General features: G+C 34.0%; 8 protein-coding genes across 8 annotated transcripts; 4 read left to right on the top strand and 4 right to left on the bottom strand.

Moving 5' to 3' along the window:
• Positions 1 to 3: 3 nt before the first annotated feature.
• LOTGIDRAFT_231504 (hypothetical protein) lies at positions 4 to 4,163 on the top strand (the record flags this gene model as incomplete). The annotated part of the gene is made up of 5 exons (XM_009053655.1): positions 4 to 19; positions 626 to 664; positions 1,198 to 1,473; positions 1,733 to 2,026; positions 3,784 to 4,163. The coding sequence occupies 5 exons, from the start codon at positions 4 to 6 to the stop codon at positions 4,161 to 4,163; spliced, it is 1,005 nt and encodes a 334-aa protein (XP_009051903.1).
• A 938-nt stretch (positions 4,164 to 5,101) lies between these two features.
• LOTGIDRAFT_231503 (hypothetical protein) lies at positions 5,102 to 8,383 on the top strand (the record flags this gene model as incomplete). Its single annotated transcript, XM_009053654.1, has 6 exons — positions 5,102 to 5,137; positions 5,350 to 5,383; positions 5,736 to 5,771; positions 6,201 to 6,476; positions 6,646 to 6,939; positions 7,372 to 8,383. 6 exons carry the CDS (start codon positions 5,102 to 5,104, stop codon positions 7,422 to 7,424), a joined length of 729 nt encoding a protein of 242 aa, XP_009051902.1. The 3' UTR covers positions 7,425 to 8,383.
• Positions 8,384 to 15,539: 7,156 nt separating this feature from the next.
• Positions 15,540 to 21,290, bottom strand: LOTGIDRAFT_159319 (hypothetical protein; the record flags this gene model as incomplete). Its single annotated transcript, XM_009053653.1, has 10 exons — positions 15,540 to 15,708; positions 16,320 to 16,501; positions 17,773 to 17,810; positions 17,850 to 17,927; positions 17,967 to 18,005; positions 18,240 to 18,278; positions 18,318 to 18,356; positions 18,981 to 19,019; positions 19,059 to 19,097; positions 21,260 to 21,290. The coding sequence occupies 10 exons, from the start codon at positions 21,288 to 21,290 to the stop codon at positions 15,540 to 15,542; spliced, it is 693 nt and encodes a 230-aa protein (XP_009051901.1).
• A 3,433-nt stretch (positions 21,291 to 24,723) lies between these two features.
• Positions 24,724 to 30,871, top strand: LOTGIDRAFT_214125 (hypothetical protein). Its single transcript, XM_009053652.1, has 9 exons — positions 24,724 to 24,863; positions 25,694 to 25,837; positions 26,075 to 26,147; positions 26,376 to 26,482; positions 26,731 to 26,860; positions 27,164 to 27,247; positions 27,562 to 27,647; positions 28,033 to 28,132; positions 28,712 to 30,871. Exons 1-9 carry the CDS (start codon positions 24,834 to 24,836, stop codon positions 28,882 to 28,884), a joined length of 927 nt encoding a protein of 308 aa, XP_009051900.1. The 5' UTR covers positions 24,724 to 24,833; the 3' UTR covers positions 28,885 to 30,871.
• A 1,628-nt stretch (positions 30,872 to 32,499) lies between these two features.
• Positions 32,500 to 40,878, bottom strand: LOTGIDRAFT_231501 (hypothetical protein; the record flags this gene model as incomplete). Its single annotated transcript, XM_009053651.1, has 2 exons — positions 32,500 to 33,412; positions 39,315 to 40,878. 2 exons carry the CDS (start codon positions 40,876 to 40,878, stop codon positions 33,324 to 33,326), a joined length of 1,653 nt encoding a protein of 550 aa, XP_009051899.1. The 3' UTR covers positions 32,500 to 33,323.
• Positions 40,879 to 77,840: 36,962 nt separating this feature from the next.
• On the top strand, positions 77,841 to 78,341 carry LOTGIDRAFT_75510 (hypothetical protein; the record flags this gene model as incomplete). Its single annotated transcript, XM_009053591.1, has 1 exon — positions 77,841 to 78,341. A coding segment is annotated over one exon (501 nt), but the record flags the coding sequence as incomplete, so codon positions are not given.
• Positions 78,342 to 105,022: 26,681 nt separating this feature from the next.
• On the bottom strand, positions 105,023 to 107,351 carry LOTGIDRAFT_231500 (hypothetical protein). Its single transcript, XM_009053650.1, has 3 exons — positions 107,149 to 107,351; positions 106,398 to 106,498; positions 105,023 to 105,833 (listed from the first exon to the last, which is right to left on the bottom strand). Exons 1-3 carry the CDS (start codon positions 107,153 to 107,155, stop codon positions 105,552 to 105,554), a joined length of 390 nt encoding a protein of 129 aa, XP_009051898.1. The 5' UTR covers positions 107,156 to 107,351; the 3' UTR covers positions 105,023 to 105,551.
• A 2,887-nt stretch (positions 107,352 to 110,238) lies between these two features.
• LOTGIDRAFT_159314 (hypothetical protein) lies at positions 110,239 to 113,902 on the bottom strand (the record flags this gene model as incomplete). The annotated part of the gene is made up of 2 exons (XM_009053649.1): positions 110,239 to 110,265; positions 112,946 to 113,902. 2 exons carry the CDS (start codon positions 113,900 to 113,902, stop codon positions 110,239 to 110,241), a joined length of 984 nt encoding a protein of 327 aa, XP_009051897.1.
• Positions 113,903 to 133,476: the final 19,574 nt, after the last annotated feature.

Here is a 133,476-nt window from a genome sequence, read left to right as displayed (position 1 = left end):
ACAATGGTTCATCGTCGTAGTAAGTGAAATCTGAAATGATGATTATAGGGAGTAAATACATGCATTGCAAAATATTTTTGCTGGTGTAGGTCAGTTGGTAGGTTTTTAATTTTTTGTCTTTCTAAGAGTCTCTGCCTTTCATAGTATAAACTTCTTTCAAACAACATACGTATCAGTGGTGCACCAGGTGAGCAATATCTGTCATGGTGACTGTGTTTAAGTGTTTGTGTGTTGCTCAAAATATGGTCTGCTACAAAATAGCACAATAAATGGATGGCATATCACTCGTGCTTGAGTCCTGGCTGTGTTCAGCTTCACTTACTGATCTCCAATTGTAACTTTCATTTCCAATGATGTCAATTCTTAAGTAGAAGAGTATCTTTATACTCATTGCCTCTTCAAGACGTTTAGAACTACATTCCCAACACACAGGTAAACTTATTGGGAACAAGATAATGAAACGGCATGACCATTCTATTGATATGAAATTTCAGCTTGTAGCAGACCATGCTTACTCTTTTCGAAACATCTGATGGTATTTCTATTAGGGGGAGTCCTCTACTATAAAACTTTTGCTCCCGATTTTGCCATTTTTATTTTGATACTATATTGTATATTGTTTCAGAGAGAGGGTGGTTTCCTGAAATATTAACATTAGATAAAGGTATAATTAATATATAGATAGCTTTGACTTTAGTCTTTTTGTAATTCGTGATCGCAAGAAATCACTTGTATACTACCTCTTAAGATAGGCAGGCAGAAATGAAATTTTTAAACTTAGTTAAGCGTTGGGTCGTTTTTCATCAGTGGACTTGTATGATGCCATCAATATACAATAGAATCCCTCAATAATCCAATTGACACCTGGTAAGTCCAACTGATGAATATATACTCTTATTGGCCACGTTTGAGACTTTTATGTCCCTCCTAAGAGGTAGTATTCCTTTAAAGGGTTGTAAATAGGTTTTCGAAATGTTTTATTAGCATCGATGGGCACCGTTCAGACGTCTGTGGGTCATGTAATTCTACATTAACTTAGTGTTTTACTTTGTCACTTTTGCCAAAGACCTCTCTGATATTGAACTGGAATGTACTAGAGAATGTAAACCCATCAGCAAATAACACTCAGAAATTTACCTTTCTTTCGACCAGCAACGCCATGAACAGCGAGTCATTAACACAGGTTTTGTTTTTCAGATTGTTTCAAAGGACCAATAGATATCGCATTCGTGTTCGACGCATCCTCCAGTGTCTGGAATGTTAATTTCACCAAAGCACAGAAGTTTGTGACGAGTTTTATTGACCCATTCTATATTGGTCCCCACAATGTTAGGGTTGGTATAATGATGTATGCGGACAAGGTATATACAGAACCTAAGGATGTTTATTATTTCATCAATAACCAAAATAAAGCTGACGTAGACAGTTTTATCGCCAATTTAGAATGGCACGCTGGGTTACGCACAGAAACAGGTGGGTTTATTACTATGTGACAAGCCACATGGTCGATGAAGCAGCGTTTATTTCAATAACGACAAAATCCACATTTAGTCCTGATATTTATGATAAAAATTAGAGCAGAATATGGCTATTACTCACACTGTACTGGTTAAAATCAGCAAATTATGGACAGACAGGAATGTTAAGCAGGTCCACGTCACCTTGGTATGGTAGATATAATTCTCAACATTGAAAATCAAGACATTTATATCAAGTATCGTTGTGTTTTCAGGTCTGGGTATCCAATTTATGAGAGAAAATATCATGTCAGAAGCTCGAACTGGTGTACGTAAAATCTGTATAGTCATCACTGATGGGGAATCGCAGGATAGCAAAAAGACTGCTGCTGAAGCTAAACTAGCTCGAGATGCTGGTATACAGATGATGGCGGTTGGCGTCAGTAAAAGTGTCAACGAAAACGAATTAAATAGAATTGCTGGTGATCCAAGTCAAGTTTATATTGTTGAAACGTATGATGAATTGGATCAAATTAAAGAAGATCTGTTTGGAAAAGCCTGTGAAAAAGGTGAGATCCTTCAACGTTGTCGAATGTATTGTTCATATGAGTGAAGCGACGCTTTTATTTGGCTAACTTTGTTCACATTTCATCTGGAATAGTTTACATAGAAATTCTAAGCAGATACACATGCGGCCATATTTTCGAGTCAAAGCATCCCAGAAATCAGCCCTGTTAAAAACCATTTAGATTTGATGCCCAGAGACTTTGTTTCAGAGTGCAATGCTTGTTATTGGGTAGGATAACCGCAAGGCAATTCGACAATAGGCTTTCCTGCAATATAGCCTGTCTCGATCTAAGATAAAGACATTTCAAGTTTATTGATCGAACTTATCCTTTATCAAGAGAATTAAGAAATACTCAGAAAACAATTGATGTTCTAATTGATTAGTATTCAGGGCAGTGGGGTTTGTATCAGTTGTGTCTTGGATCAAATTCCGATTCTTATTTCATTAGATCCCACAACCAAACCAACCAAGAAACCATGCTGCTGTGACGACGAAGAAAGTTGAAGTCTGTCAAGGCTCTGATCGAAACATCTAATGGATATGCTTTGCTTAAATCTTTGAAGTTTGCCGATAATTTTCTAAATATCTCACTGAAACAAATTTTTATAACCAAAATATGACTCTTAAGTCTGGCATCTACCAATCTATATAAGCTTGCTCTTGACTTTGCCGGTGACGTCCTTTTCTGATTTTTGATTAACGGTTAGAATCGTGTTCTTCAAGCAAAATCCGTTTAAATTGTATATTTTTGTTGTGTATTAATTTATTTATTTCATTATTATTTATTATTATTTGCAAAATAATTTCATTTATTTGAATAACACCATTTCATTGTAAAATACCCATTGAAATATTCCGGTCAAGACCAAGTCATCTATTGATGTGGGCATCATATCATTACTCAGTGAATGTCTTCCCCTCTTACTTGGGAATGTCGACAGGGATGTACACTTGCCTAAGCTCGCCGTTTTTACTGTGCGGAAAAATACAAATTATTAATACTTGATTCATGTTTTGAATGTTATGCAAAGTACAGTTTTCCGACCAAATCAGCTATAGGTGTGCAGAAATACCTTTCCTTTTGAACACATAGTTTCTTCATTTGATATTTCCTCGACGTTTTGATTATATAATCATTGAAATTGTACCATTTGTTTGTATGGTATTGGAGAATGATGTACTGACATTTACTGATTGCAGAAAATGAAACATACAACTGCATTTGTTTCAATGTTCTGGAAATGGTGGTTTGTTTTTCTAATCTCAGTAAGCTTGCTGTAAGTTTCAAACAAATTTCAGACATGACATTACCTTCGAAAGAAAAATAAGATAAAAAGTTAATGCACAGACATAAGCTTATAAAATATTAGTTCAGCCCTAAATCATTTTAAAATTCCATCACAATGAAATAATAATAATAAAACATGCAAATCTACAGACAGACAATTTTGATTTCCTTTGTTTTAATTCAATTTTAAAGATATTTCAGATCACTTTTGCATTTTTTCTCAAATACTGGTGATAAGATTTTAAGATAATTAATTTTTCTTTATAAAGGCAATTTAATGACGAAATGAAGGAAAAATACGCAATTGTCAATTGATGGTCAAGGAAAGGTATTTCTGCACACCCGGGTCATCTTCACTATGTCAAGCTATTACGAACTTCGTACTTATCTTCACAGTGTCAAGCTATTACGAACTTCGTACTTATCTTCACAGTGTCAAGCTATTACGAACTTCGTACTTTTTTTCACAGTGTCAAGCTATTACGAACTTCGTACTGATCTTCACAGTGTCAAACTATTACGAACTACGTACTTATTTTCACGGTGTCAAGCTATTACGATCTTCGTACTTATCTTCACAGTGTCAAGCTATTACGAATATCGTACTTATCTCCACAGTGTCAAGCTATTACGAACTTCGTACTTATCTTCACAGTGTCAAGCTATTACGAACTTCGTACTTATCTTCACAGTGTCAAGCTATTACGAACTTCGTACTTATCTTCACGGTGTCAAGCTATTACGATCTTCGTACTTATCTTCACAGTGTCAAGCTATTAAGAACTTCGTACTTATCTCCACAGTGTCAAGCTATAACGAACTTATAAGTACGAAGTTTGTACTAGCTTGACATTGTGAAGATGACCCAGGGAAGATTCAAGACAGTTCATTTGTTATTTGGAGGTGGAATAAAAAGTGATTTGTACTATACCAGTCAGACTGGCCCATATATAGCTGACTGTTTGACGAATACAGATAAAGACATGTTTATATCACATGGTTGACAAGCCATTGGTACACTTCTGTGATGTCTAGCTTGGCTGGTTACAATCAATATAACGCATATATAAAATACTGTAGATATTGCTGACATCTTGGCGTTTTTTCGGTGTTTCTAGATCTAAAATATAGAACACGGCGCACTGGAAACATTGGCTTCAAATAATACTAAATAGTACTGGAGACGATTTCGCACGTAATGTTCATTAAGTAATTAATTCACAAATTATGTAATTAGATAATTAGTGACTCATCCCCGAACTTTTTAGATGAACACTATATAACATTTCTTTCTTAAAGGGAATGTAACAATATTTCTCTAGCACTTTTCATCAGACACTTTACCATAGATCCAAACATAAGGTATTCGTCTTCTTATGTCTTAATGTGCATCATAAAAAAAATCTCTTTTAAAAATCCAGTATATTCAAAGACAGAAATTTTCAAAAATTCATCTCCGGAGGTATCTAAGGGTCCGTCAATGTAATATTTTGCAACCTCTTGCCGATGACGTTAATCGTGCTATTCTTATGACACAGTACAGGAACCGACTATGCCTTAAAGCCACACAGTTGAGCACCTCTCGATCTTAGGCTAGCTACGGATTTGAATCCCTTTTCTGTTATACAAATAACAGAAGTATAGGGTACCGATTAAACATGTTTTAAAGTGAGGGATAATATGTCTATGATTATTAGTAATTAATATAATTACTTTGGTGATGTATAAAAGTTGCATGAAGTTGACGTTCACAATTTATTAGAGACAATAGCTCAACTTATTCTCACCATGTGGAAAGTAATCTTAGCATTGTCCTGTGTCATGGTAAGTGGGTTTTTAGCTTTTCAGCGCGACTGTCCTGTAAGTTTTGTATATTATGAGATATTGGTATTAAAAGGCTTATTTTAGTCTGTAATTGGTTATTGCTGGAGAATCACAGAGATTGGGTTAAGAATGAAACTTTGGAAATGATAGATACTGATATATGGGATGCAACTCCTAAGTATTTCTGTTATAAGAATTGCTTTCTCTTGTAGCTTGTTTGTGACTCGGCCAGTCTTGCCGGTGTAGGTAAGTTGATAGTAATTTGAATAGCTATATCCTTCACGGTGCAATTACGAAAAACGAAACCCTGGTCCACCATTGTGAATGAAATCAGGCATGATGATTCTAGAGAGTGAGTTCATGGTTCATCTCAAAATATACAAAATAGCAACATATTCTCCTGTCTCCAGGTCTGCACTGTTCTGAATCACTGGTCTCCAATTGTTACTTCTATTCCAAATGATGCTTCTCTTTATAATCAAATATGACCATCGGTTTCCTAATATACCCCTTTATTGGGAAGGAGAGAATGAAAAGACATGACCATTCCATTTGATTTAAAATTTCAGCTATCATACCGTATTGCGTTTTGTTTCAGAGAGAGGCTGGTTGTCAGAAGTGTTTTTAGATAAAGGTAGGCCTACTGTTAATATGTTCATAGTCGATCCATATGAGGCTTCATTGCAAGATATTATCTGATATTAAACTTTAAAAGAAGCATAAAGAAAATGTAATTCATATCACCAAAAGAGCATCTGAAAGATTTATTTAGCCTACAAACTAGCAACGTCATGGTTTTTTCAAGCGAAACCGATTTCACTAGTTAATACACGCACTCTTAAAGGGATTGTAAACAGGTTTTTTAATCTGGCTTCTTTTGTTCCAACAATTCCACTAAAACTAAGTGTTTGATAACGCACTAATGTGATGCAAGTTTTAGAGGAATTGCAGGAACCACAGAATGGTTGGAATAACAGAGCAATCCATAGCGAAAGCATTTCGACTAAAATAATCCAAAATGGTTCGAGGCGAATGCTTTTCTTTATCTCGTTTTGTTTTTCAGATTGTTTCAAAGGACCAATAGATATCGCATTCGTGTTTGACTCCTCCTCCAGTATCTGGTATCAGAATTTCACCAAAGCACAGAAGTTTGTGACGAGTTTTATTGATCCATTCTATATTGGTCCCCACAATGTCAGGATTGGTATAATGATGTATGCGGACCAGGTATATACAGGACCTAATGATGTTTACTATTTCACCAATAACCAAAATAAAGCTGACGTAGACAGATTTATCGCCGGACTGCAGTGGTACGCTGGTGAACGCACAGAAACAGGTGGGTTTTTAAATAACAAGCTGCTTTTCCGGTAAGGTTCATGATTTTTATTTTCAAAAGAATACGATTTCTAAAATATATATTGTCACTGTTGCGATATTATTTTTATCTTTCTACTTTTATTTTATTTTGTTACTAACGTTTGGCTCCACACGTATCTAAATTTCAGGCCTGGGTATCGAATTTATGAGAAAAAATATTATGTCAGAAGCTCGAACTGGTGTACGTCACATCTGTATAGTCATCACTGATGGGGAATCGCAGGATAGCAAAAAGACTGCTGATGAAGCTAAGCTAGCTCGTAATGCTGGTATACAGATGATGGCGGTTGGCGTCAGTGAAAGTGTCAACGAAGAAGAATTAAATAAAATCGCTGGTGATCCAAGTCAAGTTTATATTGTTGAAACGTATGATGAATTGGATCAAATTAAAGAAGATCTGTTTGGAAAAGCCTGTGAAAAAGGTGAGACCCTTACAACGTTATCAGATAAGTCGTTAATGTGTAAATACACTTTCAAGTTTTTGTTCGTACTTTTAGTCCGAATATTTGCATTTTACCCCATTTCCTGTTGTTTTGGTGAGGCTTTTAGAATCGGAATACGTTAGCAGTTACTCATGCGGTCGACATCTCTGGCCATGACTTCTCTCAAATCTATAGAATAATTCCCCATATCTGAAACCATAACTAACTCTTCGTTCCAAAGTTTAATGATTGTTTTTGGTATGGATAACCGCATCTTGACTAAGATGTTGACGCTAGGCATTCCTACAATCTTATATCTTTCTATGTAAAATAATGGCATTTACATTTACATTTAGTTAAGTTAAGTTTATGCAAGGCATAGATCTGTCTGATTTGACTTCAACCATAACTTTGTCTTGAATTTGATTTCAGAAAAACCCAAACCAACCAAGAAACCATGTTGCTGTGAAGACAAAGAAAGTTGAAATCTCTAAAATCTCTGATCCAAAAATCAAATGAAGATAATATTTTTTTTAAGAAAAGAAATTCCGTTCGTAATACACTTATTAAATCGTTATATTGTGTGTGATATCCTTTCTCAATATTTTCATAAACACAATTTATATCTAAGTTCTTGCATCTGTAATCTGCAATATATAAGCTTGCTTTCGTCTTTGACGGTGACGTACTTTTCTGATTATTTATTAACGGTTAAGATCGTCTCAGTAAAATCCGCTTATATTTATGTTATTTGTGTTGATATACTGTTTATTATTAATAAAATATAGAAAAATAATTGAATAGTATCAGGTTTTATTTCATTATTTCATTACTTAATTTGATTATATAACCATTAAAATTGATTGTATGGCATTGTAGAATGATGGACCGGCATATTTACTATATACAAAGAAGTGGAACTTCAATTGGTTTCTGGAAATGGTGGTTTGGTTTTTTAATCTAGGTCAGCTTACTATAAGTTTCAAACAAATTTCAGACATGACAATACCTTCGAAAGAAAAAATCATTGATAAAAGATAATGTATAAAGATATAAATTGAAATAAAATTCTTTTAGCCTTATATCTTTTAAAAATTCCATCAGACCACAATAATGCAATTTCTAAGAGATGTCAATCTACAGACAGACAATTTCCTTTTGTTTTAATTCAATATTGGGGCCATTTTTAGATTATTTTGACGTTTTTCCCAAGAATATTTTTAATATAATTACTTTGTGTTTATAAAGGTGTCTGTATTTTAATGAAGAAAAAAGACGCTCGTGATGATTGTTTGTCAAGTCGTGTAAAAGTATTTGCCTGGGACATCTTCACAACGTCAAGCTATTATGAACTTCGTAAGTTAGCTTGACATTGTGAAGATGACCCAGGGAAGATTTAATACAGTTCACTTTATTTAGAGGTAGAATAAAAGTGATTTGAACTATACCAGTCAGAATTATATCGTGTTTGTTGTTTCTTAAACTGCCTGAAATAATCATGGTTGTTCATGTATGCGTTTTAAATCTTCCCCGCATGTGCATAAATAGCTTTGATCCGGTACCAGATCGGTACTTAGAATTTTAAGTAATAATGGGTGACGTCAAATACTATTACCAGAAGCCGAAAACAGTTTCTCTGGGGGATAGGGGAGGGGCTGGCACTATGGTATTGTTGTGTCATGTCAATAATTTCCCTGGTGTTGATGCACACTGGGCAAAACAAAAACAAAAAGCGAATAAGAGTATTCACATTTTAATGCTGGATGCAAGGCTTATTTCTTTCTTCTCAATGAGGCAACCGAGCAAAACTTCCTGAAGTCCTCGTAACACATACAACAGTGTTCATATTCGGAGCCGAACATCGTACCACATGGGCCACATATAGCTGACTGTTTGACGAATACAGATAAAGACATGTTTATATCACATGGTTGACAAGCCATTGGTACACTTCTCTGATGTCTAGCTTGGCTGGTTACAATCAATATAACGCATATATAAAATACTGTAGATATTGCTGACATATTGGCGTTTCTTCGGTGTTTCTGGATCTAAAATAAAGAATATACCATGGTTTAGGCACTGATGTCAAATCAACTAAAACCCGATAAGCAATTCAGTCAGATGAAAGCATTATTGATTCAAGGGTTATAACTCCGTCAGCTCGAGAAATTCAAACATCCAACAATTAACCCTATTATCTCCAAAGGGACAACAGACTTAAATGGAGACCTGGCTGTTTCGTCCAATTCGTATGTTTATCAATGTTCCTTAAGCAACGGTACGATTATCATTTACATCTAACATGATCATTATCAAGTAACGTTGCTTAAGGCACATGGTGTTTATCGGAACAGTAACTTCTATCTTGCTATGCCTTTGGTATTTATCGTAATATTTGTAGGCCTCTGAAATATTCAACCAATACAAAGTTCTGTTTTTGACTGCCACATTATGACGTATGCCAAATAATATAGGCCCATTAATAAAAGAGGTTTTGATTGACCATGGAGAATGGCATTTAATCAGATCGTGCCGTTAAAAACGAAACTAAACATTAAGATCAAAAGAAATACAATCAGAATTTTATGAAAACATGTCGCTAATTCAATAAGAATGGTCACGGAGCAGTCAAAACAGGATCAGGAAGGAATACTACCTCTTAGAATGGACATATATAATATAAAGTCTAAACTTGGTATATATTCATCAGATAGATTCTCTATACAAGGGGATATATCCATTAAACTAATTAATAAATGCTTCTAAGCATTAATGCTTCTAAGCATGTTTCAAAATTACTTAGTTTAATGAATTGTTACTTAGTTTATGTATTTATTGGATTATAGAGGAATTCTGATGTATAGTTTTGACACCAGGTGATTTATAGGACTCATTTTGAAAATTTTAAATTTTTGTGGTCATCCGGATAGGTAGTACACCTCTTTAATTCCCCTTCTTTACAGCTTGCTTGTTGATAGCACTTTTTGGCCGTTTTCAGCAGAAATAATTATTCTGAAAGCTTTAAAGAGGATGACCCTTGGCCTGTTTTCTTTTAAATTGAATTGAACTCCTTCGGTATCCCTGTCATTACTGTACTAATAAGGAATCGATGAAGTAGCTGGTTTGATATTGGTTGATTAAAGAAGGATTTGTTTACTCATTTGACCCATTTCTCCATTTAAAGATACGAACCTCTTGCCATCAAATTTAAAATAATGACAGGAAGTAGACCAATTTTGCCGTTATAATAATATTGCAGCCATGTCATTATTATTTTGTAGTACCATCTTAATACGAAATGAAACAAACTTTTACATTGTCAATTACATTTCTATTACTACATTTTGTCTTATACCTTGACTGCGACAGTCGCCTTGTATCATGGAAGTTAGTAAATCAAGCGATTTGATTGGATTGTACGCTAGTAAATACAGCCAATCAGGGGCCTAGAGAGGAAGTCTGTGACCACAAAATTATAATGTTTACAGCCTTTAAGTCGAGGGCTCTGATTGGCTGTATTCGCTGGCTTACAATCCAATTAAATTGCTGCATTCCCTGATACAAGAATAGTGGCTATTGCAGTCTAGTTGTAAGTAGTTCGTACTTGACATAGTGAAGATGGGAAACGTCATGTTTCTTAGCATTACACATAAAATATATCTGAAAATCAGTATTCAGTATCTAATTTCAATCAAACCAACGTAATAAAATATCAAGAGATATGAAAACAATCATCCTTCTTATTTCCATTCGTTTCCCAGAAAAAAAGTTTTTCGACTATTGTAATTTTCAAACGGATGCTTCCTGCCCTGACGTCGACACTTCCTGGTACCATTGATTATATCAAACATCATTAAATTCATATCGTCATCATTAGTACTAGTCAATTACACCCTGTCTTTAATATACTTGTCAAATTTATAATGATTGCCTACAAGACGTCACCAGAGTAATTCGCAGCATTGATTTAATGTTCAGTCTACGACATTTCATTTTTTTTATATCGCACAAATTAGGCTACTCAAATACTATACTATTAAATGTACAGCAAAACACAATTCAATGACAACTTTCGGCTAAGTTATAGATATCTTGAAGGGTTGTAGCTCAAATGGTGAATGGTTTAAAACATCATTAGCTTGAATGCGTCTGAGACAAAAAATCTCAATGTCTGATTTTAATCGGATTGTTTTCATTAACAAATTACGCAAAAATTAAGATCATACACTTAATTGACATATACACAAATGACCATTTTCTTTGTCAATCATGTCGACCAAATGGGCGACAATGACCGTGCTCTGTAATCACCAGCTATAACCATTGTCTGTTTGTCCGTCAACATAGCTTCATTAGACCTGATAATTACTGTCATTTAATAACTATTTATTTTCAAGACCCCAGTATACATCACTCAGTCAAATTACCCTCTCACAAATATATATTTTCTTATCACAAGAAAAACTTTAATGAACAATATTATTATCAAACTTATGATTTGTCTCTTAATACCAAACGATGGTTGACGAGTTGCCACCATGGAACATTTTACCAGATGTTACCGACATCATTAAATGAATCGACAAGAGGTTGTACAGAAAGAAAGAAATAAAGAAACAATATTTTTTACAAGAGTAACATCTTGAGAAAATGAGGATCTTATCTACCAGTTGTCCCTTAATCATACACATCTATATTTCCCGAAATATCCGTACCCATTTACATGTGGGTCGATTGGATTAACTGGTATCTCGTCTTATATTGGCTGTGTCCACCGGTTCAGATAATGAAGTGAGTAATAAATATCCAAGGTGGCGTTGAAATATTTTTTTAGTTGTTACTTCCATCATGGAAATAATTGTACAGAGGCTGCAGGACTCTTTATGTGAGTGCTGGGCATGAACCCAGAATGTGTTGTTTTATTTAGTATGCAGGTGACAGGACACGCTGATAATTGTTTGCCTGATCTAAAACTGTTGTTCAATGCTACCGAGTATCAAGGACTTTCCCCGTTGGAAAACAAACCATTTCAAACGATGAAGACGAGATCGATGTCGCCAACAAAGATATTTCCCTACATATTTATATGTTGAGAGCATGAGATTAATACGGAGCCCCTAAGGCGCAATTGTAAACATATTTATTTATTATTTCGTTTAAACGAAATAATTTATTCGTTTAAACGAAATAATTATTTCGTTTTAACGAAATACACTATGTTTATTTCGTTTAAACGAATTAATTTTTTCGTCTATTTCGTTTAAACGAAATAATTAACCCATCTTTTTATTTCGTTTAAACGAAATAATTATTTCGTTTAAACGAATTAGTTATTTCGTTTAAACGAATTAATTATTTCGTTTAAACGAAATAAACATAGGTTATTTCGTTAAAACGAAATAATTATTTAATTCGTTTAAACGAAATAACATTTCGTTTTAACGAAATGATTAATTCGTTTAAACGAAATAATTAATTCGTTTAAACGAAATAATAAATAAATATGTTTACAATTGCGCCTTAGGGGCTCCGTACAATTGCGCCTTAGGGGCTCCGTAGATTAACTCTTGCCAATTGAAAGACATTTTTATGCCCAGGACTCTTGATGGTTTTTCTTTGAAGCGAAAAACAGTTATGAATAAAAAAGTAATTCGTGTAGCATATGATATTAAGCTTCTGTATTCGTCCTCAAGAGAGCTTATTGAGATGTCAAAATTAAGTGGAATAAAAACCTATTCCATTATAAGAACAAATGAAAATGCGTTTTACTAATGTTAAGTAAATGCTTATAAGCTGAAAATAACTTGCAAAATAACCTCGTAAGATTCTTTGGGGAAAATCTTTTTTAGATTTCTAGCCGTGATTATCAGATTCTATACAAATAAACATAAAAAAGAGGTATATCATTTTATCCCAAAAGGCCATTGGGTTAATATTTTAATAGTTAAAAACTAGTTATATATGCTCGGCGCCAATAAGAACTTTTTCAAGCAACACACTCTTGACTATGGTTATTTATCATTACACTTAAATCAAAAGATTGCGGGTGTCTCTATAGCTGGAACTCGGCTTGCCTTTCAGAGAATTACCAACATCATAACTTTTGGTATTGACAGACGGTAAAGGTTTCTTTACTGAATGATATTGTGGTGTCTTACTAGGAACCTATAAACTGGAACTGATTGAGGATAACTGCTATAGCTATAGCCCTAACTATCCGAAGATCGTCGTCTTCTTTCGCTACACCCACAACAATTGCGTTTATTTAACCAGAAAACTGTAGGATTACGGATTAAAGGGGTAGTATGCACAATGTTAGAAAGTTGTAAATTATGTAACAGATTTTTGATACTATCTACTACCATGCATCTACTTATTGATCATTCTGAGTTTGTTTTAAAGAGGATGATTTAAAAGTAAGTGTACTAATTAACTATGTTCGGCTGTATAACAGCTCGATATTTTCAGTTGAAACAATCAGACTAAGTACGGGATAATTTCTAAATAATTTAGCGTTTATATTAATTAAATTCTTACTTTAGTTTTCCAACAACAACCAAAAACATAGCGATTTTATAAGATTTTAGTCTATAGTTTTCATTTATTTCAGCACTTAATTTTTCCCAACCTACTTGAAAAATCGGACTGCTCCTTTAATTTCCTTTCCAGCAAGGTGTCTGTCTCGACTACCAAATTACCTGTGTTGTCTTTATGTATTGAAATACAGGACACAAGAGAAGCCTTACATTCAACTGAAGCTTAGAGTAGATGAAGCCCCGATGAAGTGAACGTTTCAGTTTTTTTCCTTCCGTTGATCTTCTTACTAAGAGTTCCGAGATCTTTGACTCAGGTCACATTTAAGAATGTAATCCTACATCTGGTCGAATTCAATCAAATAACTCGATATTGGTCTCTCTGATCTTTTTCTCTTCGTGTGTATTGGGGAATTGGCATTACTTGGACAATTTCAACTTCTACGGATTAAGCCATTTACTGCACATGCTTTTGTAATTTTAGACGAACAGGTTGTTTCACTCCATTTCTTTTCCGTATTTTTGTAACATTTGTACTATGTATACTTTGTTGCCTTTAAGCTATGTTTGTCTACTATATGATCAAGTATGAGTCTAAATTCACATTGAATAAGAAATCGCTTTCGCGATAGCAAGTTTGTCTAAGGCAGTAAAATGCATTTGGTCCTAATGCCCCATTCCTTAAACCACATTTTGACTGAGAGTTCATTTATACATGTAATCATGACATGATATATCAGTTAGAAAAAATAATTACTGCCAAATGATGAACAAATATATAGTTGTACATTCTTATTCAACACCAACGTTTTTATAATTCTAGTTATTGAATGCACAGCCTGGAGGGCCTCGAATTATGACCTTCGTTCAATTTGAGAGACTGTTCTGTAGAATCCATCGCAATAAATAGACAAATTATATAACGCATGAAGCCTGTTGAAAAGAGCAATAAGAAAGAGTTAGACAACCGAAAGTGTGATCTGGGCTTTTAACAGTTTAAAAAGAAAATAGACAAGATCATAAGTCAACGAATATCACACAGAATTAATTAAGATCAGTAGAGAGAAATTGACGAGAAGCTGAACATATTTTCTTTCTACAGAGATCTTATCGGAATCAAAAGGGATTAGGAACCAAATCACACCATACAAGCAATTGGTATTGAGATAGAAAATCATAATCGAGTTTATTTGAATTTAACGATGTCAAACACTCCTACAGAAAATCAGACTGGTAAAAAGATGTAAGTGTCCCAAAACATACATTTGGAAATCTCATTGGAACATTGGCAGTGCCAGTGGGGGTGCAGAAATATGGATTGCACTCCCAATTGTACCCCCATTACAATTTTAACAAATTAAAAAATATATGATTTTAATAGGGTTTTGCTCCAAAATATGTGTCAGAATGTTCAAAATCAATACAATTCTGCGATCCTTTTCTCGAGAGAACCCTCTCAGACGTTCATGTGAAGCCTGCAATAATGACACCTCCGAGGAGTTGTAGCATTTTGAATTCAGTCAGGACTGTCTGTCTGTCTCCTATTTGTAGGGCTGAAGCCGCCACTGAATTGGAATGTCTATAACTACATCTATGTCGAGATGAAACAGATTGGGACATGAAACCAAACTGTCATTTAATTTTGATTCATATTTCAATCCACAGGAACCGGAATAGTGAAAATAAAAAAAACCGTCGATACTCATACAACCTCTACGGAACCCCTTTATTTTGTCGATGATAAAGTCCCCAATCTCCTGTCTAAACCCTTTCAGAACTTAAGATAGCGCCCACATCCTGTTCAAAATTACAAAAGTATCAAAATGGCTTAAAAACCGGCAATGTAAACTTTACACATCAACAATTCAAAGATTCCCTAATTCAAAACCTCTTTAGAACTTTGGATAGTTCCGTACTTCTAGAATACTATCACAATGTTTGACATTCCGCTCCACCTTAAAATCATTTTAAAAAAAAAGAAAAGATCTACTCACATTGTATTTATGGACCAATATTGTCTCTTTGATGTTGTCGTCTTTATTGTAGCTATATGGACTTAAATCGTCATCCAAGATTTCTTATAAATATAGGAAAAAGCGAACACGTGGTCTCCCAATAGGCATAACCATTTTTATTATCATTATAATCCAGTAAGTAAGCTTCTTGTGTAGGAACTAATTTACACCAATCACAAGGCCGAGGCAGTTTTCCCGCGACGACCCTGCTATTTATTCTGTCAATAAAAAAGTATAATCTTTAAATTGCCGACTGGAAATTTTCTTTGATTTTACAGAATACGCCAGGGCTTTATATTTAAGGAAGACATCTTTGTGTTTTAAACGTTTCTTGTAAATCAGGGTTTTTTTTTTATTTCACACTTGAAATGCGCTTGATTGAGCAAGCTTATGTAAGCACTTAAAATTACGGCTTCCAAAAATAAGCCCTCTTTAAATGTAAGACATTTCTTACGTAATAGCGTCCCTTTTGTTTTTTTTGCCGTTATTTGTCAAAGGCCATGGTGTGCCACTTTCGAAAGTTGATTCGGGTCTTGAATAAAGAAAATAATCTACAGAAGAACTAGAACTGCACAATCCCTTCAATTCACACTATAATTCTATATTTATCTCAAGAAAAGACGAGTCGTCAATTTAAGATTCAAACGCGAATAATTCTGGACACATATAGATTTGACGGCCCAAATTTCGTTGGTGAGCTGTCATCACTATAACCATGATTAGCCTAGGTTAAACAATTCACGTTTCTGAGACTATAAAGTACGATTGGCTTAGAGGGTGGAGAATCTGTCCCTTTAATCCTATAACCATTGTCTGTCAGCATTAGAACCCGCGAACAATATGTATTTGTAGAGAATATACTGATTGGAACAAATAGGAATGTGTACTGAGTACTGAGACACTTTCTGAGAAAAAACTCCATGAGCAACCACTTTTAAAAAAGTAACGTTTTTTATTTACATCTAAACCAGCCGTGTTTGATTTTTTAACTGTTAATTTACTTTTTAAAAACTGTATAAAACATCATGATATTTATTATATTTGGGGTGATAACTTTTCATTATCAGTTTCAAAGAATATACGCAAAGTGGTCGTGATTCGGCGATTACATTGTAGAGAAAACAGTCTGTAATCATGCGACACAATTATTTTTTGGCTACCAAACCTTTACTATTGGTTTCAAGGCAGTGGTCTATTAAGGAAGAGGGTGGGGGCTTTGGACGTCTCTCAGACTTTTTCTAAATACATCCCTGGTTTAAGGCATCAAGAATCATCCCTAGCTTTTGCTCTTCAGTACAATAATGTAGAAATCACACATGAAGATGAATTTGTTACGTCCTGAGTGAGAAAAAAAAATTAAACAAGTTTCACATATTTTTCGACATAAATTCTCTCTCTTCGATATTTTCATTGATAGTGTTGTTGTTGATTTGTTCAACAGGAATAATACAAATTCCCAAAGTTTCTTAAATATTGAAAATTTTCTTCATATAGTCAATGAAAGTGAATGGTAATTGTTTTGTACAAACGTGATAAATTGGCTTCATTTGAATCATTTCATAAAATTTTCACCTTGTGATAGATGAACGTCATAACCGAAACCAATAAACAAGAGACCGTTGAAAAAAACAACTACATATAAACCAAGTGTAAATCATATGATAAGAAATACAGCTATGAAATTTTATCGCGAAATCTCGGAAAAATGATATCGCGAAATCACGGAAAAATGATATCGCGAAATCTCGGAAAAATGATATCGCGAATAATACAAAAAAAGTATTGAATAATGCAAATAATGTATTGAATAATGCAAATAATGTATTTAAAAATGCAAATAATGTATTGAATAATGCAAATAATGTATTGAATAATGCAAATAATGTATTTAAAAATGCAAATAATGTATTGAATAATGCAAATAATGTATTGAATATTGCAAATAATGTATTGAATAATGCAAATAATATATTGATATATTGCAAATAATGTATTGAATAATGCAAATAATATATTGATAAATGCAAATAATGTATTGAATAATGCAAATAATGTTGAATAATGCAAATAACGTATTGAATAATGCAAATAATACAAATAATGTATTGAAAAATGAAAATAATGTATTGAATATGAAACGGATAATTTGAAGAAATGAAACTTAAATCGTGAATAATGACAAATATTTTGTATAAGAATATTACCTTGAATAATGAATATAACATCTTGAATATTTGGCCTACCTTGAATAATGAATATAACATCTTGAATATTAGGCCTACCTTGATTATTAAAATACCATCTTGATTATTAGGCCTACCTTGAATAATGAAAATAACATCTTGAATATTAGGCCTACCTTGAATAATGAATATAACATCTTGATTATTAGGCCTACCTTGAATAATGAAAATTTCATCTTGATTATTAGGCCTACCTTAAATAATGAAAATAACATCTTGATTATTAGACCTACCTTGAATAATGAAAATAGCATCTTGATTATTAGGCCTACCTTAAATAATGAAAATAGCATCTTGAATATTAGGCCTACCTTAAATAGTGAAAATAACATCTTGATTATTAGGCCTACCTTAAATAATGAAAATAGCATCTTGAATATTAGGCCTACCTTAAATAATGAAAATAACATCTTGATTATTAGGCCTACCTTAAATAATGAAAATAGCATCTTGAATATTAGGCCTACCTTAAATAATGAATATAACATCTTGATTATTAGGCCTACCTTGAATAATGAAAATTTCATCTTGATTATTAGGCCTACCTTAAATAATGAAAATAACATCTTGATTATTAGACCTACCTTGAATAATGAAAATAGCATCTTGATTATTAGGCCTACCTTAAATAATGAAAATACCATCTTGATTATTAGGCCTACCTTAAATAATGGAAATAACATCTTGATTATTAGGCCTACCTTAAATAATGAAAATAGCATCTTGAATATTAGGCCTACCTTAAATAATGAATATAACATCTTGAATATTAGGCCTACCTTAAATAGTGAAAATAACATCTTGAATATTAGACCTACCTTAAATAATGAAAATAGCATCTTGAATATTAGGCCTACTTTAAATAATGAAAATAGCATCTTGAATATTAGGCCTACCTTAAATAGTGAAAATAACATCTTGAATATTAGACCTACCTTAAATAATGAAAATAGCATCTTGATTATTAGGCCTACCTTAAATAATGAAAATAGCATCTTGAATATTAGGCCTACCTTAAATAATGAATATAACATCTTGAATATTAGGCCTACCTTAAATAGTGAAAATAACATCTTGAATATTAGACCTACCTTAAATAATGAAAATAGCATCTTGAATATTAGGCCTACCTTAAATAATGAAAATAGCATCTTGAATATTAGGCCTACCTTAAATAATGAAAATAACATCTTGAATATTAGGCCTACCTTAAATAATGAAAATAACATCTTGAATATTAGGCCTACCTTGAATAATGAAAATAACATCTTGAATATTTGGCCTACCTTGAATAATGAAAATAACATCTTGAATAATAGGCCTACCTTGAATAATGAAAATAACATCTTGATTATTTGGCCTACCTTAAATAATGAAAATAACATCTTGATTATTTGGCCTACCTTAAATAATTAAAATAACATCTTGAATATTTGGCCTATCTTGAATAATGAAAATAACATCTTGAATATTTGGCCTACCTTAAATAATGAACCACCAGACGTTAAATATCTGAAGATAATTAAATAAAAACATCGATTCTCTGTATCAAAACCCCTTAACTGTTTCAGATAGTTCTTCGCACAGACATTTGGGAAAGCCTGATCCTAAAGCAATTTCTTGTTCTTTGTCATCACGCTCATTGTTACATCTGTTAATACATAGTATCGTGTCCAACTATAGCTAAAACATTGGGTTAGGGCTAAGGGAGTCTGAAACATTTGGCTCTATATAGCCGCTGATAGCTATTTTAACAGTTTTTGGCTGGAGTAGAGTCAGAAAAAATAGGCCCTGTTTAATGGGGATTTTCCACACCTCCGAAGATGCTTTTTTTGAAAAAGATATATTTAATTATCTTTGAGATGACTAAATTGGGTGCGAAAAACCTCAAAAAAAAAAGAAACTGCTTTTTATGTCTCTACACCAGCCGATAACTTTCAAAATATATATTGGTGGCTGTAACAGAAGATGTTTCGGTCTAAGGAATAAGATAGTTTTCCGTAGACAGATTGCCGTGAATAGGAGTATAAATTACATTCAGTTTCAATAAAATTACTTCAACCAAAAAATATGGAAAAGGAAGAAAAAGAATAATATTAGATACTGGATGACATGCAGGAACCAACTACGACACAATATTGTCAGCGGGGACATAACTTGAACTTTATCTGATATATATATAGTTTCCATACTTCGCATATTAAAATACGCCGTTTCTTTCATCTGTCTTATAGGGATATAACCGCTCAAATGTTTACATAACTGTCCAATACATCCAAAATTCAGCTACGACTTTCAAGGATCTAACGTGCGCTTCTCCTTCAAATCGGCTAAAAACGTACCGTGGAAGTTTAGTCTGTCGTCAATTGTAGGATGTCATAAATTTACATTGTTAGTAGAGATACAATTGTCTTATTAATGGCTTTCCAATGACGTTTGTGGCTGAAATTAATGTGAATGTCATTCATCCCCAAAAGAAGAAATATTTATCGCGTGTCAAAATAAACGTCCCAAAGCTCGACGGGTAAAATCTGTACTGTTGGTAAACTGATCTCTTTCAAAATTCTCACAGATATACTTCAAGATGTCGTTGTTCAGCTCTGAGAATATGAAAGTCGTCCAATACAAATTGTACAAGTACTGCCCCGAACAAAATATACAATTAAGCATTTATCAGGATATATAAATAAATTATACGGATATTCCGTCTACATTATGCGATAAGATTATCTTAAAAGGGGCCTTTCTCTTTCATACTCATGTTTAAAATGTCAAGTTATTGTGAACTCCGTCAAATACCTTGACTGCAATAGCCACCTTTCTTATATCCCAGAAGTTGTATATGAAGTGATTTAATTGGAATGTATGCTAGGAAATACAGCCAATCATAACCTGTGATTACACCAGCAGTCAAATTGTAGGAAGGCTCCGATTGACTTTATTTTCTAGCGAACAATCCTATCAAATCACTACACACTTAACTTCTTTTCACAAGAAAGATGGCTATTGTTGTCAAGGTATAACTTCGTATTAGCTTGACATATTTGACAACCGTAAAGGACAACTATGTTGAGGATAATCAGTACTGAAGATCTGGAAATGTAATTAGATAATCCAAGAATGAGTCAGCACAGACACGTCTTAAAGGTCGGTGATGAAAAGTCAAATAAAGACGTTTGAGTTATTTCCATCGCTTGCTGAAGGTGATGTCTAGGCCTACTCTCCGCTTAATATATACGATATAGCGTTCAACTTTAGCTTTAAGATGAAGACCCAGTAGTAGAAATGGTTGGCGATGTTAAGTGGAGCACTGTCTCGTTAAGAACCTTGTGTTTTATGCCACGAGCATTCTGAACTTTCATTTTTTATGGTAAATACGAAGAAAACATTGCAGGGTGAATGAGTTATTTTCATCCGAATTAGTTATTCAGAACGCAAAAACTGTATTCAAAATACTACGAATTAGATAAGGTTATGAAACATGTTAAGGGCTGTGAACGAACACACTCAACCCAAACGATCTTACGCTCTGCATGAGAGTTTCCAACGGACCCCATCCTCTCTCTTACCGACTGTCACACGTATGCAAAATTTTCGTTGAACTATCAATTTGACTATATCATTATATATTGAAACCTGTAAATGCTACCAAATCATGTCATAAGAGTCTAAAGTAAGAGGCTTAAAAATAAATTCTTTGGTACATTGTTGCCTGATTGCCCATAAGAAGCTGAAGAGTTATGTCCCGTGAAAAGAAAAAAATTGTATTTTATATACTTTGTTGTCTGAAGTTCTGTTTACTTCATGGAGTTACTTCCCTTCGTAAACTTCAACTTTGAAAACTTGATTTGTCTCAGGTTGTTAGTGGAGTGTTTTGATCAGGTGAGCGAGGGTAAAGATCATCGAACGAACCAGTAGAAAATCCTGCTGCATTACTTCTCTCAATCATGGCACCATCAGAGTTGCTGGTAAGTAACACATAAACATATAATTCGCAAGTGAAAATAACTAATGGCACCCCATTGAGGCCAGCCCGGCTTTTGCCACCACGCACCAGCAACCCCCAACAAGACTGTTGTTTGCTGCAGAATACGTAGCAATTTTCGGCTGAGGTGTTGTGATATGTAAATATCTGATATTAGATTAATAGAATGAGTTTATTGAATTTTTCATGCATTACTGAACAGGTTTCTTAATTGATTCAGAACACTATAATCTTATTCAGTTATATCTGTTGCTACCCAATGGCAATACATAAGTCTATTTCTATTATGATAATGATATAGGAAAGTGGGTAGGCCTATAGTTGAGTGGATTTTGCTAATGCATCATCAGAATGGTAGCCTAGTATTCAGTGGTCTGATTCCTCTTATTATCAGAATAGATCAATTATACGAACTTTCAGCTGAACCTTGCTGTTTTTGGTAGGTATGAGGAGCACTCATACTTCAGATATCACAGTAAAAAACCTGGCAGTGTTCTTAAAATTATCTTAGCGCAGTCCTAGGTTTTTAACTTCTAACATTGTTTCTAGGATATCCTACAGCTAACCTTGTTTCGAGAGTACATCACCAGGCTACGTTTTCTCGAAACGATCTTAGTGCTAGGATATCTTAGAAACAGTGTTATGATTTAAGATCCTAGGACATCCTAGGGCTAAGATTGTTTTGCACTATTCCAATATTCAGTCAGAACTCTGTCTTGCAATTTACACAGATTATATTAGATTTTAGATTATAAGATTTATGTTAGTGCATAGTTAGGAATTTAAGAACAGAACAATTTGGAATTAAAGGTTTGTAAAAATTTAATGTCAAACACATGTTTAGTGAAGTATCTTTCAAACTTATTGGAAAGAGGTTTACTAAACTGTTTATGTATGTGTATGGGGACACTGATATCATTGATTTGCACCATTCTGGTTTTCATTCAGATGTCTGTGGTTCTTTCAATTCCATTAAAACTAAGTATTTGATGATAATACTATCACAAATTTTAGAAAACCTCTCTAGAAACCCTTTACTGCTGAGTGCATTAAGATATTTAAAGTTCTATATTATGAGTCTTAAGAAGGTTAGAAATATCAATACTATGGTGTGATTGTAGAATCTATTTAACATATTTGAATGACTGAAGTGTACAGAATGGTGATAAGAATGAAAAATGACCTGGTAGTTTGCTATGACTAATGATAGTTTGTTTGTGGCTGTATATATATATCAACTCCACCTGTTGTTAAATTAAATTCCATTATAACTTGCCTAATCTATAGAAATAGCATACTGGTGTTGCAGCACAATTCTCACTTGTATTAGTTTATGTTAATCTTTAAAACTTTTCGACAGGATATTTTATCAATAGGGAAAACATCATGGATTTTCTGAAAGATAATGTAAGATTGTATTTCATTTAAAAAATGTTTTGCTTGGAGCTGTTACATTGTTTGAGGCTCAACAAACTTTGCATTTTTGAGTTTTTTTTTTAAAAGATCCTGAGTTCCAACAAGATAAAAATTATGAGGAACACTTGCATCTCGTTTGGAACCATGGGTTAGCTTTGAATTGATCATGGGTGGATGGCAATGGAAATTTTGCTTTGTTATTCTTCTCTATTTTAAATGACATAGGATGTCTTGACCTTGTTACGTTAATGTCTTATGCATACATTTTGAACTTTGACCTGTGTATTGTTGTTTTGATGGGTGTGTTGGTTTTATCCTTGTTAAGTTATAAAGTATACAAGTAATTTCGACCACCACACAAAAACCAGTTCAGGTATCAAAGGCAATAACCATGTAATTTTTTAAGACATCAAAGAGATGTGAGTAGGTCTCATTAATATACCACTAGTATAATGAGATACAGGACATTTTGATGGTCATTTATGTTGTCTATCTGAGAAGACAAATTATTGCAATTAGATTCAAATGAAGGGTGGAATAAAATAAACAGTTCATGGATTCCATTTATCTCTTGTGGTTCCAAAATAAGTGGACTTAAGAAATAAAAGATTTACTCTTGAGTTACTTTTGAAATGATTGAAATTTAATTCCTTGCTTTGTTACATGCATCAGGTACAGTTCTATCAACCCTGTTCCCATTTCCTGACAACGCAGTGGTTTTTTCATGTAATATTTGTCAATATTTGGATTTTATGTCTTTTAACATTTGTTTCAAGGAATGTGTTCCACAGCCATATAATATCAACTGACAGTAGAGACTTGAGCTAGCTAGTGAAAACCTGTTGCTTATTACATTCATATTTTAGTCATAATTATTATGGATTTTTTTATGCTCACTGACCATAAAGAAAGGTCTCAGAATTTGAAATTATGTAAATGAAAGCATGAGAATAAACTCTGTCACAGGTTCACATAAAAATTTTAAGATCATAGGTATCGTATACAAGTGTCCTTTTTTTGTGGTCCTGGAAAATTCTAAATAAGCTGAAGCAGTGATACAAAAGGTAAAATAAGACTGCTCAAATGCTTTGCTTTGTGTCATGTAATTCTAGGTTTCCCTGTCATTATGTCATTAATCTTATGAGTGCAAAAGATCTTTTCATTTTGCACTTCATGGTGTAAATAAAAACAAATTGTAAATTAAAATCAGCACATAGATGCAAGATATGTATTCTAATTTGTTTATAATTTGTGTGAGGTAACATTGTTCAAATTTTGTTTGACCTTCCTTGTCCATAATACTGGGTAACCTGGTCATGCTGTCCGACAAGAAGGCCTTGTTAAAGATAGTGGAGAAATAATATTATAATTAGTGGTTTTAATGTTGCTGTGCCAAAATAACAAGTTAACAATGTTCGGAGATTTGGTGAATTGTTTATGATTGAACTTTGTATACTGAATAGTAATATATATTTATATTAGAAAGTTCAGCTTTATTCACCATTTTATTGACTTGGGTTGTCTGCTACAAATCTAAAAATAGTAACAGATGAGGTCACATGATTAATCTCAATCCTGAACCAGCTCACACACATTTTTGTGTAAAAACATCTCACTCAGTGAGGTCAGTCAGAAGGAAGAACTTGTTTATTGTGTTTGTGACTATTTAGTAAAGAACATAATTCAGTAATCAGAAGTCATGACAGGCTTCAACCGTCCTGCAGCCATTGTAAGTTATTTGTGATACAAGGTTTATGGTGTTAGGTACACAGCTTGCTATACCGGTAGTTTGGCTCAATGTCAAATGAAACATTCCAGCAAGCCGGCTATGACTATGATATTTTATTGACTAATGATATTTTTCTCATTTACTAGTAATGAGTTGAAAGTCATTCAAGTGTAACTTATGATAATACTTTGTTAGCTAACTGAATGTTATTGATTGTACCATAACTAGCTAACAGTGTAGAAAGTCATTGGGCTATACTGGCCTTTAGACTGATATGACTGGGCCCCATTCCTTATAGAATTTTAACATTGATCATGGAAGCCTGTCAAAAAAAAAAAAAAACCATGCTTTGACTATTTGAGCAAGCTAATTAGACCTATCATATGCACAACAATAGTCTGAAGAGGTTCCCTTTAGTTTAAACCTTACATATCAGATTGATATTCTTGTCCAATACTCATTTTGATATTTTTGACTATTCAGAACCGAAATTGATGATTCCATAAATTTGGACACCACTATTCATCTACCTTTCCCTCTGAAGACAGTCTACATCAGTGTTTCTATGAGTCTAGGGGGCTGACTGTCAGTAACATGATCAGAAATTTGAAAATTGCCAGCCTCAATTCTTGCTAGTAACCCCAATGATACACATGTCATATAAGTAATAATATCAAAAATAGGCACATTTTTTTTGTTCAACTTTCTAATTGATAATAGATGATATTTTCTTTTAATATTTCATCTTTTGTCCATGATTTATTCATAGGTACTAAAAGGGATCATTTTTTCAATAAGCTCCATTAACTAATTGAATTCTATATTTGCAGGCAGTGCCAGTAGTAGTAGGCGTTGCAGTAGTAGCTGTAACAGCAGTACTTGCCAAAATTTTCCTTTTCGGCAAGAAAAAGTCGGCCAAGATCACTCTTAAAGATCCCAATGTGAAAGTTCCACTAAAATTGGTTGACAAAGAGGTATGTATTATTATTATTTTTTTTTAAATGAGTGTCTTTCAGCTTCATAGAAATAGGAATTATAACTAAATACAATTAACAATAATATTTTGAAGTAGTAGTATGTTTGAAAATAGTGTTATCATAACACTAAAGGTGGATGAGAGGCCGTGCACCTGTAAATTTCTTGTGTGTTCTATATAGATCAGTATGTGTATGGAAGATTTTATATACTCCTGTTTGTCTTTTATATTCCAGGAGATAAGTCATGATACCAGAAGATTTCGATTCGCTCTTCCTTCACCAGAACATATTCTTGGTTTACCTGTTGGTACGTTTCTACATCTTTGTGTTTCAATTTATTTTGGTCAAAATTCTTATTTTGGTTTATTTGTAAAAAGTCTCCTATACTTTATCATTTGATAGAAACATTTTCACAGAACTCCAATGACAAAAATGTTATCTTTCTGCATAATTGGTATATATATACTATGATTTACTATGGTTTTAGTGTTTTTGAAATTTCTTTGTTAATATGCCTATTGTTTTGTCTTTTCAGGACAGCATATCTACCTGACAGCTCGTATTGATGGTCAGTTGATTATCAGACCCTATACACCAGTATCTAGTGATGATGATAAGGGCTTCATGGATCTAGTTGTTAAGGTAAACTTTAGTTAGTCCCCAAAGTCAGAAAAAAAAAAACTTGGGTCAACTAAGAATCATTTCTCCGACGAGTCTTTGGTCAAACATCTTGGGATTTTTCTGAAAGATATTTATGCATGTTTAGGGCCAGTGACTATTCCAAACTTACGAGCACTTTTAGTTTGGTTATGTTATTTTTATATTCTTTAGTTGAGGGGTTTCCGAATGTTGCACGGAATGTTCTGTCAGATCCAAACTTGTTTTTGTAGATATATTTTAAGAATGTTCATCCTAAGTTTCCTGATGGTGGTAAGATGTCACAACATCTAGAGAGTATGTCTATTAATGATTATATAGATGTTAGAGGACCCAATGGTTTATTGGTTTATGAAGGAAAAGGTAAGAATAACTAAACTATTTCAGTAGCAATTATTTCTTTTTTTTTTTCGAGGAAATTAGGAAGGAGGTAAAATTTGTGTACTTTTAATGCATATCAGAGCATGTTATGTGGGAATAATTTTAAATGCCTAATAAAAGATAGTTTTTCTAAAAAAAATTAATGTGTATCAGGGACACAGACAGCATCAATTTGCACCATTTCAGTTTTCAGTCAGATGTCTGTGGTTCTTGTAATTGTACTAAAACTAGGCGTTTTACGACGTCACTCTACACAGTATTGTTTCATTGTGTATTATATTTTAGGTACCATGAAGATCAGAGCTGACAAGAAATCTGAACCAGAAACTAAAGTTGCTAAGAAATTAGGAATGATTGCTGGTGGTACAGGTTTGTGACCTTCATCCTCTTTGATTTGAGCTATTTAAGTCCTGCATTTTGAAAAAAACAACCATTTTTTTTTTTTTTATAAGGATAACAACTTAGATACACAAAGATCCTTTCTACCAACTGGTTCTTGACCAAACCTCTTGGTTTTGATCTTTCTTGGATTATCTGTACCTGTTTAAAAACAGCTGGGTCATCTGGAAGATCAGAAACAAGGACTTGTTGGCCAGCAGACTTTCACTCATCGATCAAATAGAGAAGAATGGTTAGTTCTTTTATTGCTCAAATTAACCATAACCATTTCTTTATTTTCACAGGTATAACTCCAATGTTACAGCTGATTAGACAAGTATTTAAAGATCCTGAAGATAAGACTGAACTCTGGTTGTTATTTGCTAATCAGGTATACATTCTGCTTTGTATTTCATTTTGGAAGAGACTTATATGATTCCTGCATGTTTTGATGTACCTAAGACCCGACAGGGTTACTTAACAGTATTGTCATGTTTTGGCTGAGATACTCAGCTGGTACACATTCAGCCTAAAAGCCGTTTTAGTGGCTGAATGGTTAAACCATTGATTGTACAATGTACAAGGGGGGGGGGAGGAGGGGACTTGCTTTCGGAGCTGTCCCCTTTGGCTCCACCACTGGTTCCAGTTATACTATAACTAAAAGTAATAGGACACTCCTCTCTCTCTCCTGACAATTTTGATGAGCCCAGTGGGTATCAGATTACAGAATTCTATACTGACCAGAAACATTGATTGTATTAAAATTGTATTTTTAGACTGAGAAAGATATTCTATTGAGACCAGAGTTAGAAGATATCCAACAATCTCATCCTTCTAGATTTCACCTGAGTTATACTCTAGACCGCCCTGAATCTAGTTAGTTTACTTTATCTTTTTATTTTATCAGAATTTTAAAGTTGTGTTAAATTTTGGTGAGTCTGGAATGACAAAATGTCCAAAGTTCATATGAATTGTGCACAAAACCTAAGTGGTTGGTCACTCATTTCCAATCAGTGTTCCTTATAATGTAATTAAAATGGTTTCATCACAAAACCACTAATATGGGGCATCCTTGAAAATGGATCAGGCTTTTCTCCTCTGACCCAAGAGTCACAGTGGCTCAATGGGTAAGATGCTTGCTAGCTAGCCTTAATGTCGCGGGTTTAATTCCGGCATAGCTGGAGATAACTGCAGATTTTTTAAACTGGTTATCCCCTTGTCAGTAATGCAGATCAGGAGGGCTGACAGAGAAAAGCATCTTGTCCCTCAGATGGGACAATAAATAAATGATACAGACTGCTCGTTGAAGATTCCTTGTCAGTTGGAAAGGTTTCTGCTCAAGTCTAGACAAAATTTCCTGATTAGATTAATGAGGTGCAGAAAAGTATGGCATCCAACATCTTTCATTTCATTTCTGATAGCTCTTTGAAGAAATAATATACATTTCTATTTCAGCTTGGACTCATTTTAAAGGATTTGTTGATGGTGATATGATTTCTAAGAGTCTTCCACCACCTGGAGATGATACTATCATTGTTATGTGTGGTCCTCCACCAATGATTAACTTTGCTTGTATCCCTAACTTGGATAAACTAGGATACTCTCAAAGTAGTAGATTCAGTTATTAAGTCTCTCTGCTTTACTTAACTCACTCTATTGTTAATTTCTTAGGTTTTGTAATGTACTAAGAAACTATTCGTGGACAAAACCACAAAATATTAAATACAGAATATATATTTCTATGGCATATTCAGAAAACACAATATCCTGGTATTTCCAGTGAAAAGTTGCAACAATTATATAGAGATTTATTCAATAAGTTGCAACCTTCCTGTGAACATTTCCACGGAATAGTTCATCATGAACAGATGCCACATTTACTTTAGGTAGGTTTAACATTCACTCTGAATGGGCACAAGATTTCCAATGATTAGTTATAACAGTTCATTTGTTAAAATTTAGACAAGATTGATATGATAGATTGATGATTTTAAAATCTTTTGTTTTGTAATAGTTGAAATTTATTTAGAAATTATTGTTTTGTTTGAAAAGAATAAACCTGTCACATTTCGTTTAATATGAGTTTCGTGTGTCAGTATAGTTGTATTTTGTTAAGTGTTAGAATAAAATTTAAGGAGATGAAATCTTACAGCAAGAATTTTAGAGAAAGAGTTAAGCATAATTATACTGAATTGATTCTATCAATGAATCCGGGTATAGAATATCATGTGACATAATAACCTTGTATATGAGGCAAATATTGTGAATTATTTGTTAAAGGAGTTTGGCAGTCAATAGCTCATGTATTTGAAGTCTTGTCCATATCAACAGCTAGTTTTGAAGTAGGGGTTGACTAAGTTTTCCGTTCGATCATTTAACACCTCCTTATCTAGCTTTCAATGTTGATGCAAATTGTATTGCCCATAAATGTGTTGAGAAATCAGCCATGCTCTCTATTATTCAATTTTATTTAAAAGGGCATTCCTCTTATTTTGTAAAAAGTTTTCATTATCAGAAACGTTGTAGATTGTACCTGAAAATATTTCTAATGTATGCTATTTATATCTATGTATCTACTTGATAAAACTAAATTTGTTTTAAAAAGGTTTAATAAAAAACGGAGAGTACTAATTGTTAATTATGCAGTTTGACCAAATTTTGTTACTGGGCTTAATATTTTTTGTTGAAACATTTAGAATATGTAGGAGACATATTTAGCTCAAATCCTTACAGTAGTTTTCAAACAGCTTCCAAAAAAGCATAACAAACTTAAAAAGTTTACATGAACTCTTTAAATAGTTTTGGTGTTAAAAAATAAACGTCTGAATTTTTTAAGTTAAAACTTGCAGATACATTATGGGCCTCTCTTATCTAGATTGTGGTGAATAGTATTGACAAATTTGAGCATAAAATTTTTTCAACCTACAGAAAAAGCAGGATGTCCCTTTAAGAAGATTAGTTTGTCTTTCAGTTACATATTAGTATAATAACTTATTTTGTAGGAAGACTGTAAAAGTTTGCTAATTGACTTACGGACACTATTTCAATAATAGTATGTGAAGCATGGGTAATGCAATGAATTGTATATTGATAATAGTGCCTATTAAATACCGGTATATATATTAGTAATGGATTAGTAAAATATATAAATATCTTAAATATAGTGCTTTTATAGGTAGATTGGTGCATTTTTTTAATTATATAAGTTATCTGTGTTATTACGATTTGTTAAATGTTATGAAATTTGATAAAATCTGTTGATTAATTGACTATAGAACTGGTTGATTGCTTAATTCAAAAATTGATAAATGTCACGAAGTTATTAGATTTATCATGTGAAAAATCGAAAACTGTCCCTGCAATTTTCCGTAAAAAAAAGTGTTCAGGGTATATGAATATTGTTTTTATTTTTATGAATCTGGATTTGGTTAATAGAGTGTGGAACTTCAAAGTGTTAAATTTGTATGTGGCTTAAAACTTTATAACTGATGTACAAGTCTGTTGTTATTTTTGATGAGTGCTATATCTTTCCTGAATTATATATTCTGTTGAATGCTTGAATAGCTTTTATGTATAAATGCTACTGATTTCAACATTAAAAGTTCTAAAAAAAACCACATTTTTCTTGGTATGTAATCAGAGAGGGGCCCCATGTCCTATTGGATGTGAAAGTTAAAGTTCCCTTGAGAGTTAGAAAATCAAAAACGAAAATCAGTTGACCATTTCTGTACTTGCAAATTTCTCTCATTGCACACTGTATGGAGTTGCCTGTTTTCATCAGCATAAAACTCCATATCATTTGGTACTTAAATCACGAAATTTAGCGTAAATAAAGCAAAGTGCAGTACGACGTAAATATTCAGTCATATTAATAATCTTAAGATTCTAAGTTCACCTTGTCTGTGATAACTGAAGATATGTCAGACCACAGTTAATTTAACGTTGATAAGATTTACTTCCCTTTATTTGTCGGCTCTTGTGTTCCGAGAAAACTGACACCAGACGAGATCAGTTCTTTGAAGGGACAATGGGAAGGCATAGGCCTACCCCGACACACATTAAAAGTCTCAAGGGTGGTTCCTATCAAGCGTATATAGTCATATCCGCGAATTTGTTCGTCATAAGGTTTCTTATGTGTAATAGCTCAGGTAGGCCAAGTCCTATGTGGACCTATAATATTTTTCCGTTGCATCGAACACAAAGATTTTAGATGCTTGTGACTGTTTTAGTAAATTCTGAACTATATTTTGATAACTTTAGATTACATACGCCCAGTCTCCTATCCACGCCTTTATTATCGGCATCCATGTCTGTACGCTCCTTTACGTGCTGATTTGAATAAAAATTGGCATGTTTGTGGCATTGAATATGAAGGCGTAAACTATATGCCCTTCGGCTTCCAAATGCACAGATTTTCTAAAAACATTGAAGAATGGTTATATTCACGGTCATGAAATGACAAATTGCAAGAATTACAGCAATTCTTTTGAAAGTAAGCGTTTTTCTACCATTAGCCTTTCTGGATAGCTTAGATTCAAAATAGTAGGTCCATGGCATGTATTTTAACCGATATTTAAAAAAAAAAAACGCGTATGGTGCTTTAAAAAAAGATTTAACACTCTATATGACGGAAATTGTTAAAGGTTCTTTAGGTTTTAACTGATAGTCATGTATTTAAAAATCATAACAGAGTTATCGCCCTTACCTCAAACATAAAAAATTTCCACTAGACTTGCTTGCTTTCTTCACGATTTTGGTATTTAAACAAATTTACCGCCCTTGACTTAGTTTTGAAAGTGTTTTAGCCTTAGAAGTTGACTTTGAGCCTTTAACCTTTCCAATTTGACCCCGAATTTAGATTCTGATGGGGCTGTTTTCATATAGCGTGCATAGAGACACTGTTTCAGATCCAAAGCGGCGTCTAAGAAGTTCCGGTTGAATCTGAATCTTGTTTTTCTTGAAAGGTCTTGTCTTGACCGCGTCCTCTTGAATTTGGTATAAGCAAATCAACACAATTGGTAACATCTTGCATAAGGGAGCAAACCTGCCCAATATTTCTCCAATAATACCTTTAACCACCCCACCGTTGTCTTGGCCCCACCCCGTACCGTAATAGCACTTAAACATCATTTTCCCTGAAAGGATTCTTTCGAAATAGGTCATTAAGAATTAAAGGCAATTTGGGGAAACTTTTGACAAACGTTTCAGGACCTTCATGCTCAGAGAATCAGCACAAATGTATTGGATGAACTGCAAGCACTTTATATAAAAATACATTCTATTTTACAATATCATATAAAAACAAACAAAAAACAAAATCTTTTTATTTTGTTCAAGAATACTGCCAACAGAAATATACTGATGTTTTCACTAAATTAAAGGACACGTTTTGAATAATATTCTTATTATTGTATGATTTAGCGTCATTATGGGTTTACTGGAAATATATATCTATAGTCGCGAACTTTTTTATTTATTACAGAATTTCCAGTTTCCAGATCAAGAAGATGGTTGTTACATAACAGATAGGTCAGCTTAGGTAGGTAAGTAGTTTACACAGGTCTTTTATTTGTTAAAATACCAAACCGTACAGAAACAAATTTGAAAATATCTTGTAGTATTGCGAGGCTAGAAAGGAATATCAACTGAAATGTTCAACCTTTCTGAGAAATACAAAGCAACTCTTCCAGTCATACAATATTTTATGATAAAAATCATTCTTCTAGAGACCTTTTGCGACTGCGGTAACCGTAAACGTAGAAAATGTTCGATTCCAGTTAGCACAGGCCTATTTAAGATTTAACGACGAATTGTGCATAAAGCCATTTTTGTTGACGTTTGTAACGCTTTCTACATTTGCGTTTACGTTTGACGCATTGCGTACTACGTATCTATTTCTGTCAACCACAAAATTTCACCATAACCGTACACATTGTGACTTTAATTCAGTTAAAATAGTTTGTTGACGTTTCCTGGACGATATGAATTTCACATATTTATAATAATATATAGTTTCTTGATTATAATACTCCATTTATCGATGACGTCATTAATTAATTATGATTAATTAAGACTTTTCATCTTGTTGACTGTCTTTCTGTGACGCGGCTGACCTTAGAAATGATACCATTTCTTCCTTATCCATTATCCCATCACCTAGAAATATAAAACAAATACAATTTTTTTAAAGACGTAATTAGAAAGTAATTTAACAACTGGGGATACAAAATATGTGTCAGAATGCACAAGATCATTTTTCAAATTTTCTTTTGAAAGAACCTTTTCAGACACTCCATGGGAGGCTTGGTGCTTCCACAGAGCTACCGCATTTTGAATCTCAACCTGACCTGTTATTAGAATTAAGTAAGTCTATTCCGAAATCGTACCCCAGTCTCGAAAGACTGAATTTTACACAGTGAAATGATGGAAATTTAGTTTACAGCAAAAAGGAATTTTAATTGTCGTATGGAAGACTGTATCTGTATTACTCTTTCCCGACCTTCCGTTTCCCTTTCCAAGTTTAGACGACACAAAATTGAGACAACCAGATGGCTCCAAAGGGCGATATTACAGCCTCTTTAGGTTTCACTGTCACTTGTTTTTTACGCCACTAGAACGGAACTGTGTTAGAAAACTTGAACGATTACATTGGAGGGTAACAAATGGAAAAAATAAGCAGAATTGTGAACTAAATTGACAAACTTGGCTTTCACCCTCTCAAGAAAACCCTGACATTCCAGGCTGATATAAACGACCATTTATTGAATAAGGTTATTTTTGTTTGCATGCCATGATCGTGTTATACGCTGGTATACATGGCCAAATAGAACTATTGCCTGACAGCTGATTTAATAAGCTAAATGGAGTTTTTACTATGATGAGATTAGGGGGTGATATTAGTATTTGTATAAGACCATCTTATAACTGAACTTCAACTCATACCAATATCAATAGAATATATAGAAAGACTTCTGATGTTTCACTATAACAATATCATAACACAGAAATTAATATGAAGAAACACGTTTCATTTTGGTACCTTACCGACAGTTTATTAGACCAATGACAAGCGAAATTTTACTCCAAAGCGGTAGACATGGGACTTGTAACGCCCGTCTGACCTATTATGCTATAGTAACTAAACTTAATTGCTTTCGCTTTATTCACGACGTATAATTAAGCAAAATTTAACAAATTGGAAGCAATATGATTAAAATTCTAATCAAGATGCTTTATCACACATCTTACTGCTGGTTAAAACCATCATGCATGATCGGAGGCATCGTGCCCAAACCACACTTCCATTCTTTATCATTCGAGGGTAATTACCCGTATTCGTGATACGATGGATCACAGGTGTTTTACTTAAAATTGTGTTCAGTCAATGCTAATGCTTTGTGATATAAAATGGAGCTTTGCAATCCTTTACACTGTATTCTGACCACAAATAGTTCTGTTTTGCCTTTTGCCGCTTTTGTGGCGACATTATTCCTGTATTAATAACTGTGTAATGATCAGAAAGTTTGGATGTAAAACCCCCCATTGTTTAATTAATCGTTTGTTTTTTGCCGGCCAAAAAAGTTATTTTCATTTTCAACTAATTGATCATGGATATTTGAAACTTGTTTAACCAATTTGAACATCGTTTTTCAACATTAACCACAGGCTATCGAGGTATCTGACGCCTGTAAAACTACAATAATCCATTAGCAGTGAATAAGATGAATAGATAGCGATGATTTGTAGGTTATTGTGTCAACTCGTACAAAAGTAAATGAGTTTGAGCAATATCATTCCCATAAAGCATAACAATAAATGTGAAAAAACATTGGCCCGCAATTTCGATTTCTTAAACGTATATCTTACACGGCAACCGTGAGACGCCTGATTACTGGTTGTAAACTGGTGCATTACACATATAATAGGAGCAGAAGAAATTCTTCTTGGAAAGAGGACAGAATCCAATCACATTTTTAACTTTGTACAGACAGTCACGCTCTCGATGCAATATAACAAAAGATATAGGTTAACGAAAACTGACAAACTTTCCAAGTGTGCACCAGAGCTGAGAATATATTAACAGAAGATTGTTGTTTACAGTACAAACATTGTATATTAATATACATTCTAGAATTCCGCAGTTCGAGGAACTATGACTCTAAACTCCATCATAAAGTGCACGAATGTGGCAGATTAATTGAAAGGAATAATAAGTGACCTTTGTGGAGTTTTTCCAAATCACTTGTGATTTTTGAAATGAATAGATTTATTTTAAAATCTTGATTTGCCCGGCAAGAATTATTTATTGTCTTATTATTTAAAAAACATGATGGTGCTGTTGGTAAGTATTTCGTTTCCAAGAGATTTCGAGAAAAACAACCCAGGTTTTAAATAAAATCGAAACGAATGTCCACAGGAAACTTATTGAATTGTGTACATCTTGTATATATCCAGATTGACTTGTTAATGTGTAGCAATAGAAAATCAATGTCATATAAAGATTGTATATTATGGTGTGTTCGATTATCTTGTCAATTACCTAGTATTTAATTTACTATACATTATATAGACTAGATTTCACTCCTTATCCTTGTCGTGGTAATTATCTACTGCTTTTCATTAATAACTTCAAACTTATACATTGTCAATCATTCCCCGACTCTTATATCAATGGCTTTGGTCTAGAAATCTTCCAACTTAAAGGAGCTTTATCTCTAATTATATGCTTCTTCAAATTTAACTATTAGACTGGAAGTTCATTGTATACAATGAATCAAAACAAATTATAACCCAACACGAAGTCGACTGCAATGCAACTAGAATCGTTGAACATAAAGGGATGCATATCTGTAGATATGTTTAATCTTGATAAAAGGTATCCGGTTATCACAATCTCAGTTTCGTCCGTATCTCGATATATGTACAATGTTCATATCTCTTATCAAATGAAATGCGATTTTAGAAAATTGTCTAAACAATAGCTTCAACTAATCACAATAGTTACCTCAACGTTTGACTTTCCAAACCTTTAGATTTATGCCCAAAGACACACAAATCCCAATATTCCGGATTGATAGCTAATTTGCATGATTTTAAAGGTTCTGTATAAAAGTACTACCGGAAGTGACGACATTTGATTAATTCTAATCTCCTTCCAACCTGTTACTTTACGAATGAAAATTTATGTTTCTCTGAGACAGGACCACAGTTGTATGTCATAAAATCTCGATCCAATCGTAATATTGTGCTGTTTCTTTGAAGGCGTTTTAAATGACACAATGATGAAAATCAGACAGTGACGTGTTTAACTATTTATGTCAAAACATCACAAAGACAAAGGTTGCCATATCTTTGTGCTGTCACTGTTCAATTTAAAATCAGACAATTATAACAGGGATAATGAAGGGTGGCAGACTGTTCTGAAGGAAATTATTATGACGGCCAATTAGTGATGAAAAAATGCCAGCAATATCATACTTATATTGTAACAATTATGGCCAATAAACACTTATTTCAATTGTTACAGACTGCCTCGATAGTTTATCAAGAGGACAATTAGTAAAAAGAAAATAATGACTTACATAGAACTTAAAACAGACTCAGTAGGCTGGTATCTTTTATAATTTCCGGAATGAGGTAATGATGAGGTACAAGTCGTCTTTTGGTTCTATTTCTCAATGATTGCAGATAGTTATTTAAGCCAGCTATTTTCAGTCTTTAGGCAAGCTAGAAGTTTCAGTATTTATGTTTGGTATTTCAGTTTAGAAGCCAAATATTTTAGTTTAAAGCCAGTTATTTCAGTCTTTAAGCCATATATTTCAGTCTTAGGCATATATTTTGGTTTTAAGCAAGGTATTTCAGTAGTTAAGTAAGATATTTCAGTTTTTAAGCCAGACATTAAAGTTTTCAAGCCAGAAATTTTAGTTCTTAAGCCAGATATTTCAGTCTGTAAGCCCGATGGTTCAGTTTAAAAGACAGGCATTTCAGTTTTGTGCCAGGTATTTCAGCTTTTAATCCAGTTAGTTCAGAGTCAAACAATTGTGTAGGGTACTTTCAGTGTATTAAAATTTAAAAAAAACTTTTGCTTTGGGCCATGTTATTTGGGTGAATTAAAGTTCTGAATAACATGTCTAAGTAGGCTCTCGGGCGAAATACAATAGTGTCTGAGACTAAAGAATTTGTGGTATTTCTTATTTTAAATCCAAAAACTACTCAATGGTATAATTTTAGTAACATGCGTGGTGTTAGCATTTTCTCATGCAAGAAATTAAATTTAAAAACGTCGCTTGTAGAATACTGAATGGTTTCTCTTATTTAAAACATGACCAATCAGGCGAAGTTTGAAACCATTTAAATACTTTTTTTTTTACTGGAAATCACTGTTAACACACTGCACTGTGAATGATGACTTAGTTCGTCCGCCTGAAGGTATATTTGGTTTGTCCACAAAGTTCGATAGAACAAATTATTTTTTGGGGAATTAGAGCATTTGTCAAGTTGTGTTCACAGCCTTTTCCAAATTCAGAGATAAACATACAAATACAGATCTAGATCGGCGCCTTTGATCTTATTTGTATTTCCATCCGACAAACTCTGGGCTTACCTCTAAAATGGATGGAACGGTATGAATCCTTGGGCAAGATTCGTCACTTTGAATTAATATTACGATTGTTTGGTAACATTATTGTAAAATTGCGACTATTAATATATATATCATAGCTTTAAAGCCACTAAGAGATATACTCTTATGACATTTTTCAATTTTTCATTTCAACAAGATAAGAAAGTATAAAAACCAAAATCTTTTTATAAAATGAATAGCCCTAAATGATCCTTAACGACGTTTCTTGTAGACATATTTAAACTGCATGGATTTCCAGGTTACAATTTCAATAGGTCTGTGACCTTTATAAAGATTTCAGAATATGGTATTAAACATCCATTCATTATTTCATATCTTAAAATTATACGTTTTCCTGCTTTTGTTGATATAAAAGTGTTTGTAATTGCAGTTATAAAACTTTAAGACCAATAATTTAAATTCAAACGTAATAAAAACGTTTATGGATAATATGACATATAATTTTCACGCCCAATTACACTCCGATATCATAAACAATATAAATAATGATATAGTGAAGTATTGATTTTACCAGTAAAATAAAACAAGGGAAAATGTCAAGGCTAATTCGGTGAACTTTTAGCAGGTTTTATAACCATGGTTTATATAAGGTAATCTGAGCTCGGACCGTGCGTTGTATATTTCAATCATTAAATACACCGCCGTGTCAGTCGACCCGAAGAGATCTTAAGAATTCTCAGCTACCATCAGTACCAACCTATCAACCATCATCCAATATAGTGAATCTGTCGGTACTTTCAGAACAGAATTTGCTTTGTGCTACCAGCAACTTGGTCTTGAACTTATCTTTGTGCCCTAATCACCTCGCTTACTACGCTAAAATAAAGTTCCATGATCAAACATGTCATAAATGTTTTCAGTAGACTCACGATAATTTCAAAAATACACGTTAAACTAAATGATTGATTAATAAAACTAGATTAAAGGTCGATTTATATAAATCAAACCAATAAGATTACTGAAACCTCAAAATCTTTAATCCATAAACTGGGACCTGATCAAAAAGGACTCAAATATTACTGTTCAAAGACAATATTCTAATGATTTGTTGTTGTTAATTACATTTTACAAATTAAGTCAACATATTAAGATGCCTCTATCACGTGATTTTAATGTCAACGTGGAGTAATAATACCTCTTATCTATTTAAGAGGATAATAATATTGATAAACACGACACGCTATTACCTAGATATAGACGAGAGCACCTTCGTCGAAACGACGTATTGTTGAACAAAGCAGAAACTGTTGCTCATAAAGTCTGTTGTGTTTATCATTGATAAAAGTCTGTTTAATTTTCTTTTGTTTAAAGAGTTCATATTTTGATTGTTGACGGTCCAGATGTAAAAACATGAAAAGCTAGGGATCAGCGGCAAGTCATCAATCTCCAAATACCAGTAGAATGTTTTTCACCTACCGTTAGAGTCATATATCTTCCATAATTCAGCAGCATCTTCGGGTGACCGTTTTCCCCATGTCGATAGTTGTGCCCACTTTTTATCATCTTGCTTATTGTTGTCATCACGTTTTCCCCATGTCGTTAAACTTGACCATTTATTTTTATCCCCAGCAAAACGCTTTCCCCACGTCGTAAGACCATTCCATCCTTTAATGTCTTTTTTGTCTAATGTTGAAAGTTCACCACTATCTTCAGAAGTAGCATCAGGGCTTCGTTTTCCCCATGTCGTCAAACCTGACCAGTCATTTTTCCCACGTTTCCCCCATGTCGTTAAGCCTGACCAGTCATTATTTCCCCGTTTTCCCCATGTCGTTAAACCTGACCAATCTTTATTACCTCTTTTCCCCCATGTTGTTAAACCCGACCAGTCATTCTTTCCCCGTTTTCCCCATGTCGTTAAACCTGACCAATCTTTATTGCCTCGTTTTCCCCAAGTCGTTAATCCTGACCAGTCCTTATTTCCCCGTTTTCCCCATGTCGTTAAGCCCGACCAGTCCTTATTACCTCTTTTTCCCCATGTCGTTAAACCTGACCAATCTTTATTGCCTCTTTTTCCCCATGTCGTTAAACCAGACCAGTCTTTGTTTGCCCGCTTTCCCCATGTCGTGAGAGAATTCCAATCTTTATTTGCTCGTTTTCCCCATGTTGTTAAACCAGACCAGTTATTTCCCTTTGCTCTTTTGCCCCACGTTGTTAAAGAATTCCAGTCCCTGTCATTAGCTCTTTTCCCCCAAGTCGTTAATGAGGCCCAGTCCTTATTGTTTGCCCTTTTCCCCCATGTTGAAAGTGCTGACCAATCGTTTTCGCGTGCTCTTTTCCCCCAGGTACTTAATGAAGACCAGTCCTTATTAGCTCTTTTTCCCCATGTCGTCAACGAATTCCAGTCCCTATCGTGACCTCTTTTCCCCCAAGTGGTTAATGATGACCAGTCTTTATTTTGTCCTCGTTTTCCCCAGGTAGACAACGACGACCAGTCTTTATTAGCACGTTTTCCCCACGTTGTAAATCCATTCCATCCTTTATCACTGGCTCTTTTCTCATCTAAAGAAAGTTTATCTGTAGAAGGTGTAGTTTCAAGATCTATTAGTTTATTGTCTAAATTATCACTAGATGTATTGAGTTCCGGTAGAGTGTCTTTGTTTTTACCCCACGGTACAAGCTCATCACCTACACTACGTTTAACAATAGATGGCACTCCACTACGTTTACCCCACGTGATAAACTGATTCCATTTTCGTTTATGAATGGGAATTTCAGTATCAGCACTTCGCTTACCCCACGTAATTAACCCCGAATTCGTCCATCTCTTTGCCCAAATTGGCATTCTCTGATACCCTCTTAAATTGTATCGTGGGTTCCATCGTTTACCCCACGTGTTCAAATAACTAGATTTCCATGCACGTTTGTCCACAGGGTTCAGAGAATTTGAAAGTTCTATGTCGTTGGCGAGTTGTTCCTCTGCGTGTGATATTTGTAATAATAAGGAATATATAATAAGGCAGAGTATAGTCTTTAAATCCATTGGATGGTGATAACTTCTGAAAAGAGAAAACAGACATTATAGTGCTTTTGAAGATAGGTAGGCTATTGCCTTGCAGTGTTCAATGACATTAGCATTACCATTTTCTTTCGAATTCCAACTGTGAAGGATCTTAACACTTTGCACAATCTCTATGTTTGCTTTTGAAAATTGATTACAATTATTCAAAAGAAGGGTGAACATAGTCTGTGGTCTTTCTCGACAGCAAGGTAATTTTTAAAATTTTGATTAAAGGGAATAAGTAAAACTAAACTTCAGAAAACTAGCTTTAAGATCGCAACCACAGGTTCACTGATTTAATTATAACGATAGTTTGCTTTTTATAACTTTAACAGAAACCTTGTCACCAGAATTAGCTAAATGACCAACTAATCATGGTTGTCATCAAACCTTTCAAAGATAATTGCTAATAAAGCGTGTACAACCCCATAAAATTACTTTCCACACAGAAACGAATCTACCAGGACAAAGAATTGTGTCTATGATAAATTAATTAATTCATTCTTTTTCTTTAAAAAAGACTGAAAAGTTTTTCACCCAGCGAAAAATTCGTGAAATTAACTAAGCTTATCATTTGTTCTATTACTTTAACAAATATCTCGTGAATACAACTTCCAGATTCAATGACAGTGTTATATGACTCTGTTTACCTAAGACGTTCTGTTTAGAATATTATAGTTATTTTCTTGCCATTGACAACAGGCTTATTTCCGATTAGTGTGAAATTATAATGAAAGGTAATATCTGATAGAAGAACTTGAAATTTTGACAGAAAATCGATGTGTTAATGTGATATTTGAACTTTCATGAAAGCATCGAAATATGTCGCTTTTCATTAGATTTACAAATTTGTTTGCCAAATCGCTAGTCCTTCAAACTGACTGATAGATTTTCCTGCAATTAAGACATCAAGTTAAAAAAAAGTTTCATATCAATAGGATTTCTTACACTGAAGCTCTTGCAATAAAGACGATACCTAAAAAACTTTGATATATACATTAAAAACCTCTTCCAAAGTGGTTAACATCCAAAAATAAACGAACTTAATTGTGTACTTAAATAAACAACCCACCAATAACGATAAGCCTATTGAATATCTCAAACTAACCTCAATTTTGTGACCTTTTTGAGTATTTTGGTAAGATTATAACTTTTATTTGCTACATGTTTAACGTTTAGATAATATCACCATCAAAAAATACCATTTGGCTTCGACAGAGGTTATTAATGTTACCGATATTACAAGCTCTTTTGAATCCTTTAATCCTGTTAAATTCTTCGAAATAAACTGTACAATTTCAATAAACCTGCCATTATTCGTCACTTCGCGATAAAATCAACTAATAAAGAGTTCTTGTATTGTATTTTGATTGAGTTAAGAATGCAAAGTTTATGTAAAACACCATGTTCAAATTGTATGGCTTGTGTTTCCTCACTATAAAAAATGGCATATATTTCTCTGAACTGTCTTGACATATCCATGATTTGGAATATAAAATGTGTTATGGTATCACATTAAATAGTTCATGAATATTCATGAGTGAATAATTAGGTATTAATGTCATCAAATTTCGTCGAAAATTTTTTTGACTGATCTATAGACTAATTTAACTAAATTGGTATGTTGTCTGGCAGCAGTTTGTTTTCAAAATTAGCACTTGTGTCTTAATATGTCTTGCTTTACTACCACGCCATGGAGATAGATAGCGGAAAAGAATGACATTGAACGGCATATAATAAGCTGTTGATTATTAGGAAATTGATTCAAATGTACATTAAAATAGGTGTATCTTGTTTAGTGGATTATATAAAATTCGATAGTCTCGGCTTTAAAACTGCTCATCAATACGCCATGAAATCTCAGCTTTTTAACCATGTGTTCAATACAGCACGATTTAATACTTATTTTATCTTGCCACAGGCTGCGATCAATTCATTAAAAATCGCCGTCGGCATTTGAATGGCCCCATAAGCCTTGTAATACCAATAATCGAAGACTGCGTATTAGGAAAGAAGGAGTGCTTTAAGAGGCGATCAATGGGTATGAAATTATCGTTGAGCTACTCTGATTCAAGTGGGGAAATAAGGAGAATAATAATCCATCTGAACAAGTTCTCTTGTAGCTTGTCCTTCAACAAACAATCATCTAGTTTCATGTGAACCCACCCTTCAACTAAGCATCCTTTTCTATCATTACAGAATCAATTAGGTAAAATTCTAATTAAAATTTCTGTTTCTTGTCGGGGGAATGTCAGAGAAACGATATGGAGGTCACAACTTTGGCTCTCGTTTTTAAGACCATTAACTAATTTATTCCATTCAGAACTGATTGAAGATGGAATGGTAACAGATTAGTATGAGTGATCTAAAGTAGTAGAATATACTAATATCATACGTTAATCTGGTACTTTTTTGGTATATATTTTATATTAAATTGTCATTAAGTGTATAGCTAAAAATCACGTATCGACTATTTAAAGTCTAAGAACACAAATTACTACAACCCACTCAGCCCGACAAAACGGGATTTAACCGCCTACACTAGATTTCAAGCATGTCATTTGGGCTACTAAGGGAGGATGCACACCACGATGGAGTTGTTTCCTGTGGAGTGGAACGGAAATTGTATTTTGTTTAATAAGAATAGTCATTTCCATTTTACATTGGAAAAGGTAACATAGAGTAGAGCAATCAGCGTAATTAGATTTGGCCTATGTTGTTTTCGGTTGTATACAAATGGGAAAGTAACCTCTTGATTGAATATTTCTGAAAAAGCCGTTTTTCTTGATGGAATCCATGAAGTCATCTCGATCTACTTCGCTCGCTTAAAGTGTATTTTAATTTAGCAGGTTCACCATATGGTTTAACGTAGTGCCATATCTGTCTCTCTTATTAATATAAATTTCTAGAAATAATTATATTAACACCACAAATATGATTGAAGACTTGAACTGTGTCAGGACATGGAATATACGTAAAGAAATTCAAATCCACTGAGAGCATTATTATATGGCATTTGTTAGTATGCCTGTGGAAATAGAGTGAAAAATTTCTCTCTTAAATTAATCATATTTCAATTAAGTCAAATGATATATAACATAGAAGTTAAAACTTATCTGAAACATGAGAGTTCAATCGTTCTCTTTTAATCTTATTGTCGTTTTCTATGTAACTAACTTATAAAGGGGTTTTCAAGTCCTTTTTTTAGTGTATTGTGATAGTGACGTCATAAAACGCTTAGTTAAAGCGGATTATTGCAAAACCCACATTCGTCTGACTGAAAATTGGAATGTTGGAAATCGATGGTATCAGTGTTCACGATACACATAAAATATTTAGAAAAGCTCTGTATGATCTGACAAACCTAGTAGCTGAAGGGCATCGTGGGCGCTGGAACCTAATATACAAACAAATCAAAGTGTTAACCCTAACCATTTAGGTTGTGGTCGTGTTGATTGCTTCGCGTGTTCCCGTCTTATACAAGGATGATATCTTGTGACCTTATAGACCATGAATAAAATAACATGCAAATGTCAAGAACCAAACTACAATTATTTGACTTCAAAAGAACTCCGCGATGCCTAGAGCAAGAGCGTGAATGTTTTATGAATGGAATTGTACAATGTTGTTTCTTCCTAACACAGATGAATTTACTTTTCCTTCTAACCGCTGTAAATTCATTTTTATCAAAAGGTAAAAACGTACATACTTGATGTTGCACGATCAATTAAAACCAATTTTTTCGCACCATCCGAACAACCGTCAGTCTCTTCCATCTTCACAATATCTAGTTATCACGAACTTCATACTTATACCTTGACTGCAAGAGCCACTAGTCTTGTATCACAGTATGCAGCGATTGAGTAGATTGTACGCCAGAGAATAAGTAGGAAGTTCGTAGTAGCTTGGCATCGTAAAGATGGTCATTTTCCATGTCTAATTTTTAAACAAACCGGGTTAATAAACTTTGAAGAGAGATGAAGATTGTGATTCAGATATAGAATTCAAATCCCTTTAACTATTTCAAAGCGATATATAAGGTTATAACGTTAACAGTGATGGATGTGGAACATGTTTTGTTGGTAGATCCAACAGATTGAGATGGTGTTTAATTGATTCAGGCTAGACAAAATGTGTGTCCTGACAAATATAAACATGTCACAAAATAAGAGATAAAAGAATGAAAATAGTAGATTAATATTGTTCACATTACGTAATAATAAAATAACAGTACATTTTGACATTTTACTACTTATTTCCGTCTATCGGCGTAGGTGATAGAATTTGAACGTAACTCTCTAAGGTGAACGATTCTTTGAGATAGTTTTCTTATTCGACTTTACAGGCATTAACGCTTTGCCGTTGGGATAGGAAAAACGGTCTGCGTGCTGTCAGTGACTCAACTAGATGAGGGGATCTGGGGGCACGTGGACTTGGTTCAACCCGTCCCTGTATTAGTTAAGCCACTGTGTGTTACAGGATGAGCAAGTCAATATTTCTCGATAGTTGGAAAATTGCATTAACGCCGTAATACATCGCTGCTTGATAAATTATTCTACTGCACAGTGCATCGCTTTAAAAAATTCCACATTGTACTCATGTTATACGGGTCACACATGGACCTTGACCTCGAACAGGTTCCTTATATGTTATCTTTAAAAAGAAAATGCATGTTAATTTTGAAAAGGTCAACTGTGAAACAACTTTCTTTCTCATTGTAATTAGCCTATTTGAACTTTGAAAACCAGTTCGTCCAAATGCGATAATTTCTAAAGTGTTGCGTATACAATTTCACTAAAAGTAGATTCCATGTATGGTTTATTTTTTTGCTAATAAAAGTTCACTTTGTCCGCCATTACAATTCGAAACATGATAACCGGAAGTTAAAAACTTGAATTGTCCAGATGTCATCTACAAAAATCCAAACAGGCTGTTTTCAGAAATGATTAACATGTTCTTACTATTCCATGAAGCGTGCGTTTTTTGCATAGCTTTGTCCTCCAACTTAGTTTCTCTATACTTTCATGTAACAAGGCATAATAAAAGGTTTGAAAAATTAAATCGAAAATGTCTTTTTCTTCGTTTTATTTTGATATTATTCAGATCATTGCTGTTAAAGGTTAATGAAACGTTCAACAATGGTTCTTTAACGGTAGTTAACCACTATGACCTTTTTGAGCTTTGTTTAAAAAGACCAATATTTTTATCAATTAAATAAGCTTGTTTGTATTTTGTTGTTTTTCTCTAGTATTTTCTAGTGGAGTCTTGCTGGGAATTGAATACTTTCCCCAGTTAAACAGGCTTAACGAGTCGAAGTCTTAAAGAAAGTTGCTAAGAATTGATCATCGTAATTGTCTTCTGTCATTGATGTATCCAATAATCAAATGATATAAAAACACAAAAACAGACATGATTTCATTGAGGTTTTTACGACTTGCTGGCTGCCATCTTGGAATGTTTATGAGGGAGTGTGTTGTGGTTAAGGAGATGATTATGATGTTACAATGGTCGTTACTAATCATTATATAATCATTTACAATTTTTATTGCTCCTCATTATTTCAGTCATCAGATACTTGTGTAATATCAGAATAATCTTGAAATGGCTTCTTTGCTTCATTAATTCGTCGTCTTGGTCGCCATTCACCTTCCCGTGGAACCATTTTTGAACACATTGTGCGTCAAAGGGGTCTGGCTTCTGTGAACACAGATAGATCCGGAGACCGTTACACTGTAACCTGCCTATTCGTTTACTAGTATTGTGTGCAGAAAGTTTTCTCCATGCAAATCTTTATCAGCACTGTGTTTCAAGACGAGCTTGCATTGTCAACAACAAACGGTCATTGTGCCATACTCCTTCCTATACTTTACGACGCTATCTTAAGCAGAACAACAACTCCATTTTGGATCTGGTAACGTCATTCAAATCCGATATACAATGTGACCCAATACATCTTGATGTTATTGTATGATGTTAATAGACCACATGCTAATAATTCAGATAACATAAACGATGTAAATTCAGCTACTGACCTATTGTCTAATTAACAGACCATAATAAACAACTGATCATTCAATATTTATGTGGCTATTTCCTCCGACCAGTGCCATAATGACTGAATGGAAGATTGGTTATATAGGGTATTATTACATAAATGTTAACATAATATAAGAGTGTTGTTATAGTCGGCTGCACCATCTTTATGTGTCTTGGCGTCTCGGACTACAATCAACAATCAAACAGTCATAATGGCTGCATGAGAGATTGGTTATACAGGGGAACTTTACATGAAATTATTCAATATAAATGAGATACTCCTGCTCCCCTCGCCAGCTTACTTTAATCCAACATTGGTTTCTGTGCTTTCTGTTTGCGTTTAGTCAGTGACTCCTGACTCTGATTGTGGTTTTGAATTAAAATTACACGAAATTAGAACAGGTAACAAGAAACCGGCTGTTTTCCCACCACCCACAAGTCAATAACGGTATCGAAATTGAAGTTATGAGAAGTATAGGATGTCAGAAACAGCGTGGTCCTTGGGCTATCAGCAATCAGTTCATAATTGGACATAAAGTAATTCAGACATTGGGCACTTATAGTATAAGTATTACTAAATTGGTCAAACTAGCTTGCGAGACGTTAAGGCGTTTTAAATAACCATATATAGTTAACCCTCCAGCTTGTCAAGGTTGTGGCATATTTACTAAATTAATAAAAGCACTAGAACATTTGACGAATACCGGATGATCTTACATGGTGCTCCTATCAAACATAATTAGAGTATTTAATACTCAAATAGCTCGTTTAATGCTATTATTTATACTGAACACATACATATTGTACATCTCTAGACAATGAAATGACAAAGGTGACAGAAGGACAGCACGATATTTGTCTTTATTCTGACTTATCATACAATGGATATGAATCAACTCTAGCATATTAACTTTAACATTAGTGCTTAAACCCTGTGCCAGTGCCTACTGTTCGGTGGCTCACCTGGATGAGTGTGGAACCGTCGACTGAAGTTGGTTTGGGCCCCTCCCCCGGGCTTGTTTTTTTTAGCTAACCTCTCTGTAATTCAGCCTGTTAGTTGAGCATTTAAAACTTCAATTAAAATTAAAAAAAAACCCTCATTTATATTTTACTGTTTTCTTAATTTAATTAGGCTATTATTGTATACTTTATTGGGGACCCGTAGACTTGGTTTTTACCAGCCCCTATGATGAAGTCTAACCTCTTATTATCCGTAATGCGCTAACTCTATCTCTCTCTGAGGTCCGCGTGCAGATTTAATTCTGATGCTAAGACTACCACCACTCGTTTATTAATTAAATATACGTTGTAACTTCTGTCACATCTGTGGTAATTCTCGGCATACAATCCCACACTCACGGCAAACTTTAATATTTTTGAGAATTCGGTTAGCTCTATTACAATTATCTGTACTCCTTTACCACAGAGAGAATGTGCTTCCATTCATTACATATTTGAACTTTATCCACTATATACAATATTTGCAGGAATATAAACAGCAGTGTCTTGTTTTCAATATTCTTGTCAGGGGTAATTTCCCAAAAGCCTAATGATCCTGTATACAAGACAAAGTTTTATAATCATGAGCGGCTTAGCGTAAACGACTGTATATAGATATATTTTAATTGACATTATAACAATGGAAATACAATAGCGTCATTCTTACTTAACGTTTCCATTCTCGTAAATTATTAATACGCTGGAATGAAGCAATGCAACTAATGAAAACGAATTGTTTCCGACACAATGATCGTTATTCAAATTCTTTTAACACAAGTTTCAAGTCTTTCTGTTTAAAGGAATACCTAAAAATGATTGGACCGAATCTGTAACTTTTGAAATGGCATTGTCTGTTTTATTTTGTCAAGGGACCACTGTTAAGTAATTGTATTATTTCATTCATCCTCAATAAACATTTTTGTCTCCGAAAAAATTACATTTAGTTAAATTGCCTCCGTCTGATGTTACAGATACTTATTGCGTTGCTGATTATAGCTTGAGAGATAATTGGTGACATTTTGTAAGTGTACCTTAGTGCCAAATTACGTATCTCAATGCCAAGTTGCTTATTCGCTTACCATTTTCAAGTTGTTAACCTTAATGAACATTAAATAGAGTTTAACGTCGTATTTTTCTGTACTTGATTAGGTTAATAAAATTGGGGGTACTTGAATGCCAAGATGTAGTTTGTAAAACAATGTTGTGTATGTTAATGCCAAGTGGCGAACTCTAATGAATTGGATTTTTCTTCACCTGGTTTTGGCAAGGGGAAACGGATATACTTTGTAACACCAAACGGTACAGACTCATTGACATTTTGATTGACAAAAGTGGCTATAAAGTCTATCACGAAACAAATAAATCCTTTGATTGAAATCACTGCCAACATTTTGTTCAAGATATCATAAAACTACAATCATATTTTACAATAAAAGGGAAAATATCAATCATAATTTTTATTTCGCTGTTTTCATTCAAGCTTTCAAGTTTTTCATCAGGTGAAATAAAGGTGGTATCAGATCGACTTGGCGTCAAAGCATCTTATTAGATACTCATACTGAAAAATTGATGTACTGTTAGTACATGCAACTACATGATGGTCGTAGATTCCGACCGATCATATCGTTGACGAGATTCAGCTTTTGCAACTGAAAGGTGGCAGCTAACTGGTGACAACTGTGGTCTAGTTTAGATTGACGAGATGGTTACCAGTAGCTGATAGTCATAAAAAGTCGATGAAAATCCAGTTTACTCTTGGATTCTGCCAGTGATAAGGTCGACCTCGAAGAGTTGATTTTGTCTCATTATCTTGCTACTTGTTGTGATGTTTTAAGGTGTTGTTTTTCAGTTTTAAGTGGAATTAACAGGATATTGTTGATGTTAGTAGATTGTGTTGTTATTTTTACCAAATGTCAGAAAAAGATCATGATTATCATCAATCGGATTAAAACTGTATCCATGCGGATTGAACATAGATTATTTAATTAACATGACCATGGACAGTTGGAATGTATGAATCTAGCTATTTTTGTAAATATATTAATGACTTACTTTTACAGTTTACCATATTTGTAACATCTAGCTACTTTAAAATGTACCGTCATCATTTAATTGTATAATTTATGAACTTCTTATTTGCCTATAGCTAAAGGGTCGCAAGAGAATAAATCATTTTTATTATTATTATGACTTTGACTTAATGACAATTATACGGTTTTCTTTGCATTGTACAGAGTACATTTTTTGTATTATATTGTATGTAGAATTTCAGGACTAAGACGAAAGAAAGATTATTTCTCTGATACTCTGTAATATTCCAAAAAAATATATTTCTGTTTAATATTTATTTGGCTAAATGTTATTCTTTGTGTTTTTGTTCTCAAGATATTCCAACTATATTGCGACACTGCTTTGTTGGTTTCACGTGTAGAAGAATTCGTCCGAAACAGATGAGATTGATGTTCATACGAAAGTTAAATTGATGTAATGGTATTTATCATCTTAGCATTCCGTTGCCAATAATCTTCCAAGACGTGACTTCATACCACATAGCCATATCATAATCATATAAATTACATTCAAATATTCCATTTATACTGATTGTATTGTCCGTAACTTCATTAAGTTAATCCCTTAATCCAACCAAATATAAACTCTTTGATACGACATCTGCCAACATGTAGAGAATGTTCTAATCTGAATATAAGTCTTTCTTCAAAGAGATAAACCCTGAAACACGATTGAGTGAAACACTAAGCGTTAAATGTAATGGACTGATATCACGGAATTAACAATACTAAGATATAAAAACTCAAGGAACATGATATGGAGGAAAGTTTCTTGATGTAAAGTGGTTTTACTAATAACGGTTAAATGAATATTTCGTTATCAGATTTACAACTCGACTGTTTTTTGAGAGAAATCGAATGTTCATTCACAGTTGTCAAGATGATCTGATTTGTGTCGCTTCACATTATTGACTAATATACCTTTTAGAAATATTCTCAATGAGATCCACATCACGTTCCATATCTCAATAGTTAGAAATTGAAAAAAGCAAGGTCATGTCGACGTCCTGCTAAAATTCTCTTTCAGTGCACAATATCTGATTTAGTTGCAAAATTGGAAGGTGAAATATGAAATTAATTTCATGAGGAGTAAATTGTCATTGAAGCAGTTAATCTTTACAATACGACACATACTATTACAGCCTTGCTTCAATGATGGGTGAAGTTCTATAGAGACAAACAATTCAGTACTGAATAAAATGATTCAAAAACCGTAATAGGGAAATCCAGCTATCACCATTAATAGCAAGACTAAATAATGGTAGAATGCAGTTTGCTTGTGCTGCTATTCAACTGCCTTACTTCTCTTACCGGAAGTACTTCATTGAAAAAAAAAAACAGACGTGACCTGTGACCTACCATTACATCGATTTTACATCTTCTAATTTCCAGTTCCACGTTAACCGACGTTGTTTTATTGGCCCAGTTCTCACTAAATGGACATTAGAAAGTAGCAATCTTTAATTGTGTGCTAACTACCTGACATACAGCACGAACTGTCATACCGCTAACTAATTGATGAAATGCTGTAGGTCACTATGTAAAGCTGATGTGTTCTTGACAAAGGTCATTCCTTAACATGATCTCAACTTCATGAAGAACACGATATGCAGTGTACAAAAAATAATTTTAAAGTTCCGCTTTCTGTGGTACATGATTCCGATCCAACTGCAAAACGTATATCTATTCCTACAACAAACCGGGTTGATTCGATAATGCTCTGTCGAAGCATTCGCGACAGAGGGCATATTGAAAACAAGGCCGAAACATTATCATATATTAAATATTCTTCTGCGAAGAATAAAAAATCGCCTTAGTGAACCCTGCTTTTCAGAAAGTATGAGAGTTGACTATACCAGAGGCTCATTTCTATTTTATAGAAAATCGACAAAAAGGAAAACTAAGCTAATGACGAACAACATTTTGACCCTGCCCTTAGTAGAAATATTGATTAAATCATTTACCATATGCACACCGTTAATCAAATTACCGTGATCCTGTATCTGACCATTAAGTAAACTTGGAAACTACCAGTGCCTCACATAGTCTACTATTACACATTCATTATCTACCATAATTACATTAGTCTTTTAACTTCTTAAGTATCTCCACCTGCGTTTTCTTACTTGTGGATCAAATTTAACATCAGGGTCAATGTTTTAGCTAATCGGCCATCTTTTATATTATGGTATCTGCGTATACGTCTGTGTTTTCTGTTAAATAATCACCTAAATTTTAGTGCTTCTGTTCCTTAGTTTTGATCAAATGAATTGAGCCATTACGGTCAAGGTTTTGTGCCTTCTTTTCAAGCAATATAATTGGGCATGAGATCTCAACAGGAGTGTGAAGATACTTGGAGTCATATTATATAGGTTATTTAATGGCAGCATAAGTTTTAATGAATTTAGTTTATTTATCGCATAATGATTATACACTCCCCGTAATTCTTGTCTCCAGTTTGCCTCTTCAATGGTGAGAACGAGTAAATTAACGATGAATTGCTGTGGGCTAAATGGCGGCAACTGTCCATGTTTATACAGTAGTAAATGAATAGATCCTTCAGGCGATATGTAAATATCAACTCTAAATTAATCACTTTAGTATTCAAAGGGAACCTATGGACAACTACCATTTTAACCAAATACGAACAGTGACATTTGTATGAATTATTAGGTACGGGAAGTCTTTCCCTGTGTGAAAGGATAAGAAATTTGAAAGTTGGTGGTGCAAGTCAGAAGAAACGTCACTGTATACGAACATCAAACTGAAAATTATACCATGATAACATTACAAGAAGCGAATAGTATGTGGATCCCCATGGAGACAGAGTTGACAAGTCTATCCATACTGAAGCATTTATTCCAAAAACTGAATAAGATCGACATATATAATTGATAAATCCAGGTACATACCCACTGGTTTAAAATATGGTTTTAAGTGTTACAAGATAACAATGACAGAGCTCAAAGACAATTTCATGGCCTTCACCATTCTATTGCATGATAGATCATAAGCTACATTATAACTTAATGATAATTTACTTGTTAGCGTATTGTAGGTATTTAACTTCAAAGTAAACGTCTGTTTGTTACGTCAACTTCCGGGTGTTTGAATGCTGATCACAACCTTCCGGTTAATCATTTCCGGTTGTTAAACATTGTATCAGTCAAGACAATATCAATATATATACTGCTTGTTTCACGAACTATCAAGATCATTATAAATTCATATCTTCCTCTTATTAAAGGTGATAATATAAGCTGGGAATTGATTCAAAACAAAGGATTTCGATCCGTGATTCATAAGATTAGAAGATAAAAAATTATTATGAAATGATTATGACTGGGAGGCAGAAGTAGAACACGACATCCAGCTGAGCGCTCGATAAACTATAAATACAACCAATTGTTACGGCAGTTTTCTTCGTAAGTTTGAATGGTTAATTACTATTTTGTTCTAGTATAATTGAAGTACAAGTATTCAAGTAGTAAAATAGGGTTGTAGGTTGAGGGTTATTTCGATGAGGTTAATGACCCGCCTTTTAAAACAAAGTATCGTTAGGTTAGTAACACTTGTACCTGAAGGGAACATGGTGAAAATTAAGGATACGCCTATGCCTTGACACTCAATAGTAGTATCAATCTACCCTTTTGAAGGAATGAAAAATGTAGTGGGAATTCCGACTATAGGCCACTAGGATATGTACCGGAACAGCACCGGAACGTAACAAGAAAAACATAAAGGATACACCCATTTCCTCAAATCGAATGTAGGAAATAGTTAGATTGAATTATCAAGATGAATGATCATTATCAGCCTATATTCCCTAACAATGAAAATTATTTTTGGAATTCCGACTAAAGGTCCAGACATGCACTGGAACAGCACCGGAACGGAACAAGAGGAACACAAAGGATACACCCATTTCCTCAAATCAAATGGAAGTGATGGTTAGATTGTAATAGCAAGTTGGTTTGAATGGCCCTTTTTAGCCTACCTTTCCAAACAATGAAAATTGTTGTTGAAATTCCGACTAAAGGTCCAGAAATGCACTGGAACAGCACCGGAACACAAGAGGAACACAAAGGATATATCCATTTCCTCAAATCGAATGGAAGTGATGGTAAGATTGTGATAGCAAGTTGGTTTGAATGGCCCTTTTTAGCCTACCTTTCCAAACAATAAAACTTGTTGGAATTCCGACTACAGGTCAGTAAGATATGCATCGGAAAGCAACAAGACGAACACAAAGTATATACCGATTTCCTCAAATCGAATGGAAGTAACAGTTAGATTGTATTGGCAAGTTGGTCTGAATGGCCCTTTTCAGCCTACCTTTCCAAACCCTTTAAAGTGGTGTGGGACTTCCGACTATAGGTCAGTAAGCCATATTCCAGAAGAGGAACTAGTTACGGACACGCCATTCCCACGCATATTCAATTAGTGTGGTCATTATATTTGTTATATTCATCTTCAAGAGCTGTCAAGAACGCATTATAATAACCTTCATCACATATCCATGAAAGCAATTAGGAAACGGAAAAGAGTATGTAAGGCAAAATAGTGGCATATAGAATTCAGCATATTGTTTACCCTATGGATATAATGCACATAATGCATATAAAGTAGAAACATACTACTTGCATCATAATTGTTTGAACAGTGTGTACAGGTTTGAAAGAATTCTCTCACTACAATTTTACAACATAAATGGTGAGATCCTTTCATAAAATGATTGACAATTTTATCAGATGAGACTAGAGTCCAATTGTACTATCATTCAAAGCATGGTTCTACGACAAAGTGCAAAGTACACGTATATTAAGCAAAAACATCAATTGATCTTAGGTGTAATTGGATCTAACCAACAGTGTATTTTAAATATTAACAATAGTTGTTCCATCAAAGTGTCATATCACCCCGTGGGTGGAAAATGAGATTCAGAACCAGGAAAACATTTCTGTATTTATGGTATGTAGGTAGATTTAATAGAATAAAGAACTCTTATTGAGGTCGCAATAACTCGTATGGACTTGTCGTTTGCACTCCAAGCTCAAAAGACCGTGCACTAAGTAGCTTCTGAATACAAGAAATAGCAATACCGTATTCGTTTCGAAACCATATCATATCAGTTCTTATTTCGGGGATAATGCGGATCTTTATGTAAAGAAGAATTAAAACCTGTTTTACAGATTTCAATGGTTGCTGTAGTCTGTGGTCAATAACGCAATTCGGTTTTATTAACCAACTGAAAAAACTGCACTTAAAGCCATGTTGACACAACATCATCTACTTTGCAAACTTGGGCTCTTACATTTATGGTATCATTCAGTAAAACAACTCTATTGGTAAAATTCTAGACAACGTTTCGACGTGTCCCCCTCATCGGTCAATTAAAAACTAAATGCCATCTTAAAACCCAATGCAAGTAGGCCTATCTGAAATTTGTTATTTTCACAGGGGACACAATGTTATACTGCCACCCCCACCAACATCCCGATTTAAATTCATAAAGGTGTGTGTCCTTTTCTTTATAAGTTCAACTGGTTGCCGTTGAATTAAAAAAATTGTTCTTCAAAAGAGTCTTAATAAAACTTTAATTATCATTTGCAGACTGGATCCATTTCGAAACATTTCTTAATTTCAGAGAAAAATCAAGCCACGTCTTAAGATATAATTACATTCTCTTTTCGAATGTAAAAGAAAAATTGAGAATTTATAAAGGTGAATACTTTTAGGTTATAAGATAAAAGAAGTTAACGGAAATGTTCCCTCGGCAATGGAAAATAATTGTCTTGGATAATATTTGGTTTCCGTTGAAGAATAAGGATTTGCTCAGAGTTCGTAGATGCTTGAATATAAGTAGCAAAAGGGAATGATTCATAGTCTGAATGTTAGTGGTATATCGACTATGACTTTAACAACTTTACCCTTATTTACTGCATTACATATACCTATTATAGTCTAAATACATAATGCACCAGGAATATTCTTCTAGCTTGTTGACGTATACATTTGTAGAATGAACAATGCACATCAGCGTAGAAATCCAAAACTACCTTAGATTACTGAAATCTAGATCTTGTATCTTACGGTTCCAAAAATATCATCGTTTTCCCCTGAATTATTGTCAGGCACTAAACCACGTAGCCATCATCATTTCTGTCCTTAATCGACATTCCGCGAGATCTCAAAGTTCCAAAGTTAAGCTTTGAATTTGTTTTTCATCAACAATTAATTCAACTTATCCCGAATAGTCTATAATTCATTGTCACTTTTTCATTCAGTAAAATAAGTCCAAGATAAAATATATTAAAAACCCGTATTGACCATAGTTTTCAGTTCCGGCAGGCAAAAACCTCGTTAGTAAATAAGTTTATAGATAAATTCAACAAACAAAGTAGTACAAACCTGGTACCAATACCCTAGGGCTTTCACTGTTATATCTATACTACTCTCAGAATATTTCTCTAGCAGTTTAGACCAATATTAAAACACGATTGTTCTCCTTTCATTCAAGGAACAAACTTTAGTATTCATTGACCAAATTTACCCAGATGTTACTAGTGTCTGGGCAAATTAAAAAAAAAAATTTTAATATTGTCCATCATTTTTATGAGAACCGGAGTAGTTAGTCTTAAAATATCTTTGCGTTGATGGAATATATCATGAAAGCACATTATGTCTTGGATTTACAAAAGACAATTTTTAACTTGATTGGTTAAAATGTCTGGGAGGGAAATGTGCTTCTTTTCAATGCCAGCACACAAAAATATATATATTTTTATCAACGCAAAGACAATTTAATTCTCTCAAAAAATAAAGAAAAAATAACCCCAAAATTTGCAAATGCCAAACTCCTTAATGTACCATCATATAGTTCTTTTTTCCCAAATTAAATCTGTTTAAATGACAGCCCATGACGCAGAATACCATGTGGTATTCCCTGTCTGTGACACCCAACATAAAATTTACTATTTCATCAGTTCCAAACAAATAAAAATGCAGACACATCCTATTAACTTATATTTCACAAACGTTTCTACATTTTACAGCTGAGAGAATTTCTAGCTGGAACTAGACGCAGGTAATGACAGGTAATCACTGTATCAGACTACCTGTAATTGTTTCTTCCCACAGAGCTTTGACCTTCACCCAAGTATATATCACATGCTTTGAAGACACTGTCAAATATTGAGTATTTCAAAAGAGACATCAAATTTCAATATGTGGGAGTAATGACGTGTTGACCTTATTGTCTGACGGATTATATCATAAGGAAAGATTTTCTACCAATTATAAGGAAGTTAATATTATATATATTATATTATATTATATATTATAATCTTATATTAGCATCCTTAACAATTCTTAATGAGTTAATAACGTTGCACAGCATGAACCTCGGAATATGTATACAAAAACATTATTTAAGATTCTATAACTCACAAATAAAGAAATTGAAACGTAATTTTAAAAAGTTTGATGTTTTGTGATATTAATTTTTTGTTATAAGAACATTCACTGCTGTAATGCTGATCTAGCCGGAAAGACATGAATATTGAAAGCAACCATTTTATGCTTGGTGTAACGATAACGTAAAGCAGACATAAATTGATGTTACAAAACCGTCTAATTTGAACACGATTTTAATATCATTATAAGCAGACCTTTCTCAAGGCCACCTTGTTTGTGATGGCCAATTCTTTCTGATTCTCTACAGGGTGAATTGTACTTACCTTAGACATCATTCGAAATAGACTTTGAAACTAGTGAAAATGATTGGCCAAGTTAAAACAGTAGATTTTTAGATCTAATGCACTTTTTGTATTCTGCTGGTGGTAATTTATACTTTTAACAATTTAAACCATGCCCTCTGGAGAGCTTGTAATATGGCCGACACACAAACCAACTTCCTTATCAGATGGGTACATTTTTAATTGAATTTAACGACAGAATACATCAAACATAGAGCAAAAGTTCAAATCAATGTTAGTTTTCTTTGTGTTTTTATCAACGTTTTTAATCTTTAATAACATCGAAGAAAGTTTGTTGAAACATTCATTGATCGGAAATAATTAAGGAAAATATACCAGGTACTGATTAGATATATTTTAATTAAACATCAGAATTGATTTGGTAGAGTGAGATACAATCTGGGGACAAGCCCACGATCTTACTTTTCGATATAACATGGCCAGGTCCAGAGAGGTGTAACAACATGTAAGGTACCAAATATATCTCAAACCTACATCGTGTGCAGGGCCACTCAGCCACATACTCAACCCATCCCACTCAATTCAACCCAACTCATAATCATAATCTAAGTGGGTCGGTGCAAAATATTTCTGAAAATGCCCCCCCCCCCCCCCTTTTTAAACACCAACACAAATTTATGTTCACGTATTTATGTATACTATTTTTGAAACTAGTTTCAGTTGTCCTGTAAAATGTATCTATTAAAACCAATTATTCACATTGCTCTACTTCCGCAATGGTTGAATATTTTAGCACAAGTTACTTCCCTTAAGACATGAAATTACCAATTTTAATCTTGTGTTGCCCCATAAACAATTCAATTTAAGCATTTATTTTGCACTTAAACCTAAACAAAGTTTCACAGAGGTGAATACGTAGGTGCGTTTTACCATATGATTTGCTTTGTTTCCTTGCACCTACTTTTGTCTTTGTTTTGACATTCGAATTGATTAGCGGTATAACACCATAAGTTATACTTAAAGCACCACAGATATGTATAGAACGTACAATCTTCAATCATTTCTTATTTTTCTTTCAATCTCAAAAAAATTATTTAAATATTCCTTTTTTTCCCTATAAATGTCAGAGATCTAGAAGAAAAATAATAGGAATTTTATAAGTTAATTTCTTTCTGTTGATTTAACAAGATGTAATAAGTAATTTCCTATCGAGATACGACAATATTTACTTTTCTTTCTCAACACGACGACAATTTGTGAACAGCCGGCTCTTTCACATCGTCTTCAATACATGAAAACTGTGTTACAACAAAACATAATGGCAATGTTAAGAGAACACACTTCTCTTTCTTAACTGTAATCGATGGTTATGAAAAGAAAAGTTTTTCTGACACTTCGAACTGTGTATTTTGACCATTCTTTATCAGCCGACTTATAAATAAATAATGATAACTAAATGCAGATCAAAGAGCACCGACACGGACGCAAAATGGACACCCACCGAGATGTACCGATATTGACGTGATGTCAGTGTCTAAATGATTGTTACAGACTTTCGATTTGTCTTTGACTGGAACAGGAATAATCTTTATGTCAGGGCGGTCTAATGTACCCCCTACTGTTCTGTCACACTACATTAGTTCCATTCAACTATCAAGAATCGTTGAAATTTCTTGAAAGCAAACGGTAGTTTTGCTTTGTCTCTTTTTCCAAGCCAAGGTTGATAAAATTGCAACGGCCTTCTTATCTGAAAGCTTTTCATACCGATACTTTCGAAAGAACATCTGAATGATAAGTTTTTACTAGCCTAAAATAAAATAATGCCCAGATACAATCTTCATTTTCTAACCCAAATACGCATTTGTTACTTGGGGCATAAAAAATGTGTACATCCAAAAGAGAAAACTGATATGTAACTATATAAAACATGTCTCAAATAAATATGTCACAATCAACAAGCCGAAGAATCGGTAAGGAGACATGAAGCAAGTGCAGCAACCATTCTGTATCAGATGAAAAATAAATATATGGCAAAATCAAGTCACCGCGACAACAGTATGCCCTTTCTGTCCAGTACATCTTTGACATCAGAGACATACTTAATGGAAGTTTCTCTATCAGCAATTTTAAACGTTATGATTATCTACAAGATACTACCCGTCTGAAATCGTAGGAAATGCAATGAGAAACAAAACGAACATATGCACCCTTAAATTATTATCAGAAGTCAGATCCATCGCTTAGTATAGAAGAAAAATCACAGTAGCTATAATTGACTTATTACCGGAGAACTAATAGTCTTGTTAAAATTACCAGCTTCTAGAAAGTGAAAAGGCTGTAGAGTCTTAATGAAATCAAAATTACCATCTTTTTACTCATGTCCATATTAAAGATGAAAAACACAGTCTATTTATATTATGACTACCAAACTCTAGGAATAGCTATAATATTTCTCAAGTCATATCGTTCTGACCTGAAGATGATCTTTTTTTCTACATCAAAATAATCTAATTTGAAAAAATACCTACATTTCAGACGGTTGATTTATTGAACGTGCAATGACAATTGGAAAGAACTACTGTATCGGCTGACATTTTCATTCTGTACGAAACCAAGCTACCTGTGTTTCGTCAATGAGAATTGTATTTAGTACGTACAAACTACTGAAGTTGGTTCTGGATGTGCCAGAAGATTGACATTCCACAGTTGTGGTACAAACATAGTTCAGCCGAATCTGCTAGGCCAAATTATATTCAGACACTTGAGCGGTGAACATTAGGGCCCAAATAACGATTACAGCTACAATTTGGTTTTTACAATGACCTGGTGATTGGGAGACAATTCAGACATTCACCCGACTAAATTGACAATTCCTTTATCAAAAAACTTTTCAACAGTTTTACATTGCCAGCACTAGATCAACAATGAATGGCCATGTCAAAAAGTTATTGCGTTGTTGAATTGGAATAACACTCAAACCCACTGCGATGTAATAATTATTTACAGGCAAATCATTAAATAAATCACCGGTTTATATTTGTCACAGTTTGAGTGGTTGAAAACAATGTCAGTAGGCCGAAAACTGGTATGAAACTTTCATGTGGTTTTATTAGCTGATCGAGCTATCTTCCAGATACCTTTATCAATATTAGAATGAAAGTTCGACGTTATATTTGTCAACGATTAAAATTAAGCAAACAAAAATTGTTTGTCGCGTTTCTGTATTTTATTTTCATTTGGCTCTTCGTAAAATCTGTTATTATTTTCCGTACTTTTTTTTCTTATTCCATGTTTTATTACACTTATTTATCCTTTTTTACATTGTATTAACTCTATAAAGATCTGATTTGTATCATACAATTAGGTCTATAAAACGAATGTAATGTTAAATATTTCTAATGAGTTTGCGTATTGACGGCCATTAGAGATAATTTGAAACAAAAAAAAAAACAGTCATTTATTACAATGTAAGTTAAACATATCTATTCATAATTAAATTCATTACGTTCAATCTGAAACAAGTCAAGTTTATTTTTTTTCTAAAAATCAAGCTTCTTATTAAAAGTTCTAACTAAAGTGTTTGTCAATTCTGACAGTTGTTTTATCACAATACAATGCTGATAGTTAAGGATAATGTTATAGCCATGCTGAACCAAGGATCGTATCGGACAAAAGACGCGAAAAACACCACCAATTTGACTCCAAGCCTAAATCACATACATCTAAGCTAATGATTAAGATTTGTCTGGATCAGAAATTTTAACGTACCGTTCCAGACAAGCAAACACGCCGTCGGCTACGGGGGCAAGGGGAAAAAGAAAAAACTGGATTTCCCATTGAAAACATTCTGACAACCCATTTCATCACAGCAGCTTTACACCACAATCCATTGCCCCTCCAGGTAATTACTTGCCCTAGTTTTCAACCTATTTCAACTGATAAAAGCCCACAAACATGGTTAATGATAATGATACCTTTAATATCCAAATATGAGATTGCGCAGTGTTACTTGATCTCTATGGATATTTTATCAATTTCACCTGAATGATGGTGACAACGTAGATTTCTTGAAACGTTGTGTACAATATGACGAAGGAGTAATAAATATACCATTGTGTTAAATTGTATTCCGTTATTTAGATATTTTGGAGAACTCGAGAAAAGTTGTAATAATGTCATCTTAACTTGGCGCTTTTCAAGGTTGTTTAAACTTTCTTGGCATGAACAAGTCATGTAATACTGATCTCATATTGAGTTAACCTCCTTTCGCCATTTTGACCATTAACAGACAAGGTGCTAATTACATTTAGAAAAAAGAGACAAGATTTTACTAGAGGAGAGTAATTGGAGAATGTCAGCTATGTTGAATTAAAATATGGGTTGAGATAACTCTACACTTATAATTCTAATGTCAGTATGAAGTTTCAATGAAAAAACCTTGCAATGCGAATTAAAGGTTTATTAGATGAACGAGGGCGTGGGATGACAGGAAAGATCCAATCTTTCCAACGGCAACGGGGAAAAAAAGGAAATGCGTCGCGAGAAAATTGCTTATTCAGTGATTCTTTTTTTCATGCCCCCGCTCGAGCTTTCAATCGAATATTTTAGCAACTGCCATCGGCAGATATTTAAGATGTTGGTTGTATCAAGCATTTCATGCCTGGGGCTTTTGCTTTAACAGCTTATACCGTAGCATAAATTTGAGTTATTATTTACAGGAAACAATTCTGAACGCTACTTGTTAAAGACGAACCACTATAACTTTGAAAATCCATTAGGTTCTCAATTCGGTGAAAAGACATGCCGAGTTTGATAGAAAATTATAACACTAGACTTTACTATCGAAGATATTGTGCTCTCTATTTTCAAAAACATCTCTTACGAAGAGCTTACATTGTTACATGTACTTTCTATGTGTTTTAGTTATTTTATGAAAATATCTTCCGAAATAATATTATTATAAGACAGTTTATCGTCATGTTTGAATAGAAGAATCACAACAATGAAGAGTGATGTGAGATACCACGAAATCAGACAACCATGTAATTTCTTTTCTGGTTTGAACTCATCTCGGTAGGCGTTCTGAGGTCTGGCAATCTTGGATCGTCATATTTCATTATTCCAGTTGATCCAGCTGTAATAAATTAATGGATTAGAGATATTCCGGCATTGCCAAAGGGTGTGAATAGGTGCCGATATATCCTTGATATATATTGACAATAAAATACTTTAAGTCTTTACCTACTGTTTACAAAAATATATTTATGTACAATATTGATAATCCAATTCAATTTAACGTAAAGCACATAAGCCAACGCACAGGCGTTTACAACTTTCGATTACCAAAATGGATAATCCTTGACCATACAACAATGCAATACAACGCGTTTTTTTAACTACTTAAAGGTTATGCTTTTTGTACAAAAAATTATTTTAAATTAGGTTCATAATTCTACGCACGACAATCTGAGCTTTCAATTACTAATTGTAGTACATAACGTTTAAATTGTAGACGGTATGATTAGGACATAACTTAAAATATTTCTATTAGTGAAACATTTATTGAAAATTGAAGGAAATTCACTTAGTCGTATCTAAATGAATATTATTAACTGAAATTAAGTTATTTTAAATTTAGGTTAAAGTCTCTCCGATCAATTAGAATCCTACAACATTAAAGTAATGTTCTTAACATCCAACTCGTCTTGTGGATATTAAGTTTCCAAGACCCAGAGAATTAGTCCGAAACTTGTTGACTCAATAATTACTGACCTTTGATAGTTATTATTGACGTGCTGACTCATTGACTACGGACCTCTGATAGTTATTATTGACGAAACTTGCTGACTCAATGACTACTGACCTTTGATAGTTAATATTGACGTAACTTGTTGACTTTATAACTACCGACCTTTGCTAGTTATTATTGACGTAACTTGTTGACCCAATAACTACTGACCTCTGATAGTTATTATTGACGTAACTTGTTGACCCAATAACTACCGACCTTTGCTAGTTATTATTGACGTAACTTGTTGACTCAGTAACTACTGACCTTTGATAGTTATTATTGACAAGAGTCGGTACGTGCTGAGTCCTGGGGAAAAGATTTCCGACTTTAAGTTTATGGTTCGCCATTTTCGGGGGTTGATTTGGGTCTTGAATGAATAGTCTTCAGAAGTTCATTCCAGAACTGAACGAAAATCGCATAATTCCTTAAAATAAAGCTAAGACTAGATTTCCGCTCTTTAGTTCTATAGATATCTTTCATATATATGTCTCAAGAAAACACGAGTCATCCTTTTAACTTTTTAACGTGGTTAATTCTTGACAGGCATAGAAACGCGGATATCAGGATTCAAAGTTCAGTGGTGAGCTGTGAACACTATTAAGGAATAGCTGAGGTAAAGAAAATCATTTTTCTGAGTATAGATTCGATTGATCAAACGGATGTCGAATCGGTCCCTCTAAGCTAGCCGAAAACCACCATAATATCCATCCGGTATATCACAGTCAGACAATTTCAGACTACAAGATAGACTTCCTCTTTCGGGTTAAATCCATCTAGTGTCAAATTGTCAGAGCGGGTCGGTGGAAATGTCAGGTGAAGCCATTATACGAGATTAGGTTTGCTTAAAAGTACTGTATCTTCCACTTCTATTTTAATATAGTCGTTCTGTGTTTCCATTTAATTGGTCAATTTTGTTGTTTTCTGTAATTAGTACGTTTTATGGTTATTAGTACAACCTTATAGTGCTTTTCAATTTGAGACTATTCTAACCAATGTCGTTAAAAATGCCTTGTGCTTTCTGAATGTTTTCTTTTTAAAAATACCAGACATAAAGTTTTATTTTTCAATCATCGCATACCCCACAATGCCGCGGCTGTGTAAAAGGTTTTTTTTCCTTTGAAAGAGATCAAAATCACAGCATCGAAAAACCAGACATGAACATGAAATAAAAAATTTATTGAAATTTTTCTTCTTTTCCTCACAGGTGCTCTGAGGCATATAGGCACCTTTCTCTTCATTTGATCCTCGCATACTATTTCAATATGGTGTCCACCAATAATGATGTAAGGCTGGAGGCGTTATTTGTCCGAATAAATAAACCAAGTGCTTACGATGCAAACCGCTAAACGAATATCATTAAAGCGAGGTCAATGTTCTATATATTCTTAAAAATACAACTGTAACTAATCCACTTTCGCACCAATGGCGTCTTGTTGTGGTAATGTTTTTGTATGAAAACAATATTTACCAAACAGTGTTATTAACTCGATGAGCATGTTTTTTATGAGATAAATTAGTAAATTTGAAAAGTTAATCAAGTAAAAAATTAATTAACTTAATAATACGTCACTGTCAGGCTAGAAGGAAAATAGTCTGAATCTTTATGTCCCATTACTCAATCCTTCGGCTAGTCTGCACATTAAGACAGACAGACAAATCACACAATGACCACAAAAACGGTAACACCAGGAACTTAAAAACTGCAAATGATATGCTATGACAGTGGGACGCCATTGCTCTTAAAAAAGGTAATAAAAAAGATAGTTATATCTTATAGTTATCTGGGGTACTAAAGACGAAAATACACCTGACACAATGGCTGTTGAAAAGATGGCAGCTAAATATAAGTGAAGTGTACTGCGTTACTTTAATCTGTAAAATGGTCGGCTTTTAACAAACATGGTTCGAATTTACAGATAACCGAACAAGACCAGATAGTAAGTTTCTGTTGTCAGAATGACATTGAATAATGCGTACCACTTGAAGACATTTCGAATGATGAAATAGTCTTGTTATCAAACCTGAAGTGTTAGAGAACTGTAGGTGGCACAAGAGTTGTGTTCTGTTGTAATGCCAAATATCAGTGAAGCGTATTGCATTGAGACCTATTAAATTTGGGAATGTGTCTGTTTTCCGAAGCTTTTCAGAGGTTTACATAGCAGCAATTTTTCTGTGATAGGATTGACAGTCAAATATCAGTGAAGCGTACTACATTAACCGTTCTAATTAGGTTATGAGGTTATTACCTAATGGAAATTTGAGGCAAAGAAGAGAAGTTTTTTCCTCTAAATTAACTTTGGTGACCTTCATTTTGAGTAACGTCTTCTATAATAATTAAAGTTTAGTTTTGACATTTGAAATGTAGAGTAAATTGGAATAGATCGAGGTCTAAAGAACAAAAAGCGATAGTTTTGAATTAAAAACTGTAGTCTAACGGAGAATCAAATATGAAGGGTACAAGGAATGTATGGATTCAAAAGGCTGACTTTAAATATGTCTTTACACATATTTTACTTACATACTGTCTTACATATATTCCTTACGAAAAAAATCATTATCGGGACAGCGAGTTGAAAATGAAGGTTAAACTTGCAGCATGAGACGTTGGACACTAAGGTAGAAAATTATATTGACGACTCGCCTTTTTCGGGACTCCGCCATAATGTACAAGGACTAATAAAAACTTATCCCCACACGGTATTTTCAACTTTAAAACAAGACGAACAATTGTCTGGTACGAAAGAGAATAAACTAGTTCTTAGTTAGAGGTATTGAAGGAATAATGCGATTTTCGTGCAGTTCTAGCACTATTCCCATCATATATGCACGGTCCAAAGCAAACCTCCGAAAATGGTGAACCATGCGAACCATGACCTTTACACTCTTGTTGACCGTGCTTGACAAAAAAATTGTGCGGAAGGGCATCGTACAGCGTGATCCATCGGGCTATATTGAATATTCCACTGGGAAAAAGATTTCCTTATCAAAAAGCCCGCAAATTAATTAATTAACATCACGTTTCCGTAGTACTGGCTCAGAAAGAAAATACTCAGATATCAGGCAAATGTTAAATGTGTGACACTGACCTATAAAAGGCTATCCGACTTAATCTACGCCTACATTTTCAAAAATTAATTAATATGTTGGGTTCTTCCGGGTTTTGTTTTTGAAATAAAGAAAACCAAGGGCGCTTAACTACGACTTAAACGATAAACGAGAGCTGATCACGCAATAATAAGAAATTAACAAAATGCTAAAGAGCAAAAACTGAAGAAACAATTATCATATATTTTCTCTCGTTTATGATAAAGTTTATAAAAATAAACGTGAAAAATCTTAGGATAAATTGTAACAGTGAAAAACTGTCCTTGTTTTCTTCATGCTCTAGGGCTTTTGATGTAGGTAAAACTAAAAATAAGGGAATTATTGTCGAATAAGTGCTCTCAAATATGTAGGGGATTTTGGGACTTGAGGCCTGTCTTATTATTTTCGGGTCATTTTGTTCCTTATGTTAAAATTGGGTTCGTAAATCCATATGTGTCCAATTTCCGTAAAAAATGTATTTAACATACGACTTGAAGAAAGAATGTCGAAATCTAGGTGTCTGTATTAAGCAGGTTCCGTGACAGCTTCGAACAAAATCTGATGCAGAGTGAAAGACGAATGCCCAACTCCTTTTCTTTGAGGCTTGGAATTTATTTTTTTCTCGTCGATATTGCTCTAATACATACTACAGGTAGGAACAATATCCCTGGCTATAACATTGATTGTCGTACACTTGATAATTCGGTAAGAAACTCTTTTAAAAGGTTGTTAGATGCTTGCATGTCGAATATCACTTGGTGCTAAGTATGATGTTTAAATACCACTACTCCGAAAAACGAAAATACCTTCGGAAATGAACTGATTTTCGTATTACCATTTATAATTTGTGACAAAAAAGATATATATATCTTTTCTGCATCATCGAAACCGACCGAAGAGAAATTTATCTGAAAAGACTTTAGTTTTTGATAGTTTAACTTTTTGTTAATGTGCAAAAGCAATTTTCAGAGAGCCACTGTATATTACGTTATTTTGAATGTTCGTTTCTTTATAAATATAATGTAGCAGCAAATACTCACAAAGTTAATGAAACCTGATTATTCTTCAGGCTAAACGGTTGCATTTTTGATTGAAAGGGTAAGGATTAAAAACAAGTCCTTGTAAACAAGTTTTCCAAACACGGATAACTAATTCTGTAATACGTTTACCATTTATGAATAGATGCCTAATTGGAATCAAGGATAAATTAAATAACTTTCGCATTAAGCAATTAAGCATCAATAACAAGAATACAAACTTTCAAGAAATTTGTCTCAGATCTCCTGAACGAAATTACACTTTCTCTTTTATTTTGAAGTTAATGTTATCTGAATAAAATTTTCTGCTCATCTGGACAATGTTTCTCAAAGTATCGTAGATAAACGTATGAGCGAAAACTTTATAAATTCACTATTTGATAACCTCAAAAATAACGTTTTTCTTCACTTAACGTACAAGTTTAATCGTTCGAATTTCGAGAAACGGGCTACAGACGTACAAATCCTGCTCTAGGCAAACCTGGGTATAAAGCTTCTTTGAGGAAACTGAACCAACCTTTAAGTCATATCCTTTGGAGCGCTTATTTTGTCTCTGAGGTATTTTTGACTAATTCTGTTCTTATAGAACTTGCAATTAGGCATATTTGTACAATCTGACGTTCGAAGAGCTAAACATACAGAGAGATTTGAACCTTAAATATATTCTTTAGAAGGAAATTTATCTTGCCATCTTTATATGGTAAAAATTAATGCAAAACAGTTAAGCAGAAGTTCTTAGGTATATCCCTTAGTGAAACACGGCTTTAAAGGAAGCTTTCACCACAATGTAATAATACACATGTGGCATGAGTTTTTCAAGCAAGGCAAACCTCTGTTAAATTTGCAGCATCTTTGAAGAGAAATGAATGTTACTGCAATAAAATCGTTAGATTAAATCGCAATCGGCTAAAAAAAACTCAACTCACCTTTCCAGACTTCCAGTTCTGTTTATTTTCAGGAATCAAAATTCACAAGCAGATATATGCAGGGTCCCGTCACAAATTTGATCACCAAAATTAACTTGGTAGAAGCGTTGCCTTAGCTTGAATTAAAAATTATTTTCAATCGATCCACGATAGATATTGTCTTTATATGGTAGTTCTTGTCATAGTATAACACTTGTATAAAGTCTCCCCCTTCAATTCCCAAAGTTATCAAAGTCTCCTAATGCCAAGTATCTCGCAATATTCCAATAACGTGCACTTTTCACCACTGCGAACACGTGGGCACATGAAAGGGGTGGAGTTAACAAGTGTCAAATGAGATGATGGACGGAATAAGTTTTCTTTCCATCAATCAAATCAGGTGATTATTGATTCTAAGAAACATTAATTGTATTGTAAAGAAGGGAATCTAGAAAAATTGATCGAACCGGGGCGTTGCTGTAAGGAAGACATTAAACTCGAGAGATCGGAAGCCGCGGCGGAAACCTAGGCTAGAAAGCAAGTGATCTTTGATGGTGTTTTTCATCGATTCAAAGTAATTTATGACTAGGCAATAATAGTCATTATCATTTCTGTACCCGCTTTTTAACGACCGTCAACAGGAAGCCAAACTCCTGTTATTTTAAGTGAGACGAAATCATCATGTCTCCATGAATTGGTGTGATTTGATGTCGGGGATGAAATACACACCAATACCGTCTCATCAAATACTTCAACACCTAAATTAGACCGACTTCATTCAAAAGTTTAGTAGAATTTAGATCTCTGTTTCGGGGAAACAGCAATTGATGGAAAGTTCATCAATAATCTAACCAGCTTATTACTTAAGTCCTAAATTGTGTGCTACAGCAGACGGTGCGATGAAAACCCCCCGATTTAAAAGGTATAAACTTTAATTTCGGGTCAGTAAGGGACGCAGGTGCTCAATTTCAATGGTTTAAACCTAATATATGGGATATATATTATCCAAGGAAAATCGAAAAGACATAGAATGCAGTAAAGACATTTTCTTCTCTATAATATATGACAGACAACGTTCATGGATTAGAAATTTACGCGCATTATTTAGATGTTAACTTGATACCGATCTGGTGTAGTCTGCAAAACGCTTTTTACTACCAATACCTTCTATCATTAACACTAATCAGAGCCGTAACTTCATCAAGATAAATGGGACAAATGCTTCAGGCAAAACCGACAAAAAAGAAATTTTGTTTAAAAATTTAAAAAATATAAATAAGATATTCTCTTACTTATTTGATGTCTAAAGTTAAGATGGTTACGGTTTGAAGAACATATACTGAAAGCGTTGCGACTGACTAACTGACTTCAAAGACCACAGGATCTTGCCTCATAGAAAAAAGATCCCAGTTACGGCCCTGCTTAATAACCATTGCGTTTTCAGATTGAAACATTGTATACACCATTCTATAAAAGTTCTCAGTTCTGTGCCATAACCGGCAGACCCAATCATTACAGATACCCGACTCCCCTCCCAGTTACCTATTTGAGGCTCCCTTCGCTTCGCTGATATTGAAATTTCACGCCTATAATATTTGACAAAGTATAAATTTCTTTATCCACAAGATTAATTCGCAGCGTTAATATATCCATAAATATTCACGAGAAAAAAATTAATTTGGCCGCATCTTAATGAAAGTTTATGGAAGCGGGAAACGTGACCTACCTCAAGTACCTAAATATATATATAGAATTGGGCTCGGCATTTCCTGGCAACTCAACTGATAAAGGAAGGATTGAAATCATTTAACTTGAATTAACTAGATCGACTTTTGTATCCAAAGACACAATATCAGTAAAATCCAGATAAATCGTTTACTTCAGCATGTTCTGAGCAAAGATCAATTCAAGACAACTATCATTTCTAAAAGAAATCAAAGATATTGCCCCAATCGCATGCTTTATGACAATCGCAATCGTTACTTCTTTGTTAGTGGCGTCTTTTTTGATTTCAATAACATGTTCATTTCTTGTTTGTATCAAAGGTTGTGTGACCCTTTCTGGTTTATTCAGGTCTCGTTCTTATTGCGCAATATTTATCTATCAGCAAATGTTATACAGTAAATCCTGCTCATTGCGACTTTATTAAGCATTGCTAGTTTTCCTACATTAGCGAACCATTGGTAGCAGCTAATATTAGTAAAATTTCACACGAGGAAGTATATTAATTGTGTGAGTAAGTATTTCATAATGAAAAGTGGTATCTGATTGAAAACGCTAAATTACGAAAATGACCATTTATGTGTTGGACTTCTACAAATCTGATACGTCGAATGCTTGTTACAAGAACACCGATTTACCATATCATCTGTGCATGTGCAGAGTATTAAAAAATATTTAAAAATCCAAAACGCTGGCTTGTCGTATAGCATGCATCGCATCTTATGCTGCCAAAACGTGTTTGCGATACAAAATCAGAATAGCTAGTTCTAGACATGGGAGATTGACCTTCAATATAGAACTCTTGTTTTTTATGAGCAAAGTAAAGCAACCAAGAAGTCAACAACGGGGAAAAACAACTTTTTTTCGAAATCCAATTGCACAGACAACGTAAGTAATCAATAGCGGCAACAATTTGGTTAACTTTGCCTGCTGAACTGTAAATTACAGTACAGCACAATATGGTTTTTTAGCCTTTTAACATCTCTATTTAGTAGACCTCGAACAAAATCACAAATTAATCTAAGGCCATATTTACTTAAAGATAATAACATAAGCTTTTAAGGGTTCTTAGATTACGATTCACATGCAATCTTAATTATACGTGTGAGTTGTGCACATACAATGAATTACGAATTGTAACCATCCAACCTATTCAATTAACTTGTAGTTAGGCAAACAGCTCAATTTATTATTTTCTTTTCAATTTTTTATAAGGCTATTACCAATTTGAATCAGGAATTGAAATTTTGAGGGAATTTGGAGGTAATTTTGAGAGAATTTTGTTACGAAAATAGAAATCATTGATGAAGTAAACTATACATATACTGTGCTTAAAATACCTCCCCCATTGAAAACAATATAATTTAGTTGGCGACTTTACGAGAAGCTAATATTTCTATAGAATTACGAACAAAGAATCTTTAAAGTATGTTAAAATTAATTTAATTGAAATATATTGTGTCTGACTTATGTGGTTCATCCGACGTCGATGCCATTAGACGGTAAACTGAATGACTGTGGGCTGTGTATAGCTGGTTTTTTGTCCAAGGCCATTCGGACAATAACCCAGTCTAGGAAGAAAACCGAAACATGAGTGCTAATTTGGACCAATCGACATTTTACGGAGGATGATTTTGGTCTTGAGAATATAAAAATACACTCAACTGTAAATCGCATAATCCCTTCAAATATATCACAAACTGGAGATATCATTTTCTACATTATTTCCAGATATCTCCCCTGACTGAGTATCGAATGGTAAGCTGTGATCACTATTACCAATAAGCTAAGCTAAATAATTACCTTTTTTAAAACTAAGGTACGATTGATCTCACGGATAATGAACCATGACTTATCAACTACCAAACCAACAGTACAAAGTCATCCAAATTGAACCAATTCAGCTACTACGACTACCCACAATTACCTAGTTGCGATAAAAGCATCAGCTGGAACCGAATGTACCTAGCTACCTACCTACCTGTGAACCATGATTCGTAGACATTGTTGATATTCATCAGTTACTACTATAACATTCCAACCTACAAACCGTATAATCAATGCGCACATTTGCGGAAAACAGATTTTGGTCCAACCTACTGCATCTTTTGAAAGTTAGTAAATAATCCATAACATCTTTAGACTTGAATCAACGCTTTTGCCAAACACAAAAAGAGTGCGGTTTTCTGATTTTAAGGGGCTGCTTGTACAAGCTGCAAAATAACAAGTATCTTGAAAAAAATTGAGTCTTCCTTCAGGAACAAATTTAACAAGTTCTGTTAATATTCCACATGACCTTCGCCTGAATTGGGGATAATAGATTTAAGTAATCAAGTATGTTAGACCTAAATATGATATGAATCACAGTACTAGTATGACATATTATATAAGACATTTATAATAGTGTAAATAGTATATATAATAATTATTAATAATGACTTGAAAAACCTGAAATGCTATGATTAGTAATTATGGTACGTACATGTATACGACATTATTATGTAATAAAATTTTGAGGTGCGAACTCATTAATTAGAGGTTAGAATTGCCAGGAGATCTGCCAGTTAAACAGTGATTTTTGAAAATATCATTCTTATCTCACTCTGACACGGAAGTACATGTTTTATTACAACATGGTAGTTTTACAGAAGATAACGTGTCTGATATATGTCAGACCAATGGTTGTGGAATTACATACAGTATTTGGTACATTTTGAGGAGAGAATATCCCTGTACGACTACAAAATATTATCGCGGATCTCGTAGAAGATTCTTACTTGCCGATTTTATATCCATTCATTTGTATATCAAAGTGTGGCATGCACGTGTTTTTTTTATATAAATTGTATTGTATTGTGCATTGTATTATATACACTTGCCGCACAAATGCTAAGGGAATTCCCCTCGCTCCTTTCTTTACTACTAAAGTTTTACTGAATAGGATCTTACCACTATTTTACATAATATAGATTTATTTTGAAATAGACCAAATACATCGTTGCATTTTAATTGCATATTATTAAAACCTCGGAAAATATCAGACAGAAAGGATAACAATCAAAGCAAAGTTCAGAAATGGTATGAAAGTGAGCGTGAGTGCGACATGGCCAATGTTTTGGAATCCGGAGAGAAAAACACAACGGATAAACTTCACTTGTTAGTGTGATACTACGTCTTAGAATTAACATAAAATTTAAGAATTTTAAACTTGGCCAATAAGAGCCAGTAGATATACCTGGTGTCATAAATAACATAACAGGATCCTAGTAATTATCCATGAATATGCAATTAACTGTATTTCTTGACAGTCTAAAAATAAAGTCTGTCTAAAAATATAATTGTTTTGGAATTGAAATTAAACAGACAATGACATTTGAATGAATTATCCCTAGACGAATAGAGCAGTTAAATAATTGACATATTTACCATTTTATGCTCAGAATGTGGACCATCTTTTAAAAACGAAATGAATTTATCTATTACTATTATCATCTGATAAACCTGAATTTCAAGAGTTCGCATCATAACTTTTCAGAATGCCCATCTGACGCTTAGTTTGTGGATAATAAAATAACTGATTTGAATGTATGTTAATCAGTCCATATTAAGCTTTTAAATAACAGAAGAAGTTCAGTGGAACATATTCGGGTAAACATTTTGGTTTCAGAAACCACCTCTTCAAATGGACATAACAGTCTCAAACTTGGTCAATAAGTATATTTATTCATGTGTTGGACGATATATCTATTAAACTAAATAATTATTGTAACACGCTTCTAAACATGTTTAAAAATTACTCAGTTTAATGAAGTATGACTCAGTTTTATGGATTTATTGGATTATAGAGAGATTCTGTTGTATAGGTATGACACCAGCTAAGTCCACTGATGAACAAAGACATATTTTAACCAAGTTTTTAACAATTCAATTTGTTGGTCATCCCAAGAATAAGTATATCTTTAAAGTACTTTAAATGACGTAAATAGTAATAATTCAAATGGTTAAAGTTGTAGTATGAAGGTGGTAGTTATTTTAGTTCGTGGCCTGATGAATGTTAAAAAAGAAAATAACTTTTGGATTATTGATCACATATTTTTGTGTCTCCCCGTTTTATCTTTCGCTTCTTTTTAACAATTTTTTTTTGTATAAAGGCTGCTTAGTTAATTATTCATACTGCTTATTTATTTCTCTTGGCTGGTTATGTTTTTTCTTAGACAGCTAAGTTATTTAGTATATATTTTTTTTATTTATTTTTCTTATATTTCATGATTATTGCAACCATTTATATACGACTGCAGTTCAATTCATAAAAAAGTCGAATACTTTGAATCACAAGTAGACCTCCGCCCACCTTTAAAGATAACTCCACAAGTGAAAATCGAAAAGAGAAGTTAAAGCAAGTTTCTTAGCAAAAAATTCCACGATTCAACACACACACTAATACTAGTTCAAAATGGAGTACAAATGTAAAACCCGAATTCACACGAATTTCACAGCATGTCATCGTTAATTGGAAACAACTTTTGACGTGCACTGTACTTCTATATGCAAGTATCAAATCGCAAACTCTTAACTTGGACATTATGGATTTTCGGCTTGTGTGTGTAAATTATGTCCTATTTATTTCTTGTCCATGATGCCAGAACAAACTACAGATCAACAAATATGTGCCTAGAGCAATATTGAATTGCTATTTTCTCTTCACTTATAGATTGCATTTAGTTGAGAGAAATATATTTTAAATAAGAAAAAAAATGAAAGACAAAGAAAGATGGTGTTGAAAAGAAGGAAGAATGTGACTTTAGAAAATGGTTTACAAGAGGTTTTTGCTCTCTGATAACTATGATTATTAAAACTGATTGCTCAAATCAATAAGGCTCCGCGTTTGCCTCGCGGGATTATCAACGAATGGTAGTTTTCATAGCAATTTACTGCGGACTTTCCTTCTCCTCTTTCCGGTTTATATTTCCTTCTAACTACCAATTTTCTCTGATTGCTGTAGAAGAAAAATGGAACATATAGCGTCTGTACATTTAAAATCCTACTGTCAATTTTACGGGGAATATAATTCTTTGATTTTTATCAATGTACATAAATAAATTAGCTTATGTAGGAGTTAAAATAATTCTGTTTTTATGTGAACATTTCTTAATTCTGCATGTGAACAACATTTAAAAGGTCAAATCAACAGCTTCCGCCGACTAATTTTCCATATTATTTCATATCGTAATTCTAGATTACAAATTTATCCCCCTACAATATCACACCCAAGTTGTTTACGATCCATGTTTAAATCAAATCTGACAAAAGTTTTCATTTGTTTCAATTGAACTCACATAGCTAAACAGCTATCGTTGATGTCTTTACTGGAAAAACTACTACTGTCCAACAACATTGCATTATGCCGATTATTTTTGTATCAATTGAAATACCATCTCAAATTATATTGAAATTCAAAGATTGTTTTCGGGTTGATGACAATGAAAAAGACATGAAATATGAGCGCCTATTCACTTTTAACTTCAGGGAGGGAAGTGTGTTTATTTCATATGAAAATTAACCAAACCAGTAGACATTCAAAGACAAATGGCATTCAAATGAAATAATCGGACATTTTTTGAGATTGTCAAAATGTTCGTGTAAGAATTAACGATTTGTAACGTCATGACATTCTTTTGTTCCGCATCATCTTCGAAATAAACTTCGTGATTATTCGTTGATTAACATTTTCTGGAATCCACCCGAGACCATTTCAAAACAGATCATCCCACTCTATTATAACATTGTTCGTCTTAATCGTATTGTTCTCAATTTAATGAGGATTATTCAAGGAATTGTTTACTTTTTTAAATTTAACATCTGGCCATCCCACAGAAAAACTAAAAGACTATTGATATAGACATTTGAGAATAGAATGAATAGCGACATTCTTAGACATAATTCCTATAACAATGAATGCTTTCAGGGATCAATGACCAAACAGCATATTATAAGCCGATTACAAAATTATTGAGAAGTGAAAAACATTCTTATAAATAACAATCCGTGCTTGGAATTACTATGCATAAAATTGATAATCTTTGTCTTTTTAAGCGTTCATTGATAGAGTTTAATAACTTTTACGTCATGTGTGGTAAAGCGACCTTAACGACATTGCAATACAGGGCACTTGATTTGTTAATAAAAGAATGAAATAAAAATTTAAGTGAAAAACATTCCTATGCTTGGAATTACTATGAATAATATTTATAACCTTTGTCCTCTTTTTAGCGTTAAAGATGGGTTCCCGTATTTTCAATTATGAAAATGCTAATACTTATATGAATAGAAAGTAGTGTTCTAATGACTTGGAAAAATACCAGTTTGTCTCACATATGTCTATAAATAATCCATAATTAGCTAAATTAGAAGAGAATTACCAACAGAATTTCAATGAGTGTCCGATCAAGAAAAGTCAATAAGTATTTTTTTGTTTATCCAGACTGTTCATACCTGAACATTTATGATTTGTTAAAATTCTTAATCATATGCAATAAGATCATTATGATATGATTAACAATTACATGATAATTCATTAGACACCTATTAATCAAATATTTAATTTGACACCAAAAAATAAGGAAAACCTTTAAATGAGGGAGTTTAGATATTACGTGTGATATAGCAATGTTAGTGACCAAGTGGTTTCTGTCAAAAAAAGCTTGTTAATATCTGAATCAAATTTGAAGATTTTTCGATATTTCTTTTCAATTCTTTTGAATTAAATGTAAACTATATTAGTGTTATTTATGAATTAGTCAATTCTCCGATGAGATGTGAACAAGACCTACAATTCGGGAGATACAAAAGACTATTATATTATTTCTAAATCTTAAGTTACATGTATTATCCTTGTAAAATATGGTTATACAACCAGAACATATCGTAATGTGGCCTAATTTGAAAACAAGGATATTGTGACTGCGTATACAGTCTTTGGTAAATATTATCAAAGAATAACAAGGAGTCGCGACATCATTTCTTACGCACTCGCTCTAGCGGATTGTGAAATTTTATCAATATTTTTTTCTCCATCCTTCCCAGAAATTTACTTTGAAATTGGCAACTCGCTGTTTCGTATTATGCACAAATTGTACATAGGTTGTGTTCGACAACGCTTGAAATATTTTGACAATTCTTTGTTTATAATTGTGTCTGAGAATGTAATATTTCACACTAAAACAATAATAGTGAAACAATACGCGCAAATTCGTGCCACGCCTACACTTACTGCCGAACGGAAACTCGCGATGGCTTACGAACAGCACAGAACCTTGCGTTGGCAAGCTAGCAACAGCAACGTATTGTAAAATAGTGTTTCACAATATATACGCTGGAGCAAACTTGAAACACTGAAACACGTGAAAGCAAACTAGCAACACAGATGCACATGGTGGCAAATGAGCAACACAGAAACACGTGGTGGCAAACAAGAAACAGACACACACAGTGACAAACTAGCAACAGACACACGCAATGGCAAAAGAGCAACAGATACACACACGGGGGAAAAATTAGCAACAGATACCTACAGTGACAGACTAGCAACAAATTCACACAGTGGGGGACTAGCAACAGATACACACAGTGGCAGACTTGCAACAGATACACACAGTAGCAGACTAGCAACAGATTCACACAGTGGCAGACTAGCAACAGATACACACAGTGGCAGACTAGCAACAGATACACACAGTGGCAGACTAGCAACAGATACACACAGTGGCAGACTAGCAACAGATACACGCAGTGACAGACTAGCAACAGATACACACAGTGGCAGACTAGCAACAGATACCCACAGTGACAGACTAGCAACAGATTCACACAGTGGCAGACTACCAACAGATAAACACAGTGGCAGACTAGCAACAGATACACACAGTGGCAGACTAGCAACAGATACACACAGTGGCAGAATAGCAACAGATACACACAGTGGCAGACTAGCAACAGATACACACAGAGGGAGACTAGCAACAGATACACACAGTGGCAGACTAGCAACAGATACACACAGTGTCAGACTAGCAACAGATACACACTGTGGTATTGTGTATCAAACTCGACCAGTTAATGATGATGACATCGTCGCAGCTTTTGAAGGAATGGTCTTCTGGGTACATATACAAATACTAAATGTGTATTAAATCTCTTTCAACATTAATTTTTAAAAACGATTATCTGATAAACTGGTCAGTTTACCCAATTATTATCAGTTGTTGATGCACTTTAATATCATTTCTGTACAGGTGTGTCAACACGCCGCTACTTAATAAAACTTGTTAGAATTCTCCATAATGTATGTTAGTATTTAATAGACAGATGAGATGTTGATCAATGATATAAAAGATTGATTCAGTTGACTACAAGAGTCTTTTTTGTAATTTCTAAATTATCTTCATTATCAATTCCACTTGAACGTAACCATCTCGAAGGTTTAAAGGCGTCGTACCAAGTGTCCATTTATCGTCAGCTCAAATGTATAATGGAGTATGACTTCCTAGTAAAAAGCAGATAAGGCTGTAAAATGACGGACAACACCATGCAGTGTGCAATGGATCAATTCTATCGAGAGGGCATAGACTACTCTTTCGATTTTCTACTGCCGAGGGATCCGCATGTAGTGAACGGAGATTCAGTTTATTTACCAAAACCAACGATATGCTGCTTTTCCCCATGTCAGTCCCTCCTACCTGTACCACTGAGCGGTAAACCGGGTTGATATACTACAAGGTGTTATCTCGAGCATGACTGGAAGCACAACTTGTATCATTAGGTTAGCAAACAAGCGTCTAACTCGCTTATAAATCGTGGGTTCTCGATATCTTAAGTACAATGGACAATGGCAGGGAAATGAGGCTGAAATAACACAACGAAAAGTATAAAAAAAAACTTTGTTAAATTTGTAAGTAGTTTCATTATTTACTCGTTAAATTTCCATTAATATTAAATGTATCATTTTTACGATTCTTGCGTACTATAGTACTACAGTATACGTATTTCAATTTTTCATTCCTGTTTAATTCTGTCTCTTTTTTCCTGACTTCATTTGAAATCCTGATATTCGTGCAATAAATCAACAGCAAAATTAGATTCTTATTTTTTATAGATTAATAAATAAATCAAGGCTATTGGCTGCATTATTTGTAAATTGACATTATTTGACTTTCAAATTCTTCGTATAACTATCAAATTTATACCTTCACCTTTACTAATAATACAAAATTAAAAATCTAGAGCAAATTCCTCATAAATTACATGAGTCTTGAGCCTTTTTCTCCTTCTAGACGATTGATATAAATGTAAGACATTAACTTCTTAAATAGAAATATATAAATTGAATGAAAATAGAACAGTTTCTTTTCTGATTTTTCAGATATTTTGCAACTCGATGAGAGGCGGTGTATATGACGTAGGTCTACATTGTCATTCAGATACACAATGGTCTATGCTGATCTCGCATGCCCTTGGTTAACTTTCACCCTTTTTATCTTTTATATGTTAATCAAAGAAAGGAAATTGATATAACTGTTGATTTTTGACAGTAAGTGTGTTGTTACACCAGTTCAAGAGTGTCAATTTATTAGATTTGAGCTATGAATCCAAAATCCTATTAAATTTGAGCGGTGTCGCTAGATGGTTGTGCTCTCATCTGGTCTTCCTAAATAATTAATAACCACCAGAGGCCAGATATACAGTTAGTAAGTTTTGTCAGAGGCCAAGTTTCGAAAATAATACATATCTGAGTCCCTGTATAGGTTACTGTCAGTAGGTTTCTGTAGACTACTACATAAAATGCTACCGGAAGTCAAATGTAGAGTCAGCAATTATCCGCCGTGAATAACAGCTATCGGAGACTAAATACACAATACATGCATAAACCTCTGTCAATAATAACAAGCTGGGTCCCAATATACAGGACAAGTTTTGGACTTGATTATCTACAGCAATATGACCATACTGATAATATCAACAGGATAGCGGTCATTATATCTGTCCGTATAATTGAAACGAGTTAAGGAGGTTGTATTTAGAGCTGGAGAGAGAAAACTCAATTAGTGTTAAGATCAAGGTATACAACCTCTATCAAACACGAGTTGACAGTGATCAAATGCTTTTAAAGCATCTCACTACATTATGAGGACAAAACAAGTCAGTTACTATTCCAGATACATATTATCCTGCTCTATATTTCTTTATTTCAATAAATAACCCCGAGTGTATGGTCTGAATAGAAATTTAAAATGAAATGAATGGAATTTTACGGCCTATTTTTCTGCATCTGATTAGTAAAAAGATGGGGAATATTTCCAGGACAGCGGCTTTAGCTTTTCGATTTCAATCTTAAACTTACACAGCTGGTAGCACAAAGAGCCTCGGTTTCTTGTCCCATTCGAACGACTAGACTCTTTTTCCATCCATAGGTCAATCTCAGGATGTAATCTTGGACCTTCAGGTAATCAAGCAAGCTTCTAGCTCACTGAACCAATTGAAACTTTACTGTAGATTTGATCTTATCAATTTGATTTGAGAATTTCTTGCAATTTAAATGATGTCATATTTTTGTATTCAAGAAAACTTAATGTACCATTTTAGATATTATTGATAGCTAAGTTATGCTTTTTATTCAATTGATAATAACAGTGTAACTATAAGCACGATGTATCAAGAGAATCCATGCCAGGTTTCAAAAGAAATGATCTCCAGAAATAGTTCCAATTTCATTTTTTCTTTCTTTTGTTCCAACCTTCACATCCAAAACTATGTCTTAAAGTGATTTGAAACGATTAACTTTTATCAATTTTAAAAACAAATTAAGAGTTAGCCTATATATAAAAACCTCCTACTTTCGTAAACATTTTAATTTGCTCAATAATTGTGAAATAACTTAGAGCAGTTGTATTTAAGTTTGAAGAATAAGACGAAGAACGAGAGTATAATAGAACTAATACTTCAAGTGCCGGTGGATATCGTAGCATTATAATTGTACATTCAATCGGGATTCCATTTCATTAAATAACATAAGGAGGAAAGGTATTAGTTGATATTTCATCCCAAGCCTTGTGAAATCAAGCTGAAATCCACGCTCACTTCGGGCAATATTGCAATAACATCCTAAAAAACCCAAACGTTAGATATTTATAACATTGGTTTTTTTTTTTTAATATTCTAACCTCTGTGGTTTAGTTGATCTAGGATTACAATATACTAGGGAAGGCTGAAAAGTCCTATGCCTAAGTGGGATATATCAATCGTAATGAAAAACATTAATTAAATGACAGACGCGGGAATTGCAACTGTAGTGTTATCATAAAGATGTCGGATTACGCAGAATGTCGGAATACTCAGATGTAGGATATAAAAAAAGTACACTATATTATATTTTAGGGTGGCTGAAAAAATTTCTTTTCAACCGGTATCCGCGCCTTGCAGCATATCTTGCAAAAACCTGTTAACCTGAAAGGAGACTATATTGAGACATAGGATATGCGTTAACCTGGAGGGGGACTATGTAACTGTGTTCTTTCATACTTTAAACTTTACAACCAACCTTCATATAATGTCTTACGTTGTGTTATTGTGATTTCAGAAAAAGGCAAGGGGCCATAATCGTGAATGGCATAAATATGATCGTCTCTTCATATCAATCAATCAATCCGGATTGTGAAACGTAATTCCTGACAGGGATGGATGTACTATCAGTGCAGGGTTCTCTATTTTTACCCAGTAATCGGTTAATTTGTGTATTACGGTAGTGTATGATTGAGAAGATACCATACTCACAGTGGCTAAACTATAGAAGCGTTTAGTCTCAGAAACGAGATTTTTATTTTAGCTAAGCCAATCAGTAATAGTGTTCACAGCTCACCATCGAAATTTGAGCCTTCAAAACCACGTGTGTCCAGAATTATCCGTGTATGAATGTTAAAATGATGACTCTGTAGAAAAGACCTATGTATATAGTAATACATGTAGAGAGTAAAATTTCTAGATTTTCATACATTTCAACATATCCTCTCCTGTATTGTTCTTGCACCCTTACGGGTGGGGACCCGTGGGTTTGGTTCAACCAGCCTACTCATTTCGTTAGCTACGTTTAGACAGTTTAACCTTAGAAAACGCGTTTTCTCTTCATGTGATTTCTGAAGGTGCTAACAAGCGATAGTTCTTTCTTCGAAACACAAATGCAACTTAATCTGGTGGGCAGTAAAATTTGACTATCAGTAGTAACTTCTTTATTTTGATTTCATATAAAATAAATGGGCAGAAATTGTAAGGAATTTAGCGATAGTAGACCTAGTTAAAAATTTCATTTATACATGTATGTAATATGAAAATGATAAGAATTTGTATAACAAAATAAAACATTCAAATTTGGGAGTGTTATAAGCAACTTAAAAATCTGGACTACCTTTTGAGGAATCTCATTGAATTTTAAACATGCTGTCATTTCTACGTTACTAAAGACGTGTTATATGTATAATTAAGATGTCAAAATATTATGATCATAGCGTTCATATTTTATGAATAATCCTGAAATGAAAAATGTTATCGTTTTTTCTGGATCACCCGATATATTGCTCTATATACTTCAATTATATTCCTTTAAGTTTCCATTTGAAATTATATACACATATAAACGTCGTGATGAGTAAATAAGGGCGAGGATGGGGAATAATTGAGAAATATGTCATTAAAAATAATGTAACGCCATATTTCAATTAATCAAAATGGTCCTTTTAGGATATTTAGTATAAAACTTGCAACCACAGTTTTTAAAGAAATGGGGAGCAGATTGGGCAATGTATAATCAAATAAGAAATGAATTTATGCAAAGATTTGATTACAACAATAATGTCTACTATAACATTCACGTTTTAAACGACACTTAACGACTCTTAAGTAACCTTTAGAATGTCAAGGAGCCATTCAGGCCTGTTGACAATATAGGGTAAGCGCTTTACTTCCTCATGGTTTAAATGAACCCGTAAAATGTCGTTTAAGGACAAGTTGTGCGAAGAGTCAGATTTATCCACGAGATAAAAGAGTAGATGTAGATGATTCTTTTTCTATTCTTAACACACAATTTGCCTTTTTATGTTAGTCAAATCGGGATCTCTTTACGAATTCACAAGGCACATAAAAGTCATGCGTTGTTTTTGATTAATCACTTTGATGACAGGACCAACGAATAACATTTTTAGACTCGTTTGATAAACACTGTATTATTTGTCAGATGTGAGATCTGTGATATTATTAGGTGCTAAATGATAAAATGAAAAAGGCGGATCAATCATTAATCATTTGGAAAGAGTACCTGCTAAGAAAAAGTAGATGCTGATGATACTACTAATAAATACTGGTCAGTATTAACAACATGCCACATCATTAGTCAGTATTAGTCACTTTTAGTCCATTAGTTTTTTATTTCTCTCATCTTATCAAGACTAGGGTTACATGGACTGTCATTTATTGTATTTAAATACCTATCACTTTATCATTTACTTCATAGTCCCTATTCACTGGTCAGCGTAAGCCACTTTGATAGAGTTCTTTGCAATAAAGGATATTTTTATGACCCACGTCCATCGGATGAGGAATTGTAATTTCATTTAGTCATTCATAACCTGGTGATGATACTCATCAAAAAGCTACAAATTCTGTTCAAGGTGAATACAAGGTGATATTTTTCAAGGCTATCAGAAATAATAACAGCGACCTCAAGCGTCATATACGCTCACATGGCCGAGAAACTAAAATATCGGCCTGAAGAAAAAAATGGAAATGAAAATTAAAGCAAACAAGATGTTATATATATATATATATATATATCTATAAATAGTTGTAAGAAATATTACATGGGACGTCTAGCAAATTCTGTTGGAGAAGTGGTATCAGGGCCGTGTTCTTACGATAAGAATTTGTCGTAAGTGCAGAATTGGACATTGAGAAATACCATCCATAGAACTATACTTTCCTTTCTAATTCTAGCGACACCCAACGTAAGCCGATCTCTATGATCTATGAATTTTATTGGAACTATTGTTCATCACCAAAGCGCCTACTTCTTTATTTCAAATGAACTTTTATGATTTGAGGATTATGTGATTACTTTAATCTTGATGAATTCAGGCATCACGAACAATAACTGTGATCAATGTAACAATCGATTCCAGGTTCCAATCAATGATGTAAATTTAGATTCTAGATTATCTGAAAATGTGATATTTTATCGATATTACGGAAAACATATATTATTGAATATTATGACATTAATTACTTTTCAAGATATAAAATATCAGAAAAGATCAATATTAATTGATTATAATTTATATTTGGATATTTATCTCTATTGCTAGTTAGACCACGCGTTTCATCAGGTTTTTTTCAAAGGCGATACTGCACAGTTGAATAATAATGAAGTCTCGAAATAAGGTTTACATTTGTGCATAATTAAAAGTACGTTCAGGTTCGCCAGCCTCAGTAAATATGAAATTTTAAAAATTCCATATCTGTGTTTTTATTGATAGATCTACAATACTTCAGTGGATGAATAAGGTAACAAAACAACAAGCGAGGCAGAGAGCTCTAGAAGTGTCATTGCCACAACATCAGCATGAGCATATGGGCGATGTCTCGACCACCACCCAGTGTAAAATTTCATTAAGCCATGTAGTTGAGTATGTAACATTTAATACCACCAGTTAGAGCACTTGAATCAGATATTTCAGCAAAAAGATCAATTAAAGGGGCCGCAAAGAGCATTAGTTGTAACATCTACAAATTCGTATGTTATCATAACTACAAGAAGCACAAGGAAAAACACACCCGCTCCCATAAAACATACATAGGAACGAAATCATAACACAAATGCCAAAAAAAAACAAATGAAAATGAATGGAGTTTTACGTCCTACTACAAATACCAAAGAGAGCGCCAATAATGAAAGCATAGACATAATTCTGTTGATACAATATATCATATAATGGATAAACTAGATTTGTGACATTTCTATGTTTTCCTATTTATTAAATCTACAAACTCTTCAAACTAATGGAAGATATTCCACATAAGACTCCAAAATGAACACGTACACATAGCAGAATTTCTGCGATACTGGACCATCAAAGTCACGTATACCTTCAGAAGGTAGTCTTGCCGGTCAGACATAAACAAATCACTATTATTCTTCCCTGCCTTAATTAATGGAAATTCCTGATAGTTAATGAACTGTAGCAATGTTTTGCACTATGATATATTAATTTATGTCATAAGCAATTCCACATATTTTCACAAAAAAATATTCAGTTCTGTTTAAATATTTCTATATCGCTCTACAATCGTATTGAGCATTATTTTAACTGTGAAATTATTTCATTATTGTAGAAAATGTATGTATATATATTCATGGTAGGGGTGCGTAAGGGGTAGGGTGTCGGGCGTATTAAGGGGGAGGAGGGGGGCGGGGGGTATTAGTTCTCTAACAACAGTGTTAACCCGCTAATACTAAATACAATAAATAAGTAATTGTTAACATAAGCAATTTTTTAAATTTTAATTAATTTTTGTTTCTTGATATTGGTTTTTCCTATTTTAAATCTAACCGCATTGTCGTGAAAGTGAAATGTCCCCGTTTAAGAAATCAAGAAATCATTATCACAGAATATTGATATCAACGACCCAACGAAAAACTATTTGCTATCGAAATCAGCATCGAAAGGTCGCGGAGCCCGAACATTTGAGAGGACTGGGGCTCAATTCAATACGTCTATGCTATATCATTAGAATTCGCGAATCATACGCAACAATAACATGATTTTTCAATCACTTAAAGATTCGTATCTATTCTTTAAATCTAAAATTTATAAACCAGTATGAAAAACTACGTCAATTGTATCAGATAATCTAAATGGTATAAAATTGGTAATTATTTTGCTGAAGAAAAGAAAACGTCGAGTTTTTTTAATAATATGATTTATATGTAGTTAAGATGTGATACGATATGTGCCAGGTAAACAAAGGAAACAAAGAACGTGATGTATAGGGGTGGATGGGTATTTATTTAAAAGTAATCAGACAAAACAAGAAATTTGCTTATTAAAGCAATTAGAAATGATAATGAATAGAAAATCGACATTTTATCAATAGAACAAATAGAATTCCTAATCAGATGCCTTACTTTTGACCTTTCATTCGAGGCGGTTTGCTTTTCATGTATTCACAACAATAATACAATTTGAAATTTTCTGTACTCAAGATTTTGATTATGGAAAATCTATATTGTATTTTGATATGAGAAGGATATAAACGTTCTTAAAGTATTTAGGGTAATCCATAGAAAGGTATTTTAACACTGACTCTTGCTGATGCATTTATATATGTGTATACTTTATGTATGATTAATGTAGGCTACGGTATTTAATTATATATGTGTTTACTTTATGTATGATTAATGTACGGTATTTATTTATATATGTGTTTACTTTATGTATGATTAATGTACGGTATTTATTTATGTATGTGTTTGTATATTTGTAAACTGCCTGCATTCACCAGATGTACACAAATATCTTTGCCAAACTATATGCACTGCCCAAACTCGATATCGCTCCAAATTTCACTGTCATTAGCCCAAACTGGGGAGGAAAAGAAGAACGTTAAATTTCATTCCAAATATACTACAGAACAATAATCAATCTAATACATCAGTCACGAATCTAAAGTTTAAATCGTGTGTAAGGCAAAGTACGAATTGAAATGAATATATATAGAGTTAACATATAACATATGCATAATATTACCATCCTTGATACAAACTAAACAAAATAATTCGTACCGGAAGTAACATGTAGCCCGCCATATTGGTTTGCCTCATTTTACAGAAATTACTATTCACAAGCCATTTTCATCCGATTTTTGTAACTTTTGTGTCAAACGATACGTTTAATGTCTGTCTACATTTTATATGAGGCATAATTTTGATTTACGGTTTTGCCTTTTTTGTATGACCTGATGTTTGAAGTATATCTCATGACCCTGATCTTCATATTTACTGTGATATGTGACCTTGTCTAACTGATGACCTTTTGACCTTTGGGGTCAAACCACTATTTCCGATTTTATAGGGGTTTAAAAATGGACCATTTTGAACCTTTGCAATACTGTATCTCGAAGCTTAATTCAAAACCCCAATCTCTTAACATAGGGCTATTATTGTACAATTCTGTAAACAACCTGTCGACTCTTGTTAAAACTAATCAAAATCAAAAAGTCTATGTTCATTTTAAAGACACCCTCCCTTTTATATTTGTTTAATATGTTTTATGTCCAGTTATGGTATATAAAATTCGGGATTTGATTTGAGTAGTGTGCATGCATATTACCAATTTTTTATCCAAATTTCTTCTGGATGTGTATTTGAATTGTATCATTTCTGAATTGTATGGTTATATAGGAATTTGTCCACTTTCGTATGTACCTTAAAGTCGTAAAACGCCCTGCAGTACAGTTCTAGTTTTTTTTTTTTTTTTTTTTTTGTTCAATGCACCGAAAATTGTAATAACTTTTGCATGGTCTTTCGATTTCAGATGAATTGAACGCTTCATGTTGTTGGTTAGATTATTTGCAAAAAAGTTGACCTTGCCGAACTAGGAAAGGTCAACCGGCGGAGTTATTTATTAGAATAACGTAATTTGCGTGGATCGATGTCTGTCTGATATTTAGATGAGAGGTGAACAGGTCACACTCGAATATTTAAGTTCGATATTTTGTAACCAGTACATTGTGCCAAGGGGGCGATCGAATTTGCATGGGGGCAGTAGCTTCAATTGGGAATTTGTTTGAATTTTGCAGGGGGGGGGGGGGGTAATATAGTTACCCCCTTTAGTTACAGGCCTGCACCTGATATGAACATAATGGCAATATTCAAGGTGGGGACATGTTTTTTTTAGCATTGCAAAAACAAAGAAAATTAGCATGAAATTTTTTAATCGCCTTAGAATTTAAAATATAAAGAAAATTTTAGAAAAACAAAATCAAACTTATGCAGAGTCCCTTTTATATATATTTAAAAATTGTGAATTTCAATATTTTGCGTCATTGATAAAAAGAAAATAGATTCTGTAGTACAAACTATCTCATCATCTTCTTTTAAACAATTTACCTGAAATAAAAGATAAGGATAATCTGAACATAGATATTTAAAAAAAACAACATTTATGTAAAATATAGATTTCGGTTTCGAGAGTAAAATAGTACAATAAGTATTGAAAGTAGTAATACCTTTCTCTTCAAAAGGTAATTTGGTATGGGTAAATTTGTCACAAGAAAAAAATGGTGTAAGTAATATAGTCAAAAGGAAACTGAGATTCCTTCTAATCAAGATGCACCCTCTAACCATTAGACCTACCTTATCTTTTGCCTCTGCTTTGCGGGCTATTTTAAAACATTGATTATGAATAATTCATGCAACCATACTCATGAAAAGTTTAATTAACTGCTAACGGTGTACGTTGTAATAGCCAATGCCAGCCTTTCAAGACTATTTTGTCTTAATCAAGGGTAATAAATCAAAAACTGTTCATGGGAAATTCAACGAGATGAATATAGGTTTACATAATATTCGTTTTTATATTATAATAATGAATAACAAGATAATTTCAATAAAAGACCTGTTATATCAATTATCGCACTCCTTTTGCGATGGATTACAATTTCTCTACAAAAAGAATTGTTGTACCACGTGTGCTTTGTTATAAATGTGTTCTGATCACTTAAGATTGGTCAGGGTTACATTGCTTGACGTTTTAACTTACCCAAATTACCAAGTAATCTATGCTTAATCTGAAATGTGAAAAATAAATGAATATGTCAAATTTCATATACAACAGCAGGCCTTAAAATTGCCAATTTCATGCATGGTGGCAGAAAAATCTAAAGTGAAATATCTTTAATCTGTCAATGAATAAAAATAATAGCAATTTTTTACGTGGTAAATAGTCACCTCCTTTAAATTTTGCAAGCCAATGAGCTTTACCGCAAGGCCTTCACCTTCTTAAGCGTGAACGGAGAATACAATTTAAACTAACTAAGAATGGCGAGATGTGAATATAAAAAATAGGCTAGTATTACTAAAGCACACTTCACAGTCACTAGAGGACCAATATGCCTAATAATGAAATGGCTATTCATTAATGTCCACGTCTATTGTTGTATACTTACCTTCACATGTTGTATTAGCCACCCATTCTCCATTAGTATCACATCTCACAAGTCCATGTTTCACGTTGTCTGTGTAACATCTAAAGCCATATTCGCTGCCGATATCCCTGGATGTTATTTGATTTTTCATTGCTCCATTGGGGATAAAAGGTTCAGCCAAGCATTGACCTAAATCAATTAATGTCAATTAAGTAGGATAATTTGCTTTATAAAAGCTCGATCGCCTTCGTTTTAAACTCGACATGATGCTTAATTTTCGTTTGTTTTTCATACAGTCAAACTTGTAGCCTACATACAGCCACCTGTATCAATGTGACCTTCAATGTACGGCAACCAAAAATCCACCCATTCACTTTTAACCTAAATTACCTCTTTTCAACATCTTATGACCGCTTGCGTAATACATTTTTAATTTATTCATGTATTTAGTACAAACCCTTAATCGTTATCAGGGGAGGTAACCATGGATTATGTTAATCTGGTCTTGTGATTCAATGGTGGATACATTTGTTACTCATATAGTCAAAATTTATCACTTTATCACTACGGAATCGTATCTATTGTCAGTCTACAATCATTGGTGACAAGCAAGTAGAAAACGGAACACAATTTTATGGTATACCACTCCTTAGTTTTATTGTACACAACGTTTAAAAAATTTAAATTGTCGTCATTAAGTAACATAATATTCATGTAGATTTTTGAAACGTTGTGTTAAACGAAGCTAAGGAGTAGTATACCATTAAATTTTGTTTGTGTAATTTGATGTAATCTCTACCCATAAATGTCGCTTAAGCAATAATATGAAGTAATATTAGTATTAAACGGACAGATACGACATTTTTTGACCAATCATACTTTAGTCTCAGAAACGGGAAATTTTTAGCTGAGACAATCAGTATTAGTGTTCACAGTTATTGAGCCTTCAAATCCATGTGTATTAAGAATCCTCATTTTGAAATACTCTGTGATATATAGAAAAGATATTTGATTTTTGAAAGTTGATTTTAGTCTTGAATGTATGTAAATAGTCTTCAGATGTATTAGAAATGTACGAAAATCGCATTATTCTTTCAAAAATATCTCAAACTAAGAATTTCTTTTTGTATTTCTATAGATTACGTGGGTAATTCTTGACACAAAAGGATTTGAAGGCTCAAATGCGAGCTATGAACACTATTAGAGATTGGCGTACATACAAATATCCCGTTTCTGAGGTATCATAGGTCCAAAAAATGTCCCACCTGTCCCTGTAAGGATTAAATAAATGGCAGAATATCTTACCTGGTTTACATAACGGTTTTTGATACACATATGTATCGTTTTCACAAGTCATCACTTGCACCATAAAATATCCCTCGATACATGACATTACCAGATCTCCACACCCATTATCATCGTCATAAACTGCGTTATCAACAGCAGGATAAGCAGTGCATTCTACAACTTAAATGATTGGCCTAATGTGAATCAAAGACGTTGATGACAATATTATGTTCGAGATAGAGCATGGTTCTAATTTAAACCTTTTTTTTTTTCTTTGGGTTAAATCTTGACTAACTTTGCATTATGTGATATTTTGTGATATTTTGTGATATTTTGTCAATTTTGTCAATTTGTATTTTGTATTATTGTTCAGTTTGTATGTGTTTTTTTTTTCTTAGCCAAATTGAATTTTTGTTAGTCATTTCTGACTATTTTTTTTTTTTTAAGTAACTAAAATTTACATAAATGTTAAGAATAAAAACTCTACTAAATACGAAATAAAGGGTAGTGAATTTTTTCATCTCTCAGCAATTATCTGATTGACTGAAACCCATACAAGACAAAGGATCTTCGCAAATCTATGTGACGCGATAGTTGGTGGCGCCATTATTGGGAAGAACCAAATACCAAATATTCGTGACTCATTGAAAACGTCACTTGCGTATAAAGCCACGATAACATTTGTGCGTATAAGCGGAACTCAAACTCAAACTAAAAAATTAAAACGTGATTACATGTGTCCGTACACGATGATTACGCAAAAACAGGCAATGTACAAAGGAGTACAAGAAAGAGAGTAATGATGTCTTAAAGGGGATTCCCCTATTTTGGCACCTCCACATTCGTCCGTTGCGCTTACGGAGGTGTTGAGTTTGAGTTTGAGGATACATGTACATGGTCCTTTTTTTTTTTATTGAGGATGCGTTTGAGATTGAGTTTGCGTTTAGTGCACATGTAATGCAGCTTAATCCTGTCCCCACTCGAAGCCAAGATTTATGCTTTTGACATCGGTATATCAAATTTTAAATCAAGTCCCAGCATAATATCATCTTTTTTGAAGTCTTCTGTGGTACCTTCTTAAGCACAATAGCTTTTGTACCAAATATATCTTCCGTCATAAAAAAATTAAGTTTCATAAATACCGGTGACAGAACCCGCCAAGGCTTCCATCGACAACAATAACACAAGGAATATAACGTTCAACATCTTTCAAGTTTGTTTTCTGAAAATAAGACAGTCACTGTCAAATAGGTTTGTTTTAGTTATTTATATTTTTTTTAATGCCTCTTCTTGGAAGATGTTTCTTATTAAGCGTCACTGTGAAGGTGCGAATAAAAAACATTTCGTAAGCGTTTTATGACGTCACTTGATATGTAAGGACCTTTGCAATAGCGAAAGTCATAAAACGCCTGGTTTTAGTGGAATTGCGAGAACCACAGATGTCTGATTTAGAAATTAGAATGGAGGAAAGGGAGGCTATCAGTGTCCCCAATACACATAACATTTTTTAGAAATACTCTTTACAATCCCTTTACATCATGATGCATCATAAAAATTATTTTCAACGAGATCTTGTAATGTCTCATTATATTTACAGTCGCTGAACATTGTCTGGAATCACATAATTGTTTTTTTTTTTTTACTTATTTACTTTTACTGTTTAAATAACTCGCCCAATTAGTGTAGGCATATTGTAATTTCGCATATTTTTTTTTAGCAAACACTTACTTGATATTGAGAGAAGGGATTATAAGCTTTAAAAATAGGGTGTCAATGTCCAAAATGGCCACCGATCACTAACAATTACAAACGAAGTGTCTAAATATATCTTTACTGAGATCAGGAATTTAACAGAATCAACAAATTTATGTTTTATGAATGATCTACATGCCAAATTCCAAAATGGCCACTACGTATCTTAAATTGTTTGAAGAGGAAGATGCCAAATGTCCTGGCTTCCATTAAGTAGTTTAACAAAGGATATCAACACAAATATTATTTTATCAAAATGACATAGAAAGTAACTATTCTTGACCGTTCTGTCATAGCAGCTGAAAACTCAGCATCCACAAACCCGATAGCTGTAACTTGAAACTGCGTAACCTGTCAACCGAGTTTAACAAGCGTCTTTTTTCAAATCACTGTTATGTAATGTGCACGACGATTGTCTAAGAATGTAGGCAAGTCTGGATACATGAAGACAAAAAACTGACAGCAAGATGTTGTGAGGATTGGCTGAAAAGCCGAAGTTGGATGTCTCAATCGGATTGACACAATCTTATTTCACAGGCAAGTACAATCATTTAATGAATCACATACATAAGCACTGTAATTGCTGTGTTATTATTCTCTGTTATTACTCTCTTTGTGCCAGATCATCTTGTGAACCTATCAATTGAAAACTAGCTAGGGATAGGCCAAATCAAACACAGATAATTGCTGACATGGTCATGAAGTGGGCTGCTGCATTCCAGCATGGCAGAGAGACGATGAACCTCATCGTGGAGTGCCTTCAACAGCAACCACTTCAGCAAAAAGTTTTCCGGGTGCATGACTTATCATATTGTCAGTATTGTGGGCATCTCTAATGATTGAAAACATTATCAACAACGAATTGGAAATGAGTAAGTTTCTAAAAGATGGGTACCAAAGCTCTTGACAGACTTCTCAGAAATGTGGTAGATTTAAATCAGATCCAAATGATTTATTTGTAACCATGGATGAGACTTGTTTCCCCAAAAGAAAAAGGGGAGGGTCGCCATTATCCTAGTAGCTATGATGTCATTTCTGTTGTGTTCCTGTTTTTTCAGGATGACTGAAAATAATTTCGTCTTGACTGACATCCAGACCTTGCAGCATCACTGTCAAAAACGTGGAGGGGTGTATATAGAGAAATAAATGCATTCCATTAATAAAGGTTTTGCTTTAAGGCTTTAATGTCTTGTAATGATGAGATCCTAGATATATTGGCAATGCTTGGAAAATTACATCTCCCTGCTGGTGTATACTCTGGGAACACTTCGTCTGCATTTTGTATTGATTCAATTTTTACACAAAAGTGAATGAGCGCCGTTGGTTCTTCTACTCCTCTCCTCACCACCAAAAACCCCCCACCAACTTCTGGCTCACATTTTTCGGGCGCATACATATACATGATATGCAAATAAGCTTGTGAAGCACACCTGTGCCTGCCAGCACCAACTGCAAATGGTTAGACATTTGATACAGTTCCAAGTCACTTTCATAAAATGAAGTTGCGAACCTGATGTAAAAGAAGGTGAAGCTATCGTAAAAATAATATCTCAGACAGACAGGTTTGTGGATGTTAAGTTTTCAGCGGCATCGACAAAACTGCCCAACCAAGGATATATGAAGACTGAAGATTGGGGTGTTACTTTCTATGACATTCATAAAATAATATTTAAGTTGATATCCATTGTTAAAACTACTAAATAAAAATCAATCATGTAATAAGTATGACTCTTTCTGTTATAATGATTTAAGCTATGCTATGCTATCACATATATAATTTGACAGTTACATTTGTTTGTTGGCTTTTTAATTTGGTAATATTTGTGAAAAAAATACACTTCTTTAAATAGGTCAATACTTGGTTCATAATTACAGAATCCTTCTGGTTTGGTACTGCATTCAAATGTGAACATAGATCGTATATTCCAGGTGTGCTGTGGCCAAAAACTTATATGTAGACACTTCATTTGTAGGTGTATCACATATTTGAGCAGATTTATTTGCTTGGCAACCCTTTCTATGTTTGGCATAGTCGTTATTCAATAATTTACTGAATATGTCAAAAAGAATTAAAAACATTTTATAATGTAATACGCTATTGATTTGCAACTGTATTCAGCCAATGTAAATATAATGCGATGGTGCGAAATTTCATTAAAACATGTGTCGTGGATGTCTCACAATTTTTGTTTAAATTACAAATACTATTCCCGAATTTTTTGAGACATACAATATACAAATACAGAATAATTCCAGAATCGTTAAAGAGACCGTTGGTTCCTCGAGTAAGATTGTTTCCTGGATTAGTCAACTTGACAGGATGGTCAAGCAATGGAATCAAGATGGGTAATAGAACTTTTTAAAATACGCTCACATATCCCCAACCCTTATGTCGGTTATCTGCTAACTAATTGGGGAATGACAGTGGTGACCCGTCCTTATCCGGGAGCAGAGCAGACAGTAGCCTATAAAGCTGCCATTTCATTATTATTAGTGAATAATTTGTACCAGACCTTCATCCTTGGTCCATTCTCAAGTTGGAACAGTTGTATCAAGAACCTTCATAACCTTCATAGATATTGTTATTATGATAATCAATTGATTATTTCGGCGGAGATAAATTCCAAGTGGTTAGAGCAGGTATTTTTCAATTTAAACGTGGGCTCCACGCATTTCAATTCCATGTTTAAGTTATGACAATTGTTCCGTTCTGGAATAAAACGTTAGTGATTGGTGTACCGTTTAAAAACAAATTGTTATCATAACTTGATCATAAATCTTCGAAAATTGATTTAGCGTGACATTTTTGTAATATTCCACAAAATGAATAGCAAAAATACACGGAGGATGCAAAAGAATTCAGCAAACAATCTGATCTTTTGTGATCAGCCAATTATAAAATATCAAACAATCACAATCATTGCAAGAATCGACATGAAATACTTCAGAATTTCTCAATTATGGAATACATTTTATTCTTTACTTTACAACTTTTAATATTTACTTTTTATTGATATAGCTCTGTTGAGAGACTCTGAAATGAATGTTAGTTGTTATAGGCAGCAAGTTATTTTGAAAAATGACAATATTTCGAGTTTCACTTTAACATCCAAGAATGTTCTCCAATCTCTGCTTTTATGGAATTTCAATTTTGATAAATATCTAGCATAAATCAATACGCAATGATCCATCAATATGTTTAACAGAAGCAGGACTCGGTTCCTAGCATCGTGCTCAAGAATGTTACCTTACTTAAATCAACTAAATACCGAAGCAAGCTTATGGAAGTCGTCCTTCGTTTGCAAATTATAAAATTTATGTCACGAAGTTATCTTTGGTATAGGACAAGCTCGAGTCCAATGTTGCACTATGGCTGAGTTTAATGCTAAAGACTGGGCCCAGAGCTCGGTGTTTGAGTTAACACATTAAAGGCAGCTGTGGTTTCTCGAGGGTGATGGGTTGATTATTTCTATTTAACAAATCATGTTTTCATCCAAAAACTCTCAGGCCATTAGAGAATTGAAATAGAAACAATCACAAATAGTTGGTAGTTAAGAGTTTTTTTAAGGAAACTACGAAGTAAATATAAAGTTAATTGAAATATAAGTGACTTAGAAGGTAATCATGTTTACTGTGTTAAATGCATCTGAAATGTAATGATTTTAGAACCATGGAAGTGTTTTGCTTCCTTTTTGACTTAAACCACCATAATTTCGATTAGATAATTCAGAGTTATATCCGAATTTGAACGAAACGTGCATTAGCCTACCGTCACAAACATTTTGATAGCTTCTGTCCTTCAAGATATCTCGATTGTGATTGTTTTGCGAAGTAGTTGTGCAGAACAATGTAACGAATGTCATTTCAATGTGATAATTTACCATGATATTTACATTTGGAGGCGCATTCGTAAACCTTTAAGTCTTTTTCAGTGGTCCTTTTGATATTCTTTGAACTACTAAAATTAGACCCCGACTAGTTGAACAAAATGTGACTGATATTTTTAACTGCTATGCAAATAAATCAATGTGCTATTCAGTTATTAACCATATAATTTTATGTATGTTACATAGTATATTATGCAGAACATAGATATGCATAAATGACACTAATAGTCTATTCTAATACTACATATTCCATGCATGATAAAAGCTTGATTGTTGATTCAAAATCTGTAAAGGACACCTTCTCTTTAGAACCCTTAAACTTAACTTTCTAAAAAGCTATTCTAAACAAAATGTAAGTATTGAGCACCATATTTTATTATAGAATTGTATAACAATACTCGACCACGACTGGTGAATAAAATACGACTGACGACTTGGACTAATTGTGACGTCTTCGGGGCATAACCAAACTTTCCAGTTGGATAATTCTATTTCATCGCCCAGAAACCAGCATGACGCAAACGCTATTTCATTTCAATTTAATTATGATTATTCCTAAATTTGTGAGGGACATTTCGAAAATTTAAATGGTCATTTCATTTTTTTGATTGTCCAAAAACTCAGATAAGCTCGTCATGTATATTTAATTAATCCAAAAATACGTCATTAAAGCTGGTTAAAACGGAAGAAAAAAGAGTAAGAGATACTATTAGAGCAAGGAGATCATCATTAGAAATCCATTTATCATGAAGCTTGTAAAAGATCTTTACCAATGATCATTAACACCCAATCATTAGAATTAAAGACATTTGTTTCACTTCACCATTAATCCTTGTCGATGGTTCTCTAAGTTGAAAGATGGCTGTAGTAATCAATGAACGGCCGTGTGGGCGTGCCTTTTACGTCATTCTACGAGACTTTACCAGAATTCAGACGAACTTCAAAATATTGAATTAACATGAAATATGAAAAGAGTCATTTAGACAATGGAACCAGATCCATTGGCTTACGTCGCATTTTTGATCAAGTTGAGTTCAGATTGATTGTTCAAAGAGGTATTTTAGAGTAATTTTGATTGAATTTTATTGTCCATGAAAATCAACCATGGTTAATTTATTTTTGTACACTGGCATAACAATTTATGATGAATGAATGAATGAATGTATTCGTATGTAAGTAGATGAGGGGAAATAACTATAGTCTGGTTTGCTATCTACGATGGAGGAAGATGATATGCTTATCACTCTATCAGCGTCAGTTAGTCTGAAAAGAAACAATAGCATCAGGAATCAAGGTTGTTTCATTGCTATGGCATAACTCCTTCTGAGTCAGCCTATGAACTTTCAGCACCTCCTTATAAGGATTCCAGTTTTATAAGAACATCAAGCGCTTTTTCACAGATGCCTACTTTTCCTCTCCGCAATTCATGAGAAATTAAAATATTGTTTTAATTAGAACAGTTTGTATAATTGAACTGCTCAAGAAATTGATATCCATGGATGTATCATTCCAGGTCGGGGGTTCGGATGGGTTGCTACTGCTAGCAGATTTGAAATTCATAGACATATGCCGTTAACTTGCTAAAAACTGAACATAGCAATCGGGTATGTTGTAATTAGTCATTGAGTTATAAAGACTTTCTATATATATACCTTTACAAATAGTCCAAAACGAATGAATTGTTTAGCTTCAGAGCGAGTAAGGGTGAAAGGGAAATAACTTAGATCAAAATTTATATCTTGACTGGCCTATCATTCTATATATTCAGGCATTGATCAGAGTCAACCTTTTTGACATACTATCGTTTCTTATCAGCGATATACCACTCATATCGTCAATGCTGGGAATAATGCAAATAGCACTCTTTCAGTTTTTTTTTAAGAAAAATTCGACAGAATGGTCTGAAAATTGTTAACTTTATAATGTCGCTGACAATTTTTAATTTTCAAGGGAAGTAATTTGACTCAAATTCTCTTTTAAAAGAAATTAATAGTAGTCTGTTTGGTAAAATACATATTTGAATTATCTCCCACGACACCGTCATCCTATAGCAATGATCACTTCCAGTGATTGGACATGTGTAAGGAGTAGTGAGATATTCAATTGGCCAAAAAGGATGCAGTGACTTGATTACTATGAATACGAACTTTGGACAATTCCAGATAGCATTATAGCTACTTCAGACGCTTCTTCCGTTCTGTCTGCACTTAAAGTGATTGTAAAGAGGTTTTCTAAAAAAAATTATGTGTATCGAGGACACTGGTAGCATCAATTTGCACCATTCTAATTTTCAATCGAACGTCTGTTTTAGTGGAAATGTAGGATCCAGAGACGTCTGATTGTAATTTAGAATGGTGAAATTTGATGCTATCAGTGTCCTCGATACACAAAATTTGGTTACAATCCCACTAGAACTTACAGGCTCAGTAGTACAATAGATCCTGTAATTCGAACTTTACAATCCCTGAAGGCCGTTATGCCAATTTTAGTCAATTCAGTTTTCAAATGTGTGTACTGATGACAAAGCTGCATCTCAATGTTGATTTTTATTTCTGAAAAAAGCCTTCTATAACAAGCACCGTAACGACCTTCATAGGCTCGATATGGAATCGTCAAGGTTGGGACTAATATGATTTATGTCAATAAGGCTTACATTGGAAAGCGGATTTCGTCCTCTTGAATCTCTCTAAGATGAAATATGTAAGACTATCTCACTCAGCTGTCCGCTTTCAGGCATTTTTGTTTTTACTTACAAAGGAACTTACAACAAACAACACAACTATCATCTCAAGTGTTGCTGGAAACATTGAGTCAAATGCTGCAGAATTGTGCCTGTTCCTATATGGACTCCATGGTCCAATTACTTAGACGTCAAATTGTGTTCTCTGTTTGAATCAACCACAAAGGGATTGGATTGTATGTGGATACCTTTTTAATGTAATGTGTATAAATATATAGGTCCAACGTATTAAATTTTGAAAGGGGTAGCATTTTATCCAAGTAAGACGAACTACCCCAACCCTACAGGCAACTTTAAGTCCATCATTTGTGAGATTTCGATAAACCCCAGCCCATAAACCCAACCTCAAAGACGTGCATCGTGGAGTGGGTGGCATGTTTTGGTTTGGAAGGGTTCACTCTCGTGAGCATTTGTTGACAATTTATTCAACGGAAAATGTTCTATATTTCAGTTACAAATTGTCCTGTGTACAAAAAATATTTTTGAGGGTGTATTAGCATTTTCATCATTCCTAGTCTATCGGTACGATTTCTGAGCTATTATAATATTCGCACAGAAATAATCGTAAAATTCGTTTCACCCACAAGAGTGCAAAAATAGTAGATGTCCTATTGAATAATATTGGTGTTCATTTTTCTATTTCTTCAAATTCACCTAGATCGATGGCCATTCTCGCCTCTAATAACACACTAATGTTTATCATCAACATTGAACGGAAGATTATGTACAGAAAGCCCAATATTGCGAGTGGGAATGTTTGCGTTTTGAGTTATCGTTCCTTCCTCCAAGTGTTTCAGTTCGATTTTTACTCATAATTCAATTAGAACTGTTGTATTGTGTCACAACATTTGTTAATGATATTTAAAGTGATGTTGGTCACAATACTTGTTAATGAGATTTAAAGGGAAGTTGGTCACAATACTTGTAAATGAGATTTAAAGGAGATTTAAAGGGATGTTGGTCACAACACTTGTTAATGATATTTAAATCGATGTCGTTCACAACACTTGTAAATGCAATTTAAATCGATGTTGTTCACAACACTTGTTAATGCTATTTAAATCGATTTTGTCCACAACACTTGTTAATGATATTCCAATCGATGTTGTTCACAACACTTGTTAATGTTCTTTATACCAATGTTGTCCACAACACTGTGTAAATGGGACTTGATTAACTTCACATCGCACCATACGAAAGATATAATTGTCACTGATGTAAAGAAATAGACCAGATAACCTGTGAAATCTACGTGCTGATCGAATAAGAACCAACGATCTTCTCTTCGTAACATAGAGCATAATGACGTTACTACACCTGTTAGCAAACGTATGACTCGTCAAATTATTCTATGTAAGATAGATCATCCGATTATCATACCTACGTGCACCTTCACATGAGTATTTTATTTATTATTATCACTTTTATAACCGGTCAAGGAACCACAACTTTGCGTAGGTGTCGCTCACCAGGAGACCAAAGGATCACAAGGATCTTAAGCTGGTCTTTGTTGACTTCATGTTGTCGCCACCCATTTATGTACTACGTACGCCTATGAAATCCTATGACTTTTTTCTTTGATTTTGGATTAATGACTGAGAATGAAGTATTGGCGAAATTATGTTATTAACAGATTATGAGATAATGAGATGAAATGGAAAAATGAATATAAATAACACGCGTGTGCGTAAAGCCATCTTCAACATAGCAAGGCATAACGAAGTTCGTAATACCTTGACATTGTGAAAATGAACAAAATTCGGTGTTGTCTGATGAGTCCTCGACATATGTTTTACAGTTATCGGATGTCGTTAAGAAAGTAACCTTAAGATCTTGCGAAAATCAACTCGTGCTGGCGATACCCACAGCACATTTAACAGAACCAGCAAAATTTCCTGTAAATGACTCTGAGATGGTGACACTTGTCAAATAACCTAAAGGTCCAGAGGTTCGATCCTGGAATAGGTGAAAAATTATATTCTCGAGTCCTCCAGTCAGTGATTCGGGAAGGAGGGGCTGACAAGGTAGAAGCGACCAGTCATTCGGTTGGAACAATAAACCAAGGTGTTGTATGATATCTTTCGACGGTTTAGGCTAATGCCATTGTTCAGGCAAATTTCCATCGTTGCACACTGCGGGCGTTTTCCATTCTCATTAGCTCAATCAGGTTCACAAAAGTAGGACACAAAACTCCATTTCATTATCAATTCTAAATGAATGTCGAATACACACTATTATGACTTCACAGTCAATATTTGAATAAGACCACAATTGATTCTTGTTAATAGATTTTTTCCTAAGTTATGACATTTAAAATCAGATAACCAAACAATCATAAAGTTATATAAGTGGCCATAGTAAGTTTCAATGATCATGGAACGTTTAGATAGGAAAGTTCATTGTTTTCTTAACAAAGAGATATTACTTCGTTATCGAATTTATGAACACATTACGAAATTCCACCCAGAGTAATAATACATGATGAGTAAATGTAGTATATTGTACATGTAGTGGCACAGACATAAAATTGGCGATGGTTGCAATTTGTCACAATACGAAGATCATCGATCATTTAAAAAAAACCCTTAACTATTAGCTACCTTTTTTATTGCAACAGAATGAAGTTTCTTTGTTATTTCTTTTCGAAATATTGTGCACCCGGTTATTACAGTTGCATTACTACCGCCAAATTCACTGAATGTACAAGTGTATAAATTGCGTACACTAAGGCACCACGACACATTTTTTCGCAGCAAGATTTTTCTTGAAAGTCTGTAAGTATGCAAAACTAAGACACCGTTCCTCTCAAGTTTCCTTTCGATAGTTTGTTAAATGACCCCGGTACTTAAAACAACTTCCTTCGGGCGAGTTGATCAGGAAGAGAGCTAATTTTAGAATTACTTAAACCATCATTAATTTTAATTATTTAAAAGAAGCATCAATCTGAAGCAATTATGTACTTATTTCGACCACATTTTGTCTGATGTTGAATATTGGAAATAACCCGTCTTATCCTTCTTCTTAACTCACATCTAACGATCAGTCAAAGGGTCTATCGCGAAAGTTCCGCTAGCTCTGCAACATATCACGGTAATGAATGGCAGCCATTATTTACCAGACCTATGTCCAGATGGTCGCGTACTCACTTGAATCTGGTAGTTGAAACATCAGAGGCTAGTTGTTCAAGATTATAGTGTACGCGTTTGTTAAAAAAAGAAAAACGTTGTAAGATATGGATTCAAAATGCATACACAAGTGTCTAAAGCCAGGAACTATATATTCAGGTCGCAAGTTTGCTATTACTTGACAAATAATTAAGCAATTCCGGAAGTAAAGAGCCTCGTCTATAAGACACGAAATCTACCATTCACTACCGAGAGAGATTCAGATTTACGGAAACTGTCGAGGATTGCCAAATGGCGACCTGTCCGTCTTGTCATAAATTGGTCGAATGAAGATCTAAACTATTTTTTTCATTTTGTAATTTTTTGTATGATTTTGTTAATTATAAGGAAGGTAGACCATAAATGGAAATGTTACCCTACATTAACGATAGCATTGATATGTGTCGCAATCTATTGGCCTAAATCAGACATATTTATAAATCCCATATTATTACCATGATTACAGCATTCGTCAAATAACTTCATTCTGTCTTTTTCTAAAGGATTACACCATTATCATTGGAAATCTCCGCATTGACTGAAATTGATGAAGTCTGGTTAAAGGAATTGTAAAGCGGTTTCGTAACCTTTGCATGTATGTCGGAAATAACTTTTTTTAGTTTGTGGTATACCAATTTCCCGTCTCCTCTTATGGCTAAATGGTTGAACCGCATCACCACAAGGTCATTCTGTCGGTCCTTCAAATTGGTTGTATTCTATATCGTACAATCCAATCAAATTGCGTTAGAGAGTCGGCTTTTTTATTACCGAATAGCATGACTTACTAATGCATTCTGAAACGTCCGTGAAATAAGCAGGTAGGCCATTGCAGTCAAAGTATAAGATGAAGACGTAATAGCTTGAACATTGTGAAGATTGGTTGACCCATGCGGTTGGATTTATGGTGTAGTGTCAAATATTAAAAAATCAAAACTACCTAAAAGCTAAATTCAACTCTAAAGGGATTATAATGAGAATAAATGTCTTGTAGTAAATTAAACGGATATTATTTATTTTGTTTAATAATGATGATGTTTTAATTCTGTCACAGCCTTTCCCTGAACACTAATAAACGACCAGTTTTACTTAAATTCTCTCTTCAATATTTGATCAGTTATGAAGAGTCTAGACGATTTATGGCATCGCGTATAAACTATTACAATAGGAACACATCATTCTTAATCTCCTTACCGGGCTAGTTCACTATTCATTTATGAATCTTGCTTGCTTTATATTGCCTCTTAATTGATATTTTATTGAAAGAATGGTGCCGATGAAGATCGGTAAATGGTAAAATTGATTTTGTTGAGGTTTTTATATGATATTTTAAAAATAATTCATCATACTACACCATCTTGTCTAGTCTTAACACATATTGTATTTTTACCCGCCTCTCGTGTGTTTGTATTTCTCTTTTTGTTCTAACATTTTCAGAGGAAACATTAGTTGAGAGGGCCGAGCAGAGACCGCAAAATTTTTCAGGGGGCCGGGAATGTTAACATTCCATTCTTTCACTGTGTAAATTGAAAAAAATGTTGAAAGTGAGGGGAAAGGGGGGGGAGAGTCGGTGATGCGAAAAAAAAAACACCTTAGATCTAATACCACTTACATGAACAAACGTAGGCATTCAATAACCTTTCCAAATTACTTTCTTCTATTAACACCACAATGGTTATAAACAATACTTTAACTCTGTTCCAGCGCCTTATATTGAACAGAAACTTGTTACTTTTATTCACCCTAATCAATTCGAAACAATTATCACTGCAATTGGTAACATTGAAAAAACCTATCTAGGCGTTAATTCATATATCAACTAAGTAGAAACGTGTTTCACGAAAAAGCACAAATTGTTGCGATTTTTCCCTTTTCATTTCAGTTTAATTGCTCTTTTGTTGTGTATCTTAGAATGATTCGCATCTTTACCCATATTTGAGCACGCTATTGCTGATATGTATTCAATATTGTGTTTAAAATGGTATAGTTCGTCACTTCCGGTTTGACATCGATTTGTACTTGATGATGGTGTTTAAAATCTATTCATCTCGCATTTTTCAAAGAAAAACAAAATCAGAGCGAGAATCAAACATTATTTTCATCTATATGCAATCACACTCTATCGACCTGTAAAATTAATAGATGTTAAACTTGGGTAAATTTTAATTAACTGATGAGAAGGTAATTAATCACAAGCGGCGACATCAAAGAAAGATTAAATAATCATTTTAGCATCATTTAAGTACATCAATATCATTGAATACTTTGATGTAAGTTTATAATTCTTTGAATTGATATTGATTGTTTGTTGGCATTGGAAAATCTGGATATTTCAACATCCTTATCCTTTAAGTACTGGTACAATAAGGTTCACCTCGTGAAACTCTTCCTTTGAAATCAAAACCATGTTTGAATTGAATTAAGATTTGAGAGTTTTAGATTAATTGCATGGAGTATTGGGTATTATATAAGATACTCTCTGAGAGAAGTAATGGTCGAGGTAATGGGTAGTATAGAAGACACTCTTCTATAGAATTACTGGCCAAGGTCATTCGAAGAGAACACAAATTTTACATATCTGTTATCACTTAGAGTGATAACGTTCGAATTGAAAGTGTAATATAATTTAATTTACTGCATCTTTATTGTTATTCGGGGTTAGAGTGTATTTGATTAGAAATAAATATTCACATTTTATAAGAAATATATATTTTTTCAATTGCATGTTATTGTACAATATGCTATCTTTGATAGAATTCCAACATGCTCACAACAATTTTTCTCATTTATGTCCATTTTCTTTGGTTGCCTTTTGTTTTGGTTATTTATTTTCTGTGGTTGTCTATTTTCTTCGATTTTCTTTTGTCTATGATTGTCATTTTCTATGGTTGTCTATTTTCTATGAGCGTATTTACTGGTATGTTTTGTTTAGTCCTCTGATAGCAACGTGGCTGGAACTGACTTAATGTGCTTCTTGAATGTCACATGATTTCACAGCGTTTATTCTTTGGCATCCCTTTGTCAGTCTGCACATAACTAATATTTATATTGTTCATACATGTAACAAAAATTAATATTTTGGTCAAAATAATGATTTACTATGTGGTCACACCCGACAATCGAATATTAAATCGAGGTAAAAAAAAAAATACGAACGAAAGAACGTTGAGACCCAATTTGTTCATTAGACTGCAATAACTATATTACAAAAAATGAATATTTTGGTTAGAATAATGATCTCCTATGTTGCCACACTTGATAAACCAATATCAGACCAAGGTAAGCGTTTAACATGAGCGGAAATTGAAGCATTCCTGTATGATGTCTAACGTAGGAGACAATGCCTATAAAAATCAGGTATAACAATGAGAACCACCCCTTCTCTTTATGATAACCGTGATGTGTGAAGAATATATAGGCAGCACCTATTTCCAGCCAGGCTAGAGTTGTTATTATTTTAATAGAGGAATCTCTGTCAGTTAAATTACAGTAAGCTATCACTTTTACCTGAAAATATACAAAACTCCAAAAGGGATATTGTTGTAAATACGTGAAATAATTACGTTTTAGTCTTTTCTTTTCTATTAAAAGATTCTACCAAATTTTTTAATATGATTTCTATACGTTTTAGCCCTAAAATGAATGATATTTTTCAAAAAATATCTTGGGGGGGTAGTATCCTTTCAGACGCTCCATTAGGGGTTCTGCGCTTCTTCAGGATTGTCCCATTTTGAATCTCAAACTCGACAGTTGTCCCTCAATAAAGTCAGTCTGACTATTTGCAACCAATGTCTAGGGAGGGCGGCATCGTATGTAACACAACCAGGGAGTGATATTCCATAATATGTTCCTTTCTATATCTTGTACTGAACTTACTGAAAGTACAGTGTTACTAGATCTCTTAAATTCATTAACAAGGGTACTATAGTTGCTGAAGAAGGGGTACTGGAGATTGAACTCCCTCGCTTCAAACCTTGGATCGTTCATACTATATGTAATCTAAGCTCACGATTTCACACAGAATATATTTTAGTACGAAGCATACTAAGAGTGATTGTATAGAAAACTTACAAGTTCCTCAAACCTGTCTGTAGACACTGGATATAACTTAGTCACGCCAAAAACTAGGAATGTACAACTTGTTAACAGTCTGATTACCTTACTTATGTCATCTGAAAAACAGTAGAATTCAACCTAAAACCAGAGGTTTCTAAAGATGTGGGTTAGGCAATAGGAGCTTGGTTTTGATTTAAAGGCAAACTAAGGAAAGAAAGAAAACAACCTCCATTTTTTTACAAGGATAGCAACTTGGGTTCACGAACATTTACCAGCTGATCTTTACTTCCTGTTAAGTAGGTAGAACAATTATATATTTTGACAATTTCGAAATTATAAAGCACGTATGAAGGGACAACGCATCTATTTAAACAACCGGAAATGACGTTGGAAAATGGACGGTCTTGACCCACATATTGCATTATACTATTGTTTGGTTTTCAAAATGAGTTATTCTTACCATGGTGAAAAATTTACAGCTGTAGTTAATTGAAAGTTTAATTGTTAAAATGGAGTGTTGAGTGTCCCAAACTGTTAAAAATATCACAACTTGTTTAAAACTGTAATTCCGACCCTATCAACGGTGGTTGAAATCTTTCATAAGCTCGAAGACGAGTTGATTGTCACCCATTTCATTGACGCAGAAGTGGGCTTTACAACATTTAGTCCAAAACGGCTGAGAAAATCATGCATAAATCATTATACATATATATTGCTATGTTTAAACCAAGTATAAATATATACACAACCTAGTTCCTGTACTTACCACCCATTGTAGGCAAAATGCTTTTGTAGATCCTCTTCAATTTAATCTGTCATAAAAGCAAGCCTCTAGAATTTGATTTAACCACTGGTACAAATTAAGAAAACTGTTTTAGTTTCCTAACCCTAGTTTCCTCTGTGAAATAAGGTTCGCCAATAGTTCATGGAATGTTTATCACAAGAACACAATAAACTGTTCAGTAATTAGTTAGTACATGTTTTATCAGTGTGGTTGTATATATAAAGATGTTAGATACTATATAGATACTTGACCTTTGACCTAATATATACCGGTGAAGTTTACTTAAGTTCAGAAAGGTGATTGTAGGCTATATAAGATGTATGACCCTATCTCAAAGTTAAGATTGCAGAATGGATAGCGATAAAATTGCATCTCTACAATCAATTACAACTATTTTATTAAGAATAATTTCACAATTCACAAACAGTTGTTTTCATAACTTCATGAAACACCGAAAATCAGAATTTCAGAGACGTTTTTACCTGTTATTGAAATATGGGCTCTGTTTAAGGCGTCATACAGGATATGCTTTCTATTCTAGACATCCAATACCACTTTTCACTATGAAATACCACCGGTAATTCATTGATGATTGATATACTTCCTCATGTGTAAATTACCTTTGCTGCTACCAATGTTTTGCCAAATGTTATTTTGGATTTCTGGTTTCGTTTTGTGGTTCATTATTGCTTTATAGTTTATGTGAGTAATTTAAATCATAAAACGTAAAACATTATCCTACATGTGTTAATGAACGGCCCTTAAAGACTCTTGAATTCGTTCACCATGATGTAATTATTTTTGAAGAGGTCATTTTTTAACCATTCGAGTTGAACAATTAGTTGCAGAAATCGTTTGACCTAATTAATATGTTTTATATTATCGAGTGTGTGATCAGACAGTCACTTCTCAGAGAAATTCAAAAGAGATTTTATAACCTTTGTTCGTGTATTGGGAGTACATGATGATTTTACTTGCGCCATCTCGATTTCCGATTTTACGATGTCTGTGGTTTCTATTTTTACACATACAGTCGATCAGATAATGCTGTGGCTATCACAATGTAAGCTTACAATACACTAGCTTTCAAAGACTTCAAAAACTTCGAATCAAAACTTTACACTGAACGTATGCTCTTCTTTATGGACTTGTATTTCCCTATTTCATGGCCGGGTGGTTGTATAGTGGTTGTATAATGGTTGGCCTACATGATAGGTAGAGGAGGCGGACAAACCGATGTTGGACCTTGCACCGTGCAAGCAAGTGGTTAAAGCAGTGTTTCGGTTTATAGTTTGTCATGTAGTCTCGCTGTCCATGCAACGAAACGAGGGATTACACAACAATTGGTTAATTGGTAGCGGCATTTGTTCTCCCAGATATATAGTTTGTAGTTGTGCCCCTACTTTATTTATGAGAAATATAAAAATTGGTGTCAGAATGCACCAAATCAGTTTAATTTTTTCTTTGGGGAACCTCTTCAGACTCTCCATGGCAGTCTTGTGCCTATGGCTCTTCCGCATTTGGAATCTCAGTCTCAACGGTTGTCCCTCCATTCAGTATGTATGTCCCCATCGTGACCAAACCACACCCCATATCGCCATACTTCCTCGAGTAAGACAATGTCAAAACCCGCATTAGTGAAACGATGGTCTGTCTCTATTTGTACCTTAGTTCCCGCTACCACTAGAGTTAAACAGTTACTGCTTGTTTTTTGACAATTTCCAATTTATAAAGAACTTTTGAAGGGCCAGAATATCTAGATATGACACAGAATAAACACACCCAAAGTTCTCTTTATTGTCTCAACAATAAACATAAACAATCTTTAATATCATCATAAAATAACAATTTATATTGTAATATATTATTAGGATTTCATTTGGATATATTATGACAATATTTAACAAAGAGCAATCGGAATAGATTTCAGAGACTGGAAGCTTGACCTATGATTGTCGCCGGGTTTGGATACTGCTCTCATGAGACGGTCATCTTCATTTTTCAGTCGAAAGAATACATTATTTTATGATAGTCACGTATGAAAGCAAAGCGAAGATATATGAACAGCTTTCGGTGACGCAGACATTACACATTAGCCAGTCAAAATGCTCGTATCTCCTCAAATATCTTAGATTATTATTTAATGAGCATTTTGATTGGCAGTACATTTCAAATCGGTGATACGTCACGCTTTTGGCGCTTTTCTTACTCTTATAATACGAATGTTACACATACAATACATTAATAAAATGGTTGTGCGATTTACAAGAGATACATCTTGAATATATCTGAACTTCCGATTTTAATTCTAAATAATTGTATTAAATTGGTGGTTATAGTGGGATTTGAAAGTATCCCCTCTAGCTATAGAATGCCCATTTTAATATACTTTTTTCAAATTCTTTGTTAATCTCAGATCAGACAACCCATGGAGGGACAAAAACAGAAGTGCTTCAAATAGTAATAGCAAACTGTGGCACAACTTTGCTTTTTACATGTACATGTAAATACAATGAATAATCAAGAATATGACACACAAAAAAAACGCTTATTCAATGCGTCTTCAGAAGCACAATTACACAACAAATTTCTTTTTACGTGGAGGCCGAAATCTCCTAAATTGACTTGTGTGCGTTTATCTGGAAGATATTTAATCGGTATCTGCAAATACCTAATGCGTTTCATGTTGTCGGACAGCAAATGAAAACAATATTATATCTTCCATTTTTCACATCCCTGAATTTTTGTTGTTTTATTTACGCTGGTGCCAGTGTCGTGTTGTAGCCGAACAGAAAGTAAAAAGGTTAAAGACGAGAATAAAAAGAAACACCTTGAAGCACATCCTGATAAGTTAGAAAATTAATCATCCACCATGTGTATCTGGTTAGTTAGTATATATCACCATCCGTATCTGTGTATCAGACGACAATACGAATCTTTATACACAGTTGTCGTTTGGTTCAGTATTTTAGCCTGAAGAACTGTTTCTGACTGAAGAGTTAGTTGTTTATGCTATGACTTTGTACGTCTGTTAAAATGATAATTCAGACTACTCATGAGTGAACTTGGCCTTTAGGCATCGTCTTTCTTAATACCAGCCTGTAAAATAGAGATAATGAGCATAATTAATGTCATTGTACTTAAAACACAGTCGCTATAATATTCAATGGGTACTGACCCTTGCTTTTAAAGGAATAAAGTCGCGTGAGTCTTGGCGGAAAATGAGGACAAAAGATAAGATCTTACTCATATCAAAGAGATTATTTTCTTTAAAATGAGTCAAGCGCAGTCCCTCATGAACCACAATGTTATTTACACTGGCACAATCGTTGAAACAGAACTGAAGATATTTTTGTTATATTTTCAGAGAGCAAGAGGGAGCCCATCATATCTGTCCCCATTTACTCAGTGACTTTGTGGTGGTTGTGCAACGACAAACAATCGCTACCTCACTGTTTACTCCCAACACTATTCTAGCAATCTATATTTTTATGTTGCACGGTAACGACTCGTATATTCGTTTAATTTCACTATTTTATTACAACCAGATCAATTCCGTGATGCCATTAGACCTTTTTTTCACTATCAGAAAATGGAAAAAATTCTTAACTAAAATCTGTCTTCGCATTTCCTCCAGCAGTTTACATCTTAAATACAGTGTTTTTTTTTTATAAAAAAAGAAAACTTTTGAAGAGTTTGTGGAGTCACGTGGTCAGTTATAAAACCATTAATGAAGTAAACATGAGAAATGTGTCTGAAATCGTTCAATAAGATTTTGATGTGATTAACGCATTTCAGCGGAACATTATGAAGACCAAAACAAGATCTGTTGAGAACTCATTCAGGAAAATGAACGTCATTAAAACGTTCTGATTGCACTCTTACTGTCATGGTTCTGTCACCATTTACATGAATAACATGTGCCATCACGTAATACACTTTCTCATAACTACCGCTTCAACTTTTAATTACCATGTATTTGATGAGATCTTAAAGATATGGGCGGTATCTTCATCAAAATTCCTAGTCGGGTTGACGTGCATTTAAAAAGTTATGACATTGATATGGGGCTGAATGCGACCTAACCTACACACTTTATACGGAAATATATGACCATTTAGTCGGAATTTTGACAGTTTAGTTTCGACATTATAATTTGAGAGATATTGGTGCCATCTGTGTCAAAATTATATTTGGAGTCTCGTGCTATTATGAATTGGTCATGAGACTGCAATACACTTGACGAAGAAGAGAAAAAGGGTCATTCAGTCCAAAATTTAACGTCTCAAAGCATACTTCTGATGACAATTTGCCCCATTCATTGCAAAATACCGCCAATGTATTGTAGCGTCTATCATGCTTTTAAAAATGAATGACCTATATGTCAAGGTAAATAATTTTGTCTCGCATTTTAAGCACCCGACTCCAGCCAAATCGGAACATTTATCGATTTAAAAATTTGGAAACTACCACATCCAAGTAAGCAAAATTTGAAGCTGCGAAATTTCAAATATTGCGTCTGCCACTTTCTTGAAAATTTTGTGGTCTCTCTTGTCAGATGCAATAAATCTGCTTCTTGCATTACGGCAGATTTGTTTAGACAGACATCAATTGATTTGGTTTTTCATGGCAAGTGTTGCTTACGAAAAGCCTGATGGTACATGTAGTTTGGGTCCACTATTATACAATTTTTGCTCCCGAATTTGCTTTGGACGAGATTTTAGGTTTACGGAATTATTTTGCTTGTACGAATATTTATTTCACAATGTAAGCCAAACCATCTAGATAAACCCATGATCTTAATAATAAACCACTCTTTTATTGACGATCATCTTTTTTGGGATGAAAAAGTAGAACAATTTAGTGCTTTATAGATTTAAATGTCAATGGATTTATTCTATTTAGTATTTCTGTGAAAATAGACCAGCTGTTCAGTTTTAGTTTTTGTTCAATCATTTAATAATTTACACATCAAATGATCTGTGAATGTGAAAGCCCGGTGCACACTGGTTAATCCTTACCGCTGAACGGCGTAGAATTTCACGACAGCGTCAAATTATCTGGAAGTGTAGTCATTTCTAGCCACTTTTTACAGTTGCCGTCTTAAATAGCTATTAAGAGTCTGAAGTAGAAGCAGATATATCGGGCTAGCCCTTGTACTACGATTCATATAATTCAAAAATACACCACTCTAAACGGTTCCTTATCATCTATCAAATGTAGACCGCAACATCTGTCTCTATTCCAGCCTCTGATAGCTATTTGAACAGATGTCAGCTAGTGACGAGACAGAAAAATAGGCCCTGTTAAATGTGGACATTCCGCATCTCCACAGGTGCGGGGGTTTTAAACCTATTTAGATATCTGCAATACCAAGATATATTTGGAAAGATAAATATTTTAGTAGTTCAGTCATACTATCATTTTCTCCCTACACCATCAATGTCACGTCTTAACAAAACTGATATCACATCGACCAGTTAAAACTGCGTGCGCAGCCAAAAGGTCGAAGGTCACATACTCACGTGATACTAACAAAACGAATGTTACGGTAATGGTCAACACTTATTTAGAGTCATTGTAAAGGTAATTCAATATTATGTTAGAAAAAACGCGTCTTTGGATGTGTGGAAAATCTTCATGACTCTACTCCAGCCGACTACTGTCAAAAAATCCATCAGAGGCTGAAATAGAGGCAGATGTTCGGACTAGATCAAATGGTATAGTAAAATAACCGTTAAGTTTACGGCCCTCAAAACAGAAAAAAAATTAGCCTTACCGTATTTTTCACTGATCGTTTTCCTATTCCAGCTCCTAAAAATGAGTATTTATCGATGCTTTGACGTTTTCCCAATTGTCCTCTATACCCAAAAATATCCATTTGTCTTTTACCGAGCTGCCCTGTAAATCCAAGCTGGTCAAGTCCACGTTTTCCTAATTGTCCGGCGAAACCATAGTGATCTAATCCTCTTTTGCCTAATTGTCCAGCAAAACCAAATTGGTCAAATCCTCGTTTGCCTAACTGTCCAGCAAAACCGTATTGGTCCAATCCTCGTTTACCTAATTGTCCAGCAAAACCATAGTGGTCCAAACCTCGTTTGCCTAACTGTCCAGCAAAACCATATTGATCAAGTCCTCGTTTTCCCAATTGGCCGGTAAAGCCATATTGGTCCAAACCTCGTTTGCCTAACTGTCCAGCAAAACCATATTGATCAAGTCCTCGTTTTCCCAATTGGCCGGTAAAGCCATATTGGTCCAATCCTCGTTTTCCCAATTGACCGGTAAAGCCATATTGGTCCAATCCTCGTTTTCCCAATTGACCGGTAAAGCCATATTGGTCCAATCCTCGCTTTCCCAATTGACCGGTAAAGCCATATTGGTCTAATCCTCGTTTTCCCAATTGACCGGTAAAGCCATATTGGTCCAATCCTCGTTTTCCCAATTGGCCAGTAAATCCGTATTGATCAAGTCCTCGTTTTCCTAATTGACCTGCAAAACCGAAAGAATCCATATCCCGTTTGCCTAGCTGTCCAGTGAATCCGAATTTGTCCAATCCACGTTTCCCCACACCTCCTGCAAATCCAAATTTATCCATGCCACGCTTTGCAAAATCGTCTTGAGTTAAAGCACTATTATCTTGTGAGTCACTGGGCACATTTGGATCTCCAACAATTGATGACACAAAACATAACACGGATGTTAGCACTAAAACCAGCTCATGTTTTCGGGCAGCCATTGTTACTTTCTTACCTGAAAATATAGAAAAGACAGATTGTGTAATACACGTGTAATATGTGACAAAATGGCTTGCTGAGGTTTTGATATTAATTCACGTAATCTTCAGAGTAACTAGTAATTAGTATAATTACAAAACAAGAAAGATGGTACTGTTCACTCTTTGTGAATTATAGGTCTATCACTACAGTAGTATTTTGTGGTCCCAAAATCAAATTATGGCAATGTTTAGATACCATATAACATCGTAGGCGATTAAAGCCGATTACAAAACGTTAACAGCTTCAAAAGTTTCCGTAGAGGGCCGTGTCCCCCTCCCCTTCTTTTATGCAGGGGTAAACACAATATAACGTAGAGTATAGTGCTCTTTGATTTAATGTAGGATAAAATATTTTTTCTTTAATTTTGTAACAATGTTTTAAATTCATCTGAGAAAGTCAATAGGATTAATGATAAACAAAGTTAAAATCCAAGTTCAAATGTTCAAAATGCAGATGTTGCTTTTTGAAATGTCCACCTCATGGTATATTTTATTCAGATTAATGCCTTTGCGTGTGGTCATATAAAAATTCCCTTCTTATACCACTCGCTTTTATTTAAAGCTTTGATCAACTTTCTCAGATGAATATATGATATATCAATAAGAAACTAAGATGAGGAGAGAGTAAGGTCGCTGTTTGAGGACGTATAATGTATATTGTATTTGTATACAGTACAGTATTGTCGGTGTGTGTTCATTTAAATGGTGCTGGGAAATAGAATAGAATCATAGTCCCTGACAATGATGACTTAACCTGTATGTAGGTGCTGTAACTGTAACTGGTTATAATTTTGCCGAAAGGTATACATTTTTGTTGATATAAAGTATCATGTTTTCGGATTTTATTCAATTCATATCAAAGCACCATTAAAAACCTCGTTAGTATGAATACTTTTTTATGAACGAATTTAGTTAAAGGGTAATATATGAGATGATTGTTTATTCGACACCATCAAATCTCTTTCAATTCTGGTAAAGATACTCATATAGTGGTACAACTTCCGTTCAAGAAATCCCACTACAAAGCCGAACGGAAATTAATGCCCGCCTAAAGACATGCTGAGTAGTTTCGTTACGTAAATGAAGCGAACTCGGAACAGTTACCTACATGATAAGAAACGATTTCCTATAGAACGAAGTGTGAGAATATTGGTTCGTGTCAGTGTGCCATTATAAAAGACACTAGACTTACTTACCAGTGGCGTGAGTCCACCTCCTTCCCCCTCCCTCTCCTATGATAATTCTGTGACCCCTTTTCTATGCATTATATTTCTGTGACTGTAACTTGCATTATATTTTCAAACCACATTAAAAAGCATCAAGGTTGAGAGAACAAATCTGGACGAAGAGTTCGACCTTGAAGTGATATTGAATTAAATATTGTTATAATACTTTGTCTAACTTCAGAAATTAGAAACCGTAGCATTGCTTTTGAAAAACTAGATTTATAGCGTAACGAAATTTAAAAAATTCTAAACCCGTTTTTAATTATTTATAAATTAACATTCGTCTCATACCTTCACAGTGGCGGCGCCAGCATTCCGAGACTGGGGGTATAATAGGAGGCGGACTGACTCAATGGACCGGTGGGGGAGGGTGGTAAAGGTTGTCGAAGTTAAATTCAAAAAGCGCACATCTGTAGAGGAGTCACAGTCGGAAAATGTTTGAAAAATTGGATGTTTTGGAGAATTCTTACACTTAAGAATAAGGCAAAACGGATAAAAATAACTTTTTTTATATTTGTTAAGTAGGTGTACGTTAGAGGGTGCAAACCATTTGTCTAAAGTGGGGAAGCGGCACTCACACTGGCGCCGCCACTGTGCCTTCGATACTTGTTTCAGATGTTATTACATTTCTGGATATGCCCTCTATAAGAGGTTCTGATGACAAAAGTGTAATCAAATTATTAGGTTTCACTTCCTACAATGTTATGTTAACTTATAAAAGGTGCATTGACAAAGCCCCGAAGCTTTAATACACTGTTAAAAACCAGCGGAATCGAACAAAGTCGAGAAATTAACATCAATCTCAAGAGTGTGTTGATTCATTCTCTCGGTAATGTAAACAGCATTATGTTGGCTTTATAAGTTAATGGTTTTAGTTTTGTCGATTGACTGCGAGTTATAAAGATTAGAGATATAATGATAGATCTGAGTTCTGGCCAGTCTTCTAATTTCAATCTGACCGGAATCCCACAGAAATAGAGTAAATGAACCCGTTCACATTATAATTAGACCGTCTTTACCATATTTTTTATCTCATAATTCAGTGGTTAAGTGTAGTTTAAGAGCAATGCCAACATTATGATTTGGTCCAGACTATCATGCTTTGGGCTGATACTGTGTTATTAAGTGATTATAGCAGAAAACGGAAAGTTCACGAAATTACTACCAAGGTTAAACTTAGTAATAGCATCGTCATGAAACGCCCACCTTCGACGTTCACGGGTTCAGAGGAAAGTTTGTTTTAAACTGCAATAATATGAGTATCAGTTGTATGTTTAAGTTGTAAGGATATACCTAACAGATGGTTGATCGGTAGATGACAAATTTTCGTAGCAGATAACAGCTTGTGATGAGAGCCTTTTACCCATTACTGCGATGGCGATTCAAATTTTCAATTAACAACTTCCATTGTAACTATGAATGCTCTTCTAGTTCTGTTCTTGCAGATTAAAAATGATTTAAAAAGGTTTATTAAAATTATGTTTTAGTTTCTGACAAAGTCATGCTCAAGGTAATGTGCTGGCAGGATTCAATTTAGGTGGTATCGCATCGTAGTTTGCTACTCAAAATGACCCCTTTTGCGATCCAACATTTTCTGTGATTAGCCAAAATATAAATATGTACACGACGATCTGCGAATCAAATTAAATTGTATATATTTCTGCCAAAACTGGAATTTTAGGCAACGCTATAATCTTAAGTTAAAAACGTCATTTGCAAGATTATTCTGAAGTTAACAACTGGGACATTTTAAATTACTACGAATTCCTATGAATTGAGAATCAAAATTTAACTGGATTGGCCACAACTACAACTAAACAGATGGAATTTTCAAATTCTTCCTTAAAATGTATGACTAATTATAGATTGGAAAGAATTTATAATCTTCCGTTATTTTTATTCCACTTCTATAGAATTCTTTCAGCCTACACAAACTGTGTGCACGTTCTCATCATTCTTGATGTTTCAGTCATGTAAATAAATTTTAGAATTTTAACGACGCCAAGAAAATTGGATTATAAAACTCCCTATTTCTTCCACTTCAACACCGCCTTAGAAGATTTAATAGTAATATGTAACAGTTGATTTGATAAAGTCACACTGGTAAATTAATTTTCAACTGATAATGCAACAACTTGAGTATTTTTTCCTAAACATTTTGCTGTTAGCTTGAATCCTGTCACCAAATGATTTTGATGCTATCGCATAGAGTCTTTGATATTCAACATAAAAAGTTTAAACTGAGAAGAAAATTTCGTTTAGAGAGTTATCTTCTGATCTAATTTTTAAATGTTTCGTAGATTTGGTGTCAAATAACTTTCAATTGCATGACACTATCGTCTTAGAAACAAACACACAATTTTTGACAAGAAAATTTTATCTTGTTTTTGTTTTTCGGTAAATGATGGATTTGAAAAACACATCGACAGCAGCTAAAATAATTCTTGGTTAATGTATTATGTGAAAAAAATGTAAATTGTAGAAACGTTGTTTATTAACATGAATGGAGTTTTACGTCCAACTTTTCTTCATCCGAACGACAAGACGCTTTTTTCACGTCAGCCCTTCTTACAATAAAACTCAAGAGATAGATATATATTTAAACCATAAACTTGCGTTACGTTATCGAAAATCAGTAAGATCTGTACGAGTAGCCCAAGAAAGCCATGAGTTCCGTTATCAAAATACTTTGATAAATCTGGAAACAGCTGGTCTGTAAAATTGATTTTTGTTTTTTTTTTTTGTTCAAACTGTTCAAACCTTTCATATCAATAATCCACAGATTGATTACAGCATCAAAACGATTATTTACAGACCATTTCAACACAGCAATTTTTCTAAGATAAATGTTTTTTTAAATAGTAATAATTGAATCTAATGAAATGTTAAAAACGATCATTGAAGTTTCTTCATGTGAGGATTTTCATATTGATAATTTTAGGTTTTGTTTCGCTGCTTGCTGTGATAAGGAACGTGTGGCTGTCCAAACCGATTTATCAAAGCTCATAGTAAAAACCGATATACACATCAGCGGCTGGAGGTCTGAAGGCCAACAAGAGGCAGAAATAATACTGTAGCAAGGATTTCATTGACGGGGTTGGGGGCATCCAACCTTTACAGTTCGAAAATGTTCTTATGTAGGAAGTCAGAGAATACATTTAACATGGTTTTGAAACTGAAAGTAGAATGAATTTTTCATCTTTTTTTATGGCCAGAGAGGGAGATTGCCAAACAATTACCGCTTCAATACGCCACAGATACTATCAACAGCTGCAAAGATTGGTATGGTAACCATACTGTAGTTTCTTCCGGTCACTATAAAGAAAGCTTGTTTGTTATCTAAGAAGTATCCCGTATAGGATCAAGAATTGGTGTGCACGGACTTAAACATCGCTCTTTTATTCTTTTCATTGGGTGGTGGTTCATAAATCATCCAATAATACATTTACTCCCATTCAAGAAGCTCTATATCTATAACAATCCAATCTGCATGTATTGACAGAGCTACAAGATTCAACTGAAAGATTCTATACTGAGTGTCAGTGAGTGATCATGTTTTAAAGATGCCTAAATAAGATTAATCATAACATATTGACGTTTCAATGTTAGAGGAAAAGGAACTGTTTCAAATTGACATTTTACAATACTTTTGATCATGGTCAAACAAAATGTAAAGAGGTTATTTTTTCAAATTCCATCATCAAGGGAACAACCCAAACCAACATTAAGATTTAAATGTAAACGGTAGCAGAGGGTGTGAAGGCCTTGAGGATACCTTTCGGGTACTATTATACCGTAAAGTACAAAAAGCTAAATTTAACTGTTCAGACACTTAAGATCAAAAAGCAATCGAAGATGTAGGCAGATTGATTGGACTAATTGGTTTTCATTTTTCATATCTTTATTCTTTTCACAAAGCTTTTAACCAAATTAAAATGAATTTTTATGTCATGAATTATTTAAACACAAAGGTATTTGTTAATTTTCCTTTATCGTAATTACTAGGTGGGCCGTACGGGTTACATAATAGTCTATGTTGAATTTTGAGCTATGTAGACCTTTAAATAGAGTTGCTCGACACACCAAACTTATTCTTTTGTTGAATGGGTGAAACAACACCTGCATCCGACCCCACAATGAGTAACAATATCACAAAGTCCCACTCAACGTTTGATTGATGATGGTGGAGTGGCTCCACTAGATGAGCGGGGCCCATGGATATTGAAGGTTGGAAGCCCTCCCCAGGAATTTTTTTTTCAACATATGCTCTCTTGCCCTCTGTTTGTCAATATAATTCACTGCAATGGGAGATTTTCAGTCTGTAGGTAATGCTATTTCTGGATTTTGTTCCGTGGAGGGTTACTCTACTGACGGACCTGTTCGTCCCTGATGCCATCCATTATGAGACAAATGGTGTATAATAATAACTGTAGTGAATATTCGACGAGACTAGGGGTATGTTTACCCTTCCCAGATGCTAAATTAACCCCCCGTTAACCTGTCCGTTAGCCCAGGCTCAATAAGAGACTAAAATATAATGCAAATTTAATTTAATTAATTTTCTGTATAGTATCTATATTAATTTTCTGTATAGTATCTATGATATTGTCAAGAAAAGAGTTATGTATATGAAAGAACTATAAATAAGAATAATGAAAACTAATAATTAACTGGACTTTTAATGATCTCAAAGTATATAGACTGAAACCAAGAAATTGGAAAAAATTAAACCATTTTTATTATCTTTTTTCCATTGTTCTATTTCATCCAAAAATCAATTTGGCGTGTAAAGTACTTAACTAAGCCAATAGATCGGTGGGAAAGATTTACAAACCAGTGCACTAAAAGAAGTAAATGAGGCTTTGGTCGATACAGGATACGCAGCCTCATGGGAGTAGCGCTCAATTCAGGTTAACTGAAGAATCGGATACAGCATCTGGATCTGTCGCACTCAATACGGGTTGAACGAGAGGCTGATATGAGCGAAATGTAACTACTATCTCCCATGTCTACGACACAATCCGATTCAGTCAAAAAAATGTAGCAGAATGGACAACTGACTGAACCTGGCGACAATTACAAATTTTTCAGTCGGCAGTCCACGGATTCTTCCGTTGTGACATAAGCTGTTGCCAGAGCATAGAACGGTACATGCAACGTGCTTTAAGAATGGAAGATTGTAGTGCTAAAATGATATTTCTAATGAACGAAAAGGTAAAACCATCTCCTGCTGTAAACTGCAGACAGTTGAATTTTGACATGTCATGAAAGTAGTATGGCGTAAAACGTCTCGGCGGTTTCATTTTGTCAGGTTAGCAAATCTGCATAACTAACCTACCCCAATAATATTCTCTGGGTGAATCTAATTGGTAAAATCATCAGATTTATCAAAGTAATAACATTATGAATGAATAATAGAAGGATTGTCATAATAAACAATACAGGACATCTGAATTCTACTCGCCAACACTCTTACTTCACTCAATTAGTGATTTAAAGGCCTGGGTTAATTCGATCTTGGTCGAGTGGAGGTTTTAGAGATTTTCACACAGTAACACTGTCTTATTTATTGAATACACAAGAGCAATGTTTAATTTGACAATGGCAAGGGTAAAATACAGTCTGTTTTTAGTTATTAATAAGTTCAATTCCTTCAGCAATTAGACTATGTTTCATTATGAAAGTTACAAGCAACATTATGGTAAACCAAACTTCGAGAAGTCATATTTAAGACTAAGTTACCAGCGCTAAAGTTTACGTTTACACACATATCCGCATTTGATGAATTTGATGGCGGCCCAATTTTACGTATTCAAGTGCCGCCTTCTATGCTAAATTGCACTGATGATTCAATTGTGCCTTAACAATCGTACCTATATAAAGGCGTCATTTAACTTCTACAATCATATTTTACTTTGCTGAATTGTATCGAAGGTCCAAAGTTACAACTCAAGAGGGTTCCATTTTGTTGAATTGTGTTACTGATACCAACGCCTTCTACTAATGGTATTGACGCTCAAATTCTACTTGTACAAACGGCCTGTTATATGTTGGTATAACATCTCTGTTCATGTTCCGTTATGTCTGAAGGTTGATCAATGTTGTACTATATATTGTCTGTAAAGGTTATTATTTTGCATAATAAAGGGTTTGGTAGTCTAGGTTTTGGCCTTATAATTTTACATCATCCCTAGCCTCCCATCATCTTGTTACATAGTCTCTCGGTTATTATGAAGGCTGAGTAAGTTTCAAGTCTAATCCGTCACAGATTAACTTCCACCTGGCCCCAGTAATCAGATTGGGTATTACATCTTACATCAAAGATCGTCTTTTCTTGGATAGGATTACACTTTTCATTACCTTATTACTTCTTCTTTCTAATTATTGATCGATACATCTTTAATTCTACTCATACTTAACTCATACTTATCAATCAAGTTAGAGAATTTTCTCTTAAAGATACCTTGTATTTAAAGTTGGGTAGGACCATTACCATGAAATGTGAAATCATCTAAAAGGTAGATACACATTCTATTCCTTCCCAGTGGCGTTTCTATGAATCATTAAGTCGGGATCGAATAGGGGCCACAAAATTATGAAGGGGACTCACAGCAACAGGCATTTAAAAACTCAATGATAAGTGATTAGATAGTGTGTTGGGTGCAAAGCTGGGCAAGCCTAAGTGTTGCTTACTCCCTTTCCCTCCGTAGAAACGAGTTTGAGGCTTTCTTGGTGTAGATGCCTTACGTGTGTGCCTTTTCACCATTCATTTTTTTCCATTTACAGATTGTGTGTAAAACTCATTCCTTCAAAGATATTCCTGAATGAGTTTAAAATAGGAATTTTAAATCAGGGCTATTGTATTTCTTAAGATCTCATTTATGATAAAATATAACAGAGAATACAGAATATTAAATCCATCTTGAAATCTTCATACATCTCAAATCATATTTTGAATTTCTGTTTCAATCCTATCAAACGCTAATGAGAACTAAATCAGTCATAATCAAACGGTAAAGTAATGGTGGTGCATTTATCCAGACCAATTTACTTATATTATTAGGAAAACATGATCTACATGTGTGGCATCTTGATACAACTTTTCTGACTTTTTAGCTTTATTTTGGAGAAACATAGAAGGGAATATTTTGCGTTTGGTGTTATAGAAGATATTTCCTATTAGTGTAATTTATGTCTACCACTTCTATCTTTTGTCTTGCTGATTGGTTCAGATCTGTCAAAATTAATAATCTGAAAAGCTAAATGAAATATTGAAATCAAGTTCACTTTCGTAAATCTTTTTTTCAAACCTATAAAACCATAATTAAAACGAATAACGCATTTTGATTGTTATAAATTTATGCGATGTACTCGTCAAGTAATCGCCAGCTAGGGAAATTTTCATTTGGATAATCCTGTACAAACCTCAAGACCAAATGCCGATGGCAAACTTTTTAAACCAATAAGCTTATCCTGTTGAAAGTTCATGTTCATTAGTACAAGAATATTTCTGTTCTGATATGCGTTATAGTGTTTTAAGATCCTCGATATTTGAATGCAAGTCAGTGCTTAACTTCATTAACTCGGTGATAAAATCTTCATCTATAGTTGATATACTTCCCCATTTGAATAGTTTATTTGCTGCTACCAATGTACTACCAAACTCGTATTTTTGATCTCGATTTCGTTTTGCCTTATTCTCCAAAACTTAACAAAAATATAATCCGGATTTTAATAAATACAGTAATCTGATTGAATAATAAAACTAATTTTTTTTTTTAAATTCTAAAAAATGTAGTGATTGACAACTCGAACATTAAAATCATCTTAAGATTTTGGAAAAGGCTTAAAGAGTAAAAAGTACAAATTGTTTAAAATCCATCCGAAATATTCCAGATTGTATTGAATGTCTTTTGTAAATGTTAACTTGAACAATATAATAAAAATCAATCTCCTTGGCTCTTCAACTTGATACTTTATCACGAATTTCAACACTTGTATTGTTTATAAAGAGGCGATATAGAAAATCATATCAATAAAGCAATATCGAGTTAATTCTTCACATTCCTTCACACACTCCTTGCTTTGTTTTCTAATTTTATCTTCTATCATGTCTTGATAATCGGTTTATAGCTGGATATCATTGCCTCTGACACCGAAAACGGAATTTGGTTCAACGCCTGATATAGCAAACATTTAAACTTAAAAGAGAAAGGAAGCATTTGACTTGTACCCATGAACAGGCTGGCCCAGTACTTGATGTCATTGCCTCTGAGACCGGAAAATAAGTTGGGTCAAAGGCATCGCTGTTATTTGGTATCGCAGCTATTCTTGAAAGCCAGTTTAGTTTCCAGAAAGGAAACAGTTGCCTCGTTCCAATGATAAGACTGAGAGGAGGACAGCTAGCCTTTAAAACCTTTCCTTAAATGTTAGGGCTGGTTACCAAAGCAACTGAATCTAGAAGGGAAATCTATAAGGTTTTGGAAGCTTTAATAATGAACAGCAAGGCCCTGCAAGCTAGTGCATGGTATTAGGTCCATTGAAACCAGAAAGAAGAATTTCTTTCAAGGACAGACGAAATGTTTTTTTCTATTCTTCCTGGTATTCTAATTACCGTCTATGTTTCTTATCGAATACTCAGAATACATGAACTTGTGGTTTTCTGCCCATTAAAATATTACAGTTCAGTTTCTTAATGTCGAGTTTGTGACTGTGAATTTAAAGTCACATGAAGTCCTATTTTTGGCTCTCGTGGTCATACAGTGCTTATTTAAGTTATTAAAGATTATTTCCGGAGTCATCAAAAGTCAGAATCGAATGTGAATGTAAAAATAACAGTAGCTTGCAAATTTAATAAAAATCGACAACTATCGATCTGCATTGAAAGTAAAATGAAAAATTCACATATTAAAGATAAGGATTATGGTAAAGGAAGAAGTGATCAACACCTTTGCGACGTTGTGTCGGCTTTCGCGAAGAACAAAACCGTGAGCGTATTACTGAAATAGTTCACATCTCAAGGGAAGTAACTGTCTTAAATATTGTCTCCGATTTGAGAAATTTGAATGTCATTTAGGTTGCACGTCTTAACGTACAGTGCTAACAGGTATATAATGGTTATATATATATTTATATACCAATGAATTTATTTCATACAATGATTTTGTTACCTTCCAGCATTAAAAAGAACTGTGATTTTTGAGTTAAAAGGTTTCTAAATTTCAATGTCTGAAGTGAAATTTCTTCTTTCTGATTCTCATGAATGAGTTTGGTTTCTTTTCTTGGCAATGAATTCCTTTCAGATCATCGGGTATTCAACCAACTTGTTTTCCAGTAGACGATAAGGAAAATTGACTTAAGTCTTCAGTTTTCATTTTCAAAATATCTTTATTTAGCTCGAATCGAAAAATATGTACTATAAAATCGTTTGGTCAGTAAAATTCCCTGATATGTACAATTTGCTTGAAATTACTTCGGGGGAATAGTGGTGGCCGTTCATCAAAAGGCCATGGTGAATAAGGATGGCCGTTAGTACAAGTTTGACTGTACTAGTAAGCTATTATATTTAATGGACATTGCGGACTTTATAAACATTATACAATTAATGACAATATATACTTTGTAAACTTCTTACATCCAATGACTTGTAAACGTTTTACATCTTATGGCAATGTTCTTAACAAACGTTTTACATCTAACGACATTGTAGGCTACTTAGTAAACGTTTCACATCGTATTTTGAAATTTGTAAACGTTTTGGATTTCTAACGACATCGTACTTTATAAATGTATTCCATATAACGATAATGTACTTTGTAAACGTTTTACATGTAGCGACATTGTACTTTGTAAACGTTTTACATGTAGCGACATTGTACTTGTAAACGTTTTACTTGTAGCGACATTGTACTTTGTAAACGTCCTCCATATAATGATAATGTACTTTGTTAACTTTTTGCATGTAGCGACACTACTTTGTGAACGTTTTACATTTACTGAGATTGTGATGACTTGCAGAATTGACGCTCGACACAGATTCAGATCGATTCTATTTCAAACCAATAAAACAAACAATTGTTTAAAAATTAATGATGAAACAACTTTAATTGTTAGAATGTATTCGTATTTAACTGTATTAGCTAACACCTGGTTTGTCTTACAACCAATTACATTAGCAAGTCTGTCGCTTTTTGTCTTTTTATGTACTGTTCTTTCTATTTTCACCATAGTTTTCCTAAACTTGAATTCTGATTAAAAGAATTAAGAAATTTATCTTGATAACGCCACGATTACATTATTGGATTTTCAGTCTAATTCCAAGAAGGTCTCCAGATGGAACGTGTGTATTATCTAATACAATATAAGTAAATTTGGCGAATTGAGATAAATCGAGACGATAAGTTAAAGGAAGTGATTATCAATTTGATTTTTCACATTCAAATTTTAATTTCTGTAGTAAAAAAGCCGTGATTGATTTTAGAGGCGTGAAATGGATGTGAAGTTAAAGCTTTTTGCGTCTGGTCTGAATGTTGTTAAGAAAATTGTATCATTAATGATTTGTGCTAAGTGTTTTGCAGATCAGTATTACAAAACAACCTCTAAACACCACCGAGCGGCAAAACCTAGAACTATGATTGGTGCAGAAATTGCGACAGAATTACATACAATCAAACCGAATCTCTTATATGTAAGTCCAAAACTATACCGAACAAAGTGTGTCGAAATATACGCCAAAATAAATGCATATCCCCTTTCCTGCCTAAAGGACCTCGCTAATATGAAGTTTGTTCTATGAAACTATGTGCTCAATTTTACAAGCAATGCGTATTAAAGCTCGAATATTTGTAGTGGTTCTCATTTTAAAAGTGTGCTCAATTATATTAGCAATACATATTTAAGCGTGAATATTTACTTCCGGTTGGGTCAATCAGACCATACTCTAGAATCAATCTACACAATGCTCTCTCTACCTGACCTCGGATCAAGGCAAACATTGTGTAGTATTCTCTGCAATGAAAGAAGACCATTAACCTATGGAGCCTGCTCCTATTAAAGATGCATGCATTAATCGAACCATTGTGTTTTCTGTAGTGCCATTATTGAATTAAAAATTACTTTATAAGCGTATAAATTCAATTGCTCTTCAATGTCGTAATGTAGTGCACCGTAATCGTGATGTAAACATACATCTTCGGTACTTGTCGTTAAAATAGATGCATTATTCAATATTTCTAGCTTGTCAGATGTTCTAGTGGAATTGGACTCTTTCGTATCACATAATCTCAAAAAAAATACCTCATCCTTAAAAACTCGAATATATGGCACCGAAACCGAACAAATATTAAGGCCTACAGCAGAACATAACACCGAAAAGATTGGTGAGAACGAACAAGTTTTTACATCAGAAACTATCTGACTTGTCGGTTTTAATATTGATCTCTTAGTTAAGAAGAAAAAATAATAAAAGAAGAACATAATAATGGTTTTATCATAATTAGTCCTATTTATTCCTGACCTTTGGAACTTTTGCTATATTCCCTGGAGGAACTGACCTTCCACTGTTTCTCTCAGAACTGTGTGCTGTGCTAGCGGTACAAATAAACTAAATTGTGTTCGTTACATACTATACCGGCAATTCTCATCGGTGCTGTCGACATGGCCTCTACGCTCTTTTTGAGAAATTTAACGACTTGTAGCAACAGTAATCAATTGAATGGTCGAACATTCCGACAGCTAAGATAGACGACAAAAATACTTTTTTTTGTTAACAGAGTAGTCTAAGCTATTGGCACAAACTTCGATTTTCTACTCACGGGTGCGCTCACGTTGACTAAATCAAGCGATTTGATTTTCAGAGATTACTAGTCGCAGTCATCGAAAATCCATGAACTTTCAGATTCGCACTTTTATCACATATTTAATACCTAAGGCCACCTACTAAGATGTACTCGTTTTTTACGCATGTTAAAACCAGCTCTCTAGTGATGTGGGCGATTTTTTCCTCGAAGTCAAATAAATAGTTGCGTGAAGCATTTTTATGTCATATTTTTTTCGTCTCGTGTTTCCTATCTAAACATATCGCCCATAGAAGATTTTGCTTGGAGAAAAAATGGCACAACGTCTACATGAAAAGACGCCCACCTACTGGAACAGTGGTTGGTCGTGAGGAGGCTTAGGTGGATTTCTGCAAGCTACTGTTCTAAGGTTAGACGACAATATACATCCCCTAGCTATGGCTACCATGCGACCTTGTTACATTCCACGAGTTACAGGAGTGATATCTGTTGTGTAATACGCAATAATCGTGCAGGCTGCACAGATCTTGATACAGTTTACTACACACTATCGACAGAATTTACATAACAAAGTATGGATACAAAAAACATAACGATGCATTCAAATTATTCGACAAGAGTTCAGTTCGTTCGCTATTATCAGAAACATATAGCCATCATGCAAATGAGAACTTATCTCATGTTATAAAGATATCTCAAGGGTGGGAAAATATTAAATCTATTTTAACAAATACTCACTAAATAGAAAATAATTTAATATACAGGATTATAATATCTAAAAAAAAAGAAAAAAAAAAAGAGCTGCAAAAAAATAATTTATATGCGACATCAAGATGTGGACATGCGAAGATGTGGGCTGGATACTACTGCACACCATTTCAGATAAAGACAAAATTTATGTATGTCCTCGCGTAATTAGGTTATATAATGGTTACAGCACTAAAACTATTATCAAAAACAAAGCCATTATGCAAATGAGAACTGTTTCCCTTTTAACATATACAAAGGTGCGAAAGGAATTAAATCTATTTTAACCAATATTCTCTAAATACAGAATAATTAAAGTTATAACTGAAATGTGTGAAACATTTCGTGGTGAGAATCCCAATTGCGCAATATTTCATGTAGGATGAGACCCTAAAGTAGGCCCTGTACATCACCAGGAAGCTAGTTTTCATCATGTTTTCTTTAGCTTTCCTTTTAGGTCTTCCATTGTTCCTTCCTATTCAGATATTTTAACCAATCATAACCAACGACTACTATTAGATTACCATCCAGTAACCATCAGCCTAGCGACAGAGTAACCCAGTAACGCATGTCACACCACCGAGTTTGACCGCCATGTCATTCGACCCGACCAAATCTGAAGAGGACTCAACTACTAAACCACCTAATTCATGTATATTCAACTACTAACTACAACACCTACCGACAACAACTTGGAAGCTAGTGAACGGCATTTTAGATGAAGTCATTAAAGCTAACGTGTAAAACAAAGCGATGTTATAAAAAAATACTACATCAATTCGTAACCTGAAAAATATCGATGTGGAATTCCAGTAACACGATGCTTTAAGCGAGATTTGACCCCCGAAGGAGCCCTGTGCGTCAACAAGATGTGGTCTAGAAATCATGCACACAATTTCAGATAAAGACAAACAACCTAGAGCCAACGTGTAAAATGATTTTATAAGACAGACTATATCATTTGTAACCTGAAAATTTCGATGTGGAATTTCAATTGCGAGTCCTGTGCGATACCAAGATGTGGTCAAGAAGCTCGTGCTCGTAATTTCAGATAAAGACAAAACGACTTAAAGCTAACGTGTAAAACAAAGCGATGCTATAAGAAATTCTGTATCAATTTGTAGCGGAAATCAATGGGTTATAAGAGAAAATTGAACGGAAAGTGAGTTAATTGATAATATGGACAATTCTAATGATTAAATTGGTGATTTGATTTGGTGGGAATTCTATTAGTATTAGTAGAAACTATTATTACCAACTGTCAAGCTGTGGTAGCAGTTAGTAGAATTAATAATATTACAGTAATACAAATTAAATAGCACTGGTTAAATCAACTAAGTTAGATTGGATACTTCATTATCTGTACTGGATACCAGCTTCAGCGAAACCCCTGTTTTCAGCAAATTAGACCCGCATCAAGAGGCTATAGCGTTCGCGCTTGTGGTCACATTTTTGTGAGGCAGACAGGGAGGTCTTGTTTTCAACAAAATGGACCAGTATCAAGGGGATATGGAGTTTGCCTTTCGTCCACATTTTAGCGAATACTATTATTTGATGCTGTTTCAAACCAGGAACTCTTTGCTCTTGGTTTCAAACTTGAAAAAATAAGGCTACATTTATGCAGGTTGTGTGACGAAAGCCAAGAACAAAGGAAGATAAGAGTTGTCGATTAACAAAAGTTAATGAATAAAACCATTGCCATCAACAGCTGATCTGATTTAATGCAATAGACAAGAGAATAACAGGATATCCCCCTGATATTCACTCACTCTATTTCCGCTAGATATATAACTAGCAGAGTGATATGTAATAAAAATTAAACACTGGGATTATAGGACCAGTTATTTGTAATTGATGGTGGAATAGCTTGATAGAACCATTTCCAGAAATAAGGTAACTTGTCTGATCATAGAATCGTCGAATTGGACCCTGTCCAGAAACTATATTAAAGGGTCAGTTATTTGTAATTGATTATGAAATAGCCTTATAAAACCGCCATCGAGTCCGTCCGCCATAATACACATACAAGCGACCAGGAGGTCCCAAAGGGTTTGGCCCGCAAACTTTTACATTTTTATCATTTTACACAGTGAAAGAATAGCCCGAGAATAGGGTGCCATATCTACATATTATCTGTAACAAGGAAGTCGTCATATTATATATAATAGACTGTTTGATTGTGAGGTTGTTCATCGTTGAGAGTACGAGTCCCTGAATTCAAGATCTTCAACAGTCCCTGAATTCAAGATCTTCAACAGTCCCTGAATTCAAGATCTTCAACAGTCCCTGAATTCAAGATCTTCAACAGTCCCTGAATTCAAGATCTTCAACAGTCCCTGAATTCAAGATCTTCGGCAGTCCCTGAATTCAAGATCTTCAACAGTCCCTGAATTCAAGATCTTCGGCAGTCCCTGAATTCAAGATCTTCGACAGTCCCTGAATTCAAGATCTTCAACAGTCCCTGAATTCAAGATCTTCGGCAGTCCCTGAATTCAAGATCTTCGGCAGTCCCTGAATTCAAGATCTTCGGCAGTCCCTGAATTCAAGATCTTCAACAGTCCCTGAATTCAAGATCTTCAACAGTCCCTGAATTCAAGATCTTCAACAGTCCCTGAATTCAAGATCTTCAACAGTCCCTGAATTCAAGATCTTCGGCATTTTATTATTTAAATATCTAATAAGAAGTGTGTATTACAACATGTTATTTTCCAAACAACAATCCATAAGTCAAAGGCCTCGATTTGACATGTCTGTAACAAAAAAGTCGTCAAATTCGAAACAGAAACAATGGGCATGCAATGAATGCAGTTTTTTCTGTATCTGATTTGGCCACCTACCTCCAAACGTTACCTACCTCCCCAGAAAAATATGTAGGAGAGGCTATGTTAGAAAAATATTGACGAGGGAGTGGGGAAAAGCAACTTACACCAACTGGCCCCGACTCATCTAGTTGAGCCACTAAGCTGCCCAACCCCTAGTTTGCCAATTTATCAAACGAGAGTCCAGTGCCAATTGCCAAACAATAATTATCACACTTTGTGTGTTATTTAGTTCATGAATGGTCGTTATTAAAGTGTTTGTAAGAGATTATAATGAAATTGTTATTGTATCAAGCGTATTAAATAAAACATTCAGTGTTAAGTTGATTATTTCCATGAGTGAGCCGGGTAATAAGGGTCATAATGGAAAGCTAATGAGTAACTTCTACATATTATACATGCTGTCTTGTAATCGTTCATTCGAGCTGAAACTTAATCTCAAGGTTTCACAATTAAATACATCGTCCAAGGCAAATATAAGAGTTCGTTTTATCGCAGATTTTTTCATTGGACTTTTTGAGAAATTAATTCTTTTTGAAGAGATTATATACTTTAAACAGCGTATGAAAATGCTATTTTATACCGATACTCTGTCCGAGGCAAGTATAAGTTTTATTATAGATTTTTTTCTATCGGATTTTTGGGGGAATAGAATCTTTTTGAAGAGATTACTTACTCAAACAAAGTAGTTAATGGTATTTTATAGAATGTAATATTTGCCAAAACCCAATTGAAGGATAGAATCCTCGTGAAAGATATTTTTACGTGTAAAAATGGTTTCTTTCTAACATTACATTGACCACAAGAGGGGCTACGAGGGGAATTAGGCACCTCAACTGCTGATTTAGCCCTTCCAGGATCTATAACCTATAACCGAAATATCAATTGGAAACGTGATTATATAAGATTTTTTACAGCAAATGATTATAGCTTTCTGAAACATCAACTTCTGTATTCCGTTTCAAATGTTATTGTCTATAATACTAACTGAAGAATATTGTACATTTGGTCAAACCTTCAGAACCCAATGGGATCAACCAAGAATGAGATGCTGATATGTAGTATGATTTTAGTAACGTAATATATTGAAGATTAGCATTTGATCGTTTGGACAACCTGTTTTTCTACCTGTGTGTCTTGTATGATAGTCTGATGAACGATGTGTTCATATTTAATGTAAATTTAATGGTGTATTAATGCCATTTGATCAGACAGACATTACGACCCCGCATCAATTGGTTTGGTGTTTTTCCATCGACTACGAAAATGACTGGAACATTTATATCAAGGTACACGTCTGGCATCGTTAAACAAAATTTTACGCTATAACCAAAGTCTCCATAAGGTACTAGTGTATTGCTCATCGACATATCATTGGGGAATTATTTGCAGCAGCAAAATCCATTAATCCGTCTCTAGAAAAGCAATCAGAAAGAAAAAATACATTCATACATGACCATCTGCTGTGTCATGCACTGTTTAGTTGCTGAAAGACGGACTGTTATTATTAGAATTGACGTGATGCGTTTCTCCGATTCAGTATAAAATTAACAAAAGTCCTTTGAGTTTCTGCAATAAACATTGTACAACTCATGGCAATTGCAATTTGATTGATGGCAGTCGCTGAAAATCTATTAGCTCTCAGATACTACCAGTCGCAAGGTCGACCAGACCCATTATATATTTACTTATATATTTTCCTTGATATGTGTAGTCAACAGCATGCAAGTGAATTATTAAGACCCAGTTACGGCGGTTATTATTGAGATGGTTCAAGATGAATGAACGAAAGAAAGGCTAAGATAATCGAGACATGTTGGTAATGAAATAAAGATTATGTTGTGTCTCAATAACAATCTTATTCTTTTATAGCAGGATTACTACAGACTATCTTTATTACTCGGTCAACTAGTTTTATGTTGTATTCATTTACTAGACGATATTGTTTTTCATTCTAATATACGGCAAGTCCAAAAACTCCCAATATACGTAAAGCAAACTTCGCTAACGAGGCCATGTATTTGACACAATGTAAACCAATGACAATGCTTGGGGACAAGACCATTCCCTAGATCATTTTCTCAGCCTTTGGTAACTTCGAGTCCAAACCAAAAAAAAACAGATCACTCAATATACGTACGGAAGGGTTTTTTTTGCCTGCGAGATCATACATACATCATTGGTCTAACGACCCAGTGGACTCTTTCCGATATCATTTTTCAACCTTTAAGCCCAACGCTTTCGAGTCTCACTAGAATGATTAGATGCCGATGTCGCTATAAAATAAAACATTTTTCTCTTTTTCCAGCGGCATGGCATCCGAATTATCTTGTCTACGGTTACAGAAAGACCCCCTAGCTTCCGATATGTCTACAGCAGTATATGTTTGAAACAAAAGGTCACGATTTGTGTGGTCCTTCGTCCTACTTTTGGCATTCAACTGAGCACAAAACGTGTAAAGCTGTATGAAGCGTATTCAAGTATACAATGAGAACAATGTTTGTCAAGACAGCGACGTTTAATGTTATCTTTTTCGACTTGCAACTAACGATATTTTGCTTAGTCAGAAGTGTTATTATCCACTCTTCACGAATGCGTGAAAGCAGTTCACGGCTCTCTGAAGCACTGGCAGGGTTCAGACCTTATCGCCCGGCAAACGACATTCTAACTCGCTACCGATTGAACTATTACGCTGAGTTTTTTTTAATTGTGTTAGCTCCTTGGTACTGTATGAGGAATTGGGAACTTGGTGGACAAAATCAAAAGTCTCCACCAAGACTGTCTAGGCCTTTGGTAATCGGTATTTAACATCGTTCTGTAGAATGAACCATCCATCTAACACTTTTCGAAACACCTGATGGTACTTCTCTTTGGAGGAGTCCACTACTATACTACCTTTACTACCTTTTTTGCCTTTCTTTGGTCGAGATTTTTGATTTACGGAATTG

This window comes from Lottia gigantea (assembly GCF_000327385.1).
Source record: "Lottia gigantea unplaced genomic scaffold LOTGIsca_20, whole genome shotgun sequence".
NCBI classification, from domain to species: Eukaryota; Metazoa; Mollusca; class Gastropoda; family Lottiidae; genus Lottia; species Lottia gigantea.
This window is presented reverse-complemented; position numbering and strand designations above follow the sequence as displayed.

What these genes read in the sequence shown, in the direction of transcription:
- LOTGIDRAFT_214125 (XM_009053652.1), top strand. Translation starts at nt 24,834, where the DNA reads ATGACAGGCTTCAACCGTCCTGCAGCCATT. An exon ending in TCATGGATCTAGTTGTTAAG is followed by an intron (nt 26,483 to 26,730) that starts GTAAACTTTAGT and finishes TTGTTTTTGTAG; the next exon opens with ATATATTTTAAGAATGTTCA. An exon ending in TCTAGACCGCCCTGAATCTA is followed by an intron (nt 28,133 to 28,711) that starts GTTAGTTTACTT and finishes TTTCTATTTCAG; the next exon opens with CTTGGACTCATTTTAAAGGA.
- LOTGIDRAFT_231500 (XM_009053650.1), bottom strand. An exon ending in CAGACAGGTTTGAGGAACTT is followed by an intron (nt 105,834 to 106,397) that starts GTAAGTTTTCTA and finishes GTATATTTTCAG; the next exon opens with GTAAAAGTGATAGCTTACTG.